A 116,921-nucleotide genomic window follows, 5' to 3' on the forward strand; every position below is an offset into this window, starting at 1 on the left:
TTTCTTAGATGCTGCCTGGCCTGCTGAGTTCCTCCACCATTTTGTATGTGATACATCTGTGTGTACTGGAGAGGGATGGGCTCCGCCAGGTTTCAGATGCCCAAGACATGCCGTACGATGAGCATACCAAAAGCTTTGTCATGACGGAGCCCCGACGACTCCACCAGGAGTTAAAGGCACGTGCGCACACACACACACACACACACACACACACACACACACACACACACACACACACACACACTCACTCACTCACTCACACTCTCTCTCACACACACACACACACACACCTGTTATTATTCCAGGATTCTGGATATAGGAGAGATTTTGTTGACATACCTGCTCCATTGTCACACCACCTTTGAATTACCTGCCCAGAACAACCAGAAAGGACACTTACAGCACAGTGGGAGCTGTGGTAAACAGTCAGCCAGGGCAGGCGTGTGATGGGCGGGGCCAGAGACTCGGCATCGGGAGCACACAGAAAAGCAGAAAGTAATCTTCTGAAGATTAAGACACATGGGATCAATGGAGAATAGAAAGAATGGATTTGAAAATGGCTTGGCCATTGAAGACAGAGGTGTGCTATTTTGACTGGAGGTCTATGACCAGTAGTTTTCCACAGGGGCCTTTGCTGGGGTCTGCAATATATCCGAATCAGAATCACATTATCACTGACATATGTTGTGAAGCTTGTTTTCCAACAGCTATACAGTCCAATACATAAAATGATTACTATATATTACAATAAGAACATTAAAAAGTGCAAAAACAGAGCAAAATAGTGAGATAGTGTTAATGGGTTCATGGACCATTCAGAAATCTTTAGGAAGAGGGGAAGAAGATCATCCTAAACATTGAGTGTCCCACTTCCGTGAAGGCAGTAAAGAGAAGAGGGCATGTCCTGGACAATGGATGCCACCTTCTTGAGGCACCACCTTCTGAAGATGCCCTTGATGGTGGGGAGCCATGTGCACATCATGGAGATGGCTGATTCTACAACCGTCTGCAGCCTCTTTTGACCCTGGGCATTGGAGCCTCCAGACCAGGCGGTGATGCACCAGTTAGAACGCTCTTCACGGTACATCTGCAGAAATTTTTTAGTCTTTGGAGACATACCAAATCTCCTTAAACTCCTCATGGAATATAGCTGCTGTAATGCCTAATTCAGATATATATATCTTCTGAGATGTTGATTCCTAGGAACTTGAAACCACTCACCCTTTCCATTGCTGACCCCTTCCTGAAGTCCACAATCAATTCCTTGGTCTTGCTGAAGCTGTGTGCCAGGTTTCTTCCTGTGAAACCACTCAACCAGCTGATCTATCTCACTCACGTATGCTTCTTGGTCATCATTTGAGGTTCTGCCAGCAACAGCAGTGTCATCTTTCAGGAGGCTATAGATAAGGATAGGTGTAGTCATTGCGGGAGAGTTTTAAATTGGATTATTAGGGCAATTTAGATTAAATTATGAGGACACGCAGTCCTCTTTTATTGTCATTTAGTAATGCATGCATTAAGAAATGATGCAATATTCCTCCGGTGTGATATCACAGAAACACAGGACAAACCAAGACTGAAAAACTAACAAAAACCACATAATTATAACATATAGTTACAACAGTGCAAGCAATACCGTAACTTGATGAAGAACAGGCCATTTCGCATGGTAAAAAGTTCAAAGTCTCTCGAATGTCCCACATCTCACGCAGACAGGAGAAGGAAGAAAACTCTCCCTGCCACACCCGACCACAGTCTGACTCTGAGTCATCCAAAAACTTCGAGCCTCCAACCAGCTCTCTGACACCGAGCACCGAGCACCATCTCTGCCAAGCACTTCGATCCCATCCCCGGCCACCAGCAGCAGGCAAAGCCACGGATTTTGGGGCCTTCCCTCCGGAAATTCTCGATCACACAGTGGCAGCGGCAGCGAACTAGGCATTTCAGAAGTTAATCCAGATGTTCCTCCGTGCTCTCAAATCAGAATTGTGCACGGTACCTTATTTAACAAACACGATATCATTTCACCGCAGAGGTTACGCGCGCTGCGTCGCGTTGCCATCTTCTGAGGGCGTTTTTGAGGGCATTTGACAGGAACTGAGAAGAGTTCATTGGGAGCACCTTTTTTTCAAGGCAAGTCCACATCAGACATGGGAAGAGTGTTTAAAGATAAATTGCACAGAGTAGAGGAAAGATATGTTCCTGTGAGAAGGAAGGACAGTGATGGAAAGATAAGAGAGACTTGGATGTCCAAAGAGGTGATGAATTTAGTCAAGAAGAAAAAGGAAGAGTATGTAAAGCTTTGGCAGTCAGGATCAAACAAAGCACAGTAGGAGTATGAAGAAACCAGAAAATAACTAAAGAAGGGAATTAGGAAAGCCAGGAGGGGCCACGAGAAGTCCTTGGCAAGAGGATTAAGATGAATCCCAAGGCGTTTTATACATACATCAAGAGCAAGAGGATAACTAGGAGAAGGTAGGAGCACTCAAGGACTAAAGGGGGAACACTTGCTTGGATGTGGAGAATGGGAGTGAGGTACTTAATGAGTATTTAGCTTCATGATTTACTCAGAAAAAAGATATGGAGGACCAGGAGATCATTGCTGAATGTATAAATATGTTAGGGCTTTTAGAAGTCAAGGAAGAGGAAGTGTTGGGCCCACTATTGAGTATTAAGGTGGATAAGCTTCCAGAGTCTGAGGGGATTTAACCCCAGGTTATTGAGGAGGGAAGAGACAAGATTGTGGGGCCAAGACCAATATCTTTCGGATCCTCCCTAGGCACAGCTGAGGCCCCAGAACACTGATGAGTGGCTAATGTTGTACCTCTATTTAAGAAGAGAAAAGGTTAAATCCCTGGAACCAGAACAGGTGAGTTGCACGTCAGTTGTAGAAAAATTGCTGGAGTAAATTCTTAGGTATAAGATATATGAGCATTTGGCCTAATTAGGGAGAGCCAGCATGGCATTGTGCAGGGTAGGCTGTGTCTTACTAACTTAATTTTTTTGACAAGGTAACGAGAGAGATTGATGAGGATAGGAAGGCAGACGTTGTCTACTTGGATTTTAGTAAGGCAAAGTCCATCATGGGAGACTAATCCAGAAGATTAAGATGCATTGGGTCTGTGGTGAATTGGCTGGTTAGAATTAGAACTGGCTTGTGCACAGGAAAGAGAGGGTAATGGTTGAAAGGATTTATTCAAGCTGGAGGTAATGGAGTTCCATAGGGATCTGTGCTGGGACCTCTGCTGTTTGTGGTGTATATAAATGACCTGGACGAAAATGTAGGTGGGTGGGTTAGTAAATTTGTGGATGATAGCAAGATTGGTGGAGTTGTAGATAGTGTAGAAGGCCGGCAGAGAGAACAGCATGATATAGATCCATTGCAGATCCGGGCAGAGGGATGGCAGATGTACTCGAACCCAGGTAAATGTGAGGTGTTACCCCTTGGCAGGGCAAATGCAAGGAGGCAGTACACTGTTAAGGGCAAGATCCTTAACAGTGTTGCTGAGCAGAGAGATCTTGGGATCCAAATTCATAGCTCCTTGAAAGTGGCTACTCAGGTTGCTAAGATGATAAGAAGGCTTATGGAATGTTTGCTTTTATTAATTGAGGCATTGGGTTCAAAAGTCAAGAGGTTATGTTGCAACTTTATAAAACTGTGCTAAGGCCACATCTGAAGTATTACATACAGTGCTGGCTGCCCCACTATAGGAAGGACACTGAGGCTTTGGAGATGCTGGATAAACCTGGGTTATTTACTCTGGAGTTTCGGAGGCTGCGGAGATATCGGATAGAAATTAATAAGGTTATGAGAGGCATAGATAAAACAGACAGGGAGTATCTGTTTCCCAGGGTTGAAATGTCTAATACCTGAGGGCAGACCTTCCAGGTCGGAGGAGGCGCGGCAGGTGAAGCTAATTACTCAAATTATCAGCTAATATAAACAAGGCTCGCTCTAGGGGAGCGGCCTTGTCGAGGGAAGTGCCTTGTGAGATAAGTGCGAGTCTTTGGCTCGAGAGTCTTCGGCGAGGAGGCTGAGAGAGGAGACTACGCCACAGTTGGAGAGGGTGAGAAGTGGTGAAGAGATGACCGCTAGGCTGATTCAGTGTGCTGCGTGCATGATGTGGGAGGTCAGGGACACTGATGGTGCCTCTGGATCCTACACCTGTGGAAAATGTGTCCAGATTCAGCTTCTGAAGGACGGTGTTGCAGCACTGGAGAGGCAACTGGATGACCTCAGGTTCATCCAGGAAAACGAGAGTTTTCTGGACAGGACCTACAGTGAGGTCGTTACACCGAGGATACCAGAAGAGAGAAGGGGGACGATGATGAGCAAGGAAAGGATGCTTGAAGTACAGGAGACCCCGGGAGATGTGCCTCTCGTAAACAGGTTCTCCCTCTTGGAAGCTGTCGGGACAGAAGACAGTGCCAGTCTGAGAGGCGGACGGGTCTGCGAGTCAACAATTGGCATTGAGGCAAAGCTGAGGAGACAGATGTCAGGCACAGCCGTGGTAGTAGGGGACTCCATAGTGAGAGATACAGAAAGAGGTTTCTGTGGCAACAGGCGAGATTTAAGGATGGTGCGTTGCCTCCCTGGTGCCGGGATCCAGGATGTCACAGACCGATTTCAGGGAATCCTCAAGAGTGAAGGTGAACATCCGGAAGTGGTGGTGCATGTCGGCACAAATGACGTGGGGAAGAAGAGGAAAGACATTCTACAGCGCGACTTCAGAGAACTCGGAAGAAGGCTGAAAAGCAGGACTTCCAGGGTGGTTATCTTCGGTTTGCTTCCAGTTCCCCGTGCTAGAGTGGTCAAGAACAGGGAGATAATGGATCTGAATGTGTGGCTGAGGAACTGGTGCAGGAAGCAAGGATTTACATTCTTGGACCACTGGGGTATGTTTCGGGGTAAGGATGAATTGTACAAAAGGGACGGGTTGCACCTTAATAAGCGGGGTACCAACATTCTGGCAGGCAGGTTTGCCTCTGCAGCACGGGTGTGTTTAAACTAAGTAGTGGGGGGAGGGAGGGGACGAACTGGAAACATAAGGATGGAGATAAAGGGAAAGTGAGAATAAGAAAAGTTAATAATGACAGCAGAATCAACAGAGCAGAAAGCTCAAGAAGGGATCGTACAGTATGGCCAAGTGAAATAGGAATTGATATGGGAGGTGAGGGGAGTAATGAATTAAAAGTATTGTATATGAATGCACGGAGTATAAGAAATAAAGTGGATGAGCTTGAGGCTCAGTTGGAAATTGGGAAGTATGATGTTGTGGGAATAACAGAGACATGGCTTCAAGTGGACGGGGCCTGGGAAATGAATATTCAAGGGTATACGTCCTATCAAAAGGACAGACTGATGGGCAGAGGGGGTGGAGTGGCTCTGTTGGTGAGGAATGATATTCCGTCCCTTGCAAGGGGGGACATAGAATCAGGAGACGTAGAGTCAAGTATGGATAGAACTGAGAAATTCTAAGGGTAGAAAGACCCTAATGGGAGTTATCTACAGGCCCCCAAACAGTAGTCTGGATGTAGGGTGTAAATTGAATCAAGAGTTAAAATTGGCATGTCGCAAAGGTAATGCTACAGTTGTTATGGGGGACTTCAACATGCAGGTAGACTGGAGGAATCAGGTTGGTACTGGACCCCAGGAAAGGGAGTTTGTGAGTCCCTCCGAGATGGATTCTTAGAACAGCTTGTTCTAAGCCTACCAGACAGAGCGCAATTCTAGATTTAGTGTTGTGCAATGAACCGGATTTGATTAGGGACCTCGAGGTAAAGGAGCCATTAGGCGGTAGTGTCCATAATATGATAAATTTTAATCTACAATTTGAGAGGGAGAAGGGAATCTTGGAAGTGTCAGTATTACAGTTGAACAAAGGGAACTATGGTGCTATGAGGGAGGAGCTGGCCAAAGTTCAATGGAACAATACCCTAGCAGGGATGACAGTGGAACAGCAATGGCAGGTGTTTCTGGGAATAATGCGGAAGGTGCAGGATCAGTTCATTCCAAAAAGAAAGAAAGATCCTAAGGGGAGTAAGGGGAGGCTGTGGCTGACAAAGGAAGTAATGGACAGTATAAAAATAAAGGAAAAGAAGTATAATATAGCAAAGACGAGTGGGAAGCCGGAGGATTGGAAAACTTTTAAAGAGCAACAGAAGGTAACTAAAAAGGCAATACGTGGAGAAAAAATGAGGTACATTTTGAGCCAAGAATATAAAGGAGGATAGTAAAAGCTTCTTTAGGTATGTGAAAAGGAAAAAAATTGTTAAGACCAAAATTAGACCCTTGAAGACAGAAACGGGTGAATTTATTATGGGGAACAAGGAAATGGCAGACGAGTTGAACAGGTACTTTGGATCTGTCTTCACTAGGGAAGACACAAACAATCTCCCAGATATAATAGTGGCCAAAGGACCTAGGGTAATGGATGAACTGAAGGAAATTTCTATTAGGCAGGAAATGGTGTTGGATAGGCTGTTGGGTCTGAAGGCTGATAAGTCCCCGGGACCTGATGGTCTGCATCCCAGGGTACTTAAGGAGGTGGCTTTAGAAATTGTGGGTGCATTGGTAATCATTTTCCAATGTTCTATAGATTCAGGATCAGCTCCTGTGGATTGGAGGGTGGCTAATGTTGTTCCTCTCTCCAAGAAGGGAGGAAGAGAGAAAACAGGGAATTATAGACCGGTTAGCCTGACGTCGGTGGTGGGAAAGATGCTGGAGTCAATTATAAAAGATGAGATTACGACACATCTGGATAGCAGTAACAGGATCGGTCCGAGTCCGCATGGATTTACGAAGGGGAAATCGTGCTTGACTAATCTTCTGGAATTTTTTGAGGATGTAACTATGAAAATGGACAAGGGAGAGCCAGTGGATGTAGTGTACCTGGACTTTCAGAAAGCCTTTGATAAAGTTCCACGTAGGAGATTAGTGGGCAAAATTAGGGCACATGGTATTGGGGGCAGAGTACTGACATGGATTGAAAATTGGCTGGCTGACAGAAAACAAAGAGTAGCGATTAACAGCTCCCTTTTGGAATGGCAGGCGGTGACCAGTGGGGTACCGCAGGGTTCAGTGCTGGGACCGCAGCTGTTTACAATATATATTAATGATTTAGATGAGGGAATTAAAAGTAACATTAACAAATTTGCCGATGACACAAAGCTGGGTGGCAGTGTGAAATGTGAGGAGGATGTTATGAGAACGCAGGGTGACTTGGACAGGCTGGGTGAGTGGGCAGATGCAATTTAATGTGGATAAATGTGAGGTTATCCACTTTGGTGGTAAGAACAGGAAGGAAGATTATTATCTAAATGGAGTCAAGTTAGGAAAAGGGGAAGCACAACAAGATCTAGGTGTTCTTGTACATCAGTCACTGAAAGCAAGCCTGCAAGTACAGCAGGCAGTGAAGAAAGCTAATGGCATGCTGGCCTTCATAACAAGAGGCGTTGAGTATAGGAGTAAAGAGGTCCTTCTGCAGATGTACAGGGCCCTGGTGAGACCACACCTGGAGTATTGTATGCAGTTTTGGTCTCCAAATTTGAGGAAGGACATTCTTGCTACTGAGTGAGTGCAGCGTAGGTTCATAAGGTTAATTCCCGGGATTGCGGGATTGTCATATATCAAAAGGTTGGAGTGACTGGGCTTGTATACTCTGGAATTTAGAAGGATGAGAGGGGATCTGATTGAAACATATAAGATTATTGAGGGATTGGACACGCTGGAGGCAGGAAGCATGTTCCCGCTGATGGGTGAGTCCAGAACCAGAGACCACAGTTTAAGAATAAGGGGTAGGCCATTTAGAACGGAGTTGAGGAAAAACTTTTTCACCCAGAAAGTGGTGGATATATGGAAAGCTCTGCCCCAGAAGGCTGTGGAGGCCAAGTCTCTGGATGCTTTAAAAAAGAGATGGATAGAGCTCTTAAAGATAGCGAAATCAAAGGTTATGGGGATAAGACAGGAACGGGGTACTGATTGTGAATGATCAGCCATGATCACAGTGAATGGCGGTGCTGGCTCGAAGGGTCGAATGGCCCACTCCTGCACCTATTGTCTATTGTCTATTGGCATGCATTGAAGGTGTGAGGGGGCAGGTTCAAGGGCGAGTGAGTGGGAAGTTTTTTACTCAGAGTGGTGGATGCCTTGAGTGCACTGCCTGATATCGAGGTAGGGGCAAATATGTTAGAAGCTTTTAAGAGACGTTGAAATAGGCACATGGATGTGAGGAAGATGGAGGGATGTGGACATTGTGTGGGTAGGTGGGATTAGTATTTGGGTGTTCTTGATTTGGTTTTTAGCTGGTTCGGCAACAAGATTGTAGGCTATAGGATTTTAGTTCCTGTGCTGTACTGTTCTATGTTAAATGGTGGTTGAGCTGTGCCTAGCCACACAGTCAGGACTGCAGTCAGCTAATCACAAATCCATGAGATGCCCCCAACACTAGAGTTGGTCAGTTTCCTGAAGCTGTTAAATCCTGTTCCAGACCCAGCCGGAAGTTGAGGAGCTGTTCCCCGAACCTTTACTGGGTGCCAGTGGGACAGTGGGTGAGGTGACTGAGGTTTATCCCCATTCGGCCTCTGTAGTGCTGTGTCCTGCCTGATGGATTCAGGAATAGGTTCAGTACAAAACAAATGGAGAAGAAATGGCAGCCTTGCCCACTCGAGATTGAATGGGCAATTTTACATTTTCTAGCGGTTAATGTGGACTTCTGCGGTCTGTGACAGGGGTTATATAATGGTTCTCTTTCAAATATGTCATCGTTTTCATGTATTCTGTCGAAAGCCCTCTGTTCCAAACAGGCCAAGCACAGACACCCCTTTGTACCGTACATGAGGACTGTATCCCCAAGCAGTGCAGGTTTTCCAGAGATTTTCCAGCCGGGTACAAAACTAGTCTTGTCCAGGTGAATCACCCATCCCAGAATAGCCTTGGACAGAATCTTGTTCTTCATATTGACCACGAGGTGGGCCGTCTATTCCTGATGCCCACCATCTCACCACCTGCGTTCTGCTTGTGAATGATGGACTCTGACAAGCTGCCAGTTGGAAGCATGGTGCTGAGCATTTCCAACAGCCCTGGGCCCTCTGTGCCACAGAGCCGAGTGCCACTCGAATGTCAGCACCACACAGTCTTATTTGACCCTGACCACGTCTTCTGGTCCAGTCTTTCCTTCTTGCCATCATTGAAATCTCTGTATTAGGGACCAAGAGGTTCTGTGAGGCTGTGATGCTACTGGCCTTTAACTCACCCAGGCGGCATAGAAGGAGCCGAGATCCTTAATGAATCAAGGACCTTCCTGAGCCATCCTTTTCCTTAAGAATCTGTGAATCTGTCGGAAGAATGGACTATTGATCGAAAAATGTTCTTGGAGGAGCCCAGTTGGTCTCCACCTCCACATGGGCTCCCATTGGCCATGGATAGTATAGATTCTGCATACTTAAGTTGGCCATATCAATATGATCCTCTCTAGCTTCCTGTTCATCGTTGAAGATGAAGAACTTCTTGTACTCACATTGATTACTTCCCACTGGAGCATCAGGGAACCCAATTCACCGCAGCCCCTCCATACCCCTCGCATCCATGTTCTGGAGGGTGTCACGGTAGCACTGTGGTTAGCCCAAGGCTTTACAGTGGCTGCAATCACCAATTGGAGTTCGATTCCCGCCACTGTCTGCAAGGAGTTTCCTCCGGGAGCTCCGGTTACATCCCACATTCCAAAGTCGTATGGGTTCAGGTAATTTGTGGGCATGCCATGTTGGCATCGGAAGCATGGCAACACCTGGGGGCTGTCCCCAGTACATCCCCGGTCGTTAACACAAATGACACATTTCACTGTATGTTTCAAAGCTCACGTGACAAATAAAGCTCATCTTAATCTCCTGATGAAAGGTCTCGGCCCAAATCATCAGCTGTTAATTCATTTCCAGAGATGCTGCCTGACCTGCTGAGTTCCCCCAGCATTTTGTGAGTGTTGCTCTGGATTTCCAGCATCTGCAGAACCTTTTTTCTTTAACCTCTTAATTACTTATTCAAATATCTCTTAAATGCTGTAATTGAACCCGTAATCTCCACTATCTAAGAAAAGAATTGCTGGCATTGGAGAGAGTTCAGAAAAGGTTCACAAGAATGATTCCAGGAATGACAGGGTTAAGGTATGATGAGCATTTGAAGGCTCCAGGCTCGTAATATCTGGAATTTAGAAGAGGAGGGAGGGGAATCTTATCAAAATCTATCAAATATTGAAAGACCTTGACAGAATGGTCATGGAAAGGATGTTTCCAATAGTGGGGCAGTCGAGGACCAGAGCGTACAGCCTCAGAATAGAAGGATGTCCCTTTAGAACAGAGATGAGGAGGATTTTCTTTAGCCAGGGTGTGGTGAATCTGTGGAACTCATTGTCACAGATGGCTGTGGAGGCCAAGTCATTAGTTATATTTAAAACAGAGGTTGATAGGTTCTTGATTATTAAAGGTATCAAAGGTTGCGGGGAGAAGGTAGAGGAATGGGGTTGAGAGGGAAAATAAATCGGTCAAGATTGAATGGTGAAGCAGATTCAATGGGCCAACTGGCCTAATTCTCCTCCTATGTCTTAAGGTCTTTCCCAAACCATTGATAATCTTGCATCTCACTTAATCAGCAACATGATTCAATTATGCACATGTTCTATGTTCCAACTCTCCCATTGCTCATTTGCTAAATTTACCAATCACTCTGGTCATCTGGTGTTTATATCTTTCAGAGCCATGAGAGACTGCTCAAGCTGGATTCTGGAGGAACTCAGCAGGTCAAGCAGCACTTATGGAGAGGAATAAGCAGTCGACGTTTCAGGCCGAGAAGCTTCATCGGGACTGGGAAGGAAGGGGGTGAGAAGTCAGAATAAGAACGTGGGGGAAAGGAAGGGTGTACAAGCTGGCAGGTGATAGGTGAAACCAAGAAGCTGGGAGGTGATAGGTGGAAGGGGTAAAGGGCTGAAGAAGAAGAAGGAATCTGATAGGAGAGGAGAGTGGACGATGAGGGGGGCAGCAGGTGAGGGGGAGAGAAGAGGCAAGAGAGAGGGACCTAGCAGAGCAGCTGCATCTATGGGGGGAAATGGACAGTCGATGTTTCGGGTTGAGACAGGGCCGGACCTGCTGAATTCCTCCAGCTCCTCTGCATGGGCTGAAATAAATCTAAACCATCAAATCAGCTTGGTTTGTCTCGTACATACCACATGCTTCTGCATGTTCCCTGCCAATGCTCTCAGTGTTAACAGCAAAGCTGCACTCCAGTTATGCATCACAGCACACGTCTCACCCTGGCCAATTATGTAGTTAAAACATCATTAGAACAGGGTGCAGCAAGAGGAATCTTTTAATCAAAATAAACTTTATTCATAATAAAAGTTAGTTACAAGAATAAATTATGCAATGTCTTTTATTTCTCACATTCAAAGTCGTGGGCCCAACTTATCACCTGCTTGAGCCTATCCACTATCACAAAGGTACCAGGAAAAGGCCAGTAACATCATGAAGGATCCCACCCACCCTGCTCGTGGACTGTTTGGCCCACTCCCATCAGAGAGGCTACGGAGCATCAACACCAGGACTGCCAGACTCAAATGCAGTTACTTTTCCCAACCCTGTAGCCTGATCAACACCTCCACCTACTAACACACCCCTCCACATCCCCAACCACCACGACTTTATCATTTCCTGTCAGTGTCACCTTATGTACAAACCCTCCTGTGCGTAGGGTCACTTTACGGGCAAACAACCAATCTATGTATATTAGCTATCTTATATATTTTTTTTTACACTTTTTATATTTTTATATTTATATATACTTTTTAACTTACGTTATTTTTTGTATTTTTTTTCCACAGTAACACGTTGAAGCTGCACCCTCTCTAACATGCTGGTACAGAGAGTTTTATTTGGGTTTTTAGCGCTGGAAATAGTTACATCCCGACACGCGGGACAGAAGCAAGGTTGCATTGTTTATTCCAGGGACCAGCTGTTTGCGCTAATGCCGGCCGGTTTAGCGGGCAGAGCGGTGGACACCCCTGCTGAAATCTGGAGGAAAACACACAGAGGGAGATCACAAAGTCGAGGACAGAGGACCGGGTTGAGACAACAGAGACTTATGGAGAAGAGGAGTTCGGTGGGTAATAAAATGGACAAATTCACGGCATTAGTCAGGCGTCAGAGAACATTTCGGGAGTGCAGTGTTATGTGTTTTACTGGAACAGGGCTGCACGAGGACATACCCGATCAAAACTTTTCCATGGAGGGCTTTCAGACCGTTCGGGCTGACCGGAAGTGCACTGAGAGCGGTAAGCGTAAAGGAGTTGGGTGCTTACTGTTCTGGTTAACAACAGATGGTGCAATCTGGTTCATATTACGATCGAGGAACGTGTTTGTAGACCGGATATTGAACTTTTTACTGTTGGACTTCGGCCACATTCCACCGAGATACAACACTGGGTGGCACGGGAGGTCGTTCCTGCCTGTGGCCATCAAACGTGCAGCTCCTCCCGTGGAGGGTCAGACACCCTGAGCCAATAGACTGGTCCTGGACTTATTTCCATCTGGCATAGTTTGCATATTGTTGTTTGATTGTTTGTGGTTTTTGTATTTCTATATTTATGCTCTATTCTTGGTTGGTGCGGCTGTAACGAAACCCAATTTCCCTCGGGATCAATAAAGTATATCTATCTATCTATCTATTTTATTGTGTTTCTTTTATTACTGTGACCTTTACCTCAGTGCCCCCACCACTTACACACCACCTATAGGGCTGTTGTCACTCATGTGGTCCGGTGGTTGCACACTACTACAATAATTGAAGGGCTTCCTCAGCCAGTCCGACCCTCCCTCTCCAGCAGCGCAAATAGACTTTGTCTTTTACTCTCGGTCTGAACCTTGTTCCTCATTGGACACTCTGCTGGTGCCGGAATCAGAACTGGAACTGGAGCAGAACCTCCTGGCTGGCCGCTGAAATACTAATCGTTGTGAACTTACCTCAGTGTGGCTGCTCGTGGGAAGGTATCAGTGCACGCTCAAGACTCTCTGCTTTCCTGCTAAAAGGCAGCATCCGTCCTTCAGGACCCAGAAAATGCTCACTTCTCATTGCTACCATCAGAGAGGGTGTAAAGGAGCCTGAAGACACACACTGAAAGTTTTAGGACAGCTTCTTTCCCTCTATCACCGGATTTCTGAATGGACAATGAACCAAGCCACGAACACAACCTCACTATTTTTGCACCGCTTATTTAATTTAATCTTTACAATATTTCTTAGAGTCATAGAAAAGTACAGAACACAAACAGGACCTTCGGCCCATCTAGTCTGCATCCAGCCCATTTACGCTGCTTAGTCCCATCGACCTGCACCTGGACCACAGCCCTCCCTACCCCTCCCATCCACGTACCCATCCAAACTCCTTTTAAACATTGAAATCGAGCTCGCATGCACCACCTGTGCTGGCAGCTCATTCCACACTCCTGATCGTATGTTACAGTAATTTCATTATTATCATTTATAGTTCGTTATTGCACTGTACTGCTGCTGCAAAATGACATGTCAGTGATATTAAATGTGATTCTGATTCTGATTCTATTTTAAGTGCAGACAATTGTCTTGGAGTATTTCTTAGGGTGTAAAACTGGAAATTTGTTCAGAGTGGCAAAGTAGTGTAACTTGCTTCCAGTAATGCGACCATCATGCAAATAAATAGACAGCAAGTGCTAAGCATTTCTCCAGAGTCTTAGCTCTGTTTCTATTTTTAAAAACTTTTGTAATAAACCCAACAGTTAAAAAAAATAAAACGCACACAAAATGCTGGAGGAACTCAGCAGGACAGGCAGCATCTATGGGGGGAGGTGGGGAATAAACAGTTGATGTTTCGGACAGAGACCCTTTTTCAGGACTGGAAGGGAAGGGGGCAGAAGCCAGAATAAGAAGGTGTGGGGAGGGGAAGGAGTACAAGCTGGCAGGTAATAGGTGAGACCAGGTGAGGGGGAAGGTGGGTGGGTGGGCAAGGGGAATGAAGTAAGAAGCTGGGAGGTGATAGGTGAGACCAGGTGAGGGGGAAGGTGGGTGCGTGGGCAAGGGGAATGAAGTAAGAAGCTGGGAGGTGATAGGTGAGACCAGGTGAGGGGGAAGGTGGGTGGGTGGGGAAGAGGGATGAAGTAAGAAGTTGGCAGGTGGTAGGTGGAAGAAGTAAAGGAATGAAGAAGGAATCTGATAGGGGAGAAGAGTGGACACTGGGAGAAAGGGAAGGAGGGAACCAGAGGGAGATGAACAGAAGGGATGAGAGGGTAGTCAGAAAGGGAACAGAAGGGAAAGTAAAATTTAAATGCTAGAGCAATAAAGGTTGTGTGTCTGCAGAATGGATCATCCCTATAGTAGTAGGTGTTTCAGTTTGAAGTGCAGTATTTGGAATTTTGTGAAGCACGAGGATAGGTACGTGGGGGGCCACAACCCTGAGGGATACAAGCCGAAGGCTTGGTCAGTATGACTGGTTGGGCCGAATGGCCTGTATCCTGCTGTATTGCTCCTGTATCCCTGCTGTGAGGCTCCAAGAAAGTACACGAGCACATTCTATCTCTAATTTTCAGTTAATTGAGGTCCATTTTCTCCTCCAACGGAAGGATATCAGTTGTCACGGATGCTGCGATACTGGTTCTGTTTGCTATCATTGCCACAGGTTGAATGGAAATAATCCTTTCCAACCCTCAGGCTAAAATGCCATAAACTACTGAAGAAGAAAGACAAGCACAGATAATGGAGCTGATTTGGGATTCTTTATTGTTTATTTAGAGATACACCCCAGATCAGACCCTTCCAGATCTTCAAGCAGCTACACACCGATTTAACCCGATCCTAATCGCAGGGAACAATTTACAATGACCAATTACCCTACTAACTGATAGGTCTTTGGACAATGGGAAGAAACCGGAGTACCCAGAGGAAACCATGGGGAGGATGTACAGACTCCTTACAGATGATGTTGGAATTGAACTCTGAATTCTGACACCCCGAGCTGTATTTGGAGAGAACAGATGACGACCAAACACTGCATCAGATAGGTGAATTCCTGCCAGTTTGTGGGTGGTTGCAATGGTAGCTCATCAGAAACTTTTGGGTCCTTTGGCCTACTGGAATATAGGGGTTGTGTCCATCCCAGCACCCTAGCCCTTCCACATTCGACAGAAACATAGCGGTTTACACTATGCCATTAGAGTTCAGCGTGTCAGAGTTCAGAGTTCTCTGCTAAGAAAGTTTGCACATTCTCCCTGTGCCACATGGGTTTCCTCCCACAGACCGAAGAACTGGTTGGTGGGTTAATTGGTCGCTGTAACTCATTCCGTGATTAGGCTGGGATTAAATCGGGGTTGCTGGCGGCTTGGCTCAAAGGGCCAGAAGGGCTGTTCCGTGCTGTATCTCTAAATAAATAAATAGATCCATCCATTAAAACACATTTGTGTCGTATCGGGCACCACGGGCCGTTTGTATATTGTGTGGAAACCATCTCACAGTGTACTGTGTTCCAATAAAGTGATGCAGTCGGTAAATCGGTCCTGTGCTTGGTTGATTCATTGAACATTACAGCACAGTCCAGGCCCTTCAGCCCATGATGCAGTGCCAACTCCTTAACATACTCTAAGATCCATCTAACCGTACCCATCCCTCCACATAGCCCTCCATTTTTCTGTCACCCATCTGCCTATTTAAAATTCTCTTAAGTGTCCCAATGTATCTGCCCTAAGCTCACTCAACCTTTCCTCATAAATCATGCTCTCTAATCGAGGCAGCATCCTGGTAAATCTCCTTTGCACCCTCTCTAAACCTTCCACATCCTTCCAATAATGAAGCGACCAGAACTGAGTACAATATTCCAAGCGTGGATTAACTGTGTACTCTAACTAGGTAATATTGTAGTATGGAGCTACAACATTACCTAGCGGCTTTTGAACTGAATACAATATTCCAAGCGTGGATTAACTGTGTAGTCTAACTAGGTAATGTAGTCTGGAGCTACAACATTACCTAGCAGCTTTTCAGCTCAGTTTCCCGACTAATGAAGACCAACACACCATATGCCTTTTGAAACACCCAGGCTGGATTGTACTGACCATCCCACACTTGGCTGGGTGGTATCCCAGTCCTGGCCTAACCTAACACAGTTTGAGAGATGAAGTTATATTCATTCTTAGACTCTAGGCAAGATTTAGATGCTTTCCTGAGGTACAGTGTACAATCCCACAATTACAGATCACCGTAGAATGCATCCTAATTGATGCATCATGACTAGGAATGCCTGTGACCACATGCATCCTTTTAATCAGAAAGAATAAAGGCATCGACAGATTTATCACAAATAATGTGGACGATTTTCTTGCTGCTACAAATCAGACTCAGATTCAATTTTATTTATCATATGTACATTGAAGCTTGGGGTGGCAGGGTGGAGATACGTCTCTACCAAAGGAGGTGTAAAGTGCTCTTTCCCTCCACTAGTTTATAGGTCACTCTTGGGCAAAGTAAAGCACCTACCTGGCCCTCCCCCCAGCACCCCTCCCACCCACTATCAGGGCCAGGTGAAGCCACGGGAGCAAGTGGTGGATGGTCAGTGAGCAGATAGTGCATATCTCAAGCCCTGGTCATGTGACCACTGACGCCAGGCAGTCAATCTCTGAACAGCATTGATAATGGCTGGGTTCACCCATCTTGTAAAGACCCTGCCCTGAATAAGAGGCAATGGCAAACCACTTCTGTAGAAAAAATTGCCAACACAAATCATGCTGAAAAGACTGGACCATCATCGCCCTTGTCATATAAGACAGCACATAATGATAATTATGATGATGATGATGACATCAAAACATGTGCCATTTTCATTAACAAACAACACATCCATATTCCGGTGCCAACACAGCATGTCCACAAGGCACAGCAGAACAATAACAATAACAGATTCCATTCCTTCCTACCACCCGCCCACTTACATACACACTGATCGGCCTCCAACCCCAGGACAGGCTGCCTCCAGACTCACATGAATCTCTGACCTCCAGGTTTGCCAACATGGGGGGGTCGTCATTCCTGGCCCAGATGCATGACATTGGGCCGTTGACTTCCATACACACCAGCTTTGATCTTCGACCTTCAGCATCAACTGGGCCTCAAACTCCAGATTAACCAACTCTAGTTTTTGACCTTCGTTATCATTCACAGGACATTGAACTTTGTGCTTTAAATATCAGACTCGACCAGATCTCCGACCCCAGGACTTGCCGACCTGGGGAGTCACTGTCCACCTACCTGTACTGACTGACCTGGGGTGACTTGTGGGGGGGCGGGGAATGCTTTACCAGCCCTCATCCTCGCTGGTTTTCAACAGAATTAGGCCATTCAGCCTATTGAGTCCGCTCTGCCATTCCACCATGGCTAATTTATTAGTCTCAATGCCATTCTCCTGCCTTCTCCCTGTAACATTTGATGCCCTGACTAAACAAGAACCTATCAACCTCAAATTTAAGTGTACTTGGCCTCCACAGTAGTCAGTGGCAATGAATTCCACAGATTCACCAATTCACTACCCTCTGACTAAAGAAATTACTCCGTATGGACATGCCTCTATTCTGAGGTTGTGCCCACTGATCCTAGACTCACCCTTTATAGGAAACATCCTCTCCACGTCCACTCAATCTAGGCCCTTCAATATTAGATAGGTTTCAATGAGATGTAAATATGTTCTTCATCCTCAGTGCCTGCTGACCTGACATCTGTCCACAGGATCACTGTCCTTCGACTGCAGAGCACTCTGACCTGGATCCTAGTCTAACCTTTAACTCCCCCACATCCCTATCCCTAACTCCTAACCTGACCCCTAATTCAAAGTTCAAAAAATCAAAGTTCAGAATAAATTTATTATCAAGGTACATAAAGTACACGTCACCATATACAACCCTGAGGTTTATTTTCTTGTGGGCATATTCAATAAATCCATAATAGAATAATAACCATTATAGAATCAATGAAAGACCACACCCACTTGGGCATTCAACCAGTGTGGAAAAGACAACAATCTGTGCAAATACAAAAAGTAAGAAATAATAATACTAAATAAACAGGCAATAAATATCAAGAAAATGAAATGAAGAGTCCTTGAAAGTGAGTCCTTGGGTTGTGAGAACATTTTAATGATGGGGCAAGCGAAGTTGAGAAAAGTTATTCCCTCTGGTTCAAGAGCCTGATGGTTGAGGGATAAAAACTGTTCCTGAACCTGGTGGTGTGAGTCCTGAGGCTCCCGAACCTCCTGCCCATTGGCAGCAGCAAGAAAAGAAAGGGGCCCGGATTACGAACACTGCTTTCCATAACAACGCTCCGTGTAGATAGGCACAATGGTGCAGAGGACTTTACCCAAAATGGACTGGGCCATTTTCACTACTTCCCTGCGGTGATCCCAAAACCATCCCTATGAGCTTGTCTGTGTCAACAAGCAACACAGCCTGAGGATGTGCTCCGGACAGCCCACAAGTGTCGCCCTGTTTCCAGCACCAACATGGCAAGCATACAACTCACTAACCCTGACCTGTATGTCTTTGGAATGTGGGAGGAAACTGGGGCATTCGGGGAAATCCATGGAGTCACGGAGGTAACGTACAAACTCCTTACAGACAGTGGGCAGGGACTGATCATGCAGCTGGTGCTGTAGAGTATTATGCTAACCGCTACTTTACAGTGTAAGATATGCCTGGTCTTACTTAATACAGACTGACCATGCCAACTGGCCCAGTCTCTCTCGCTCGCTGCCTTTTAAAGCCTTCACATCAGAGACCAAGAGGCTCTGTGAGGTCCTGCTGCCCATGGCCTTTAACTCCTCCAGGCCAGCACAGAATGTTTGAGATCCTTCATGAGTCAAGGACCTTACTGAGTCTTTCTTGAGGCTATGGATAACAGAGCTCCCTCTGTGCACCTGTTGGAAGAATAGAATATCAATTAAAAAATCCTCTTCAAAGAGTACAAGGATCCTTATCACTTGGTCTCCACCTCCACATCCACTCCTGTTGAGCAGAAGTGGATCAGATTCTGCATTTTTAAGTTCTCTGAAATTCTATTGCTTTCTGTTCCTTGTTAAGGATGAAGAACTTCTTGTACTCAACTTGATTACTTCCCACTGAAGCATCTGGGAATCAAAGTGGGATCTGATGGTTCTCCACCCTGCAGGGTTTTCTTGAGTTCCTCAGTGTTTCCTGGGGTCAACGGTTTCATGCTCACTTTCTCTATCCTTCAGCTAAACTCTGGTTTTTCTGTAGGTGACATTAAGTCAGCAGGAGGCAGTGATCTCATCCTCATGATTTTGGTGGATTTAGCAGTGTTTTGTGGGCACAAGAAATCCATTCAGCTCTGGGCGGACGGGGTTGGCACAAGTATACGTCATGCAGCTCTCTGCTGCATTGTTCTACCACCATTTAATTCTCTGCACAGAACAACCGGAAAGGACACTTGCAGTGCAGTGGGAGCGGTGGCAAACAGCCAGCCAGGTCAGGGACAGTGACAAGGTGGGGCAGAGACTGTGCATCAAGAGCGCTCAGAAAAGCCCAATGCAAGGAGCAGAAGGATCCTGGAGAATTGGTAGAATGGATTTGAAAATGGCTTGGCATGGAAGACAGGTGTGCTACTGTGACTGGAGGTCCGTGACGACTAGTTTTGCAAAGTGATCTGTGATGAGGACCTCTGCTGTTTATATGTGATATATCAGAATCAGAATCATATTTATTATCACTAACGTTATGAAATTTGTTTTACAGCAGCAGTGCAGTGAAATACATAAAATATTACTGTATATTACAATAATAACTGTTTTGTGTTCTCCCAATTTCCCCTTCCTAAAGGCCACAATCAATTCCTTGCTCTTGCTGATGTTGAGTGTAAGGTTATTCTTCTGACACCACCCAACCAGTTGATATAACTCATTCTTGTATGCAAATATACACATGGTGTTTGAGCTGTGCCCAGCCACGCAGTCAGGAGTGCAGAGTAGATCAGTCAGCTAATCACATATCCTTGAGGTACACCTATGTTGATTGTCAGAGAGGAAGAAATGTTTTTATGATTTGGATGAAAATGTAAGAAGTAAGTTTGCAGACTCATTCTCCTATATTCCAAGGAATAAAGACCTAGCCTCATCAAACTCTCCCTATAAATCAAGCCGGCTGGTCCTGGCAGCATCCTCATAAATCCTTTCAGAACTCTACCCAGTTTAATGATGAGTTTGTTCATCAAAGCCTTTTCAGAGGTTCAGAAGGTTCCTGTCAGAACTCACCCCTGTGAAGGACAATCAGATGGTTCATTCCCCCAATGACACCACATAAATAGAAGCTGAAAAAAAAAACAAAGAATGTTGGAAAAATTCAGGTTATTCAGCGCCACTGGAGAATGAAGGTGTGTGACCCAACATCAGAACTGGCTGGTCTCCTGAATATGTTAAATTCTGTTCAAGTCCCTGCTAGAAGTTGAGGAGCTATTCCCCAAACTTATGCTGGTCATCATTGGGGTGAGATGACACTGGGAGAAAGCTGAGATTTGCCCCCACTTGACCTCAGTAATGCTGTGGGTCACAGATCTCCCTCCGGCAGTCTGTTGGAAGAGTGGAAGAGTGGTCTATGAATTGAAAAACTCTCTTGGAGGAGCACAAGGTTATTTACCCGCTTGGTCTCCACCTCCCGTCGACCACAGGTGGAATAGATTCTGCAGTTGGCCATTACCCTCTGAAACTCTTTTGCTTTCTGTTCATTGTTGAGGATGAAGAACTTGCTGGACTCAGTTTGATTGCCTTTCACTGAAGCACCAGGGGATCACTGAAGGATCTGACGATTCTCTATCCTGCAAGGTCCTCTCGAGTTTCTCAGAGTGTTCTGGGGTCAGCAGTTTCATGCTCACTTTTCCTATCCCTCAACCAGCCTCTAGTCTTCTGCATTTTTCAACTTCAAATTCAGGTTCAGGTTCAAATTTAATTGTCATTCAACCATACGTGAATACCAACGATACAGCCAAATGAAACAATGTTTATCCAGGGCCAAGGTGCAAAACAGAGTATCAACAGTCATGCACAGCACAAAGCACATATAAGATAGCAAGCAAACAGTTACATAAAAAATATTTATAGCCAGTTTCCTTAGTGACATGTACTGTAAATTGTTGGTGCATGAGCGTTATTGGCAGGACAAGCAGTTCTCAGCAGTACATAGGCAAACCTACGTGTGCATGTATTCAATCCAACTTGTCCTTCCACCAATCAAGCACTAGATGTCAGCACTTACAGGAGCAGCCAGTTCCTAACCCAGCATGAATGCTGCACTGCACCGCCTCCAGGGTCTTCTCTCCTGGACTAATGCAAAAAGCAAGCCCTCGGCTTGAAGCCCTGTCCTTGCTACAACTGAGGCCACACAACTCCTCCACTGCCTGTATTTCCAATAAGCAAGGGAAACAGACCTGTAGCATTTTACATTACCGATGTCCAACAGGTTCTTAAGATTGCAAGAGAAGCATCCAAGACAATCACTCTGTTAGACTGCCCGCTGCTTTAGTGCCACTGACTCCGATGCCTTCCTGTAGCAGGCCATAATAGGGTCCACACCAAACCGGGTCCTCCTGTTCCTCCTCTTCTTCTTCTTCTTGTTCAATGGCGGTTGGCAAACCAGCTTTAAGGTGCATTACCGCCACCTGCTAGACTTCCGCCTTCAACCAAATACGTCTGGAGTACTCTGCTTTAAACAATCCAGTTCAGCCTGCAGATCTCTATTTACATCACTTTGTAATTGCGATTCCTTTTGCGAGTGCTGTATATGCACATTAGATGGCAGTGCCTGTTTCTCCACCAATGAACAGCTCACCAACGGGGCAGACCTGCAGTACTTGAAGTTCTTACTGTCCAGCATTGTCTTGCAATCATAAAAAAGATGCTTAAAGAAGACAAAAATACCTTTGGTTGGCCCCTGGGAGGCCGCTGCATCTGAAAACACTGCCACCTTACCAGAAATTGGGCATTTTCCTCTGAACCCCTCTTGAGGGTGAAGAACTTTGTGATACTCACCTTCCAAGAGATAGAACAAAAGACCAGCTTTAATTACCTTGGTAGCTTTATATCACAAGGTGCTAGAAGTAAAGTAGAAATAAAAAGAATTACCATTGCCAAAACCAACTTCCAAAAAATGAAACCCAGTTTTACCAACAGATTCATTTCTATGACAACAAGGCTTAGGCTACTAAAATAGGGTCCTTTCCACCCTCCCCTCACCTTCTTTATAGGGCCTCTGCCCCTTCCCTCTTCAGTCCTGATGAAGGGTTCCAGCCTGAAACGTCGACTCATCATTTCCACGGATGCTGCCCGACCTGCTGAGTTCCTCCAGCGTGTTGTGAGTGTTAATTGATGTATTAAGGAATCGTAGAGGGGTTTCCATCCTGCAGAGTCCCCTTGTGTTCCCTATTGTTTTTTGGGATCAGCGCTTTCACGCTCGCTTTCCCTATCTCAACCAAGCTCTGGTCCTCCTGCAGGTGACACTAAGTCAGCAGGAGGCAGTGGTCACCTCCCCATGATTTTGAGCTCTGTAGGCAGAAAAAAAAAACAGGTTTGCGTTTGACGGATCCAGCTGGCAGAAGAAGACGTGATACAGCTCTGTGTACCTTTTACCATTTCCATTAGGATTCTGGACATAGGAGTGAGGTTGTTGATTTACCTACTGTACTATCGCACCATCACTGAATTCCCTGCACAGGACACTAGCGGTGCAGTGGGAACCGTGGAATGGTGGGCAGGGCAGGCACATTGCTGAACTGGAGCCGATATTGTGCATCAATAACTCACAGAAGAGCCCTTAGGCACAAATTGTAACCTTCTGAAGATTAACGCACATGGGATCCAAGGAGACTGGTAGGTCTGGTTTGAAAATAACTTGAGAGGTGCTATTCTCTCTGGTGGTCTGTGACCAGTTTTCCACAGGGATCAGTGATGGGATCTCTGCTGTTTATATATGTAATAATAAATATATACTTATTACATAGATTCTGGTTTATTATCACTGACATGAGTTGTGAAATTTGTTTTGTAGCACTGTACGGTGCAACACATAAAAGATTACTAAACATTACAATAAGAATATATTAAAATAAATCTTCTTCTTCATGTGCCTTGCGTGTTACACGCTTGGGTGATCATGGCTTTCCACATCAAATGATCCCATGCAGTGTCAATGATATCTCACACACTTAGATCTGTTAGTTCTTTCACAGTGTCCATATATTTTCTTCTTTGCCTTCCTCTTTCGCGTTTCCCAGGCATACGGCCTTGTAGTGTGAGGCATTCTATTTCTCCCTTTCTGATGACATGGCCCAGGAATTTAAGTTTCCTCTCATTTAATGTTGTAATTAAAGATCTTTTTGTATGGGCATGTTGGAGTACTGTCTCATTTAGTTACCCTATCTCTATATGATATTTTCAGCATTCTTCTAAGAAACCACATTTCTTTTGCTTCAAGTTTCTTTGGAGTTCTGGTGTTATAGACCATGTTTCGGAAGCATACAGCAAGATTGACCAAATGTAACATTTTAGTAGCGTAAGCCTTGTTGTCATAGAAATGTGTCTGTTGGTAAAAATGGGTTTCATTTTTTGGAAGTTGGTTTTGGCAATGGTAATTCTTCTTCTTATTTCTACTTTACTTCTTGCATCTTGTGATATAAAGCTACCAAGGTAATTAAAGCTGGTCTTTTGTCCAATCTCTTGGTTACTGATGTACAATTGGCAGTTGGGAGTATCCTGCTGTTTCGATATTACCATACATTTGGTTCTTTTACAGTCGACGGCTAGACCAAAATCTGCACTTGTTTGTACTACTTTGTCTTGGAGGATTTGTAGGTCTTCTGCAGCACTTGCTATTAGAGTGGTACCGTCTGCATATCTTATATTGTTGCTGTTAACACCTCCAATTTTTATCCCATCTAGGCCTTCTATTTCTCTGAGAATCATTTCACTATAGATGTTAAACAATTCCGGTGAGGCAACGCATCCCTGTCTAACTCCTCTTTGAATTTTAGTCCAACTGCTTATATTATCATCAATTTTTACCGCCGCCATTTGGTTCCAATGTAAATTTTGAAGCAGTCGTTGGTCCTTTCCGAATGTTTAGCTTAGCGAGAATTTGAAATAATTTTTCATGTTGCACTTTGTCAAATGCTTTAGTAAAATCAATAAACATAAAAAGACATCATTTTGATATCCAATTGCCCTTTCTGAAAGTATTCGTAGTATGAATATTGCGTTCCTAGTTCCTCTATCCTCAATAAACTCATATTGTGGTTTAGAAGTTTCTGGCCTTGTTTCTAATTTGACTCAGAACAATTCTCAACAAAATCTTTATTATGTGACTCATAAGACTGATTGTTCTATAATTTTTGCAGTCAATAGTTCCAGCAATTTTTGGCAGAGTTCTAAATACTGATTCCAAGAGATCGTCAGGCAATACACCAGACTCATATATGCCATTAAACAGTTCAAAAAGAATATCTATGCCCAGATCTTCTAGGGCTTGTATCATTTCCACTGAAATTTCATCAGGTCCAGTGGCTTTACCATGTTTCATGCTTTTCATTGCTTTAGTTATTTCTTCTTTTGTAATAGGTGGGCCAGAATTAGGGTATTTAATATCTGGGGGCTCCCCTCCATTATCCTCAAACATCTGCTCTATATACTGAATCCACCTCTCACATACTTTAACTGGATCTGTTAGTATGGATCCGTCTGCTGATCTTATGCATCCTGTAGAGGAGGTTTTCTTAATTTCAGTTATTTCCTTAATTTTCTTGTGCATTTCTTTGCTGTTGTTAATATGGCCTTCTACTTCATTGCATTCTTCATTCAGCCATTCTTCCTCTGCAATATTGCACAATTATCTGATCTGTCTGTCTAGCTCTCTGTATTGCACTTCATTATTCTTCACTAACCTCCCTCATTCCATCAGATCTCGAATTTGTTGGGTTATCCACCCCTTGTTGGTGTGTTGGATTTCTTGTACTGGGATTATTTCCTCTGCTGATTGCTGTATAGGATATTTAAATCTGTCCCAAATAGGTGTTGTTACGTTTTCCTTGAGGTGTTCTTCTACAGCTGTTTTGAATTGTTGCTTAAGTATGCTATCATTTTTAAGTTCTCCCAACATATACTTCTTTCCCTTTTTTCCACCTTTCAGTTTCTTTAATTTTGTCTTAATGGTAGCTATTACTGGGTGGTGATCTGAATCACAGTCTGCTCCTGGGTAGGCTTTAGAATTTGTGATATTATTTCTACGGCGTTCATTGATGGTAATGAAATCTATTTGATTCCTTGTTCTATCTCCAGGCCTAATCCAAGTACACAATCTATGTGGATGGTTTTTATACCAAGTATTGGTAATCACTTGGTTGTTTCTGACACACCAATCAGTAAACCTTTCTCCATTTTCATTTTTCTCCCCTAATCCAAAGGGTCCTATAATGTTATCAACCCTTTCCTGTCCAACTTTGGCATTAAAATCTCCCATGACTAGATTTATATCCTGAGATTTACATTGCTCATAAGCACTGAAGAGATCTTCATAAAACTTGTTGATATCCTCTTCATCCACATCATTTGTTGGCGCGTAGGCTTGGATTATGCTAATGTTAAAAGGGTTACTCTTTAATTCAACTAAAAGCAGCCGATCGAATATCGCCCAATATCTCATAAGACATGTTGATACTTGTTTGTTTGTTTAAAACAATTCCAACTCCATACGTATGCTGTTGACCTCCAGAATACATTATCAGAGAACTATCAGAGGACTGTCGGTCCATCTAACTTCTGACAGGCCTAAGATATCAACTTCCAAGCTTTTCATTTCATTTAATGTGTTGTCCAACTTTCCTTTCTGGTAAAGTGTATGGATGTTCCATGTTGCTACCCTTAGCCTTTCCCTATTGCTTACGGTCTCTGGATGACGGTCTGGTGTCACCTGCAGCGCATGACTACCCCTACCGAGCGAGGTGTTGTTCTGTTGATTAGAATCAACCCCATTCACGCTGTTGTCTGGTCTCCTTCTTTTGTTTCTTTCCATGATTGACCAGGCAGAAATTTCAACAGTGGTTTGTTGTTGCCGCGGTGCTCATCTAACTAGAGCATTTGACCTCTACTGGTGTTCCCAGTTGGGAATCATACACTAGATGTCACCCAACCTTTGCTATTGTTGTACAAAGACAATCCTCCACCAAAGCTTGGAATCCATCTTCCTGCTGTCAAAGACTTCAGTGATTATAGGTGACCACCACCACCATTGGTCTGGTTATTTTTCTGGCGCCAAACACTCACCATAGACAGAGCTCCTTCAGCGAGACAGGGTGCACCCGGACCTAAGTCCTACGTGAAGGCAGAGTTGTCTTGGGTGGGAGAAGCTATATAATCGCTATTGGCATTTCCTTATATCTAGTCAGGACCTAACCACCCCATACACCCCTAAAATAAATAAATAGTGCAAAAACAGAACAAAATAGTGAGACGGTGTTCATGAGTTTATGGACCATTCAGAAATCTGATGGCAGAGGAGAAGCTCACTGAGTGTGCACCTTCAGGCTGATGTACCTCCGCCTGGTGGCAGTAATGAGAGGAGGGCATGTCCTGGATGATGGATGCCACCTTCTCCTTCTGAAGATGTCCCTGATGGTGGGGAGACGAGCGCCCATAATGGAGCTGGCTAAGTCTATAACCTTCTTCAGCCTCTTTCAATCTTGTGGACCGGAGCCTCCAGACCAGGTAGTGGTGCCACCGGTCAGAATGCTCTCCGGACATACTTGTGAGAGTCCTTAGTGACCGACGAAATCTCCTTAGACTCCTAATGAACAGGCACACCTCCTTTGTTCTTGCATCACTATGTTGGGCCCAGGATAGACTTTCTGAGATATTGACAGCCAGGAACTTGAGGCTGCTCTCCCTTTCCGCCGCTGACCCCTCGAGGAGGACTGCTGTGTGTTCACCCATTTCCCCCTTTCTGAAGTCCACAGTCATCCCAACAGTGAGTGCAAGGTAGTTGTTGCAACTCCACTCAACCAGCTGATCTATCTCACTCCTGTACGCCTCCTGATCACCATCTGAGATCTGCCAGCCAGCCCAAGTTTGATTGCCATTCGACCATACACAAGAGTAGAGTCAAATGAAACACTGTTCCTCCGGTGCCAATGTGCAAAACACAGTACCAACAGTCACACAGACCACATACAGCACATGTAATTACAACAGCAGAAAGACACAGTTACATAAAATAATAATAATATAAAAAATAACAATATAGCCCTAGTCCCTGAGTGCCATCGCCTGTAGATCGATTTCCCGGAGCCACATTTCTTCAAGGACAAGCCTGGTGCATTCCTCATCCCACACACAAGTGCAGTTGCAGAAGAACCCAATAGGAGTAAACACTGCAGAGCAGCACCGACAGGCCCCCAATCCAACGTGGAATCCATCGGCACACAGCCACCTCCTGCGTCTCCTTCCCTGAGGCAAGAGGGCCTGGTCTGCGCCACAACCGAGGCCACCCAACTCTCCGCCGTCAGTCTCGCCAATGAACCAGTAAATTGGACTCACTGTATTCTACATTACCAACGTCCGACAGGGTCTTGCGATCACAATAAAAATGTCCAAGACACTCATTTGTTGGACTGCATGTCATCTCTGTGCACCACCTTGCTCACGCTCTTCCCTGGGTGGTTGAAGCAGGCTGTAATACGGTGCGCAACAAGTCCCGCTTCACCGCAATAAAGCAACTCGCTCGTGCGGTAGACTTGCAATACTTGGTGTCTTAATACATAAAAAACACATAAAGGATGAACAATTACAACTTTGCTTGGACCCAGAGAAGCCGCTGCGTATGAGCGCGCCGCCATCTTATTGGGAGGTTGCAGTTGCGTCATCAGTTAACTTATAGAGTGTAGGGGGATTAGAGCAGTGGGCACATATACTTGAGGTGCACCTACATTGACTACAGCGAGGAAGGAATATTCTTTACATAATATGGACAAAAATGCTGGTGGCAAGTTTGCATCCATTCTCAAGGAGCAATGACCCAGCCCAGTCAACCCCACCCTTCAGTCCTGGCAGTATCTTCAGAGATCTTCTCAGAACTCTATCCAGTTTAGGGATGAGCTTGTCCATAATCCTCTGAAGCCTTTTCCCAGCCTCACATTACTTCCAATCCTCACTTGGTTCTCTGTCATCACCAGATTTGGAAACAGAGAGCTTGGCTTTCCTCTGACATATCTGTGACACTGATTGTAAGTAACTGGACCCCAGGCTCCAGAACATGCCTTATTTCTCTGATCCCAGCTGACAATCCCAGACAGATCTTAGTTTTCTTTTGCCCACCAATCCCCAATCCATGTTTGTCTATAACTCTATGTGCTTTTACACATCAATCCCTTTGTGTGATCCTTTCCTCATTAGCCTCCACAGACCAGAATCATCTCACAGACCCTTGGAACTACCTCCAGAGACAGAATTATTATCACCAAGCTGAATGGCATGAAATTTGTTGTTTTGCGGCAGCCACACAAAGATTCAAAGTTACTAAAAATGACAGAAATAAGCAAATGGTGCAAAAAAATAAGGAATCAGCTTGTTGCACCACTGATAATCTTTCCTGAAATAAGGGGACCAAAACATATATGATCTTCTCGATGTGGTCTCATCAGTGCCTTGAATAGCCGCAAAAAGACTTCCCTACTTCGTACTCCAAACCTTTTGAATTAAAATCACTACCCTTCGTCATCACTTTGTTTCATGTGTGAGAGCTCACAGATCTCCAGGGCAGCATCTTCTGCCATTTAATGATTATCCACTTCTAATGTGACCATAATTCAAAACTGTTTGTATCCTCACAACTCCCCCACCCAACCTATTTCTACAAACTTCCCTTCAGCATATTTGCTTCAGTTCTCTAAACCAATGGCATTCAAAGTGCAGGCTGGATGGGTCATGATCTCTGGTGAATTGCTGCCATCAGCTCACGTGCTCACCATCTGGCCAAAGTGGGTCGCCTGTGGAAAAAAAAAAGTTTGGCCATCACAGCTCTGAATATTTAACTATGAGTGGGAAGCGCTGCAGGTCTCTGCAGCACAGTACTGGTTGGCAGCCTATCCCCTGCTTCGTGTCCCTGAGCCTGATTCTGTCTGTGCCCCATGTACCGGCCCAACAATCTGGCCACAGTGAGAGAAGCCCCTCCCCATCCCTCCAGTCCTCCTCCACCTCGATCCCCTCTCCTGTCTCCTTCCTCTGTTCTCTCATCCACTCTCCATCACCACTCTCCCCATACTTACTTTTTATTTAGAGATACAGCATAGAATAGGCCCCTCCACCCAGCTACCCACTGATTTTAACCCTCGCCTAATCACACGACAATTTACAACGACCAATTTGCCTAAAACCGGTACATCTTTGGAATGTGGGAGAAAACAAAAACGTCTCGAGGAAACCGATGTATTGATGGGAAGTACAGAGGGCGCCCTGAATTAAACTTCAAACTCTGCCGCCCCAAGCTGTAATAGTGCTGTGCAAACTGCTATGCCACCCTTTCCTCTCGCCTCCTGCCCCTCCACTCCCCATCCTCATCCTACCCGTCCATATTCCAGCTCTCCCTCTGCTCCGCCATTCTCTTTCCCAACTCCTCCTTCTGTTCTCCCTCACCCCATCCCCACCTCTCTCAACCTTCCTTCCTCTCAACAGCAATTTCTCCCTCTCCCCCACCCTTCACACCTCCCTCCCTACCCACTAAACTGTTTGGTCCGTTGCCCAGGTTTCGTCTCCGGGCAACACCTGCTTGTGACGTCATACTGGAGTGATTGGCTGACGGTGGATACATCTGATTGGCTGGGATTGGCAGTGTGTGATTGGTTGACAATGAATGCACGTGATTGGTTAGCCGCGGGCTTCCGATGTATCGTTGTAAACAGCGGGCGGCGGCCGGACTCCGCGCAGCGGGTGAGGGCGGGGACCGGGAGATGGCCTCTCGGAGTGGGGTTGGGGTTGGAGTCGGAGTCGGGGGCGGGGCTACCCTCCGTGGAGCCACTGTTGCCTTAGTCTCCTTCGCGGCCGCGCTGTGCTGTCTGTGGACTGAAGGTAAAGCTGGGTCCAGGGCGGCGAGGAAACTGATGCCGCTCTGTTGTCGACTGCGCACAGCAAGATCCCACAACCGGCACTGGTGGTGCGCCAGGCGGATCCAGGCCGGACTCCCCGCCTAGTGTGTGCACCTATCCGCCTGTCGTTTGGGACTCACCAAAGACACTGCACGATGCGGTGTGAGGTTCCCTCGGAATCTGCGCGGTGCCGGCGGCGCACAGCATGGTCGTCTGTATTTTGTGCTCCTTTCTACAGCTGAGAGGTTGGGGCTGATGATCGGGGAGGCGCCGGATCACTCGGCGACTGACTGTGTCCGTGTTGTTTTTCCCAGTTCTGCACAGAGCCTTCACCTTCCACAGCCACAGGCCTGCTGCGAGCATGGAGAGAAACCTTCAGATGGTCAGGAATATCGTTCCACCACTAGTCGCAGACAAGCATAAAGGACAGGATGGGAAGATCGGAGTGGTCGGAGGTTCTCGTGAGTACGTGCAGAAGAGCTCCGCTCTCTATGTTGCGCGGCGCCTCTTGGTTGTTGGTGTTGGATGAAGCCTTTGGAAGTCTCAATTGTTTGAGTCAGGTCCCCTAGGTGTGCAGTGCAGAGCTGGTCTGACAACTCCTAACTCGGGGCAGACCACGGGCTGGGACAGGGGTGTTCCGAGTGAGTGACGGACCCTGGCAGTCTGTGAGGGGGAGCCAGGCCTTGTGGATGTGATGGCTCTTTACAGGCACGTCCAATTCTAAACTTCCGGAGTGAAAGTGTAGGTGATAGAAATATTAATCAGGAGGCTTGGGTAATGTTTCTTTCAGAGCTACGATGAATTCTGACCACATTTTCTTCCACCCACTGCAGATATACTGGAGCGCCCTACTTTGCTGCAATCACCAGCCTTAAAGTGGTGGGTGTCCCTCAGAGACTGACAGGTGCTGCTGAAGCTGTTTGTTAAAGTGTCAGAGCTCGCGTTGGGTTTGTCGTCCTTGTAGCTGTCTGCTCCAGGGTTTATGGCAGTGTTACAGGTATCTGGTCATCTGTGGATGCGGGGGCATGGTTGATGTTTTCAGCTGAGACCCGACCCTGTATTTGATGCTGCTCAGTTGACTGAGTTCCTCCAGCACCTACAATACCCAGCAGGTCAGGCAGCACCTATGGAAATGAATAAACAGTCGATGTTTCGGGCCTAGACTCCTTCGCCAGTCCGTAGATGCTGCCTGACCCACTGAGTTCCTCGGCTATTTTGTGTGTGTTGCTCTGGATCTCCAGCACCTGCAGAATGTCTTGTGTTTATGATTCACAAACCCCTGTCTCTCGAGGTTTGGCAGAGCCTGGATCAGACTGGGATGGAGGCAGAGAGAAAGACACCCACACACTCTTACCTGCTGACTTATTTATGGTGCAGACTCTTTCGGGCTTGTATTGTACCCTGGGCAGTTGTAAGATGTTGGTGGTCAGAGCTGTAATAATCATGACCTTTTCAGTGCATCACAGGGCCGCCAGCTTCCCATTCCCACCCTTCCATGGGTTCACTTCCATGAAGAAGGTTCCCTTCCTGCAGATGCAGAACACATGCAGTGGTTTTTGCAAACACTTTCCCTTCTGCCCTTTAATCCCTCCCTCTCTTAAATCACCGTCTCTGGGAATCAGTTCCTCATCCGTGGAAGCAATTTCTCCAGGTTCTCCGGTTTAGCCCAGGCATGGGAATTCTCCAACCCCTCTGTGACATTTACATGCTTGCTGGTGCCAGAGGACCAGAAGTAGATGCAGTTTTCTATAGTGGCACACTAGAATTGTCCTGCTCCTATCTAGATTCCCCTTGACAAACCCCAGTGTGTGTGTGTATATCTCTATCTCTATCTCGCTGCACCACATTTTGTTGTACAGGTCCCCTCGGCACCCGAGTGACAAAGTACTTGGTTCAGCAGCAGCTGGGGGTGTGCATTCCACTCCTTGTATCATGTTCATCAGAGGGCCCCCAGAGGCGACTCTTGGTTTTGGGGGTGGGGGAGAGCAACTGTCAGGCTCACAGACCACCCCCCCACCCCTCCCAATCTATAGTATGGGCTGGGCAGTGTGAGACTGTTGCGGCTCTCTGAATGGGGAGGAGTGGGGTTCTGTGCGTGGGAAAGTGGGGTAGAGAGGTGTGTGTCCTTGTCTGGGGAGGGGTGGGTCTGTGTCCGCCTGTGTGGGGAGGGAGATGCATTGGGGGGGTATGCCCATGTTCGCGTGCGTGTGTGTGTGTTGGGGGGGTGGGGAGAGGTGTGCAGCGTTTCTGTGCGTGAGGGGAGAAAGCGTGTTGTGTTTGTGTGTGGAGAAGGGTGTGTTTGTGTCGTGTGTGTGTGTGTGGTGGATGGTGTGTAAGTGGACGTGGGGAAGAGGGGTGTGTGTCCATGTTAGAACATAGAACAGTACAGGAACAGGCTCTTCACCCACAAAGCTATGCTGAACCAAATAAATTAGTAATCAAATGGTCAACCGAACTAATCCTTTCTGACTGCACAATGTGCATATCATTCCCTGTTCCACAATACGTGCACCGCTCTAAACATCTCTGAAAAGTCCTGATGTTTCTGCCTCTACCACCACCTCAGGCAGCACATTCCAGGCACTCACTGTTCTGTGTTTTTTAATAAAACACTTCCCTTCACATCTCCTTTCAAATTACCGCCTCTCATCGTAAATGTATGCTGTCTGGTATCAGACATTTCAACCCTGGGAGAATGAGACTGCGTGCCTGTCACAACCTTTAAGATCTCCCCTCGGCCTCTTCTACTCCAGAGAAAACGACCTGCGTTTGTCTAACCTCTGGTTATAGCACATGGCTTCTAGTCCACATAGCGTGCTGGAGAACCTCTTGGGCACCCTCCCAAAGCCTCAACATCCTTCCTATCATGGGATGACCTTAACTGAATGGAATACAGCAGAGGCAGCCCAACTAGAGGTTTATAAAGCTGCAACATAACTTCCTGACATTTGAACTCTGTGTCTCCACTAATAAGGGCAAGCATACCAAGTGCCTTCTTAACCACCCGATCAACTGAGGGCTCCATGATCCCTCTGCTCACCAACACTGATAAGGGTCTTGCCTTCGATAGTGTACTGTCTGTTTACATTTGACCTACCCAGGTGCAACAGGGGAGGGGTGTCTCTGTGTATGGGGAAAGACGAGTTTATGGGGGGGGGGGAATGTGTGCCCTATCATCTGACTCTGCTCGTTGCAGGGCGCTGACCTCTCGCACGTGTTCTGCACCGTGGACGCTGCCCCGGCCATTAAATCCTACAGTCCCAACATCATCGTTCACCCAGTGCTGTGAGTCAGGACCGCGCCCTGGACTGCCTGTGGCTGGGGAATGGTGGGGATGAGAGCACGCACAGGGATGGGTGAATGTTCCGGTGTGGTGGGGATGACAGGAACATGAGGGTGGAGGTGGGCCAGAGGCAGGGGAGCGGAGATTCTGGGTGAGGGTGGAAGGGGTACTGGTGTGTGGGTGGAAGGAGGGAGGGGCGATGGGGCCGGTGGTGAGAACGTTTGGGAGAAGCAGTGCAGGGAGGTGTGGGGGGGGGGTGAGGTCTGGGAGCGGTAGAAGGGGGTGGTGGGGTTGGAGGGAGGGGTAGTAGAGGTGAGTGCATGCGGGGGGACAGTGGAAGGGTGCGTTGCTGGAGCAGGGCAGAGGGAGGGGTTGGGAGAGTGGGGTGGAGAGGGAAAAGGACGGTGGAACGGGGCGGTGATGGAGATGGTCTGTTGGTAGGGATGGTCAGACGGCAGCGGAGGAGGTGCGGAAGTGGTTCCCGGCCCTACACTCCATGGTGATCGGCCCAGGGCTGGGCAGAGAAGAGAAGGTGCTGCAGAATACCAAGGTCAGTGTGCGAACGGGAGCGGCTCTGTCTGTGAGGTGTGTGTGGGACACCCATCCCTAGGTCAGAATCTCACTACGCTTGATGTCGGGCAGACGTCACGGGCGTGAGCCCAACCACAGGAAGGTGCAGGCACCATCTGTCCCTGAATGTGGAGCCTGGGGCAAGGAGGGAGGGATTGACTGGTCTGTATCGGCCCTTGTGCTGGGGCAGTGCGAGTAGGAACCAGCCACTCTGCTCGGTCTTCTCCATCACTGGATAAGATCTGTCTTGGTACAACTGTTCTTTCCTGCTCCACTTTCAGTTCCCCACACTTCTACTGACAACAAATAGGGGTGTTATTCTTGGGTTTTCCAGTCAGCTGCCCTTCCTGCTATCTGGAATTTGGGATGGTTGCCAGGCGGGCTATCGGCTTCCTGCTATCTGGAATTTGGGATGGTTGCCAGGCGGGCTATCATAGCGGGAGAAAGCTGTTGGCCCTCCACTCTGCCTCTTATCATCTTGTCATCTCTCATCTTCTTTGCTCCAAGCACGAGCTCACTCAACCTCTCCTCATTAAAATGCTCTCCAATCCGTGCAGCATCCTGGTAAACATTCTCTACACCCTCTCTAAAGCATCCACGTCTTTCCTGTAGTGGATTACAATTATAATCAAATGCCTAACTAAGTCGATCCTTTCTGTCCATATTCTCTGCACATCCGTGCTTCTATCTAACAGCTGCTTGAATGCTTCTTTTGGCCTCCCCCCACCACCACGGTAATGCATTCCAGGCACCCACCTCTGTGTATTTAAAACAAAAAGGAACTTGCACCACACATCTCCGGTACACCTACCTCCTCGCACCTAGGATGCAGCCCTCTGGTTCTATACACTACAACCTGGGGAAAAGATGCTAGCTATCTACTCTACCTATGTCTCTCATAAATTTATAAACCTCTATCGAGTCTCTCCTCATCCCCTGCGAACTCAACTCGTGTTTGTCTAACCTTCCTATAGTTTATCCTTCTAATCCAGGCAGCATCCCAGTGAACCTCTTCTGCACCCTCTCCATAACCTCCACACCCTTCCTACGGTGGAGTGACCAGGACTAAATGAAATACTCCAGATGTAGCCTAACCAGAGTTTTAAAGCTGCAACATAACTTGCTGACTCTTGAATTCAATAATGGAGAGTTGTGTCCTTGAACAAGGCACATAACTACACATTGCTCTGCGACGACACCGGTGCTAAGCTGTATTGGCCCTTGCCTTGGACAACATTGGTGTCGTGGAGAGGGGAGACTTGCAGCATGGGCAACTGCTAGTCTTCCATACAACCTTGCCCAGGCCTGCGCCCTGGAGAGTGAAGACTTTTCAGGCGCAGATCCATGGTCTCGCAAGACTAACGGATGCCTTAATCTAATGGAGAGTATGCCATATGCCTCAGTGTCCGGGTGGGAACAAGTTTGGTGATGTCAGGCCTAGAGGCCAGTCTTGTAAGGCCCTTATCGCCACCAGCTCCTATCCAGGCTGAGATCTGGGAGATCCACATGGAAATCAGCATCGTTCCACATGGCCTAAATGTGACATTTCCACATGGAATTATTCAGTGAATCTTAAATCAAAGTGCTCCCTCGGTATCAGAATGTTGCAAATCTGACAGGAGAAAGGGGATGGAGAGAACGTTGAACTTGCTCACACAAGAGAGGGGTCAAGACAAGGAGCAGCGACAGGATTAAGGGAAAAGCTGGATGAGCACAGGAGTAATGGGGAAGGGTGGGAGGGGGCTGTTGTGGAGCAGGAACAGTGGCCTGTTTCTGTGCTGTAGGCATCCATTAGTCTTCTCTCTCCAGGGCGCAGGCCTGGGAAAGGTTGAATGGAAGACCAGCAGTTGCCCATGCTGCAAGTCTCCCCTCTCCACGCCACCAATGTTGTCCAAGGGAAGGGCATTAGGACCCATACAGCTTGGCACCAGTGTTGTCGCAGAGCAATGTGTGGTTAAGTGCCTTGCTCAAGGACACAACACGTTGCCTCAGCTGGGGCTCGAACTCACAACCTTCAGGTTGCTAGTCCAGTGCCTTAACCACTTGGCCACGTGCCCACACTGCTGTGGGCAGTGTGCTCAGTATGTGGGAGGAAGCTGCCCTGGTGTGGGTTACTGAATGTGTGTTACTTTCCCTGCAGGAAATAATCCGTCAGAGCAGAGCCCAGGGAATGCCGCTGGTGATCGATGCCGTGAGTACCTCTGGACATCGAGTGTTATGAGGAAAGGGTGGGGGAAATAGTTTCCAGGCATCCTGATGTACAGCGGAGTGGGCAACCAACAACTGTTTCCTGTGTAACATCACCTCGGGACGTGCTGTTTCATGGCCAGTGAGCTGCTTTGGTGGTTAGTCAGTGCCAGAGAGTCTTAAACCCTGCAGCCTCAGAAACGGGTTCAATTCTACTGCTGTCTGTCAGGAGTTGGTATGTTCTCCCTGTGACTTCATTGGTTTCTTCAGAGTGCTCCAGTTCCCCTCTCATTTCAGAGATGTATGGGTTGGTTAGTAGGCTAATTGGTTACATGGAGGTAATTGGGCCAGAAGAGCCTGTTACAGTGCTGTATCTCTAAAATAAATTTTAAAAATTAAAAAAAAACAGCTACCAGATTCAGTACTGGTTGGGGATACATCAGGCTTAGGCCATACTGTCCTCTCTTTCAGAGGGATTTTTATCAGCCGCTGGCCAGTTTAGTGTTTCACCCACCGAGAGTACAGGACTCCCTCAGTCCTGCTCCTTGAAGAAACCTCACACTGAGCCAGGGACGTGGGTTTGACAACTGGGGAACTTAAAATCAAGCCAGTCTCAGAAACTGTGAGTATCAGACTGTCCCCTATCCCTTTCAGCCCCAGTGGCATGACTGCCTCATCTTCTTCCCAGGGACAATAAATGAGGCATTGGCAGGACACCCGCACCCTGTGAATGAACTCCAGCTTCTGCAGGAGATGGCACATTGAGTGGATGTCCTTGTGCTGATCTCTCTATTTGCTGTAACTCCTGTGTTCTGGGTCCTCTGCCTTCCAGGACGGATTGTGGGTTGTCGTACAAGATCTGTCACTGATCCAAGGATACACCAGGGCCATCCTGACGCCGAACGTTGTCGAGTTTGGCAGACTGTACCAGGCGGTGGTGAGTCTCTGACTTTGCCGAGCAGTATGGAACCTTCAGTGTGTTGAACTGGAATTGTGTTAAACTTGGACAGTATCGTGTCTGGCTCTGCCTTAATGTGATTTACCCCCTTTGAGAACGAGGTACAAGCCACACTCAACATTTTAGTTCCCTTCTGCAATCATATTTTGAATGGTCCATGGACACTACTTTGCTACTTTTTTGCATTATTTATTTATTGTAAATTTTGTATATTGCATCATACTACTGCCAAAAAACAACAAATATCATGACTTATGTTGGGCACGTGGCCAAGTGGTTAAGGCGTTCGTCTAGTGACCTGAAGGTCACTAGTTCGAGCCTGAGCTGTGGCAGCGTGTTTGTGTCTTTGAGCAAGGCACTGAATCACACATTACTCCAGTGTCTGTGCGAGGAGTGGCGCCCCGCACAGACTTCCAATCTGCACCTTGTAAGGCATGAAGATGCCTGACGCAGGCCTCTCATGGTCTGAGTCGACGTTCCCTCCTCTCCCCCCTACGTAGGTGATAATAGACCTGACTGTGATTTGGTCGTCTCTTGCAGAGGATCAGTAAACAAAGGCACAGTGAGTCGAGCAGCTGTCATCTGGGGCACTCTCCCTGAGAGCAGCAGACTCAGCAAGATTTTGCAACAATGTCTGGACATTTGAGAAGCAAAATGTAGGTGCATGGGGGAGGGCATGGACACCCTAGACCCTGGCCTATAGCCCAAAACTGAGGGGGCTCTGTCAGGGTTGAGTCGACCATACTGAGCAAGGAGCAACTCTGTTCTCGATCCTTGAGGAGTTTCATCTATCTGTGTGTCCGTGTATTTTATGACAATGGTTGAGTCTGGTTTGAGGAAAATATCCAAATGCTCAGACAAGGTCTGATTGGGTTAGTGAGGGTTGGGAGAGATTAATGTGATTGATATCCAAAGTTCTGTGAGCTCTCTGAGGACAGTGGTTCTCTTTGTTTAGTTGAAGAGCCCTGTGGATGCGAAGGATTATCAAGGGACACTGCTCCAACTCAGCCAAGCCCTTGGCAATGTCACCATTGTCCAGAAAGGGAAGAAAGATCTGATATCAGATGGAACAACAGGTAGGCTTCATTGCAGAAACATCTTACACAGGGCTCACTGGCTTGTGCATCCGGGATTTATCCTGCACTCTGATCTCCGCACTGTCCTGGTTTCAGCCTCTGACAGGTCTGGACTCCCTCCGTTAGAGACTGAGAACAGAACATGCCTGAGTGTTGGTGCCACAGCTGCGGATAAGTTTGTCCTGGCTGATGTCCAGCATCAGGTTTCAATGGTGGGGGTGGTGTCTGTGGGCAGGGGTCAGAGGTGCACACGTTTCTGATGGGTCCCCTGGAAGTGTGAACAAAGCTGTATAAATTCAGACAGTCTGAGTTCCACAGTAACTCATTTAGGACCAGAGATGGGGCGCAGCCATGTCTGACAGTGCAATAGCAGTGATGCTCTGGGAAACAAGAGTCCACCTCCCACACCCTTTCTCTCGTTCCATTTCTCTAGTTTCCCCCTCCTGCGCTAGTGACTGCCACATTCCCCCTCCTGCGGTACTGGCTGCCACATTCTACCCACTGTGAGGGACAACTTTTCAATTCGTTCATCCTGCCCTGCCGGGAAAGGACATGGTAAACACCAAATATCTGAGACACGAGAGAGTCTGCAAATGCTTGTTAATCTTGAGCAACAAACACACAAAGTGCTGTTGGAATCCAGCAGGTCAGGCAGCATCAAGCTGGGGGCGGGGGGCTCGGGGAATAAACAGTGGACATTTCAGGCCAAGTCCCTCTTTCAGGATTGGAAAGGAAGGGGGCAGAGGCCAGAAGAAGGTGGGTGGAGGGGAAAGAGTACAAGTTGATGGGTGAGAACAGATGAAGGGAAGGTGGGTGGGTGGGGGAAGATGTGACAAGCTGGGAGGGGAGAGGTAAAGGACTGAAGAAAAAGGAATAATAGGAGACAATGGAACATGGAATAAAGGGGAAGTAGGAGGGGAACCAGAGGGAGGTGGTGGGTAGGTCAAGTTTCATCAGGTTGGAGGCTACCCAGATGGAATACAAGGTGGTGCTCTTCCAACCTGAGTTTGGACTCGTGGCAATAGAAGATATTCCCCCTTCCTTTCAAGTCTTGATCTGAAATGTTGACTGTTTATTTCCCACCATAGACACTGCCTGACCTGCTGAGTTCCTCCAGCTTGTATGTTACCAAATACCTTGGACATTTGTCCATATGAACACAGTATAAAACACTGTCTTATCTGGTCAGATGGTTTTGTAGATTACATGTTGGGAACCTATTTCCATTAAGTATTGGTCATTGCTCATGTACCCGTAGGGGTTTAAAACCTAATCAGGTTATTGAAACAGCACTGCCCTGAAGATGAGCCTAACCAGAGCCCCCTTGCCGTTGCAGTGCTGGAATGTTCCCTGGAGGGCAGTGGCCGGAGGTGTGGTGGTCAGGGAGACCTTCTGTCTGGATCCCTGGGCGTGCTGGCCCACTGGGCATTTTCTGCTGGGACGGACAAAACTAATGGGTAAGAACGTGCAATGTCCAGAATCTGATTGATACAGCCACTGCTGGGTATTAATAGTGTGTTATAAGTCAGTAGTGTAGAACACCATAAACTCCCAGCAATTTTATTCATACCTGACTTGGGCTTGGATTGAGTGGGTGATTTACTGGCTGGAAATAGAGGGCAATGGGGAAAACGAACTATTCCAGCTGTAAGAGGAACAGCGGCCAGGATGGGTGAAATGGATGAGCGAAAGACCGTGGTTTGGTGGGGAGGGGTTGTTTTTAAACAGTGAGCTGTCATCTGGGACATATTCACAAATAGTGGGGATCAGATTCAGGAGAAAAGGCAGGAGTTTAAATCTTGTAGGGTAATAGGAGACTGGGGTATGGTTGGTCAGTACAAGAACGATCTGAGCAGAGAATTCATTGCCACAACCCTCACCTGTTGAACAGCATCTCCTTTCTCCACACCCCCACCATTTCCAGGTTAAACCCCACCCTCATTGCTTCATTTGGAGCGTGCGCGCTGACGAGGCAGTGCAACTACCAGGCATTCCAGAAACACCGCCGCTCGATGTCTACATCAGACATGATTGAAGAGATCGCCACCGCCTTCCACAAACTCTTTGAGAGCTGATGAGAGGCAGCAGTTTCAAGTTGCACCAGAAGGCCAGTTGGGCCAATTGCTCACACCCTGCAACAGTTTCCATGAAGCAATGGGGTAGAGTTCAGTTTATTTTTCTGAAGATTTAACCAGAGGCTGATGGGTGCTGTTTGAGCTGTGGTTACCATGGATTGCAATCTTCTATTGGACAGGGACAGAGGTGACTGGTATAGTTCAGGGGAAGAGATATCCAACATTCTAAATCATACTGCTGTAAGTTTCTTTCCTTGGGCTGATTTACTGGACAAATTTGTTTTCTAAATAAAAAGTTTACCTCACTTGTGCTTTGACACTACGATGGTTTGAAGAGGAGTTCTTTGGGGGAAGGGAGTAAAACTGAGGCCCTACGGTTCTGAACAAGAGTGAGATACTTCGACCAACTAATGTAGACTCAGAGACAAGGCATTTAGGCAAGTTACAGGGGAGTTAGCCTAGATTGGCTGAAGGGCCCATTGCAATTCTGTATGACTACAAACATTACCTGGTTGTCATTTGCAATAATATAACCAGTTTTCTCACTAGCAGTGATTTTCAACTTTATATTCACTGAAATCAGAAAACCATCCAGACTGCGCTTGAACACTAACTCCTGCCCAGATTTCTAGTTGCCGCAGGAAGAGGCTTTGCCTCTTCACTCTTTTGGTAGCATACAGTTCTTGACCTGGGACAACTTGTGCCACTGAGCCCAGGGCCCCTCTGATATCCTCCTGTTGTTCATAGACTCTTCCCTATATTTATCCAATTCCCTTTAATACTAAATCTATTTACACTGTTCTTTCATGAAGCTCAGTGCCAATCACAATTGGCAAAGTTTAAAAAGAGCTGACTGTTGCTGTTTCCAGTCACCCTTGCCCTACCTGCTGCTCCCTCCCTCCCTCCCTCTACACTCCTGAACCAGCGTAAGACACACATTCATTAGATTATAGGATGAATGGACTTGTAGTTCTCCTGTCATTCCTGCTTAGCAAAACATTGAGTGCATGTTGCCCAGGAAACAGATGTCAGCTGGATTCAGAATGTAGTCAGAGAGCAGAGCTCCCTTGAAGATGAGAACAGCTTTACAAATATGAACAGTGGAAACACTGGGTTCCACTGAAGAGACCACCTACTGTACCTTTTCTTCAAACTGCTATCTGCAAACTGTGGAATTAATGCACAGAACCCATTCCGTGGTGCTAGGTTTTGCCCGTGTTGTAGTGTCTCACTGGCAGGACAGACACAACAATGACAACGTGAGTAAAATCCGACAACAGACTCATCTCAGCGCCATGCTTAAAATAAACACATTTACTTACCCCGTGAATGTGCAGTGTTGCTACTGAATGTTAGATGAACAAGAAAATGTAAAATGTCAAGTCATACAGCATAGAAACTAACTCACTGTTGCTAACCCGGATGTCTATCCAAGCTAGTTGCATCAGCCTGTGTTTGGCCCAGATCCCCCCTCCTCCACATGACTGTCCAACTGTCTTTTAATCATCAGAATTGTACCTGCTTCTACTGCCAGTTCAATATACACTACTATAGCTCATAACTAATTACACGTTAAACTGAATTAACTTCTATGCCTTAGGCTGCACATGAAAATAACTGATTCCAAAATCCTACGCCATAAGATACTAAAAATAAAATTGTTTACAAGTTAGTACTTTGTATTATTGAGCAAAATGGAAATGTATGGATCCTCAATTAGCTTTATTTGTCATGTGTGCATTGAAACAGTGAAATGAGTCTTGCTGGGCTGCCCATATGTATCCTGGCAGCAGCAAAGCGTGTCCACCACTCACACGTCTTCGGAATGTGGGAGGAAACTGGAGCACCCAGAGGAAACCATGCAGTCACAAGCAGAAAAGGGAATCAGTGGTTATTGGTTTGTAATAGTGTTACGTTAACTGCCATGCTACAATGTTGCCTTCCAGTTATGGATTCCCCTACCCAGGAGGGCTGACCATTCACCTTATCCATGCCCTTCATGATTTTATATATCACTTTTCACAAGAGTTTAAAAGTTTCTTCCACCTCACTCCCCTTTCTCTATCAGCAGAGATTGACAACTTGACTGCAGGGTTGGGGTAAATGCGGCAGTGACTGAGGCACTCCTGATGGCCACATGCAGAAATAGCTGCATCTTTATACAAGTACAAATCTTCAGTCTATGAATTAATCACAGCTTGTCATATTCAAAGATTACTTTCTTTTTATTAGTGATGAATACATTGATGCACAGCACCACAATGATCACAGAGCTTTCTATAGTCTCGCTGAATGACAATGATGGTTCGTTCCCTGGTTGGAAATATTCCTTCCCAGAGAGCAGTGTGCTTGGCAAAGTGTTTCAACTTGCAGAGCCTCTGCAGACCAGGAAAACTTATGCTTATAGATCTGGGATAGCAATCATCTTGAATCAGTCCTCTGGCTCAGCCCGTCATTGTGTGGCTAATGGTGAGTTCAGCTGATCCGCTCACAGCAGGATAAAAAAACATCCAGAGACCACTGTGTGACATTGTCTCGCTACGGTCAGATGTCAGTGGTCAGGTTTCACCTGTGTTTCTGTTGGCAAGTTGCGGGGTCATCTCCCAAGATGAAGTCGTCCCTCTATCCTGTGAAAAGCAATAAGAAGGTTTACAGTGTGTTCTGGGGAACTGTAACAGATCAAATCATGTCACATGAAGCATCTCAAGTGATGAATCAGGAGACAGGACACCAGGCCTTCTTGCTCAACACCAGCAAAACTGAAGAGCTAATTGTTGACTTTGGGAAGAGGAAGGAGGATGAACATGTACCAGTTTACACTGGTGAATTGGTGATGGTCAGCAGCTTTAAATTCTGTCCTGTACCGTGAACACAGATGCAACCATAAGGGTGGCACACTAGTGTCTAGTTTCTCAGGGAGTATGGGTTATCAGTGAACACTAACAAACACATACAGATTGTCAAGTTTATTGTCAATTTAACCAAATACATCTACGGAGTCAAGTGAGACATTTCTCCGGACTAGGGTGTAAAACACAGTGGTACATACAACTCCCAATAACTCTAGAAAGCAAGAATTAAATCTACAAATGAATTGTGCATTAATAAGTACTATTTATAAGTATCCTGACTGGTTGCATCATGGTCTGGTACAACAATTTGAATGTGTAGAAACGCAAGAAGCTGCGGGGTAGAGGACTCAGCCCAATACGTCACAGGCACACTCCTCCCCTCCAGAGGGCACATCTATCATCCAAAATCCACATTATCTAGGCCATGCTATCTCATAGCCACATCAAGCAGAAGGTACTGAAGCCTCAAGCCCCTCACCACCAGGTTCAAGAAGGGAAGGCTACTTCCCTTCAACCACTCAGTTCTTGAACTAACTGGCAAAACCTCAAGTCACTACAGTTTAGCAACACTATAAGCAATTTGACCACTTTGCTCTAAGTCAAGATTTTTATTTTTGTTTTGTTTTCTTGTAAAATGTTATGTATAATTTATGACTTTTTAAGGAAGCTACTTATATGATGCTATGTGTCTGTGACGCTGTTGCAAGTAAGATTTCCATTGCACCTGTACTTGTACTTGTCCGGATGATAATAAACTCTACTTTGACCTTGATTCTCATACTCCAGAAAATTCCCTCAACTCTGCCGGTCTGCCTCTAGGCTTCCCCTAGATACTCATTGAGGTTCTGGCTCAGACTTGGTTACTCCATCAGTCTTCCATTGGTGAAACCGGTCCACTCCCAATCCTAATGGTAACAGCACTCAGCCCCAGCCTCACCCACTGTCCCAAGAGGGCAAACAATGCAAGTGTCACCACATTTCATAGGGCACTGTCAGCAGCCAATGTACTCCACTGCCCTTACACAGTCATTGGGAATATGTGACTGAGCTCAGTGAAAGTTGATTTCAGTTTGAGATTCATTAAATAACCCGAGGTTCCTACCTGGTTCCACCAAAGACCTGAACCACAGATCCAGAGGAAAGTTCTACCCTTGGCAGAACAACCAAGGAATTTAAATTTCTGAACAGCCAAGTTCTTTCCAGCATCCACAAAGCACAAGACAGGAGTGTAAACAAAACTCTCTGGAAGAGTGCACCTCCAAAAACACTATGGCAGCCATGCTGCCTCCGGTTCTCCAGCCTCCAACATCCCCAGTAGACTTGCAAACTCATAGATATTGAGCCTCTGACTTCCAGACATGCCGACCCAGGATTCAACCATTGTGCCTGACTTCCCAACTTCAGTCTTCAATCTTCAGTACAGACACCAGAACTCACCCATCACAGACCCCAATGTCCAAACCTCCAACCCGAGGACTTGCTAAGCTGATGGGTCACCAGCTCTTGTGTCTCCTGCCTTCATGGACCTCCAGTCCAGGGATTCACTGACCTGAAGGGCATCAGCCCTCAGGCATGGTGCTGCTAACCTTGGTATTTCACCACAGGAATCACTGGTCTTCATTCACAGCACCTACCAGCCTGATATCCGTCCATAGGAATCATTGTCCTTTGAGCATTGAGCACTCTGACCTGGACTAACCTTTAACTCCCCTTCATCCCTTTCCCTAAACCCTAACATTTCCCAAACTCCCAATGCTCTTCCCCAAAACCATCCCGACAAACCTAAACAAGCAACTGTCTAAACCACTACCTCAATGGACTTCTCAGTTCAGTGCCATCTTAGCCAAATATGCAAATATTGTGAAGATTACTGTTGACTGAACGTACATAAAGGGCAGCCATGATCCTCAACACTAGAAAAGCTGCTTTTTATATCATCTGCAAACACTGTACCTGTCATTTGGAATCAATTTTCTCTTTGCATATCCTTACTTCCTCCCGAATGTTAATCTAAACTAATATTATTATTCCTCTCCATGCCTTGCGGCACATCGGGTGGCAGCCTTGTTTTTTTTTTTTTTTAAAAAGGCCGAGTTGCTAACTCAAAGTTCAATCCAGCACGGATGGAAAGCCGGTCAGATTCGAACCTGGGACAACTCGCCTAGAAGTCTGGTGTTGATGTCACTACACCACCAGCCAATACCCAAAATATACTAGCGGTATAAAACTGCATGGTTTAAACACAATCTTCAAACACAGAATTTCACAGAACGAATTTTGAAAAGTTAAGTGCCTCAGGCTAAAATAAAAAGAATTCCAGCTTGAACGTCTGCTTACTCCTTCAGTAAACACTCTCAGGATGACACTCACACATCATATGCTGTTTAAAGCTGCTTCCAGTGACAGCTTTTGAAATGAATATTCCACAAGTTCCATGTTCTGGCAAATTGCTTTTAATAAACTATCTGACTTCTAGTTCATTGTTAATTTAACAAAATACACATGAAAGAATGACAAAAAGGCAAGATGCAGATGCTGAGGAGCAAAACTGCTGGCGAAACAGTGGGTCAGGTAGCATCTGTGGAGGCAGAGGGGTGGTTGAGGTTTCTGGTCAAAATCCAGAAATAAAGCTTTTCTGGAAGAGATTAGTCTTCTTAACCACACCGAATCCAGACATATAAAAGCACAGATTTCTCCGACTAGGAGAGGCAGCCCTTTAGAAGAGAGTTACTCTGAGTTCATCCCGTCGGTAAACAGCAGCAAATGGATTGGTATGCTGCAATCCATTCTTTGAGCAGCAGAGGGCAGACATGGGCCGCTCAACGCTGGCTAGTTCAGTGTTAAAGAAAGTGTCAGCAGCATGTGATACGGTTTGCAGTGTGTGTTTGACTACTGTGGCTCATCTATCACAAACCACAGAGGTTTTGTTCATCAGGGCTACAGTTACTTCCAACAGAAAATGCAGAAATACTCAACAGGTCAAGCAGCATGAGTGGAAAATAGTTTCAGAAAGAGTCAGACCCCATCTGACCACTTGGAAATTCCCAGTCTTTCATGTGTTTAGTTTACCTTTTCACCATCATCTTTGTTTTAAATTCACTTCCTGCTGCCGCCCTCCTGTGCGAGGTACTCTGAGTTGTTTTGGTATACTTAAATGTCTCTATTTAAGGCAAGTTCACAGCTTTGGAATAGGTCGGTTTCATCTAGTCTCTCTTGCCTGTTCCAGTGAGGTCACAGCCCACCTTGTACCTTCACCCCCCTTCCAGCTACCACTGTTCTGGAACTACTAACACCCCAGCTCAGCAAAAATCTCTCAACCTCAGCACTGGCATTTTTAACTGATCCCCAGCGTCATCAACTTTTTGAGGAGGGAGCTTCAGACTTCTATCCTATAAAGGAAAGCCCTGAATGTCTGAGCTCTAAGTTTAACATTGCCCTTGTTCTGCACACATTCCACAGGAAATAGCTTCTCTTTGCCCAATTCCTGTTAACATCTTGACTACCTCCATCTGTTCACCCTTCTCTGTGTAAGCCCATGCACTTAATCTAATCTACTTGAGTCATAGAACACTACAGCATAGAAACAGGCCATTCTGCCCATCTAGCCCATGCATTCCTGGTATTCTGACTAGTCCCATCTACCTACACCAGATCATATCCCTCCAAGCCCCTCTATCCAACTATCCAAATTTCTCTTAAATGTTACAACTGACCCTGCACCTACCACTTCTGTTCAACAATCTCACCACCCGCTGAGTGTAGAAGCTCCCCTTTAAATTCCCCTTAGATATTTCAGCTTTCACCCTAAACCCATGTCCTCTGGTTCTAGTTTCTTTCAACCCCAGGGGGAAAAGCCTGAATCCATTCACCCTATCTATACCTCCATTAGATACGCCCTCATTCTCCAGCACTCCAGGGATTTAACTCAACCTATTCAGCCTTTTCCTATAATGCAGGCTCTTAAGTTCCAACAACTCTTTATTGATTATCATTCCTGTAGGTAGGTGGTCAGAAATGCAGAATACTCCAAATTCAGCCTCACCAGTGTCTTACACAACTTCAACGTAGCATCTCAACTACTGTACTGAAAGCCCTGATTTTTGAAGGTCAACGTGCCAAAAGCTCTCTATGACCCAGTCTACCTGTGATGCCACTTTCAAGGAATTGGGATTCTGTGGTCCCAGGTCCTTCTGTTTTGCCACACGTCTCAGGGCTCTCCCTTTCACTGTTCAAGTCTCGCTCGGTTTGTCCCCCAAAGTGCACCATCACACAATTGTCTGCATTAAACTCCATATGCCATTTCTCCAGCTGGTCCAGATGCTTCTGCAAGCTTTAATAGCTTTCCTTATTGCCCACTACGCCCCCAATCTTGGTGTCGTCCACAAATTTACTGATCCAGTTTACAAGACTGTCATCTAAATCATTAATATAGATGATAACTAATGGACCCAGTACTGATTCCTGCAGCACACTACTAGTCACAGACCTCCAGTCAGAGGCAACCATCTTCTATCACTCTCTGGCTTCTGATAAGCCAATGTTGAATCCAGTTTAAAAACGCAAACAACAGGAATTCTGCAGATGCTGGAAATTCAAGCAACACACATAAAAGTTGCTGATGAACGCAGCAGGCCAGGCAGCATCTCTAGGAAGAGGTGCAGTCGACGTTTCAGGCCGAGACCCTTCGTCAGGACTAACTGAAGGAAGAGTGAATAAGGGATTTGAAAGTTGGAAGGGGAGGGAGAGATCCAAAATGATAGGAGAAGACAGGAGGGGGAGGGATGGAGCCAAGAGCTGGACAGGTGATAGGCAAAAGGGATATGAGAGGATCATGGGACAAGAGGTCCGGGAAGAAAGACGGGGGGGGGGGTGGACCCAGAGGATGGGCAAGGGGTATATTCAGAGGGACAGAGGGAGAAAAAGAAGAGTGAGAGAAAGAATGTGTGTATAAAAATAAATAACAGATGGGGTACGAGGGGGAGGTGGGGCATTAGCGGAAGTTAGAGAAGTCGATGTTCATGCCATCAGGTTGGAGGCTACCCAGACGGAATATAAGGTGTTGTTCCTCCAACCTGAGTGTGGCTTCACCTTTACAGTAGAGGAGGCCGTGGATAGATATGTCAGAAAAGGAATGGGATGTGGAATTAAAATGTGTGGCCACTGGGAGATCCTGCTTTCTCTGGCGGACAGAGCGTAGGTGTTCAGCAAAGCGGTCTCCCAGTCTGCGTCGGGTCTCGCCAATATATAAAAGGCCACATCGGGAGCACCGGACGCAGTATATCACCCCAGCTGACTCACAGGTGAAGTGTTGCCTCACCTGGAAGGACTGTTTGGGGCCCTGAATGGTGGTAAGGGAGGAAGTGTAAGGGCATGTGTAGCACTTGTTCCGCTTACGCGGATAAGTGCCAGGAGGGAGATCAGTGGGGAGGGATTGGGGGGGGACGAATGGACAAGGGAGTTGCGTAGGGAGCGATCCATGCGGAATGCAGGGGGGCGGGAGGGAAAGATGTGCTTAGTGGTGGGATCCCATTGTAGGTGGCGGAAGTTACGGAGAACAATATGTTGGACCCGGAGGCTGGTGGGGTGGTAGGTGAGGACCAGGGGAACCCTATTCCTAGTGGGGTGGCGGGAAATGGAGTGAGAGCAGATGTATGTGAAATGGGGGAGATGCGTTTAAGAGCAGAGTTGATAGTGGAGGAAGGAAAGCCCCTTTCTTTAAAAAAGGAAGACATCTCCCTCGTCCTAGAATGAAAAGCCTCATCCTGAGAGCAGATGCGGCGGAGACGGAGGAATTGCGAGAAGGGGATGGCGTTTTTGCAAGAGACAGGGTGAGAAGAGGAATAGTCCAGATAGCTGTGAGAGTCAGTAGGCTTATAGTAGACATCAGTGGATAAGCTGTCTCCAGAGACAGAGACAGAAAGATCTAGAAAGGGGAGGGAGGTGTCGGAAATGGACCAGGTAAACTTGAGGGCAGGGTGAAAGTTGGAGGCAAAGTTAATAAAGTCAACGAGCTCAGCATGCGAGCAGGAAGCAGCGCCAATGCAGTCGTCGATGTGGCGAAGGAAAAGTGGGGGACAGATACCAGAATAGGCACGGAACATAGATTGTTCCACAAAGCCAACAAAAAGGCAGGCATAGCTCGGACCCATACGGGTGCCCATAGCTACACCTTTAGTTTGGAGGAAGTGGGAGGAGCCAAAGGAGAAATTATTAAGAGTAAGGACTAATTCCACTAGACGGAGCAGAGTGGTGGTAGAGGGGAACTGATTAGGTCTGGAATCCAAAAAGAAGCGTAGAGCTTTGAGACCTTCCTGGTGGGGGAATGGAAGTATATAGGGACTGGACATCCATAGTGAAAATAAAGCGGTGGGGGCCAGGGAACTTAAAAATCATCAAAAAGTTTAAGAGCGTGAGAAGTGTCACAAACATAGGTCGGAAGGGATTGAACAAGGGGGGATAAAACCGTGTCGAGGTATGCAGAAACGAGTTCGGTGGGGCAGGAGCAAGCTGAGACAATAGGTCGGCCAGGACAGGCAGGTTTGTGGATCTTGGGTAGGAGGTAGAAATGGGAAGTGCGAGGTGTGGGAACCATAAGGTTGGTAGCAGTGGATGGGAGATCCCCTGAGCGGATAAAGTCGGTGATGGTGTGGGAGACAATGGCCTGGTGCTCCTTAGTGGGGTCACGATCGAGGGGTAAATAAGAGGAGGTATCCGCGAGTTGTCGCTGTGCCTTGGCAAGGTAGAGGTCATTACGCCAGACTACAACAGCACCCCCCTTATCGGCGGGTTTAATAATAAGGTTAGGATTAGTGCGGAGGGAGTGGAGAGCAGAGCGTTCCGAAGGAATGAGGTTGGAATGGGGACAAGGTGCGGTGAAGTCGAGACGGTTGATGTCCCGTCAGCAGTTAGCGATAAAGAGATCAGTTGTCTGTCAGCCTTTGTTTACATATAGTTTTTCAGAAAATTCTACTGCATTTCTTTTTCCCTGTAAATGCCTGCAAGAAAATGAATCCCACATATGGTAGCATATGTACTTCAATAATAAATTCACTTCTAACTTTCTAGATCAGCCTCCCATCCAAAACTTCGTCAAAGGCCTTGCTGAAGTCCATTAAAGTCCACAGTTCTGGGAAATGCTTTTTCTTTCTAGTTCCAGCCAGATCATTGATGGGAAAGAGGGAAATGGGTAGGAGGTATCCAGGACGACAGATATTATTAGGCAGTTTTTTTTTCCTGCTCCTTTTCAGCGATACCCTGCTGTGCCCACCCATCTCTCACTCACCTTTATGTTGATTCCAATGGCACTGAGATCCTTCCGCAGTGAGTCACAGGCTCTCAGGAGAGGCTGTCGCTCAATCTTCAGCTGCCTCCTACGCTCCCTCTGTCGCTCTCCCTCTTCCTTGCTCAGCTCTCTGCCTCCACAGCTTGCCTCTTGCTCATCCACTGCTAGAGCGTAGTTCCTGACCTCCTGGCGAAAAGCTACCAACTGCTCGGCAACAGTGCGAAGGGTGGCTGAAGATCTGTCTGCTGTCAGTAGCTGAAATACAAGGAGACAACCAAGGAAAATGGCAGCGGGAAGATACTCTACATACACTACGTGTGCTTAATTAATCTATGGTTACAGCAGCCACGTGAGGAAGGGAAGAAAACTGACAACAGAAGCTACAGTAGCCATTCAGCTCATCACATATCTGCTACTTTGGTCCCATCAACTAGGTCTCTGAATGATACCAATATTTGAGCCCTTTTTATACACTCGGACACTTTATTAGATACAGGAGTGGAACCCAATGTGGTCTTCTGCAGCTGTAGCCCACCCACTTCAAGATTTGATGCGTTGTGCATTTCGAGATGCTCTTCTACACACCACTGTTGTAGTACGTGGTTATTTCAGGTACTGTTGCCTTTCTGTCAGCTTGAACCAGTCTGGCCAATCTCTTCTAACCTTTCTCATTAACAAGGCATTTCTCCCCCCACAGAAACACCGCTCACTGGATGTTTTTTCTTGTTTTTTGCACCGTTCCCTGTAATCTCCAGAGACTGTGGTACCTGAAAATCCCGAGAGATCAGCAGCTTCTGAGATACTCAAACCACCCCACCTGGCACCAACAATTATTCCATGATCAAAGTCACAGCTGACCCTACTGACCATGCCTGTGATGTTTATATGCACTGACTTGCTTCCACATGATTGGCTGATTAGATATTTGCATTAACTAGCAGGCGTATCTAATAAAGTGACCACCGAGTATTTTTCAGAACCTGATCCAACTTGTAAACAACGTTCCAGTTTTTCAACAGCCTCAAGTATTTCCAAATGTCTCACCCCTGGGACTGAATGGACAGGAGATAGGAACATCTTTCGTATTTCTCTCTTGAATTTTAAAACCTTCACTAAATCCTTACTCAGCTAATGAAAGAAATAAACAAATCGGACGTGTCCAATCTACATTGCTGTTGCTGGCATCAGCTGGAGGAGGCTTCCCTGTGCCACGGCATCTCCACTCCCCACCCACTGCTGCCATGCTGAAAGCCCAATGTGACAGGGCACAGATGTACCCAACTGATAGGAACACCAGAAACTTAACAGGAGTGTGTTTTTATAAATCTGTAGTAGGCTCACAGGCTGACGCCAAACAAGCACCGCTCTTTGACAGTCAGCAAATGGAAAGCAAGAAGAAATGGGATAGAGGAGAGGAGAGCAGGATGATGTTACAGTGATGGGAGGCTGGGTGGGCCACAGCTTGTTCACAGATACCTATAACCCTGATTCCTGCATGACACCTCGAATCTCTATCACTCAGAAATCTGCTCAGTTATTTAAATGCTATGTATATTATCTGACAGCTATTGTGGAGAACACTCAAGTAAATCTTGATTTAGGACAGTGCACTGTAATAAGAATACAGAAGTCAGGGTCTGCTCATCAATAAACAGAAAACATGGGAGAATTATTTTTCATGCTTTGCTGAACATAGTAGTCAGTCATTCCGCCACGATACCAGGTTATCCCATTAACAATCATCACAGGAGTAAGACTCGTGATTAATGGAAAGCAGAGCAGGCTAAAGGAAGAATAGGCTTCTTGTCCAACTCTGCTGCTCCAAGGGTTCCCAGTAAACACGATTGTTTATCTCATTCACTCAGAACAGAGAGAGAAAGTACTACAGCAGGGGCACCATGGAGGAGAGGGAAGGCAGAATCAAAATAAGATTTATCATCACAGATGTATGGTGGGAAATTTGTTTTGCACCAGTACGGTGCAAAGATGTAAATATTTTAATAAATTTATTATATATATATATAGTTCAAAGTAAAGGAGTAAATAGGTAGTGTTCATGGACTGTTCAGGAATCCGATGGAAGAAGGCGGTTATCAACTGTTGAGTGTGAACTTTCAGGCTCCTGTCCCTCCTCTCTGATGACTGTAATGAGAAGAAAGCATATCCCAATGGTGCGACTCCTTCATGATGAATGGCAGGAAGAATTGTGCCCAAGTCTACAACCCACTACAGCCTCTTTTGATCCTGTCCATTAGCACCTCCATATGTTCATTAGCAATGCAACCATTCAGAATGCTTGCCAAGGTACAATATATCTATAGAAATTTGTAAGTGTATGATAACATACCAAATCTCCTCACTCCTAATGAGGTAGAGCCACTGGCATGCCTTCATCATGACTGCATCAATATGTTGGGTCCAGGACAGATCCTCTGAAATATTGATACCTAGGAACTTACCCCTCAATGAGGACTGGCACGTGTTCTGTCCACTTTCTCTTCCTGAAGTCTACAGTCAGTTCCTTGGACTTGCTGACGTTGAGTGCAAGGCTGTTGTGACACTACTCAACCAGCTGAGGAGATATTATTACTGACCTGCAATGACTGGTCTTCCAATAAGTCAAGGATCCAGTTGCAGAAGGAGGTCCAGAGGTCCAGAAGTCCAGATTTTGAACTTTGGTTGTTAGAACTGAGGGGATGATGGTGTTGAATGCTGAGCTGCAGTTGATAAACAGCAGCCTGATCTATATTCTGCTGCTGTCTAGGTGGTCCAAAGCTGAGTGGAAAGCCAATGACAGTGGCAATCAAATTGCAGCAGGTCCAGGTCCTGGTCCTTGTTCCGGCAGAAGTTAAATTCTGGCCATTCTTGGGAAGAGCTGAAGCAACACCTGTCTATTTTAAAGCCAGTGTGGTCCTAGTTCAGTTATGACTTCAAAGAAATATCCTCAAAATAGCACAGACATTTGAAAGGCAAAGAAATAAACAAAGAAAATGCTGAAGATACACAGTCAGTTAAGTAGTGTCTGTGGAGAGAAATCAACGTTTCAAGTCAATAACCTTTCATCTCAAAGAAGAAACGTGTTTTTTTTTTTCCCCAAGCTGTGAAGGGTTACTGATCTGAAACCTTAATTCTGCTTCTCTCTGCACAGACGCTACCTGACCTGCCATATATTCCCCAGGATTATGTTTAGTTGATAAATAATTTGTTGTGAGTATTACAAAGCCTGCACATCAGCTGTCCTAAAAGTTCACATCCCAGAGATTTCACTCATACTTACAGAATAAAAACAAACATGGTCAAACAACTTGATTTTGTTCAGTTATCTACATCAACCACTCAGGCTTCAACAGCTGCAACTTCCTTCAAAGCCTACAACAGTTATTTGGGATGACAGAACAGATGGTAGACAGTCAGCCCCACCAGATCACAAATCAACTCCATCTTCCATCCTGGCTCCATACACCCTTGTCCAATAAAAAGTTATCAATGAACTGCCACTCTGATGCTCTGTCAGTACAACACAGGAACAGGGTCTTTGGCTCACAATGTTGTGCCAAACTAAATTAATAACCAAATACCCAACAAAACTAAACTCTTCTGCATAAACAAAGTCCTTATGCTTCTATTCGCTGCACATTAATGTGTCTGTTGAATGTCTCTATTACAGGTGCCCCAGGCACCTACCATTTTCTGTGCAAAGAACTTGCCCTACACATCTCCTTTGAACACGCCTCATCTAAAATGCCTGCCCTCTGGTATTAGACACTTCAATGCTGTGAAAAGATGCTGCATATTTGCCCTACCACTACCTCTCGTAAGTAAACCTCTATCAGGTGTCCCCTCAGCCTCTGCTGCTGCAGAGAAAACAACCCAAGTTTGTTCAACCTCTTATAGTACATGCCCTCTAATCTAGGCAGCATCCTGGTAAACCTCTTCTGCATCCTCCCCAAAGCCGCGACATCCTCCATATTAATGGTGCAGACATATCCGAATGCAAAACTGTAGATGTAGGCTATCTAGAGTTTCATAAAGCTTAACAGAACTTCAACTCATGAACTTAATTCCTTGACTAATGAAAGGCAAGTAATAGGATAGTAAAGGCAGCAAGTACCTTCTTTACCACCGTATCAACCTGCATAGTCACTTTCAGGGGGCTATGGACTTGGACTATGTCCTGCACATCCCTGTTAAAGATCTTGTATTAACAGTGTACTGTGTCTTTCCATTTGATATCCCAAAGTGCAGCACTTCACATTTGGCTGTGTTAAATTCCATCTGCCGTTTCTCTACCAAATGTTTACAACTGATCTATATCCTGCCATATCCTTCCAGTCTTCTACACTATCCACATCAGCCATCTTTAATCATCTGCAAATTTACATAAATCACCCATCTACATTTTCATCCAGGTCATTTACATATATCACAATAGCAGAGGTCCCAGTATAGATCCCTGCCGAACAGTACTGACAGTCGGCAGCCACAATAAGCCCCATTGACTACTACCCTGTCTCCTATGGGTAAGCCAATTCTGAATCCAAATGACCAATTCATTGAGTTTCTTGCATATTAATCTTCTGGATGAGGCTCTTATGGGGAACCTTGTTAAATGCCTTACTAAAATTCATGTAGACAAAATCCACAACTCTACTTCCATCACCTCTTTGAACAATTCAATCAAGTTTCTAAGACTTGTCTTGCCCTGCATGGAGCATGCTGACTGTCCCCAGTTAAGCCATGGCTTTCCAAGTGCTCAGAAATGTCAACCCCTGAATGTCTCAGAAAACAGCAAATGCTTACAACAAATGCTGTGTAAACTATTGTCAGGATACACAAGTGGTTTGCTTACATGCCTGGTGTAGAAGAGGAAGAGTGGTAGAACACTGAAAGGCAGGCCAAACTAACGGGTGAACAGAAAAAAATGAGGGTGCAAAAGGATACAAGCAGGACAGAAATGGGAAGAAAGCAAGCCAAAGTTATGACTAAGAAAGGACTGCCTGCGCCAGGGAAATTATCAAGTACATTATAAAAATAGTAGAGCTTTTCCACATGTATTAGGCTGCTGAAAACAATTAAATACACATATCAGTGAGTTATAACTGATGCTGCACACTGGGTCTCAACACATTCTAATATCACACTTCACTGAACTTACTCCCAGTCCAAATGATGCATTTAATTCATTGTAATAAATCAGAACTCCAAATGTTGGTAGTAATATAAATCAACTCCAAAATAACAGTTACCAGCTTCACCGCTTTCTCTGCCTGTGTCCAAAACTGAACCAGACTGTTCACAGCCTTGCAGTTAAACCTGACCCAGGTCGCAGTGGCAGACTACAAGTTTTGCATCTTTATGAAGACTGCATATTTACAGCTCTATAACAAGGCCTTTCTCCACTCAGCTGCTGCTGAAAGTCACTATTCCCACCACATCCTTAGTTGGCTTCCCCGCTTCCATTCTCCACTGCACTGAAGTCATCCACTTTGCCATTCTCTGTGCCCTGAGATGCACCAAGCCCCATGTGCACATTAGTCCCGACTCAGTGACCTACACACAATGCTCTGATTAGGCTACACTTCAAACCGCTCAGGGGCCAGCCCTTCAATGTCTCTGTGACCTTTACCAACTATAACAATGGCTATGTTCCATCAAGCACCTGTCCCTTCACCGACACCTTAACCTCAGAATTCCCTCTCTAGATCTTATCTTCTCACTTCCTGCCAGCTGCACTTTAAATATCTTTTGCTGATGTAACATGAGAATCGGAATCAGGTTTATTATCACCGAGACAATACATTGTGCAATTTGTTGCTTTGTGGCAGCAGTACAGTGCAAGTCATAAAAAATTACTCCAAGTTACAAAATAAATAAATATAGTGCAAAAGAGGAATAAGCAAGGTAGTGCTCATAGGTTTGTGGATTGATCGGAAACCTGCTGGTGGGAGGGGAAAAAGCTGAATCACAGAGCGTGAGTGTTCAGACCCGTCTCCCCTCCCTGATGATAGTAATGAGAGGACAGCACGTCTTGGATGGTGAGGATCTCTAAACATCCATGTTACCATTACGTTAAAAACATCTAAATAAATTCAAGTCCTTGTGATTATAGCTTTGTTTGGGCCATAACTGTTTTACACATTTGTTTCCAAACTGCTTCAGAACACTTCCAGAGAAACTATTCTGCTGAATTAAAATGATTAGAAATTAAAGGACACATGGTTTTCTACTGAATGAACATGCTGTCATCAGCTGCCTGCCCATCTCACCCTCTATGCCCTGGTGCAGCTCTTCAGTGGAACACAATGCAATGCAACATAACATTACACCCACACACAGCTGCAGTAGTTCTCAGGGAGAATGCTAAGCAGTCAGAATTGAGAGCTAGATCATCTGCTGGGAGGCTTTCACTTCAAAACTATACTCAGCAAGATCACTAGCAGCTCCCAACCCAGATGCCCAGCTGATCTGGTCAATGGCCTCTGACATCACTGACTCCAACAGCCCAAACTCCTCTAAACACAGGAAACAACTCACACATTTCTCACCAAACTACTGACGGGAACAGTGTTAATGCTCACTAGCTCATGAGAGACGTGTGAAGGAGAATAATGGCTCCATGTTCTGGTTGCTAGGTTCTTTTGGGAAAACAAAGTAATTGGTGATCTTGTATATTTCTGGCATGTTTCTTCTCAGCCAGAGGCCAAAAAAGATTAACTCTGCTTCGTTCACACTACAGCTGCCTCACCCTTCATCTAAAACACTGTATTCAGTACTAGGTTGGTGTACCTGTTACATCTGGTGAATTTTGTTTTTTTTTATATAAACACACAACAGAACATAGAATAATGAAGATATGAGAATCTGAAATACTCCGCAAATGTTGAAGGCAGTTCAGATGTCCTTGTTTAGTCAATGCACACCATGAAATGACTTGCTACCAGAACAGAAGTCAACTTTGGATGTTAAACTGAAACTGTTTCTATCCTCTCGGGTGGATACAAACATGGCCACATTTAGGTTTGCTGACGATCACTGTTGCTGGCTGAATCAAAGGTGGTGTTGAATCGGTATATGGGAGGGAGATTGAAAATCTGGTGTAGTAGTTCCACAACAACAACCTCTTACTCAAAGTCAGCAGAACTAAGGAGCTGATTATTGACTACGGGAGAAGCCAGCGATCCAAGAAACAATCTTCATTAGGGGAACAGAGGTGGAGAGGGTCAGTAACTTTAAATACCTTGGCATTAACATACCAAAGGATGAAACACAAGTGCCATCACAAAGAAGGCATGTCAAAGAGATTTGAAAGTTGGAGGGGGAGATCCAAAATGATCGAAAAGCTGAAGAGCCGAAGAAGTTATAGATGGGGAGCAGTGAGAGATGGTTTCAAACTTTCAAATCTCTTACTCACTCTTCCTTCAGTTAGTCCTGACAAAGGGTCTCGGCCTGAAACGTCGACTGCACCTCTTCCTAGAGATGCTGCCTGGCCTGCTGCGTTCACCAGCAACTTTGATGTGTGTTGCTTGAATTTCCAGCATCTGCAGAATTCCTGTTGTTTGTTACAAACTTGTATACTGTAGATTCACAGTGGAGACCATCCATGCATCATAGCCTGGTATGGAAACACCATGCCCAGGAGTGGAAAAAGCTACAGAAACTTCTGGACACAGCCCAGTCCATCACAAGCAAAGCACTCCCCACTACTGAGCACTTTTACATGGAGCACTGCCACAAGAAAATAGAATCCACCATCAAACATCCCCACCATCCAAGCCATGCCATCTTATCGCTATTACCGTTGGGCAGGAGGCAAGTCCCACACCACGCTGACTAACAGTTATTACTTTACAACCTTCAGGCTCAGGAACTAATGCCGATAACTTCATTCACCATTACTCTGTACAGTTTCTACAACCTCCAGACTCACTATCAAGGACTCTTTACAACTCATGTTCTCAGTTTTTTTTATTTGCAGTCTGCCTTCTTTTGCACATTGGTCATTTGTCAGTTTTTGTTTATGTATTTTTTTTGTAAAACTCTTCTATTTTATTTTCCAGTAAATGTTTGCAAGAAAATGAATCTCAGTGATATATGGTAACATTCATCTGCTTTGACAATAACTTTACTTTGAACTTGAACTATTTGAAAGATGACCATCCAAACTCCACAATGATCTAATTCACACTCAGCCGACATCATCTAGTCAAAGAGTTATAGAGCATTATAACAGAGAAAAACACTTTGGCCCAACTCGTTCATGCCAGCCTAATCCAATCTACCTGCATCTAGACCATAGCCCTCCATACTTCTCTCATCCACCGACCTATCCAAATCTCTTGAATATTACAGTTGAACTCACACCTACCAGTTTAGCTGGCAGCTTGTTAAACATTCATACTACCCACTGAGTGGAAAAAGGTCCACGTTGCACTCCCCTTAAATATTTCACCTTTACTGTAAACCTATGACCTTTTGTTCTAGTCTCACCCAACATGAGGGAGAAAAGGCTGCAAGCTTTTTTCCTATTCTACCCCTTACAATTTTGTATACTTCTATAAGATCTCCCCTCATTCTCCTGCGCTCCAAGGAATAAAATCTTAACCTATTCAACCTTTCCCTATAACTCAGATTCTCCAGTCCTGGCAATATCCTTATAATTTTCTCTGCACACTTTCAATCTTTCCTGTATGTAGATGACCACAACACTTCAAACTTGGTCTCAACACTTTCCTTTACAACTTCAAAATAACGTCCCCCATACACATGCCCTGATTTATGAAGGCCAGCGTGCTAGAAGCTCTTTATGACCCCATCTCCCTCTAATACTACTCACGAGGAATTATGGATCTGTATTCCCAGGTCCTTTTGTTCTATAAACACACTTCAGTGCCCTACCATTCTCCAATTTGTCCTTCCAGAGTGCAAGGACTCACACTTGTCTACATTAAATTCTATCTGCCATGTTTCAGCCCATTTTCACAACTCATCAACTTAATGAGCATCTCTGCCAGAAACATCCCATCTTAATCAACACCTGCCAGATTCCTTCTAATTGCATCAAAATCGGCCTTACTCCAATTTAGAATCTCAACCTTGGGACTAGGCCTATTCTTCTCCATAATTATCATGAAACTATTGGAATTATGATTACTAGATCATACATTCATCTACATTCCCCTACTTTCATGAGCAGATCTGGTCATTATCACACTGTGATGTTTGTACACAAGGTGAAGGGTGTATACAGGCTGTGTGACATTAGTAGGGGCTGAAACGAGGCTGTTCCAGGGGGAGTGCCGCCTAACCAGGGTCAGCCTAGGGGGTTGAGCGGGGACTCTGTGGGAGGGTCAGTCTAGGGGGGAGGGTTGCCCTGTCAGTGTGAGGCACATACTGACCCATAGGGCTGGCCTTGCAATGGGATAGCAGTTATCAAACATTCTCAGATCACAGTATCATACAGCGGGGAAACAGGCCCTTCAACCCATCCCGTCCACACTGACCAAGATTCTCATCCAAGGCAGTCCTATTTGCCACGTTGAGTCAGATACCTCTAACCCTTTCCTATCCAAGTCTCTTTTAAATGTTATTATATCTGTCTCAGCTTCCCCCCCAGCAGCTTTTTCCACCCTCTGTCTGGAAAATGTTGCCCCTTAGATTCCTATTGAACTCTCCCTTTAAACGCACAAGATCTAGTTCTTAATTCTCCAGTGCTGAGAAAAAGACAGTGCAAAGAGTAATGTTCATTCTGGTGAATGAATACATTCCTGAGGTTTTAATAAGTCTATATTCCAGAAATCAGATTTTCAGTTCTTCAGTGCCATTTACTGTGTTGGGATGACCTCACACCTATGGCCTATATTCCAGAAGACAGATCTTCAGTTTTTCTTTAAATTTGGGAAAGGTATTCACAAATATTACACAAACTTTTTTTTAACATACATAAAAAAAAATGGAAAAGGTTTTTATATGTATAAATCTATATATATTTATACATTCACAAGTATACATTCATTTTTGCTCCTACCCACAGATATACTTATCCAAACCCTGTGTACTTATTTACTTCATTTTAATTTTTTTCCAATCTTTTCCTTTACTTGTATTAATTCCATGTTTTCCATAAATAAAACAGTGAACATTCTAACCAAGGGAGCTTACTTTAACACTGTAACTATATTGATGAGGAAATCAGTAGGAACCTTAAGGAGAGTCATCTAAAGTCTGCTCGCACTGGGGTTATAAATTCAATCCATTTATTCTTAATTTGATAAAATTTTTCTTTTTGAATTCTCAGAGAGTAAGTCATCTTTTCCATTTTAAATATTTCCAAAATGATTTCATGCCAATCTTCTAATGTAGGTGATGTTGGATTTAACCACTTTCTAGTGATTGATTTCTTACTTGCCGCTAAAAGGGCCTGCAGCGGTTTTATATCTTTCTTCTACTCCAAAAACAATACATGCCTCAAATAGAGAGTCGCCAAATTCAGAGGTATCTGAGTTTTAAATACCTTAACTAATGTTCTGTGTATATCTTTCCAATATAAACTTAATTTAGGGCAATCCCAAAAAATATGAAAGTGATTTGCCTCCTTGGAGCCACACCTTCTCCAACATGCCACGTTTCTGTCTTTATATTTCTCCTGGTATGGGGTCTTGAAGTATCTTATAATATTCTTCCAGCAATGTTTTCTCCAAAGAGTTAGTTGAAGACCACTGGAAGCTGCATATTTTCCCCCAAACCTCCTCTGAAAGTACCAACCCCGCTTCTTTCTCCCACTTCTCTTTAATATACAATGTGTTTTCATTTTTGGCATGAGAGAGGGCATTATATAATCGGGAACTTGATTTACTTGGTATTAAGCTGAAAGCCAATTTCAGAATCTTGAAAAATTCTAATTCTGCTGTTGATAAGTCTGTGTATCTATAACTCTGGTTAAAGTAATGTCGTACTTGACGGCACCTAAAAAAATCATTGTGTTCTAAGCTGTATTTACCCTGCAAGGATTGAAAACTTTGTAATGCACCTGTGTGTGTGAATGAGAGGTAGGTTGCAAGACCTTGCTTTATCCATAGTTCAAATCTTTTATCTCCTCTGCTGGGAAGGAATTTGGTATCATAAGCACACCATTTGAAAAGTTTTAACATGTTGTAGATTCCACATGAACTAACCACTTTCTGCCATACTTTTAGTGTGAGATTTATCCAGCTGTTTTTAATCTTTTCCAATTGTGCCATCAATCCTTTGTCTGCAATTGAGGCCTGTACAGGAAAACTGTCAATCAATCCAAATTCTATTTCCTTCCATCTAGCCTTGTATTCCCCATTAAACCAATATAACAGAGGGGTTATCTGTGAAGCATAAAAATAGTTTCTCAAGCAAGGATGTGCCATACCACCTCCTTCCTTTCCTAACTGTAAAGTGCTAAATTGGATTCTAAGTTTCTTTCCTTGCCAGATAAAGCCGGAAATCCATTTGTCCCATTCCCTAAATTGATTATCGTCTACCTCCACAGGTAAAGTCTGGGAAAATGTAACCAAGGGAGAATATTCATTTTTATGGTAATTATCCTTGAATTTAGACTTAAAAAAGGGATAAGATTCCATCTATGTATATCTGCTTTTATCTTTGAAATTAATGGCCCATAATTTATCTGTGATAACGTTGAAAGCCCTTTTGGCAGGGTTATTCCTAAATATTTTAATGATTTAGCTTCCCACTTAAGATCGTATGTATCCTGTAGTTTTATTAGATGCTGTATAATTTAGGGACATAACCTGCATTTTCTTTACATTAATTTTATAACCTGATATTTTCCTAAACTCATCCAACAGTGTAAACAATCCTATGAATGATTTTTCTGGTTCACTCAAATACACCAAAATGTCATCTGCGAATAACACCACCTTCTGTTCAATCCCTGCCACCTTGATACCTTTTACAATTTCGCTCTGTCTTATTAGTTGGGCAAGAGGTTCAATATATAGTGCAAAGAGGAGAGGGAAAATTGGGCATCCCTGTCTCGTTCCTCTCTCTAAAATAAAAGAGTCAGAGAGGTCCCTGCTTATCTTAATTCGAGCTGTAAGGCTGTTATATAAAGTCTGGATTACCTTAATAAACTTTTCTTGAAAGCCAAATCTTTCTTACACTTTATATAAGAATACCCATCTAACTGAATCAAAAGCTTTCTAATCCCACCACCAATGTCTCTGTCCCGTTCTTAGTAACCTGTTCTAGTATGTGTAAAGTTCTCCTTATGTTGTCCTGAGTTTGTCTTTGTTGGATGAATCACGTCTGGTCTAAGTGGACAAGGCCAGGTAGAAGCTTTTCCAGTCTACGAGCTAATATAGATGTCCCAATAATTTATAATCCAAAGTAAGGACACTGATTGGCCAGTAATTACCACATTCTAGTTTATCTTTACCCTCTTTAGGAATAACTGAGATAATCGCCTCTCTCCAGGAAGGTGGAATTTCTCCTCTCTGTAAGATCCAATTAAAGGTGTTAAGTAATAATGGAGCCAACTGTGACTTCGGCGATTTGTACCACTCTGAAGTAAACCCATCAGAACCTGAAGACTTTCCAGCCTTTAATCTAGAGATGGCCACGTTCAGATTTTTGACAGTTACTGGTTCTAACAGGCACTCATTTTGTAAACCTGTGAGCTTGGGTAGTTCTAAAGAATTCAGAAATGTGTCTATATGGGACTCATTGGAGGCCTGGGGTTGAGAGTACAGCTCTCGATAATATATTTCAAAACCCTCTTGAATTTTCCATATTGTACTCTCAACAAGCTTTGTTTTTGGATTCTTTATTTTATGGATTGTATTGTCTGCTTGTTGTTTACGTAACTTATATGCTAATAATTTAGCTGATTTACCTCCTACTTCATTATTCTTTTGTCTCAGGTAAAGAAAATTTCTTGGAGTTTCCAATGTGTAAATATAATCAATTTTCACTTTGCAATTTCTTAATTTCCTGTTTTCCTTTCTTTCTTCTTCAATCTTTTTATTGGTTTCATAATGATAAATATACCATAGTACTGATATAAAGTTATTGGGATTACATTGTTATGATTAACATAGTTAAGTATAAACCCAGTTGACACATGGGTATTTAACCTCCCAATCATACAGGATACAAACATAATATACAAAAAAAAGAAAAATATAGAAATATACCACAAAAGAAAAACTAGCCTAAACAGTGTTAACCAACTAAACTAAAAAAAAAAGACATGGGCTGTTATGTAACGTTAAAAAAAAAAAGAACCATTAGTGCTGTTCCTCTCAACATATATTAAAAAGAAATAGAATAAGTTTGGAAAAGGTCAAATTACATCATATGGAAATGTTGAATAAATGGCCTCCAAGTCTATTAAATTCGAAAAGACTTGGAGGCCATTTATCCTGTTTTAAATTAGAATTCATTTTATTGCTATCTACGACTTGAAGTTGTTTTAATTCTCCTTGAAGGTCTGCTAATTTTTGTGCTTTAAATTTTTTCATGTGAGTAGTAATAGAAATAATTTTTCATCTCAGTACAGCTTTCAATGTATCCCACAAGATCACTGATGTTTCTCCCATGTCATTAAGGTCTAGGTATTCTTTGATTTCTCCCCTTAATCTCTCCATTACTTTCGAATCATTGAGTATATGTGAATTTAACCTCCAGAGTGTTTTCCTCATTTTCCTTTCCAGAATTAGACACATAGAGACTGGGCAATGGTCCGATAAATCAATAGTTGCAACTTTACACTCTTTTATCTTGAATCTATGTTAAATATATAAAAAAAATCTATCCTTGAATAAGCTAAATGAGGGGGAAGAGTAGTATGTATAGTCTTTACTAGTGGGGTGTAATTCCCTCCACACATCTATTATTCCCAACCCCTCCATCAATGATTTCACTTTCCTAGTCAGAGCTTTGTTCTGAATAACTGTTCCTGAAGAATCTAATGCAGGGTTTAACCTAATATTAAAATCCCCTTCGCCGATTACGACCCCCTTGAGAGCTGGTCATTAGGTCAAAAATGTGCCTATAGAATGACCATTCACTACATGTTGGAGCATAAACATTCAGCAACGTTATCTCAGTACCTTCTATCCTTCCTGTGATCTTTACAAATCATCCATCCTTGTCTTTAGTCTCTGAAATATGTTCATAGTTAAGAGCACTTGCTATTAAAGTAGCTACTCCTCTTTTGTGGCTCAGTTTATATGATGAATGAAATACATGCTTAAAGCCCATTCTTTTTAATTTTGCATGTTCGGATCAGCTCATGTGCGTTTCCTGAAGGAAAGCTATTTGTGCCCTCTCTTTTTTCAATTTAGGCATAATCTTATTTCTCTTAATTGGATTCAAAACCCCATTAACATTATAAGAAATTATTTTTACAGGTTCAACTTGCGTTTTTCTCTAGTAGAAAAAAAATTCTCCCTTTCTAAACAAACAGAAAGCAATCCTTTCTCAACAGTAAACCCAAACACAAAACCAAAACCTAGACGTTTTTGAACACAGAACATTTGAAAAATTTCCCCGACTTCCAACAGTAAGGCCTGAGCACTCACCTGCCTCAGCTTAGAGGGATAACCTCTATCTTCACCCTGTGTTAGAGGGCCCCCCACAGTGTGAACAAAGTACAGATCCCTGAGGCACACCACTAGACACCGGCCTCCAATCTGACAAACAGTTATCCACCACTACTCTCTGGCGTCTCCCATCCAGCCACTGCTGAATCCATTTTACTACTTCAATATTAATACCTAACGACTGAACCTTCGTAACTAACCTTCCGTGTGGAACCTTGTCAAAGGCCTTACTGAAGTCCATATACAGGCGTCCCCCGCTTTTCGAACGTTCGCTTTACGAAACTTCACTGTTACAAAAGACCTACATTAGCACCCTGTTTGCGCTTTCAGAAGGTGTTTTCATTGTTACGAAAAATATTCAGCGCGTGAAAAAAATCAGCGCCCACCCCGAGCAGCCGCTCTTCCCGGATTCGGAACGGCATTCTCGCCAGCATTGCTTTAACACGAGCCTGTGAGCAGTCGTTTGCAAGATGAGTTCTATGGTGTCGGAAAAGCCTGGAAGAGCTCGTAAGGGTGTTTGTTACACTCAGCGTAAAACTAGACATAATTAAGTGTTTCGATCGTGGTGAACGAAGCAAGGACAAAATGAATTTGCCTTGTGGAAGTTGACGAAGATGATGTTGAAGAGGTTTTGGCATCCCATGACCAAGAACTGATAGATGAAGAGCTGATGCAATTGGAAGAGGAAAAGATAACAATCGAAACCGAATGAGTAATGATAAAGTACGACTTTAATTTTGAAAGGGTACGTAGGTTTTGGGGATATTTGCAAGATTCTTTGAGTCCTTACAAAGAACTGTATGATAGAAAAATGCGCGAGACTCAGCAGTCAAGCAAGCCTTCCACAGCAGACGACAAACCTCGACCTTCGACATCGAGGCGGGCAGTCATAGGAGAAGATGAGCTGCCTGCCCTGATCGACGATGAGTTAACACGCCCGTGTCCCACCACCCCAACCCCCGAGCCCCGGACAGATACTGTACCGATTCGTGGAGAATGTAGCAGTAGCCGGGAGGCACACAGCAGATCTTTAAGAAAAAAGCCGAAATAAACATGCTGATTAATTAGGTGCCGCCCCACACGTAAATTTATTAGCATGTTTATTTTGGCCTTTTTCTTAAAGATGTGCTGGGTGCGTCCCAGCTACCGCTGTATCCCTGCATGCTTCGCAGATCGGTATCGGTTCGCTGCCTGGAGGGTGGGGGCCACTGCGCCACCCAAACTCCGACGGCTCAGCCTAACACACCATCATCAGTGTGCTCTGCGCTGTCCCGATTCCAGTAAGTGATACTACACTGTACATACATTATTTCTACTTTATATCGGCTGTGTATTTTTACGTGTTGTTTGGTATGATTTGGCAGCTTCATAGTTTAAAGATTACCGGAGTGCGCTTGCGCCCTGTTTTTGCCAACAGCGCTTGCATGAGATTTTCTGCCGACGGCGCTTGCGTGAGATTTTCGCTACGGAGATCTGTGCCGGCAATGATTGTGGAAAAGTATTTCTACTTTATATAGGCTATGTATTTATCATATCATTCCTGCTTTTATTATATGTTACTGTTATTTTAGGTTTTGTGTGTTATTTGGCATGATTTGGTAGGTTATTTTTGGGTCTGCAAACGCTCACAAAATTTTCCCATATAAATAAATGGTAATTGCTTCTTCACTTTACGACATTTCGGCTTATGAACCGTTTCATAGGAACGCTCTACCTTCGGATGGTGGGGGAAACCTATAGACAACATCCACTGCTTTACCCTCGTCAACTTTCCTAGTAACCTCTTCAAAAAATTCAATAAGATTTGTCAAACATGACTTTCCACGCACACATCCTCAATATTCAGTGTGTGCTCACTGCTGAAACTTATTGCACAGACTATCTTTCGTAAAGTGTAACTTTGGAAGGTATTCATCTTTGTTAACTTTCACCATAACTAATGTTGTACAAAGGCGAAATCAACTCTGAAAAGAAACATAAACCATTTAAAGTTTACTCACCTGATCATCATCAAGAGAAATACCAACATCATCCAGGAATCGTTTGATATAAGTAATAATTGCACCGAACACAGCAGGACTCCGAGGGTAATCTCTTTCCTGCTGTAAATAAAAGGCAGATATTTATACACAACATAAAAATGTCAAGCAGCAGGCCACTTACCCCCTCGTGCCTGCTCTGCCCATCAATAAGATCACAGCTGAACTTTAACCTCAACACCATTTCTCTATACTTGTTTTTCTGTATTCCCTTAATATCAAAATCCCTTAACATCAATCACCATACTGAATCGAGTCAGTACGTGAGTCTCTACAACTCTATTGAATAAATAAGTTCAAAAGGTTTCAGAGCCTTTGGATGAAGAAATTTCTCAGTAATGAGTGCCATACTCCATTCTGATACCCAGTCGGTCTCTAGGCATGTTACCCAGGGGAACTTCATCCCTGCAACAGCACTGTTGAACCACATAAGATCACCTCTCATTCTTCTACAGAGTACTGCTGCTGTACTTCTTCATGTGACAAAAAAATCAACTTTGACTTTGAATCTCTGCTAACACGACAGACCCTTCTCTCCTAAAATATGAACTTCAGAACAGGAGCTGAAGAAGCTATTCAGCTCTTCAAGACTGCAGCACCTTTCATCAGGATCGTAGCTGATCTTCTGCCTCACCTCCAGGGCCTGTGAAAGTTTATCTAAGGAAACTTCAGAGTTGCAGAAACAACTCAGCACTTTACAGAAATGAGCCTCCTGTTTCTGTGCTGTATTAAGGCCAAGAGTAGAACACAATAGGAACCAAAATGGCAAACTGTGTGGGGAACCAGGTGACAAAGGTGAGATCTTAAATAAATACTTCTAATTTGTAATCACAAGGATGTTGTAGATGGATAATTAAGGATTTAAAACATGTTATCACTGAGAAAGGATCCCAGAACAACCCACAGTTCTCAGGATTCTAAAGTTTTTTAAAATTATGTAATAATGGTCATTTATATTTTCCTAAGGGGAAAACAGAGCCTTGATTTAACATCCCATTTCACATCACCTCTGACAGTGCAGCTTTCACTCAGCATCGGATCATACATCAAACACTGGAGTCTGGTAAATTGGTTTATTATTCTCACATCAGTAGAGTAAAAAAAACTGCCTTCCACACCATTCATTCCATCAATTCATTATAACCGTCCAGTGAGGCAGCACAAAGTTAAATAACACGATGCAGAATAAAGTGTAACAGCTACCATGAATGTGCAGAGCAGGTAAACAATAAGCACAAGACTATAACGATGTAGAATGTGACGTCAAAAGCCCTCCTTATTGCACTGAGAGCCATTCAATAGTCTTATATTAGAGGGCTAAAAGCTGTCCTTGAGCCTAGTGGAATCTGAAACAAAAATTGAAAATGTTGCAAGAAAACCAGACCAATAATATCAGTTGAAATAGAAACTAGCCAGCTCTGTACTGAAGGATGAGCTATTCTGATGAGAGCTTCAACCTGGAATATTGACTGGTTTCTCTTTCTGCAGATGTTGGTTGACTGGTTGAGTTCTTCCAGTGTTTCTATTCCCTCAGAACTGTCTACACAACCTGCAGTAATATCTACTGATGATCATGAAAGGAGGGAATGATTCTTCTTAAAAAATGTTGTAGTTTATTAAGACACAAATGACTTACAAAGAACTACAGTTATTCTGCTTGTGTGGTTCTGCTGAACATGGTGGGCATGTTATGGTGTTACCAGAATGTGAGGTGACACTTGCAGGCTGTCCCAACACATGCTGAAGTTGTGTTAATTGTTAACGGAAATGATGCAGTTCATTGTATGTTTCAATGTACATGTGATAAACAAATCTGAATCTGGTTCCGTTTTCAAAAGTGGATAAATATATCTAAAAAGAAACAGATATATAGAAGTATAAGGCATGAAAATGAGGGTGAATTAGGCAGCTGTACCAATCTCTTTTTCCTCAGCAGTCCCCAGGGAAAAAGTATAACTTGTTTCTGTTCTGGTTTTGTGGGTTTTTGAGTAACCAATGAAAGCCAATGCGGCAAACTTTTACACAGACAAGTCAGCCAGGGTAGATTGTGAGGTGATGCACTCTTTTTGCCATTTGCACATGGCACCTACTATCAATGCCTTGGTATATGATGATCAATACCATCCCAAATGCTCCTTCTCCACTTTATCCAAGAACAAAGTAAATTACTGTATGATTTTTACAGAACTGGAATAACTGAAGCGTGGCACCTAAGGAGCAAAGTATAAACAGAGAGGCAGTACTGACGAAGTGCTGTACACTCCCAAGAGAGGAGGGAGGAGAAGATGGCGGCGTGACGCAGCGCGCGCGGCCGTTCCGAATGATATCATATGTGTAACTAGGGGCTGTGCACAATCCAGATTTGATGGAGACAGCCGTGAGAAGCGCAGAGGAACATCTGGAGTAACTTCTGAAATGCCTGCTTCACTGCCGCTGCTACTGCGCGACCGAGAATCTCTGGAGACGAAGGCCCCAAATACTCGGTTTTGCATATTGCCTGTTGCCGGGGCCGGGGTCGAAGCGCTCGGCAGAGATGGTGCTCGGTGTTGAATAGGTGGTCGGAGGCTCAGAGTTTTTCGGACGAACTGAGAGTCATACTGTGGTTGGATGCTTCTGGGATGCTGCACCAGCAAGTTGGCAGCGCTGAAGGTTTACCGTCTATGTGAGATGACGGGACTTTCAAGAGACTTTGAGACTTTTACTGTGCCATGGTCTGTTCTTATCAAATTACGGTATTGCTTCGCACTGTCGTAACTATACATTATAATTATGTGGTTTTTGTTAGTTTTTAAAGTCTGTTTGTCATGTGTTTTTAGTGATATCATTCTGGAAAAATATTTTATCATTTCTTAATGCATGCATTACTAAATGACAATAAAAGGGAACTGCGTGTCTTCATAATCATAATACTACTGGGTAGTCAGTACATGGAGTGCAGCAGTGTTAACAGAGCAGGGCTGAGAGGATGAGGCACTGTCAAAGGATCAGCACTAAGTAAGTATTGCACCATCAGAAGCATTGTCTTATGGAAAAGGTGTTAAACTGAGGTTGCCTACTTTCTCCAGCAGGTGTAGTTCTCATGACACAACATCAATGGAGAGCACAGGATTTCTTCCCTAGTCCCCTGCTGGTATTCATCCCACAGTCAATATCACTGAGGAGAACATCGGATTATTTCAGCATTCCTTAGTCAAATCACATTCAGCCAAAAACGGCCTTTAATTTTGAAAAGTAATTTGTAATCTTGGGTTAGGATGCATAATAAAACTTAACGTGTGAGAGTCTCCGTGGCACATCCCAGGGGAACGCTGACACCATCGCAGCACAAGCCACCACCTCATCTCAACAAACAATAATGCTTTCATAAAACGTAATACACTCATCGCGGCATTACTCTGAATAATGCACTCCCAATGCACAAAATTCTAATAGGTTACCTTGGAAACAGTTTGAAGCTGTCTGTTGCCATGGTGAATAAGATTTATAATTGAATCAGTAGCCCCTGGGGTGTCAAAATCATCAGCGAAGGCAGCCTTCACATCGGCTTTAGTTGCATTTAACCTGGATGTAAAACAAAGAAAGCAAAGAGCAATTTATCCTTTGAAAGAAGTGCACGAAAGAAAAAAATCAATATTTCATTGAGATATGACATCAAAGGCATCATAAAAAAAATGATAGTTAATGAAAATACCTGATGCTACTGTGGATGACAATTCAGTCACTCAAGAGTACATGACCCCCCCCCCCAGTGGTGAGCACCAGATCACACTACACCTGCCCCTCCCCTCACCCTGGTTGGTTACAGAGGCTACATCCTACATCTCAATGGAAATGCTGAAGCGATCACAACGCTGGGCAGGACAAATGATTCTGTGGGTAGCACTTTCACTAGTCAAAAGGTGCGGGTTAATCCCACTCCAAAACCCAAGCGCAAGATCTAAACCAAGGATTTTCAAACGCAGTGAGGCAGTGCTGCACACTGGAGAGACAGTTCTATTCTCTAGCAAGTACTGAATGAACGTGCACTGTCAGAGGTTCAATACAGAAGGGGCACAATGCTGTCAGTGGAAGGGGTGGGGGGGGGAGAAGAGAGTGAGGAATCTTGTGCTCCTCACAAGGAGCAGCACAGTGGGCATCCTACACCATCACGTGTTTCAGATGAGACACGAAACAATGTGAATGTAGAAAATCCCATGGCATCCCCTGAAAAGGAGGAAAGTTCTGGCTAATATTTACTCTACACTCAAGATGATATGAGTATTATCCACAATTTCTACACTTTAAGAAAGTTTATTGGTGTGATGTGATTTAGAGTGTTCTGTGTCCAAATGAGCATTCTTTACATGCTACTTGTTTCTACGTACCTTTCCCATAACAAGGTTTCATCGACTGACGAGCAGATCAATTGCCCTCTCATGTAAGCAGAGGCGTCGTGAATAAAAGCTGCAATAGAGTGGAGAAGGTTTCCAGCTTGCATCATGCTGGCATCACTGAATTCCACCGCTACAATTCAAAGGCAATACAGATTCAGCAAGGTTCACATCACGTATCAACACTGTTATTCAAACTTCTAAAAGTTCAGGAAGTCTGACCTGATCTGTATTTTGACAGAAGGCAAAACATTCGGAACTGATCTGCAGTGAATTTTTCCAAGAACTCCTGGCAAACAATCAAAGGAAATGGAACATTGCCATTTGAGGCATTAAAGGTACAATTAAGTAAAAAAAAACACCCACATCAAATCATTCTATTTCTGTCTCGCATCTCAACAATTCCCCTCCCCCCAACCACCCTCCATTCTCCTGACATCCATTATACTACAGGTAATTTACAGTAGCCAATGAATTCATCAAGTACATCTTTGGTATTTCAAATACCTAAATAGCTACCTCTTAGCTTTATTTTGTACCTAGGATTATGCTTAATTCTGGAAAGATGACAGCAAGACACATTGGCTATTCTATTTTCTATTGTGGGTTGGCTATCCTAGGCTCCTTTCTCATGGAGAGAAACGCAGCGTGCCAGCAATCATCCTAGCCAAACTGTGGCACAGGTATTAATGTTCTGCTGATCACTCCCTTTACCTGCAGCAGCTCCAAATGCTTGATGAGCCTAAGGGCTGGCTTGAGGACCATTCACAGTGCCCAATCAAGCAGGGTAGAGAGCTTTCCATTTTTAATAACCACGTTTCAGTTTGCGATGCGTATGGTCCTCCTACCTGTCCCTTGTTTTGCAAAGTGTTGCGAGAGTAGGGTTCTACCTGGCATGTAGTTTGGAGTACCCACAATACCCAACCCCTCAGCCATTGGCACCATGTTCTCAACTCTCTATTATGGAGACTGAGGTTGTATGTTGGGTGGGGGGGTGGTGTTTGTAGGGATGAGGACCTATAAAACCAGGACAACATCACTAGAGTAAAGGCTCTAGGGGCTATAAGATGACTTTTAAACATTCATTCAGTCATGAAGGTATTAATTTAACAGAGCAGATGAACTTCCATCTTAGCACAACTACTTGAATTAAACAAAGCATCTTATATTACAAACCACCAGCAATTGCAAAATTCAATCGATGCAACCTCCAAATTAAGTTTTCAAATGCACCAGATTTAGGGTAGAGTTCCCAGTCTTAATGAAATTGGGAATTCATTACCTAGCGCACACACACACACACACACACACTCAGAGAAATGCCTCTATCGCTAGGAAATGGCAATGTGAATGGTCAATCCTAAAGATGGAGGGGCTTGGGCACAGAGCCTGGGTAAAAGGCAGCTCACAAAAGATGTTTCTCTCATTTATTGTTACCAGTTGTTTACCTGACTTGGTGACTTGACTTAGCAGGACTTCTCAATTATCCATGAGTGACCTTAAAGAAGTGTGTTACCTTTATAAAACCACACAGTTCAGAACTAGGTCTCTAAGACCACTGTGTCCATGCCAACCATCTACTAACCCTATTTTCCAGCACTCCACCCAGTCTCCTTCAGGCAGCAAGCTTTGAATCTTCTGGACAAAAATTTATTCATGAAGTCCCTCTAAATAGACCTCTTAGGGTACGTCCACACTATGCTGGATAATTCTGAAAACGAAGCTTTTTCTCTTTGTTTTGCCCTCCTGTCCACACTGAGCCGGCGTTTTCAGCCCCCGAAAACGGAGATTTTCGAAAACACTCTCCAGAGTGAATAAATCTGAAAACGCTGAATATCTGGCATAGTGTGTACGGGGTAAACGGAGAGATTTAAAAACGTTGTCATGACAACACCACAACAACAATGCTTTTTTCTGCTTCTGCTTGGTACTGCGCAAGCTGTTATAACGCGCAGTCGGTGCGAACGGCGTGAGAGAGTTAAATTGTAAAGTGAGCTTTTTTGACTATTTAAAAACGCTGTCATGACGTGCCAGAACAGATGTTCATTGTTTTCTTGAACACCACCACCTAACGATTTCAGAACAGACAGACGAGACTGAAGCCAGAAGGGTTAGAAATGTACTCACCAAGTACTTTGACCCATAGCTTACTGAATAAATAAGTACACTCACTTCGCCCTGTTTTCTGTCCTTGCTTGTATGAAGGTGGTTTACCTATTTATGCAAGTACTTCTCTGACAATAGATGTGTAACAGCCTAATGTAACATTGTTTGGAAATACAAGATAACGCTGATGCAGACGTTCTATACATTTAACAAGGTGCTTTATTAATGCAACAGAGTTAGTCAGTTTTTCAATGTCCGTGATCAGCTGGGTCATACTGTCCGTGGACCCCCTGTCAGTTGGCTCCATACGCTCCAGTATTTGTTTTTTCATAAGTTTTAAGTCCTCCTGCGCGAGAGCCAAGAGCAATTCCTTTAAAGTTTCTCTAGTCTGTAACTGGACAAACCCGCACTAAGTACACCAATTCCTCTTCGCTTGTTTTCTGTGTGTCCTGCGCGTGCCCAGTAGGAGGAGATTCGCCCAAATATCCGCCTAACGTGGACGGAGATATTTTGAAAAACGCTTAGTGTGGACGCCAGTCGTTTTTACTCGAAACCGGCGTTTTCAAAATTATCTGGCGTAGTGTGGACGTAGCCTTACTTTAAACCTCAATCCTCTGGTTATACATATCAAAGGGTAAGATTCTAACTACCTCATCCATACCCTTCCTTATAATCTATAACTCAATCAGGTCACCCTCAGCCCGCTCAGTTTCAAGGAAAATACTTTTCTAATCTCTCTTTCCAGCTAAATTATCCCAGGCAATGCCTGGCAAATCTCCACTGCACCCTCTGCAGTGCAATCACGTTCTTTAATTCGATGAGCATGATTCGATGATGGTAAGATAACTATGTATGACAGACATCCAAAGTAAAAACAATAGCATTTGATGTTCTTGGGATATCAAGCAATAGTAAATCAAGACAACTGGACTTGCTTGTGTTGTCTAGAAGATGTTTCACCACTCATCCGAGAGGCTCCTTCCGGTGAGTGGCGAAACGTCTTCTAGACAACACGGCAAGTCCAGCTGCCTTGACTTACTACTGCTTGATATACAATGACCTGGATGACTGAGCCCCTTTATTGACATGATGTAACATCTTGTATTGCACCTCTCCCACTCCCCTAATCTGCAAAGAATCAAGTGTATTGTGAAGTAATCAACAGTTGTGGAATAGACCTGGTGAGAGCAGGGCAATATCTACTTTGAGAGATATTCATAAATCATGGGGTTTCATTACTCTAATTGGGGAAAAAAGTACTTTGTTTCTAAACAAGGAATGGATGGTAGGGTTTGAGGATAGGACTGCACCATTACCTTTATTGTGATGTAGTTTTTCAAAGATTTTGACATTTTTTCTTCACTTCCTTTCAAATGCAAATGTCCTAAAATAAAAGGAACATGCACACAATAGAGCTAATTTCTTTTCCAAATCAGGTAGCTGGAGTCAAGGCAACCAGAATGGATCACAAATGGTACTGTTACACTACTAAATTTACACTATTCCTTTTTCCTTGAACATCAGAGGGAAAGGGTTGAGAAAGGGCTGATTCTATATAATCCATTTTTAAAAAATATACCGTCAAAGACAGCCAACACTAAGGCCCAATCCAATTATAAATGCTCAATGGACAGCAGGAAGGATTAGAAGAAATACTTGAGAGAACATATTATGTTGTGGAATGGATGACCATACACAGTGAACCTGATGTGAAAACCACCATGGGATGGGATAATTTCTAAAGAGTATTACAAAAACTTTAGGTAATATAAGATTCAGAAGCAAGACCACAAGAAAATAGGAGTAGACCACGCAACCACTCAACTAACTCGCCATTTAGTATCATGGCTGATCTGCCCTTGGTCCCAAGCCAGTTCCAGCATGAAGGTCATTTAAAACTCTCAACTTCGTTGATGTTTCAAATATTTAGCTAGCGCCAACTTAAATATATCTAATGATTTGGCCTCCACCACCTTTGGGGACACTATCCTCAGAAAAAATGTCTACATACTTCAGTTTTAAACCACTGGAGCCTTATTCTGCAGCTAGTCTGTGCCTCTCCCACCAATGAAAACATTCCAACATCTACCCTGTCAAGTCTCCTTAGGATCTTATATATTTGATCAAAGTCACATCTCATTCTTCTAAACTCCAAGGAATACAGAACCAAACTGTCTAGTCTCTTCTGATAGGACAACCCTCATCCTTGAAATTGGCCTGGTAAATCCCCTCTGGACTGTCCCCAGTGCTGTTATATTCTTTCCTAGGCAAGGGAACCAAACTGACACACAACAGCCTGTATACTGTTTAAAAAATTGTTGCAAACTCCTCTCACATCAAAGGCCAATGTGCAGCGTTTACATTCAGATCATTTATTTGCACTGATATTTGAAGCAAGCTGAGTAAAACGGAAGTATTGATCTGATGTCCCAACACAGAGGCGGTCATTTGGCCCATCAAGTTTGTACCAGCTCTATGCAAAAACAATCCAGTTTATCCCATTCCCTCAGCCTTTCTCCACTGCTCGGCAAGTTCTTTCCCTTGGTTCCCTTCTGAATGATGCAAATGAATCTGACTCCACATCCCTGGCAATGGTTCTTATATCTTAAACACGATGTACTTTCCCATTCCTTGGTTCTTCCTTGTTGAATTGTACAATTTCTCTTCTACACTTAGCATTATTGCTCTTTTGACATTACCAGTCCTTGCCTTTGATCTATTATCTCCATGTTCTCACACAAGCTATGGCCTCACCTTTTTCCTGCCATTTTGTGCATTAAAAGGGATACATTTGTTGTAAATGTTAAATCTTTGAATATAGCTTATGCTCACTTACTTTAATGCAGCATTCTAACTTACCAATTCACTCATGCCTCATGACTTCATATTTTCCTTTGTTTAGATTTAAAACACTGGTCTTGGGTTGAACTAAGAATTACTTTCAATCTTTGTATAAAATTCTAATGTAATATAATACTTTCTCAAAGGTCTCTCAGACGATTAACTTTTTTCCATTACACAATTCTTCCAAAACTGATTGATCAATGTACTGATCTAGAAAACCATCTCTTACACACCATTAATTCACTCACGTCATGTAGTTAATTCAGTCTGCTCAGTCAATATGTAGATATAAAAATATTACGTTTGTCACATCAGCTCTAATAGTCATAGAGCACAGAAAAGGGCCCTTCATCCCATGTAGTCTATGGGAACCCATTCTTCTGCGTACTCCCATCTACCCATACCTAAACCAGAGCCCTCTATATCTGCTCATCCACGTATCTAACTTCTCTAAAACATTGCAATTGAACCTATAACTACCATGTCCACTGGCTGCTTATTCCACACTTGCATCACCCTCTGAGTGAAGACGTTCCCCTCAGGTTCACCTAAACCTATGACCTCTAGTTCTAGTTCTAATCTCACACAACCTCAAGGGGAAAGCCTGCAGGTATTTACCTTATCCATACCTCTCAATTTCGTGCACCTCTAAGGTGTTCCCTTATTATCCTATGCTCCAGGGAATAAATTGTTAAGCTGTTCAACCTTTCCCAAAGCTCAGATCCTCAAGCTCCAACATTTAGAAACAGAAACCCTACAGCACAATACAGACCCTTTGGCCCACAAAGTTGTGCCAAACATGTCCCTACCTTAGAAATTACTAGGCTTACCCAAAGCTCTCTGTTTTTCTAAGCTCCATGTACCTATCCAAAAGTCTCTTAAAAGACCCGACTGTATCCGCCTCCACCACTGCTGCCGGCAGCCCATTCCACGCACCACTCTCTGAGTAAAAAACTTACCCCTGACATCTCCTCTGTAGCTACTCCCCAGCACCTTAAACCTGTGCCCTCTTGTAGCAACCATTTCAGCCCTGGGAAAAAGCCTCTGACTATCCACACGATCAATGCCTCTCATCAGCTTATACACCTCTATCAGGTCACCTCTCATCCTCCGTCACTCCAAGGAGAAAAGACCGAGTTCACTCAACCTGTTTTCGTAAGGGATGCTCCCCAATCCAGGCAAATCTCCTTGTAAATCTCCTCTGCACCCTTTCTATAGCTTCCACATCCTTCCTATAGTGAGGCGACCAGAACTGAGCACAGTGCTCCAAGTGTGGTCTGACCAGGGTCCTATATAGCTGCAACATTGCCTCTCAGCTCCTAAATTCAATTCCACAATCAATGAAGGCCAATACACCATATGCCTTCTAAATCACAGAGCCAACCTGCACAGCTGCTTTGAGTGTCCTATGGACTTGGACCCCAAGATCCCTCTGATCCTCCACAATGCCAAAAGTCTTACCATTAATACTATATTCTGCCATCATATTTGACCTACCAAAATGAACCACTTCACACTTAACTGGGTTGGACTCCATCTGCCACTTCTCAGCCCAGATTTGCATCCTATCTATGTACCACTGTAACCTCTGACAGCCCTCCACACTATCCACAACACCTCCAACCTTTGTGTCATCAGCAAACTTACTAACCCATTCCTCCACTTCCTCATCCAGGTCACTTATAAAAATCACGAAGAGTAAGGGTCCCAGAACAGATCCCTGAAGCACAACACTGGTCACCGACCTCCATGCAGAATATGACCTGTCTACAACCACTCTTTGCCTTCTGTGGGCAAGCCAGTTCTGGATCCACAAAGCAATGTCCCCATGGATCTCATGCCTCCTTACTTTGTCCTTGTAAGTGTTCTTTGCATGCTTTCAAGCTTATATAAAACTCTACTTTTCTGATCTATACCATGCCTTGCATTCTTTATGTTTGAGAACCTACAGTATATACAACTACCAATATCTTCTACTCCATCTTGTTTCTTCACTCCCAATGTTACTTTTGATTTTCTAAGGATCCTTTCCAATCACTGACAAGAAAGCAAAGGTAAATAAACTGGGGGAAAAACAATTCAGCACAAGTGAAACAATTTGTGGTATCTTTTTGCCCCAGATTAAATCCAGATATAAAAGTGCTATAAACTGAATGAATAAATAAAATGGGGCAACACACACAAAATGCTGGTGGAACGCAGTGGGCCAGGCAGCATCTATAGGAAGTACAGTTGACGTTTTGGGCCGAGACCTTCATTTTCTATGAAAATGGATATGGGAAAGCCAGTGGATGTAGTGTACCTGGACTTCCAGAAAGCCTTTGGTAAGGCCCCACATAGGAGGTTAGTGGGCAAAATTAGAGCAAATGGTATTGGGGGTAGGGTACTGACATGGATGGAAAAAAATCCGTTGGCAGACAGGAAACAAAGAGTAGGGATTAATGGGTCTTTTTCAGAATGGCAGGCAGTGACTAGTGGGGTACCGCAAGGCTCAGTGCTGGGACCGCAGCTATTTACAATATACATTAATGATTTAGATGAAGGGATTAAAAGTAGCATTAGCAAATTTGCAGATGACACAAAGCTAGGTGGCAGTGTGAAATGTGAGGAGGATGTTATGAGAATGCAGGGTGACTTGGACAGGTTGGGTGAGTGGGCAGATGCATGGCAGATGCAATTTAATGTGGATAAATGTGAGGTTATCCACTTTGGTGGCAAGAACAGGAAGGCAGATTACTATCTGAATGGTGTCAAGTTGGGAAAAGGGGAAGTACAACGAGATCTGGGTGTCCTTGTTCATCATCAGTGACTGAAAGTAAGCATGCAGGTACAGCAGGCAGTGAAGAAAGGTAATGGCATGCTGGCCTTCATAACAAGGGGAGTTGAGTATAGGAACAAAGAGGTCCTTCTGCAGTTGTACAGGGCCCTGGTGAGACCACACCTGGAGTATTGTGTACAGTTTTGGTCTCCAAATTTGAGGAAGGACATTCTAGCTATTGAGGGCGTGCAGCGTAGGTTCACGAAGTTAATTCCCGGGGTGGCAGGACTGTCATATGTTGAAAGATTGGAGTGACTAGGCTTGTATACACTGGAATTTAGAAGGATGAGAGGGGATCTGATTGAAACATAAGATTATTAAGGGATTGGACACACTAGAGGCAGGAAACATGTTCCCGATGTTGGGGGAGTCCAGAACCAGAGGCCACAGTTTAAGAATAAGGGGTAGACCATTCAGAACAGAGTTGAGGAAAAACTTTTTCACACAGAGGGTTGTGGTTCTGTGGAATGCTCTGCCTCAGAAGGCAGTGGAGGCCAATTCTCTGGATTCTTTCAAAAAAGAGTTTGAGCTCTTAAACATCGCGGAGTGAAGGGATATGGGGAGAAGGCAGGAAAAGGGTACTGATTGTGGATGATCAGCCATGATCACAGTGAATGGCTGTGCTGGCTCGAAGGGCTGAAAAAATGGCCTACTCCTGCACCTATTGTCTATTATACAAATGGGGATCAAGGTAAGTTTAAACACTTGGACAAAATTAGAGATCACACATCTGTAAACATTTTATTGTTATTGGATTGAACACAAAAGTGTGGAAGACCATCATATTACTAGTTTCAATACACTTCTTGATGTCAATTCTACTCACTGAGAAAATGCTGGAAAGAGTAAAGAGGAAATTCACCAGGATATTGCCTGGATTGGAGGACTTTCTTAATGGAGAGGATGTGGATACACTGGACTTGTTTTCCCTGGAGTGAAGGAAGCTGAGGAGTGATCTAATAGAAGCAGATAGGATTACGAGAAGCCTAGATTCCAATTGGTTTTGCCATTATGGAAATATCAAAAACAAGAGGACAAAGGTTTACGGTGAGAGGGAAGTGTTTAAAGGGGATATGAAGGGTATATTTCTTTTACACAATGAGTGTTTGATATCCAAGATGTACTGTCAAAGCCGTCAGTGGAACCAGATACAATCACTATGGTTACGGGGCATCCTAACAGACATTTAAATAGACAAGGATATAGTCCTAAAACTGGTAGATGCTGGAATTAGTGTAGGTGGATATAAAGGTAGGCATGGATATGATGGGCTGAAGATTACGATCTTAAGATTAGCTATATTTGTCACATGTACTTCAAAACATATGAACCTGTGACCCATTTACAAATGATAATTATACATATATGATCTTCTACAACAAGAAACATGAACAGAAACTGAAAATGCGACCATCCAAACAGATAGGCTTGCAGGCCAGAGGGGTCAGTGGTATCTGATAACTGCATGTGTCTGCTGGTTACAATAACATCTCAAGTTGTCAACTCATTAGAAAGATAAAGGATTTTTTTTTTCTAATTATATGCATCCACTGGAAGTCATGTTAAAAATGTAAGTAGTTCATGATTAAAATGAAAGGTTAGAAGATTGTGCACACAGTTCCAAATAACCGATCCCACGTGTCACTGGAAACAGCCACCCTATATTGAACTAATACCCAAAGAGATACCAAAAATGCACACTCACAGTTAGCAGCAATTGCCTTTGCGTTTCCAATCAGGTACATACCAGAGTGTAAGAAGTAGTTTCCCCATTGCTCACACTGGTGGTAAGCCTCACACTGAGCAACCTCGTTCTCATGATGGGGAAAGGCCAGGTCTATTCCACCAGAATGGATGTCCAGTTGATTTCCAAAAACAGAGCTGTAAATGCCACATTGTTAGCTCACCATCTGCTATACTGGAAAATGCAAAATCATTCTCTCAATCAGCAGCATGCTGTGATACAGACTTCAAAAAGCATATTGATGAGCACAGCTTTTACCTACTAGGAAGTCAGACAGAAATAATAACTCAGTGTGCACAAAAGAAAGCTCATGGCCAAGCAATCATGAATGCTTTCCAGTATCTCCATGTGCCTATCCCTTCCACTACCTCCAGCCTTACAACCATTTAAAACCATGACTTGACTCTAATTCTATACTCATAGATCTGATTTCCACTGTTGGCTACATCTTCAGATCCTTCAGAACTCCCCTCTCCACTTTAACAGCTCTAAACTCCTTAGAGCAAATAAAAATCCACATGGTTCTGTGTTAAACTTTATTTATAACTTCTGTGCAATTCTTTAGTCCAATTTAGTACATCAGATTGATTTACTTAGAGATACATCATGGTAACAGGACCCAATGGTTCAATTAGCCCATGCTGCTCAGTTACACACAGGATCTATTAAGGGCAATACAGTAGCATAGTGGTTACAACACTTTACAGTACAGGTGACCAAGGTTCAATACCCACCATTGCCTGTCAGGAGTTTGTACCTTCTCCCCATGACCACATGGGTTTCCTCCAGGTGCTCCTATTTCCTCTCAAAGTCCAAAGACATATCAGTCCATAGGATAATTGGTCACTGTAATTTGTCCCAGAGTTTGGCCACGATCAAAGTGGATTGCTGGGGCAGTGCAGCTTGAAGGGCCAGAAGAGCCTGCTCCATGTTCTATCTCAATCAATAAATTAGTCCTGCTGACTTATACATCTTTGGAATGTGGGAGAAAACTAGAGTACTCTGAAAAATCCCACACAGTCATGGGGAGAATGTAGAAACTCCTTACAGATAGTGGCAGAATTGAACCCAGATCACTGCTGCTGAAACAGCACTACACTAATTATTGTGCTGCCCTAAATGTGTTACATAAACCTAACTTGTTGAATGATAGCATGCAAAGTCCCAACTGGAAGCAGGAAGTGTAAGTTTATGCTCCAGAAATTATCCCAAACAATTTCTGACAGCCACAATATTTAATTTCACTCCTTTCCTTTTTGAACTGTGACCAGTGTCTGGTTGCCGAAGTCCCAGGGCAGTACTGTCAGTGACAGATATATGATCGAACTGGAAAATACATGTTATAGTGGAAACTGTCTTTGTTCACGTGCAGAAGCCTTAAATTCCACAGCACCAGGTTCAAGAACAGCTCATCTCTTCAGCCACTCTGTTTTTGAACCAGCCAGCAAACTGTAGTCACTAGTTTAGCAACACTATGACCATGTTTATCAATTTACACTGAAACTGACTTTAGTTTTTGGTCAAAATTTTTTATTTGTTATACACAATTTTTATATTTTATATACACAATTATAATACCTAATTTCCCTCGGGATCAATAAAGTATATCTATCTATCTTATAAGGCTTCATGAAAGCTCTCGGCCCAAAACATCAACTGTTCATTTCTTTTCATTGGTGCTGCCCGATCCGCTGAGTTCCACAGCATTTATGTTAATATTTTTCTCGTGAATACTGCTTGCATGATGCTATGTGCCTGTGATACAGCTGCAAGTGAGTTTTTTCACTGCACCTGTGCATACATGTGCTTGTGCAAGTGTAAATAAACCTGACTTCAACTTTATTTCTGCTTTGTGCTATTGTGGGGTAGCATCCAAGTGTACAAGCCAAGCTAACCTTGCAACTGTCGAACACTCAATGTGCCAGCCAGGTCTACCATTTCCCCATGGGGATGGCCAAAATGGCTCCTCTGGTTTTGCTGTCTTCCACAAAGCAAAGTCCCTGCTGTGCCTTTTATCACTTTCATCTAGAAATCACAAATTTAAAAAAAAAAGAGGTCATTGAAATAATTCATTCTTTGCAGAACATCCTTTTTCCAGTCTTTGCCATATGACTCATTTACACATTTATACATTGTGGGGAATTTTCTCCTGTCCACTGTTCTCCCCCACCTTCCTGTTTCTGTTTTCCACAAAAAAAGAGCGTCAGGGTGGAAAATATGGGGTGATATGTGGGGTGACAACAGAATTGCACAGTGAGACAAAAGGGCAAATATCTATTTGATAAATGAAGCCGATGGTGGTGTTTTGTTTGCTGAGCCTTGAAATCGCTAAGTTCTGACAGATATACTTGCTTCATCTTTAGCCACAGGTGACGTACTGAAAGACTAAATGGTGGCTAATATTGTACTTTTATTTAAAAACAGCTGAAAATTCAAGCCAGAGAGCTCCAGGCCAACGAGCCGAAGTGGTGGGAAAGTTACAGGAAGGGACTTTGAGGGACAAGCTCCATCTACAATTGGAAAGTCAAGGGCTAATTATGGATAGTCCATAATTTGTGTGTAGGAAAGCATCTCACAAATCTAACTGAGCTTTCTGAAAAAAAGAGGGTTGACTAGGAAGGTGTGATGGATGGTGTTTAAATCTAATCTGTACGAACCCCATGGTGGGCTGGTACCAATTAGATTACATGAGATCTAGAGTAGACCAGCCAATTAGATACATAATTGACCAGCTCCTTGTGGAAGGAGTCACAGTGGGTTGTTGGAGGCCTGTGACCAGTGGTGTGCTGCAGGGAATTGGTGCTGGGTCCACTGTTGTTCGGCAAATATATTTACGACTTGGATGAGAATGTAGCTGGCATAGTAAGTATGCTTGCAGATAACAAGTTGCAGTGGTTGCGTCTCTGGCACTGAGACTGGACCCTCAGCTCAGAAGGGAAGGAGGGAAAAGAAGAGAGCAGTAGTGATAGGGCATTCCATAGTTAGGAGTACAGATAAAAGGTTCTGTAGGAGAGATCTAGAATCCCGGATGGTCTGTTGTCTCCCTGGTACCAGGGTCCGCGACATCTCGGATCAAGTTCTCAGTATTCTCAGGAAGGAGGGTGAGCAGCCAGATGTCGTGATCCATGTAGGGACCAGTGAAGTGGATAGGAAGGAGGAGGTGGTCCTGCAAAGAGATTAGGGAGTTAGGTGCAAAGTTGAAGGACAGGACCTCCAGGGTTGCAATATCAGGATTGCTACCTGTGCCACGTGCTAGTGAGGCTAGATATAGGAAGATAATGCAGCTAAATACGTGACTAAGGAGTTGGTGCAGGAGGGAGGGTCTCATGTTTCTGGACAATTGGGCCTTGTTCCAGGGAAGACGGGATGGGTTGCACCTGAACTGGAGGAGGACTAACATCCTTGAGGGAAGGTTTGCTAGTGCTGCTCCGGGGGGGGTTTAAACTAGATTTGCAGGGGGAGGGGAACCACAGTGTTAGAGCAGATAGTGAGGTGGAGGAGGATAAAGGTCATGCGAGAACTGCAAGTATAGTGCATGGAGTAAAGCCAGATCTAACAATATAAGTGAGGTTGATGTTCTGGAGCATGTTGATATTAAGGGAGAGGTGGTGTTGGGAGTTGTTGAAATACATTAGGACGGATACGTCCCCAGGGCCTGACGGAATATTCCCCAGGCTGCTCCATGAGGCGAGGGAAGAGAGTACTGAGCCTCTGGCTAGAATCTTAATGTCCTTGTTGTCCACGGCAATGGTACCGGAGGATTGGAGGGAGGCAAATGTTGTCCCCTTGTTCAAAAAAGGTAGTAGGGATAGTCTGGGTAATTATAGACCAGTGAGCCTTAAGTCTGTGGTGGGAAAGCTGTTGGAAAAGATTCTTTGAGATAGAATCTATGGGCATTTAGAGAATCATGGTCTGATCAGGGACAGTCAGCATGGCTTTGTGAAGGGCAGATTGTGTCAAACAAGCCTGATAGAGTTCTTTGAGGTGGTGACCAGGCATATAGATGAGGGTGGTGCAGTGGATGTGATCTATATAGATTTTAGTAAGGCATTTGACAAGGTTCCACATGGTAGGCTTATTCAGAAAGACAGAAGGCATGGGATCCAGGGAAGTTTGGCCAGGTGGATTCAGAATTGGCTTGCCTGCAGAAAGCAGAGGGTCGTGCTGGAGGGAGTACATTCGGATTGGAGGGTTGTGACTAGTGGTGTCCCACAAGGATCGGTTCTGGGACCTCTACTTTTCATGATTTTTATTAAGGACCTGGATGTGGGGGTAGAAGGGTGGGTTGGCAAGTTTGCAGATGACACAAAGTTTGATGGTGTTGTGGATAGTGTAGAGGATTGTCGAAGATTGCAGAGAGACATTGATAGGATGCAGAAGTGGGCTGAAAAGTGGCAGATAGAGTTCAACCCAGATAAGTGTGAGGTGGTACACTTTGGAAGGACAAACTCCAAGGCAGAGTACAAAGTAAATGGCAGGATACTTGGTAGTGTGGAGGAGCAGAGGGATCTGGGAGTACATGTCCACAGATCCCTGAAAGTTGCCTGACAGGTAGATAGGGTAGTTAAGAAAGCTTATGGGGTGTTAGCTTTCATAAGTGGAAGGATAGAGTTTAAGAGTCATGAGGTAATGATGCAGTGCTATAAAACTCTGGTTAGGCCACACTTGAAGTACTGTGTCTAGTTCTGGTCGCCTCACTATAGGAAGGATGTGGAAGCATTGGAAAGGGTACAGGGGAGACTTACCAGGATGCTGCCTGGTTTAGAGATAGAGTGGACAGCCAGCACCTCTTCCCCAGGGCATTACTGCTCAGTACAGAGGACATGGCTTTAAGGTAAGGGGTGGGAAGTTCAAGGGGGATATCAGAGGAAGGTTTTTTTTACTCAGAGAGTAGTTGGTGCGTGGAATGCACTGCCTGAGTCAGTGGTGGAGGCAGATACACTAGTGAAATTTAAGAGACTACTAGACAGGTATATGGAGGAATTTAAGGTGGGGGGTTATATGGGAGGCAGGGTTTAAGGGTCGGCACAACATTGTGGGCCGAAGGGCCTGTACTGTGCTGTACTATTCTATGTTAACACTAAAATGGTGGTATAGTGGACAGTGAAGAGGGTTATCCAAGATTACAATGGGATATAGTTCATCTGAGGAAGTGGGCCAAAGAATGGTAAGTGTTCAAATTAAACCAGAGCAGGACTCACATAGTAATTGGTAGGGCTCTAGAGAGTGTACATAGTTTCCAAAAACGGCAGGGTGCTGAAGGCGGTGTTTGGCACTCTTGCCTTCATCAGTGAGGGCTTTGAGTAGATGAGATGGGATGTCTTGATGCCACTGCACATATCATTGGTGAGAATGCACTTAAAGAGTTGGGCACGGTGTACTGTATAGTTCTGATCACCCAGCTATAGAAAAAATGTCATTAAGCAGGAAAGACTAGAGCAAAGATTGACAAGGATGTTACCAGGACTTGAGGGCTTGAGTTATAAGAAGGGGCTGGATACACTGGGAGTTTTTACCCTGAAGTATAGGAGGCTAAGGGATAACACTTTTCAAATGATGTCAACCCTTAGCCATCATTATTGATAGTCTGGGGGAGGAGGGGGTCATCGGTAAGGTAAATGGTCACAATTGTTTATTCTCAGTGTGGGGGGAGTACAAAACTAGAGGACATAGATGAGAGGAGATTTAAAAGTTACTTTGTCAGCAACACATCAGGATGACTTTAGAAAGAGACAGCTACACTTCAGCCTGCATCAGCAAGAATGGGATGGTGAAGGTAAAGAGCCAAAAGGCTGCCGGGCAGAAGAAGGGGAAGTGGGTACACTACTGTTTCACCAGGAGAGCAGATGAGGCAGCAGCAGGTAAGGTGGTACTAGGGGCACCCAGAAAAGCACAAAGCCAACAAATAAAATAACAAGGTTAAAGTCCAAATCAGTGAACTAAACTATTCTAACCCACTTTAACAATGTCATCACTTAGACACAGCGAAAGGCCTCAACACATCTTGCTGTGCAGACAAAAAAGTGCAAATCAGCCAATGAGCCAAATAAGTGGGAAGTCCAGCTCAGTTTTACAGTACGTTTATGATGCTTAAAGTTCTTTTTGAATTACCACAAATTTAAATAAAGAAAGATTGGAGCACAACAACTCCTGGTCTTAGTTTTTGGAGCAAATTAATAGCAGATTATTTTCACATCTACCTTGACTGATTCAAGTTAACGGACTGTGGAGAACGAGCACAGTTCACAGTTCAACAATCGACTCATTCTCATTCATCATTTCCAAACGAGAAGGAAACAACTATGATACCTGCAGGAATCTATTACCTCATATTGTGAATTTAGACCATAAGACCATAAAAGGGTATTTTGCAGATAAAAGCAACTGGAAAATAGCAATCCTGTTCTCTACTCTATTGCTGACCTTTCTTTGTCCTTTACCATCCTTCCATAAGTTTATAAGCAAATAGACTTCTAAATCTTGTTACTCCACTAAAAGGTCACTCATCTCAGTGTGACTGCAGTACTCATCAAGATGAGATATTACAGCAATTGACCAAGCTTCCCCTAATAGCACGTCACAAAGCAACCACCTCTACCACCTTAAATAACCAGGGTAGCATGCTCACAGGTTATGGAACTTGTTCACCTGCAGAATTCACTCCCTCATTCTTTCTGCCTCTACTTCACTGGCCTCGATTTTGATCACCTCTCCCAATATCCTCTTCCCTGGAAATATATTGTTGTTTCATCATCTTTGAGTCAAATTCCTGAAAAGTCTTAACCAAACCATAGATAGTAGCACTTTTAAGGTAGCACTATCAACTTCCAACAGGTCACTAAGGATGTGTGTAAATGTGGACTTTGCCAACAATACCAACATCAACCACAAATTAAGCAAAAACAACAGAAAATATGCTCAGCATCAACCCCCCCCCCATGATCTGCTGAGAGTTTCTAGCATTTCTGTTTTCTTGTTAGATTTCTATCATCTACCATTTTTTTTTCTGCCTCAGATGCTTGTAAATAGATTTTCACTGAAGCAAGCCATCTCCATTCAACGGACAAAGCTTGCAGTTTGCATCAGAGTTAATCCACATATTCTTTGAGAACTGTGCCCCATTTAATCATCTTGGTCAACATCTGCTTGATACAGACCTCTCTTTACTTACCATAGTTCCTCCACATTGCAATTGCATTCACATTTTAGTGAGGCTATTTCAGTTATCAGGTGCCTGAATAACCTTTACTCATTCACTCAAGTTCTGAACACCAACTCATCCTTCCCATTTCATTCTATTGGAAACACTGGCCTCATACCACTCTTCCCAAACCCTCACTCTAGCCCTTTCCCTCTTTCTAGCCTCCGGTTCACCATGCCTCGCCCAATTTAAATTACTCTACCACAGAGAGGAGTCTCTTAAGCTGCCTAAGTCCATTTTGGTATCCTAATGAAGAGAAATGCAATGAATACATACCTAATTCTCCAGTGACTTGATCACACACTTTGGCAAACTTTCCATAACGATCACCAATAGATTGGATGTCAAAATACACATTTCCTGAAAAAAAAATCAAGTGATTTTCTTAGTAAATTGAAATCACACAACTGGTGAGGTTATGAGAGTCCTTGTATTGCAGTCACTTAATTACAGTGGCATGCCAAAGTTTGGATACCCCTGGTCACAATTTCTGTTACTGTGAATAGATAAGCGAGTAAAAGATGACCTGATTTCCAAAAGATGACACATTTCTTTAATATTTTAAGCAAGATTACTTTTTTCATTTCCATCTTTTACAGTTTCAAAATAACAAAAAAGGAAAAGGGCCCAAAGCAAAAGTTTGGGCATCCTGCGTGGTGAGTACTCAGTAACACCCCCTTTGGCAAGTATCACGGCTTGTAAAGGCTTTCTGTAGCCAGCTAAGAGTCTTTCAATTCTTGCTTGGGGGATTTTTGCCCATTCTTCCTTGCAAAAAGCATCTGGTTCTGTGAGATTCTTGTGCCGTCTTGCATGCACTGCTCTTTTGAGGTCTATCCACAGATTCTCGATGATGTTTAGGTCAGAGGACTGTGAGGGCCATGGCAAAACCTTCAGCTTGCGCCTCTTGAGGTAGTCCATTGTGGATTTTGAGGTGTGTTTAGGATCATTGTCCTGTTGTGGAAGCCATCCTCTTCTCATCTTCAGCTTTTTTTACAGACGGTATGAAGTTTCCTTCCAGAATTTGCTGGTATTTAATTGAATTCATTCTTCCCTCTACCAGTGAAATGTTCCCTGTGCCACTGGCTGCAACACAAGCCCAAAGCATGATTGATCCACCCCGTGTTTAACAGTTAGAGAGGTGTTCTTTTCATGAAATTCTGCACGCTTTTTTCTCCAAAAAATACCTTTGCTCATTGCGGCCAAAAAGTCCTATTTTAACTTTATCAGTCCACAGAACTTGTTTCCAACATGTATCAGGCTTGTTTAGTTGTTGCTTTGCAAACTTCTGATGCTGAATTTTGTGGTGAGGGCGCAGGAAAGGTTTTCTGCTGATGACTCTTCCATGAAGGTCATAATTGTGCAGGTGTCGCTGCACAGTAGAACAATGCATCACCACTCCAGAGTCAGCTAAATCTTCCTGAAGGTCTTTTGCAGTCAAACGGGGGTTTTGATTTGCCTTTCTAGCAATCCTATGCGCAGTTCTCTTGGAAAGTCTTCTTGGTCTTCCAGACCTCAACTTGACCTCCACCGTTCCTGTTAACTGTCATTTCTTAATTACATTACAAACTGAGGAAACGGCTACCTGAAAATACTTTGCTATCTTCTTATAGCCTTCTCCTGCTTTGTGAGCATCATTTATTTTAATTTTCAGAGTGCCAGGCAGCTGCTTAGAGGAGCCCATGGCTGCTGATTGTTGGGACAAGGTTTGAGGAGTCAGGGTATTTATAAAGCTTTGAAATTTGCACCACCTGGCCTTTCCTAATGATGACTGTGAACAAGCCATAGCCCTAACAAGCTAATTAAGGTCTGAGACCTTGGTAAAAGTTATCTGAGAGCTCAAATCTCTTGGGGTGCCCAAACTTTTGCATGGTGCTTTTTCCCCCCCAACTCTAAAATTGTACAAAACAAAAATAATACACTAGTCTTGCTTAAAATGTTGAAATCTTTAACTTTATGACTTTTGGAGATCAGTTCATCTTCTACTCAACTTAACTATTCACAGTAACAGAAACTTTTGCATGCCACTGTAATACTTTGACAAAATGATATTGAAATGCATATAGTTGTAAAGAAACATCACCTTGAACAACATGCTGTGGCCATTAGGCACACAGTGTCTGTTCTAGTTCTTTCACAGAGCTCTCCTGGAATAGGAATTTGATAAAGCTTGGAGCTCTCCAGAAAAAGATCACCGTCCATTTGATTTGACAGTCATCTGAAATCTGCGCTCCCTGGGTACCAGCACACCTGGCTTTTCCCATTTACTCCAATCAAACCCTTCATTAATTTTGATCAACTGTAATAAATCCCTCCACAAAAACAAGAACACAATAATTATAGAAGAGATTCTGCAGATGCTGGAAATTATTATTTATTAGTGTGCTGTAAAGGGTAAATTAAACCTATGACGATGGGCAGTGCTATTATCTTAAACATTTTGTCTCTCTAAACCCTGTTTTCAAATCACAATGCGCTTAGCATTGTGAATCAGAAATGAATCATACATCATAATAATCTACATCCCCTTAAACTACTTTCCCACCATACCATAAGCAAAGCATTATTTGAGCAAAACACATCAAATCAGATTGGCATTCCCAAGAGTCTAGTATCAATGTAAAGATTCATTTGAGTTATGTTCATTAATGAAATTAAAATATTGTCTACTCCAAATTAAGACATCCTTCGTATGATAAAAGCATGTCTGAAAATGACAAACACAAGATTCTGCAGATGCTGGAAATGACAGCTGATCCTCACATTCACCTTTGGAGGTAGAATAGGCATGGCCATTGCAGATGATTCTCTCTATGAATTTCACAATCTGGGGAATGTTATCTGTTACTCGCATATATACTGTGGGTGGAAGAACCTGCAGTAACAATGAAAATATTGGTCAGTAAAAGAAAACTAAAAGACACACACCAGAAATACACAGCATTACCTTCACGAGCACAGATAGCAATGAATGAGCAATGGGAAACAAGCAAGACTAATATGTTCACTGACTTAAAATATTCCGTGAGAGAGGTCATAAACATATACAGGTGTCCCCTGCTTTTCGAACGTTCGCTTTACGAAACCTCACTGTTACGAAAGACCTACATTAGTACTGTTTTTGCTTTCAGAAGGTGTTTTCACTGTAATGAAAAAAAAGCAGTGCGCGCCCAGAGCAGCCGCTCTCCCCTGGATTCGGAACGGCATCGCTTAAACACATGCCTGTGAGCAGTCATTTGCAAGATGAGTTCTATGGTGTCGGAAAAGCCTAAAAGAGCTCATAAGGGTGTTACACTTAGCGTAAAACTAGACATAATTAAGCGTTTCAATCGTGGTGAACGAAGCAAGGGCAAAGTGAGTTTGGCTTGTGGAAGCTGATAAAGATGATGTTGACGAGGTTTTGGCATCCCATGACCAAGAACTGATAGATGAAGAGCTGACGCAATTGGAACAGGAAAGGATAACAATCGAAACCGAATGCAGTAGCGAACGGACCGAAAGTGAAGTCGTCCAGGAACTGAACATGAAGCAACTGCGTGAGATTTTTGCTGCAATTATTGCAGAAAAGTACGACATCAATTTTCAAACGGTACGTAGGTTTAGGGGATATTTGCAAGATGGTTTGAATCCTTACAAAGAACTGTGTGATAGAAAAATGCACAAGGCTCAGCAGTCAAGCAAGCCTTCCACATCAGCTACAGCGGATGACGAACCTCGACCTTCGACATCGAGGCAGGTAGTCATAGGAGAAGATGAGCTGCCTGCCCTGATCGACGATGAGATGACACGCCCGTGTCCCACCACCCCAACCCCCGAGCCCCGGACAGATACTGTACCGATTCGTGGAGAATGTAGCAGTAGCCGGGAGGCACACAGCAGATCTTTAAGAAAAAAGCCGAAATAAACATGCTGATTAATTAGGTGCCGCCCCACACGTAATTGTCCGCCCAGATCAGAGGCGATGCAATCGGCACTGATCTGGGCCGACAATTACGTGTCAGGCAGCACGTAAATTTATTAGCATGTTTATTTCCGCTTTTTTCTTAAAGACGTGCTGTGTGCCTCCCGGCTACCGCTGGACCCCTGCGTGCTTCGCGGATCAGTAACTGTTGGCGGCCTGGAGGGTGGGAGCCACTGCACCACCCAAGCTCCGACTCAGTCTAACACACCATCATCAGTGTGTTCCGCGCTTTCCCAATTCTGGTAAGTGATACTACATTGTACATACATTATTTCTACTTTATATCGGCTGTGTATTTTTACGTGTTATTTGGTATGATTTGGCAGCTTCATAGCTTAAAGGTTACTGGAGAGCGCTTGCGCCCTGTTTTTGCCAACAGCGCTTGCGTGAGATTTTCGCTACGGAGAACAGTTCAGTAATGATTGTGGAAAAGTATTTCTACTTTATATAGGCTGTGTATTTATCATATCATTCCTGTTTCTACAATATGTTACTGTTATTTTAGGTTTTATGTGTTATTTGGTATGATTTGGTAGCTTATTTTTGGGTCTGCAAATGCTCACAGAATTTTCCCATATAAATAAATGGTAATTGCTTCTTCGCTTTACAACATTCCGGCTTACGAACCGTTTCACAGGAACACTCTATCTTCTGATGGTGGGGGAAACCTGTATTAGGGAGGGTGACTCGCAATGATTTAGAGCAGAGGTTCCCAACCTTTATGCCGTTGACTCTTACCATTAACTGAGGGGTCTGTAGACCCCCATTTGGGAACCACTGGTTAGATAGTGGGATCAAGAATAAGATACCAAAGTTTGCTGATGACACAAAACATTTTGGCAATGTACACTACGAAGGGAATGCATCAAGCGAGCACACTCAGGCTATTTGAATGACCAGGGATGATAACAGATAGAATACGTGGAAAATCACCTATTAAAGCTGAAAATATAGAAAGCATTTTTTTTTTTAAATGGAGATAGATTGAAAGCTGTTGGTATCCAGAGAAACTTGGTGTCCCTGCAAACAAATCACTGAAAATTAATGCGCAGATTCAGCAAGAATTATATTGGGATTCATTGCAAGACAATCTGAGAACAAGATAAGAAATGCCTTGCTCCAATTACATAGTGCCCTGGTAGCCACAACAAGAAGAGCACGTACAGGTTTAGTGCCCGACCTCAAGCAAGAAAAGCACACCACCACACCATTTGGCGAAGGTGAGAGGGGTCAGTGAGGGAGCACACAAGCTCCAGAGATATCCTCAAATGGTGCATCATGAAGAAACATGAAGATGTGCCACCTTTTGTACGAACACTCGATCCCAGATTCAGTTTCCGGTTTGTCAACAATTTTAGTAAATTATCTCTAGGTAATACACACAAAATGCTTGACGAACTCTGCAGGTCAGGCACCATCTATGGAGAGGAATAAAGAGTTTCTGGTCAAGACCCTTTATCAGAGGTTCGGTAGTGTAGTGGCTAGCATAATGCTTTACAGTAGCAGCGGCCCAGGTTCAATTTTAGCAGCTGCGTTTATATGTTCTCCCTGAGACCGCTTGGCTTTCCTCCCACAGTCCAAAGACTTACTGGTTGATAGGTTCACTGGTTGTTATAAATTGTCCCGTGATTAGGCTAGGGTTGCCAGGCTCAAAGGGCCTCTGTCGCACAGTTTACAAAGAATGGTGCCAAAAACAAAAAAACATCCAGCGAGTGGCTGGTCTGTGAGCAAAAACATCTTGTTAAATCCACTCGCTGGATGTTTTTTTGTTTTTGGCACCATTCTTTGTAAACTCCAGTCTGTTGTGTGTAAAAATCCCAGGAGATCAGCAGTTTCTGAGATACTCAAATCACCCCGGGCGGCACCTAATTGATGAGCTTGTTTATTTCGGCTTTTTCCTTAAGATGTGCCGGATGCGCGCCGGCTAGCACTGCACCACTGCCTCAAATCAAGCTCTGGTCTTTTCACAATTCTTCACAACTGTAAATATATTTAATTACTTTATTTTTATTTACTCTATTGAAGAAATTTATTATTTTGAACACCTTTTGAATCACCAAATAATCTGCTCTGCTGGAACTGAATACTCCCAACTTTACTAGCCTCTCAACTTGAACTCAAATTAGAAATATCGATGATGAGTCAGCATCTACCCAAAACTACATTGAGTTATACTTGCAATAAAATGTTACCTTTAAGCTTGCCATATCTTGTTTGAAATCTTGTTCATAAATGGATGTAAGTACTTTCGGGGGAATATTCAACTGCAATCAAACAAAAATATGAGTCAGGCATTGAGTTATAATTGATTGATTTTAAATGCAAGTTCTTTGAGTTACTTACCTCCTTAGATCTCTGTATTATTTTGTCATCAATATCTGTGATAACCATCACCATGATGACATCAACACCAAAGATGTTGGTCAATATTCTTCTTATGATGTCAAATCTAACATATGAGCTAAAAAAAAAAAACAAAACAAAGCACAGCTCTGAGAAGCAGTTGTTAAAACCATTTAATGTACAATTGTACATGAAATAAATTTCACATTGTGTACAAGGATGTGCCATGAATGACCTGGTTGGAACTACATGTATCTGGTCTCAATCTGAGTACTAATCCAGGCTCAATCAAGGAGCTAGAACTTGCTGTAGATACTGCAGTTTGCTTGGTACATAGTCTTCAAGACACTTACAATAGTATTTACGAAAAGCAATAAAGATCAAACAACGAAAGCACAAAAGACAAATTATACATATACTGAAAACACGAGTTGTATAGAGTCATTGAAAGTGAGTCTAATTAGGGTGGAGGTGAATGAAGTTATCCAGGCTGCTTCGGGAGCTTTTTGGACAATGACTGTTCCAAAACCTGGTAGTGAGAGACCTAAAGCTTCTGTACCTCCTGCCTGACTGTAGTCGCAGGAAGAGAGCATGGCCTGGATGGTGGGAGTCTTTGACAAAGAATACTGCTTTCTTGTGGGAGCACGCCAGGTAAATGTGCTCACTGGTGGGGAGGGGTTTGACTGTGATGAACTGGGCTGCATCCACCACATTTCCATTCCCGGGCATACTAGGCTATAGTGCAACCAGTTAGTATACTCCCCACTGTGCACCTACAGGAGTTTGTCAAAGTCTTAGTGATATGCAAAATCTACACAAACTCAAGAAAGTCGAGGCTCTCCCCTGCACTTTTTTGTAATGGCACTTACATGCTGGTCCCAGGACAGATCCTCCAATATGATAACGTCAAATAATGTGAAGTTACTGACCCTCTCCACTCCAGTCCCCCAAGGGCAACTGGCTCACGGCTACTGTCTTAGACCATAAGACATAGGAACAGAACCAGGCCATTTGGCCCATTAAGTCTGCTCCACCATTCGATCAGGGCTGATTTAACTTCTACCCTTGGCTTCAAATTCTTTGAATTTGCCGACATTGACTAAGAGGTTGTTGTGACATTTCTCCACCAGGTTTTCAACCTCCCTGCTATATGCTGATTAGTCACCATCTTTGATTTGGTCAATGACAGTGGTGTCATCAGCAGATGTATTATAGCATTGGAGGTGTACTGAGCCACACAATCACAGATACAAAGTGAGTAAAGCAGAGGGCTATGCACACAACTTGTGCTGATGGCAAGTGCTGAGGGATATTGTTGCCAATCTATACTGACTGGCGTCAGTCAGTGAGGATGCAGGACAAGTCTTTGAGCTTAGTGATGTGTTTTGAGGGGGTGACAGTATCAAGTGTGGAGCTGCAGTCAATGAAGAGCATCCTGACATACGCACTTTCACTGTCCAGGTGCTCCAGAGCTGAGTGAAGGGCCAATGAAAAAGCATCTGCTGTTGATCTGTTGTGAAGGTAGGCAAGTTGAAGCAGATCCAGGTCACTCCTGTATTAATGACTGCTTAGTTAGCAAGTGTTGTAGAAACTAGTGAAACAACAGGCAATACTGACATTGAACCCCAGTTTGCTGCTCCAACTCACTCATATTTTGGAGAAAGACATGATATTAATTGGTCGCTGCTTTAATTGAATTAATAAATTTATGCTGGCAGCATTGCCTCCAAGTCATGGCCACAGGTCCGAGGTTCTCAGAGACGAGCACGAACGTCCAGGCTAACCCTTCAGGGCAGTACCAAGGAAGTGTTACACCAACAAAAGCAACTCGTTATCAGCACATCTTGCATAGATTACAGTGCATTAGTATGACATTTGCAGCAAAATTAATTTTACTTGATATCAACACTGCAGTCAGCTTGAATTCAGGCTTGGGGCTCCACCTGGAGGACACAGCACTCTACGGAGTTTGGGCTGTCAATCCTGACTCACGCTGCACAAACCGAGTCTGAGCTTCCTGCTGATAAACTCACAAGCACAACTGTGAGCAATTCAAAACCTCACAACGGTTTGTAACTTGCTGCTTGAAATGAGCCATTCCAGTCAAACCACAGCACTCAAAGTCCAAGTTAATCTGATGTCAACGGTCACTAACCAAAAATGAGAATTTCCATCAGTTTGATTTTACACTTATTACGTTGGAATTGAGTAAGGCGTTAGTGAGGCCTAATTTGGAGTATTGCGTGCAGCTCTGGTCACTCATCTACAGGAAAGATACAAATAAGATTGAAAGAGTGCAGAGAAATTTCACGAGGATGTTGCCGGTATTTGAGGGAAAGGTTGAACAGGTTAGGACTTTATTCTCTGAGTGTAGGAGAATGAGGGGAGATTCGATAGAGGTGTACAAAATTATCAGGGGTATAGATAGGGTAAATGCAAGAAGACTTTTTCCATTGAGGTTAGGTGAGACTAGAACTAGAGGTCATGCACTCAGGGTGAAAGGTGAAATGTTTAAGGGGGATTTTCTTCACTCAGAGGGTGGTGAGAGTGTGGAACGAGCTGCCAGCAGCAGTAGTAGATGCAGGCTTGAGTTCAACATTTAAGAGAAATTTGGACAGGTACATGGACAGGAGGGGTATGGTGCGGGTGCAGTTGCAGGCTGATGGGACAGGGCAGAATAATAGTGCGGCACGGACGAGATGGGCCAAAGGGCCTGTTTCTGCTCTGCAGTGTTCTGTGACTCTATAACTTAGAAATTAACTATTACAAGCATAGAGAATGTCTTACATTTGGAGAGACAGTGCTAAGAGATTCCTCCACTATCAGAGGGATTAGAGGTGCTGTTTTAGGATGAGATGTTAAACCATAACCTCACCTGCTCTCTGGCAGGTGTACAAAATTCTATGAGCACTATTGTGAGGAACAGTCGGTCTGCTATCTCCAAAATCCAGGTGTCAAAACTTAACCCTCTGTTAAGAGATTTTCAAAGCATTAGCACATTATTATACCCAAAAGTGACTACACTTTGCAACTTTTTGAGCTGCAGGGGACTTTGGGATGAACTTCAGTTATGAAAGATACTCCAGAAATGTATGTTTTTTTGCTTGCAATTTAACTCAAATTATTTTCGTATACTGTATGGAATAGAAATTTTATTTATGAGAATATAGCACAAGGCACTTTTTCCATTAAAGAACACAATAGGAGTAGTAAGCCATTCAGCCCATCAAACCTGCTCCACCATTCAATATGATAATTGCAGATCTATCCCAGGCCTCAAACCACCCTCCCATGCCAGCTCCTCCATAATTTTCAATTCTTCCAGATAAATTCCCCAGCCCCATACCACCCTGCCCTATTCACTTGGGACAGATTTTTTTGTGTGTATTTTTCAACATTTTCCTGACACGGGATTTGTGAAAAACCCCAAATATATCACAAAAAGATTTTTGTTACCATTAACAATTCCAGCAGAGCTCACAGTACGTTTGAGAATATAATGTTTGTAAAGACAGTAAAATGATTCACAGTAAATATTGTATATGGTTTAATTTATGGTTTCTATATGTAGGGTACAGACAAAGGTGAGAAATTAACACCATGTTCACAGTTCACCACATCCTGCTGTTTACAAAAACATCCAATTCTATCAAACATCCTTAACATTTTACAAATCAGCTACTCCAGCCTCGTCAACAGCCTTTTCAACCCATCACGAACAGCTTCCTGAATTCTTATTAAGATCACGATTAGTATGGATGATTTTGTTGCTCTTTTTCTGAATGGACCATTACATTGGTTACACACATCCTGTTCTTCAAATGGAAAAGGCTTCTTACTTATGATAAAGTGAAAATGTAAATTTCAGAGTAAACCAGGTTTTGAAGGAACAATGGCCCAGGATGGAAGCTCGAGTATGGAGGCCTGCTAGTAATCCAACTTAACAGTTGCTCACATTCCCGTCGGTCATAACGCAAAGATTTTTACTCCCTTATGGTGTGGGATGGATGTAAGAATTAAATAAATTCAAATTCCAGACAATGCCACCATCTCTACTCAGTACAGTTTCCAAACCTGTTACTATCATTGAAAATCTCCTGTACTGCAATGCATCACTGACCTTCCCTTCCATACTGACTCTTTATACTGATTTTCACTTCAGAGTTGCAGCATCTGGAGTGAATCTCCTGACCACCAGGTTAGTGCTTCTGGATTTCCGAAACAGAGGATCTGCATTTCCACTATAAACGGGACTTTTTTTTGTGGGTGTTTACCTTGCATGTCCAAGGTGAGCATGGTCATATACTGTCGGCCCACAGCTGTACCTGTCAAATAAAAAATGAGACATCAGATCTGTCAATCTTTTAACTATTTATAACTTGCAAAACAGCACAAACCAAACAACAGCCGGCATTATACAGCACGGGAACAGCCCAACACATCCATGCTGACCAAGACACCTAGCTGAGCTGGTCCCATTTTCCTCCATTTGGCTCATAATCCTCCGGACATTTTTCATACCATGGACCCCGGCCATTAACCGAGGCAGATGCCAGGTTGGGAACCCCTACCCTCAAACCTTCACATTCGTGAGCTTGTCTACACATCTTTTTGTGACTGCTCCCACCTCTGGCAGCTTATTCAATATCCCACTAATTTCCTTTAAATGCTCATCATAAATCTACACCCTTTAGTTTTATACTTTTCTGGTTTGGAAAAAAAGAGTAACTATTAACCCTAACAATACCCCTCATGATTTTATAAACCTCTGTAAGGCTACTCTTCCACCTCTTTCACTCTAGACCAGGGGTTCCCAACCCACTTCCTGCCGTGGCCAATCCCATTAAGCAAGGGGTCCATGAACCCCAGGTTGGGAACCACTGCTCCAAATACAAGAATCCCGGTCTATCCAGTCTCTCCTTGCAACTCAAGCCCTTCAGTCCAACATCCTCCAAAATCCATCCTCATGACCATTCAGGTGTGGGCCCGTCAGCATCTCGTAGTTGTACAATGGCATGCTTTTAACTCAGTGCCCTGACCAATGAACACAAACATGCCACAGGCCTTCGTCACCACTTTCAGCATGTACATGTTCTCCCAGATCTTTCTGTTCTATAAACACTCTCAGGGCCCTGGTATTCACTATCTATGCCCCACCCACCCTGGTTTGAGTTCACTTCAGCTTTGTCCAAGTTAAATTCCATCTGCCATTACTCTGACCAGTTTTGCAGCTGATCCAGCTCTAGTTGTAACCTTCTTTACTGTCCACCACATCACTACTTCATTCACAACCTATTATCAAACAAATCTTTTAAACATATATGACAAACTGGGTACTGAGCACCGACCCCTAGTCAAAGAACTGCAATATGAGCAAACCTCCACCACCACCGTCTGATTCGCATCACCAAAATTCTGCGCCCAATTAGACAGCTCAAGATGGATTTCATCTTCTGGACTAGCAGGAGCTCACAAGTCACAGCCTGTCAACCTGGAATACAATCTTTTCTTCCTACTTTGTGTCCACAGTCCACTATATCACAACCATTCCAGACGCGATCTTGTTTATGAATCACCAGAACTTTCTAACATTTAAATGTAGAACATGCCTGGTTTCCCCTTAGCAAACACAAGAACTCAAGGGAAAGCCAGACTGCAATGCATATCTGCTCTGCCATTCAATCAAGAATAATCCAGCTTTGCCTCAACAGAAATTTCCTACCCTCTCCCCTTACCGCTTCATTTCTTTCAAACCCAATGTGTCAGTCTCTACCATGATCTTTTTTCAATGACTCGACTTGCACAATAACCGACCAGCATTATTTGTCACACATACATCAAAACATCCAGTGAATGCACTGTTTCCATCAAAGACCAACACAGTCCGAGGATGTGCTTGGGGCAGCCCACAAGCATTGCTGTGCTTCCAGCAACAGCATAGCATGCCCACAACTTACCAACCCAGACCTGTACGTGTCTGAAATGTGGCAGGAAACTGCAACAACTGGAGAAAACCCAAATGGTCACAGGGAGAACATACAAACTCCTTACAGATAGTGGCAGGAATTTAACCGTGATCTTCTGCAAAGCTATGCTTCAGTGCCACAATTGGCAAATTCCAAAGATTCATCTTCAGAGAATAAAGAGCCTCATTTTTATCTTAAAGGGTGACTGCTTACTCTACAATCTGTCTCTAGTTAAAAACATCCAGACAAGAGGAAGTATTGTTTCAACAACACCCATCCACCAGAAACTTGTCAGGCTCACTAAAATTACCTCTATTTCTTCCAGACTTAACTATAGCCACAATCTGCTCAGCCCCTCTTCAAACATCAACCTTGTCACCCTGAACTTCCTCCAATGCACATCCTTTCCTAGAGACCAAAAACTGAACAGATGACATCCGGTGTGGTCTGGCTACAGTCCCAGAGAGATGCACCAAGGCTCCTCTATTTATAGTGCTGTGGGACCGTCCGACTGTGGGAGGGGCAGTCCTGAGGGAGCACTACACTTGTGAGAGGGACGGCTGTGAGGGAGGGCAGTAAGGAAGAGCCGCAACTCGGGAGTGGCGGCACAGAGGGAGTGTCCTGTCGGGGTAGTGAGGGGCGACCGGAGTCGGAGAGCGCGGTACCAGGAGGCGGTCGCAGGGGCCGACAGCACCAAAGGCTGCTTGCTGCCCGTTCGGCTGTTGTAGACTCGCAGGCCGACCGGGTGGCTGTCCTCAGCTCCGCCGCGACCGCAGGAGCCAGGCCGCTCTTGCTGCGAGCTCCGAGCCGGATCTCCGCTCACGGAGCACCGCAGACGCCTAGGTGCAGCGCTCCAACGCCAACGACCAAGCAGGCTCCTCATTGCGCTACCGCGGCTCAGGCCGCGCGGGGGCGGAACAATAAACGGGAAAAGGCGTGGCAATCCGGCGGAAATGGGTGTGTCTACGTGGCCCCGCCCACACCGTGTGTCAATCAGCCTGTCTGACAGACGGAGGCTGCGACAAGCAGTGGGCTGTGGGGTAGGGACGTGAGGGGGAAGGGTGTGAAGTCGGAGGGGAAGGAGGTGGGGATGCCTTCTAAGGAGGTCTGTGTCACTGAGAGTTATGAGTTATCGGCAGTCATGTCCCGGGAAAACATTTCAAAACTCTAGCAACCGGCAGCTCCCATAGCAACGGAGGCGCCCTTCCTCTACCTCACGATCGGAGGAAAAATACAGCAATGACCTTTCAACCGCGGCTCTCTGCCCGCACATTTTAAATGTGTCCCGCTCGTGGCGCACAGCCTGCTGGACTTGTAGTCTAAAGTACTCCGGGTGACAGCGAGCGCTGGGTGATTGAGACTCCAGATCCCAGATGACACTGCGACGGACATGCGTATTCCATACCACCGGCTGTTGACGGCTCCTATTTACGTGGGCGGACCGAATGAGACCTAGCTCCCGCCGCCTGCGCCTGCCGATTGGTGAAATCCTTCCCTTCACTCGGCAATGGTTACAGCTAATAGGGTGTATGGTGCTGCCAATCACTAATTAAAGTGCGGCATCTGTCAAGAGCTTCGGTGGAGATGAATAGAAAACACATACGTTGGATCCCAATTGACAGAGGACTTTACGAAACATGTGCCTGCCAAATGTGACAGCTAAAATAAATAGTTGGAAAGACAATTGTCAGATGGGCACGAGCAGTGGCGGGCGCTCAGAGACGTCACAATACTATGCAAATGAGGACCGCCGGCGCGCATGCGTGCTGTCCTCTCGAGTGTTTCCCAAGTGTTTCAAACTGGGTTCGCTGTTTCCACGTTGGATTCAAAGCCCCGGGATTGGGATCGGACTGTGTAGGGGTAGAGGGGCACTGAGGCCAAGGAGGCTGTACCCACACTCGCCGATGTAAGGGGAGAGCTCTCCAGTCCACGCCTCGCTCTGTCCCGGCAGTGTCTTTTCAAATTTGCTTGTTTATTTTTTCCTAAAAGAGAAAGGCGGAGTGAGCGAGAGTGAGGGGCTGAGGCTTGCACCGTGTGAGCGAACGAGTGTGGCCCAAGGAAAGTCCGTCTGTTCCCCTCCCCTATTGCCCCAACAAATAACAAATGTAGCTTGCAAGATGCTGAGTCCTGCGAACGGGGAGCAGCTGCACGCTGTGAACTATGTGGAGGACTATCTGGATTCAATCGAGTCTCTGCCTTTCGATCTTCAGAGGAACGTTTCTCTGATGAGGGAAATCGATGCTAAATACCAAGGTAGGAACTGGGGTGCGAGCCGGCTCCCATCAAACCGCTGCAGCACTGGGGCGGGCCGAACAAAAGAGCCGCTCCAGCACTCAGCCATTTTGGCAGAAAGAGGAATAAATGTCTGACAGTCAGCGACGCAGGAGAGTAGTGAACAGACAGCTCGACCGGGTTTGGGAGCCGGGCAGCGGGCGGGCGGGGAAGAGACCGAAGGGTCCCCTTTTCTCTGCTTGGGACCCCAAGGCTGCTCTCCCTCAGTGAGTCTTCTTGAACGGGGCTGAAAGAGTGTCGGCAGGCGACGATCGCAGCCTCTACTCGACCCATCTCCTGTATCCAGTTCCCCGGCCGGCGTCGAGGCAACTGCTCCATGGTAAAGGGGCCTATCGGAGGGGGCGGATGTGTGCGCAGAGTTGCGGATAACGGGCAGTAGGAAGGGGTGGCTTGGCAGCTGGGTGTGTGCAACGGGTCCGAGCACAGAGCGCGGAATCAGCTTGTTCCAAGCGGCGCCGCCGCGCTAAGCAGCCGCCTCGCTGCGGCCTTAGTTATAGTCCTGTCCTCATTAGCATAAACTCACCTCCTCCATGTTCATTGGCTGCCACTTGTTTCCTTGTTGGTTGCTGCTTGTCTTCTGATAAGTAGATGACGCTGCCGATCTTTAAGGAGGTGGGGTCAACTGAACGGCACGAGTTTGTGATAGGCTGTCGGTTGTGCCTGTCACTGAGAGAGACGATTCGCTTTTGATAGGTTGTATTGGTTGTCAGTCACTGTAGTCACCCAGTTGCACGCAGAGGAAACGCAGGCGGCCCATGCGCGCATCCGAGAGGCAGTTGCAACCGTCAGTCATTGGCTCAGGGGCGCGGTCAACGGAGCGTCCTTTGATTGGGTAACCTGAATGCCAATCATGGGGAAGATTGCAATTTGAGGACGTATATGCTAATCAGTTGCCCCGCGGGAAGGTTTCTGCTTTCTCATTGACTACTGCTTTGCAGACCTTGACAATGATTGGTCGAAGGCCATGCCCGTCAGTCTGGTGGGTGTATTTCGCCGGCCTCTTGTTTATTCTCCATTTTAGGTCTTTTTGCTTAGCTGAAAAATCCTGGTTGTCTGGCGTCGGCGCGTTATCTCCTGTTTCTTATTCCCGGTTCTGGGTTCTGGGTCCTGGGTCCTGGGTCTCGGGCCCCTGGTCCTGTCGGTCTTCCCAAAGGTGGGCAGCCGGATACGTGAATCTTGTTACTTGTGGTGGTCCTTTCTCCCACTGAGTGAGCCCGGAGGGCCGGGGAGAGGATGGTAGCTCCTGGGTTATTTATAACTGTACGAGTTACTAATACAAACAGTGAGAAGTGTGGCTTAAATAAACGTTAGTCCTTTCGGGAATGTTCGTGGGAGGGGGGAGTTTACAGTCGGGCCATAAGGAGAGGTCATAGTTTTTAAATTGTTTTGAAAAGTCGTTAGTGGAGGCAACATAAAATCTCAGTACATTACTGGCGAACTTAAACCTATCTCAACAGAGGGAAAATACTCAGCAAATTAAAGGAGGTAAATGCTGAGCAGACCTCATCACCAGCATCCTCGAGTCTGGAAGTTTTCCCCTGAAACTTTCTGCATCCCAGAAAGATCCCATTCAATTGGAAAATGTAAGGTCGCTATTTAAGAAAGCGGGCAAACAAAAGCACGAAACGATAGGCCATTTTGCCGACCTGTCACTGGGAAGATGCAGGAATTTGTTAATAATATAGAACAGTACATGCCCTTCAGCCACAATTAATTGAAACTCCTAGCAACACACACAAAATTTAGCAGGCCAGGTAGCACCTATGGAATAAAGTGAACAGTGGAAGTTTCGGGCTGAGACCCTTCATCAGGACTGGAGAGGGAAAAAAAAAGATAAATTAGAAGACCTTGTACTTCTTCCTCACCGTGATCTAACTTCTCATCTTTTTTTCCAGTCCTGGTGAAGGACCTCGTCCCGAAACGTGGACCGTTTACTCTTTTCCGTAGATGCTGCCTGGCCTGCTGGGTTCCTGCAGCGTTCAGTGTGTGATGCTCAGATTTCCAGCATCTGCAGATTTTCTTTGAACTAAAATTCTTAACAAGACTAATCCCATTCACCTACACAACGTCCATATCTCTCTGTCCTCTACTTGTCCGCGTGCTGGTCTGAACCTCTGTCCTGCGTTTAGTGTAACGCTTTACGACGCCAGCGGTAAGGTCTGAGTTCAATTCCTGCAGCTGTCTGTAAGGACATTTTCCCTGTGACCGTGTGTTTTGTGCAGGTGCTCCAGCTTCCTCCCACATTCTGAAAAGGATGAGTAAAGTTGTGGGCGTACACTGGAAATGGAAGCATGGCAACGCTTGTGGGCTGCCCCAGCACATCTTGGACTGTGTTGGTCATTGACACTAACGATGCATTTCACTCTGTGTTTCAACGTACGTGTGACAAATAAAGCTAATCTCTTGTTATTTATTTGTCTCCACCACCATTGCTGGCAGCACATTCCAGTCCCACCACCAATCTGTGGGGGGAAAAAAAACTTGCCTCGTACTTCAAAGAAAATTCCAGGGGATTTAGAAAATGATACAACAAAAATAGGTCAAAGTGGTTTTGTAAAAGGGAGATTCTGTCCAGTTCCTTGGTGTTCTTTGGGCAACAAATGGAATGTACAAAGAAGGGCCAGTATATTTGAATTTCTAGAAGGCATTTGATACCGTTCTAAGTGAACTGCACAAGAGTGTAATGTCAGTTAATTTATTCACACAGATAGGGTAACCCAGAGGCAAATAGAAAAAGTTCAAAGTACATTGACAATCGAAGAATGAGTACTATATACAACCTTGAGGTTTGTCTCCTTACAGGCAGCCACAAAGCAAAGAAACCCAACAGAGCCCAGTAAAAAAAGTTAGATCAGACCAAGAGTTTGGACAAGTGTTTAAGCTACACCTTGTGTGAAACCACAGGTGTCAATGCTCAACTTTCAATCATGTATAATTTTTATTAAACCTTTGATGAAAGGACTAAAGACAAGTTTGCAGGCAAGTTTGTTGATGGTACAGAGTTGTAAAAGGGAGATTCTGTGGGTTGTGAGGATTAACATGAAGCCTGCAGGAGGATGTGGGTATAGTCTGGAAAAATGTGAGGATGTCCACTTGGGAAGGAGATAGGAAAAAACAAATGATTTGCTTGGGTGGAGTGAGACTGCAAAAGTTGCAGTGTGCAGGAACCTGTATATTAAACACAGAATCAGCATACAGGTACAGCAGGTAATTAGGAAGGGTAGTGGAATGTTCACGTTTATTGCAAATAGATCGCTGGTGCACTAAGTCCTTGCTAATTGTAAGGGGTAAGGACACTTGTCTTCCGACAGATAACAAAAACATATGAAGAGTACTAAGTCCACTAGTTAACTCACGCCACAATGACATACAACCATCAACTCTGATATCGATATTTACAACTTGTCAGAGGGGTGTAGTACTGCGGTCCTGGCTCTCATGTTCCTGACCTTCAGTGATCCAGTTCCCAACTCCAGCTGGACACTGGCACAGGGTTCCATTAACAGAAATAGACAGTGCTGGAAACGGTCCGTAGGTCAGGTAGCATCTGTGGTGGAGACAGAGTCATTGTTTCAGGACAAAGAAGGATCTCAGACCTGAAATGTTGACCCTGTTTCTCAAGCCACAGATGCAGCCTGACCCGCTGAGTGTTTTCAGCACTCTCTCGCTGTTTCTGTTCCAGATTTTCTGCATCTGCAGTATTATTTTTTTAAATTTCCACTCTCTCAATAACATCTCAGATCTGTGGAATGTGAGTCCATGGATTATAAGGATATTGTGTAGTGATTTAATCACTATTGAAGGATACTTGCGCAGTACGGAGAAAGTTGACTGGGTAGATCACTGAGATGGAGGGGTTGATGCATGAGGAGAAGTTAAGGAAGTTGGGGTTACTCACTGGAAAGGTGGATCCCTTACTCAGCCGTGGGATTCAGAGGGGGTTGACAGGGTGGGTGCTCAGAGGATATTGCCCACGGTGGAGAGATCTAGACAAGGGAGGACATAGATTCAGAGCAAGGAATCTCCAGTTTAAGAAGGAGAAGAGAAATTCATTTGTGGGGGAATGAAGTGGAGGCAGGGATTACCCCCAGTATTTAATCTGCAACAGGGGTGGGGAGGTTCAGAGGAGGAGGTTTCAGGTGTGGATGGAGCAGGGGTGCAGGAGATAGGGTAAGGGAGAAGGAACATGGATGAAGGGAGATGGGGTGGAGGGGATGAGGAGGGCGCAGGGAAGCAGTGGTGGAGGGGAGAGGGGGAGGGAGCCAGGATGGAGGAGATGAAGCAGCTGGGAGAGAGAGGAAGTGGATCGAGTGGACAGGGGAAGGAACTGAGACGGAAGGGAGCTGAAGAGTAATGTTGAAGGTGTGTTGTCAAACAGTGATTAGAGGGGCCGAGTGGCCTGTTCCTACTGTGTTTATTGCCCATCAAGATAAATTTGAGGATTTCTGGTGCAGAGAATCAGTCATGATTTTACCAAGGGACAGCCCAGACTCAGAGGGCAGCAGACCTTTCTCTCTTTACTAATTCTGTGCTTCCAGGTCTGATAACGTGCGATTTGAACTCCCTCTGGGCGCTATCACTATATAATACTCTAGTGGCCTTTCCACCAGATGGAATGTGTTCTGAAGACACAAGAGACTGCCTCTACTGGAATCTAGAACGTGTAGTCCGATGGAGGAACTCAGTGGGGGGTGGGGATTGCCGATGTTTCGGGCGGAGAGGTGAAGGGGCCAGCAAAGATTGAAGAATGGGAGTAGCAAGAAAGGATTGCAAGTGATGGGAGGACTGAGGAGGGTGTGAGATGATAGACAAGGTGGTGTGTGGTAAATGGGGGGGGACTGGGGGACAGGGGTAAGTGATTGATAGATGGAGGGAATCTGAAGGAAAAAGGTATTGAGAAACAGGGGGCGTGTGAGGCAGCTGTGGGAGGGTCACATTGTGAGGGGGTGATACTGAATCAGAATCAGGTTTATTATCACTGGCATGTGACGTGAAATTTGTTAACAGCAGCAGCAGTTCAATGTAATACATATATAGAAGAAGAAAAATCAATCAATTACAGTATACATATATTGAATAGATTAATGATCATGCAAAAACAGAAATAATATATATTAAAAAGTGAGGTAGTGTTCACGGGTTCAATGCCTGTTTAGGAATCGGATGGCAGAGGGGAAGAAGCTGTTCCTGAATCACTGAGTGTGTGCCTTCAGGAGGGTCACTCTGAGGGAGGATCACATTGTGAGAGGGGTGATACTGAGGGAGGATCATATTGTGGGAGGGGTGATACTGGAGGGGGCGATACTGAGGGAGTGTCACACTGTGGGAGGGGTGATACTGAGGGAGGGTCACATTGTGCGAGGGGTGATACCGAGGGAGGGTCACATTGTGGGAGGGGTGATACTGAGGGAGGGTCATATTGTGGGAGGGGTGATACTGGAGGGGGCGATACTGAGGGAGTGTCACACTGTGGGAGGGGTGATACTGAGGGAGGGTCACATTGTGCGAGGGGTGATACCGAGGGAGGGTCACACTGTGGGAGGGGTGATACTGAGGGAGGGTCACTGTGCGAGGGGTGATACTGAAGGAGGGTCACAGTGTGGGAGGGGTGGTACTGAAGGAGGGTCACAGTGTGGGAGGGGTGGTACTGACGGAGGGGAGGGTCGCACTGTGGGAGGGGTGATACTGAAGGAGGGTCGCACTGTGGGAGGGGTGATACGGAGGGAGGGTCTCGGGGAACCCGGTCGCTGTTGTACTGAAGTTTGTGTGATCTTGCTGTGCTGACATGGCGGCCGTGTTCCCCTCATGACAACGGTAGCGACGCAGGCTCATTGTGGCAGGTCAACACCTGTGTGACGCATCTCTCTCTCCCTCTCCCTCTCCCTCCAGACATCCTGAAGGAGCTGGACGAGTACTACGAGAAGCATCGGCGGGAGACGGACGTGGTGCAGCGCCGGCGCATCTTGCACTACATCCAACGGGCTCTGATCCGCAGCCAGGAGCTGGGTGATGAGAAGATCCAGATCGTCAACCAGATGGTGGAGCAGGTGGAGAACCGGAGCCGGCAGGTGGAGGGGCACGTTGAGCTCTTCGAGAACTGTGCCGACGCCAGTGACGCCAATGGCAAGTCCTCGCTGGACAGGTCCAGGAGCGAGGGCACGGCCCCCGCGGAGAAGGCCAGTGCCAAGAGGTCCAGGAGGCAGCGCAACAATGAGAACCGGGAGATCACTTCCAGCAACCACGACCACGAGGAGACCAGCGCCGGAATGCCCAAGGAGAAGAAGGCAAAGACCTCCAAGAAGAAGAAGAGGTCCAAGGCCAAGGCGGAGAGGGAAGCTTCTCCCACCGACCTCCCCATCGATCCCAACGAGCCCACCTACTGCCTGTGCAACCAGGTCTCCTACGGAGAGATGATCGGCTGTGACAATGATGAATGTCCCATCGAGTGGTTCCACTTCTCCTGTGTGAGCCTCCACCACAAACCCAAAGGCAAATGGTACTGCCCCAAGTGCAGGGGCGAGAATGAGAAGACCATGGACAAAGCACTGGAGAAATCCAAAAAGGAAAGAGCGTATACCAGGTAGTTCCAGGGTCAGTGCCTGCGCTCTGTACAGCAACAGATCCCTGTGTATTTATTACTGACGCGTCCCCCTCGTTCTGGCCGAGTGGATAGTGGGGAGTGTTCTAAAGAAGGCATTTGTTCTGGAGACCAGTTTCTAGGTTTTTTTTCCAAGTAACAGTGAGGACTCAAAGAGCCCAGGTTTTTATGTTTCTTGTCCGGTGCCTGGACTAGTTTTTGTTTTGTAAAAAAAACACTTTCTTGAAAAAAATTGTAAAAATGTCAATTGTCATTTCCTTTTTTTAAAATCTACATCTCTCTCTGGACAAAAACAATAAAGAAGAGGAAATGGTTTTTATTAAAAATATTTATCAGAAATAGCTGCCTTTTTAGTTTCTCAAGAGTTTGTATAAATGTACAGGTAGGAACTTTCCATGTATAGTGTATGATTCACAGTATTGGGGTTTAACCAGATTGTAAGAAATAATTTTATTGTTACTTGTTTAACAGAAACATGTACAGATGTGATATACATTATAAAGGATGAAGGAAGGAGCTGTGTGTGTGATTTGTGCCTCATTCTGCTCTCCAGCCACTGTTCTTGCTTCCCACCTGTCCTTCCTGTGGTTTTCTGTCCCAGTTGCTGTCCTGATGCACTTGGCTGCCCCCCCCACCCCCGTTAACTTTGCTTCCACAGTCTGTGATTGTGGTGGGAAACTCCACCCCTTTGCCTGGATTCTCAGCAGCGACTAGGGACATGTGGAGAAGCCCCTAAGCTTCAGAAGTTTACTCACCATGTGTATGTGTGGCTGTGTGCGAGTGCAGATACGTGTTGCTGTGCGTGTATGCGTGTACTGTTGTGGCTGTGTAAAACAATTATTTCCTTTACACTTGTGTACAGGAAATTGCATTAAACAATCTTGAATCTTAAAATGTTTTTGTGTGTGTGTGTGTGTGTGTGTTTTGCTATGTGTGTGAGAGCGCGTGCCTGTGTGTATGTGTGTGAGTGCCCATGCCTGTGTATGGGTGTGTGTGTGTGTGTGTGTGTGTGTGTGTGTGGGTGTGTGTGTGTGTATGGGGGTGTGTGTGTGTGTGTGTGTGTGTGTGTGTATGGGGGTGTGTGTGTGTGTGTGTGTATGTGTGTGTGTGTGTGTGTGTATGGGGGTGTGTGTGTGTGTGTGTGTGTGTGTGTGTGTGTATGGGGGTGTGTGTGTGTGTGTGTGTGTGTGTGTGTGTTTTGCTATGTGTGTGAGTGCCCATGCCTGTGTATGGGGGTGTGTGTGTGGGTGTGTGTGTGTGTATGGGGGTGTGTGTGTGCAGGAGTAACTAATTACCTGCAGGATTAAAATATCCACAGCAGCACAATTCCTCAAAACCACGGACCCTTGACCACTTGTGGATTTCTGAGACGGTTTTGCCTGGACGAGTGCAATGAAGGAGATGGACTCCATCCGTGTCACAAATGTCCGGAAGTGGTGTCCCAACCACCATCATTGTAAACATGGCCTCTCCCACCGTGCCCATGTGCATACCATCTACAAAACACTGCAATTCCTCGCCAAGGTTACTTGGAGAGCCCCTCCCAGACCCAACATAGATCCCGCCATGGGCAGGCCCGCCACCTTCAAGCCCCTCTCCTAGTCCCATTCCTATCCTGACTGGGAGAATTATCATCCATCCTGCAGCATCTCTGGGTCTAAACTGTGCAACTCCATCCCCAACAGCACAGCAGAAGCACTGCAAGTGGCTCAGCCCCGCCATTTCTGAGACCATTATGAATGGGTAATTAATGCTGGTTGTGAGGGGAAAGACCCCGAAAAAGTTTGAACATTGAATTCTCCAACTTCCAGTAATTTCCTGCCCCACCCTTCCCCTATCCCTATTTCACTCTGCCCCCTCCCCCAGCTGCCTATCACCTCCCTCATTGTTCCGCCTCCTTCTACTATCCATTGTGTTTCCCCCCATTCCTTCTTCACCTTTCCTGCCTCCCCTCCCCCACCCCTTTAACTTTCCCCTTACTGGTTTTTCACCTGGAACCTACCAGCCTTCCCCTTCCCACCCAACCCCCACCTTCTTTATAGGGCCTCTGCCCCTTCCCTCTTCAGTCCTGACGAAGGGTTCCGGCCAGAAACGTTGACTGATTGTTTCCACGGACCTGCTGCGTTCCTCCAGCATGTTGTGAGTGTTGCTCTAAATGCATCTCATTGTCCAAGGACAAGGAGTCTGGACCGCAACTTGGCACCAAAGAGAAGCAGACTTACAGAGCACCTTTCACGTTCTCTTTCTGCCAGGAAACAAATTGAATTGAGCTATGCTGCAGTGGGAGATGCGTCAGTCAGGTTGGTTATGTTGGCTAATTACTTTGGCACAACTTGGGGAGTGGCAAAGGGCCTGTTCCTGCTCTTTACTCTTCTATGTACTGTGACTTGGTGTGAGCCAAAACTGGGAAAGACTGGGAGCTGGAAATGAATGAAGATTCGCCAGAGGACAGGAGTAAACCTGCAAACACCAACTCTCCAGTGCATCAGTTCCAGGGATTTCTCTAACATCAGAGCACCAGCTATGTGCTATGTGCCTGTGATGCTGGGGCAAGTAAGTATTTCATTCTACCTGTACACATGTGCTTGTGCATGTGGTAATAAACACCAGTTTGACTTTGACCTTGGCAAGGAGCCAGACTGAGCCCCTTGTTTCCACACCCTCTGGGCCTGTTCTCCATGACCGACGGTTGCAGGTAGCTCCATCACAGATCAGCATGGCCTCCCAGTCCTACCTGCAGATCCTGAGCGGACTCGCAGGTGGGGAACTAACTTGTTCACCTGCTGACCCATTTCCTGGACAAATAGGAGCAGGAGTGGCCATTTCTGCCTTTCAGTAGTCACAGCTGGTCCTGTTCCTCCGGTCCTGTCTCAGTCCACAATCCCAGAACTGTCCAAACCCCCAACCCCCAGCCACGAATCCGTCAGATGTCTGAGCCGTGTTGGTGAGATTTCCAAAATGTCCAGGAAATGGGTCAGCAGGTGAATGACTGAATTTGTCGAACTTGATAAGTCCCCAAACTGTCCTTGTTATTTAGCTGCCTTTTTGTCGCCTCATTTATTTTGAGTTTTTGGTGAGTTTCCCACCTGCTGCTCTGCTCAGGATCTGCTTGTGATCACTTATGACGAGGAGTAATATCCTTATTCTGCGACTGAAAGACTGAAACTTAGATGTACTGAGCCTCAGACTCAGACTGACACCATAAGAAATAGGAGCAAAATTAGGCCATTCAGTCCATCAAGTCTTTGCAATCCCACCATGGCTGACTTAGTATCCCGCTCAATTCCATTCTCCTGTCTTCTCCCCTTAACCTTTGACACCCTGACTAATCAAGAACCTACCAACCTCCATTTTAAACGTACCCAATGACTTTCCCTCCACAGCCGTCTGTGGCAATGAATTCCACAAATTCACCACCCTCCAGCTAAAGAAATTCCTTATCTCTGTTCGAAAGGGATGCCCTTCTATTGCGAGGCTGTGCACTCTGGTCCTAGACTCTCTCACTATAGGAAGCATCCACTCTATACAGGTCTTTCAATGTTTGATTGTTTCAATGGGAACCCCCCCCCCCACCGCCCCCATTCTTCTGAACTTCAGCATGTACAAGCCCAGAGCCATACGTTAACCCTTTCATTCCTGAGATCATCATCGTGAACCTCCTCTGGACCCTCTCCAATGGCAGCACATCTTTTCTTAGATAAGGGGCCCAAAACTCTGTGTAGTCTGACTAATGTTTTATAAAACCTCAGCATAACATCCTTGCTCCTAGTCCTCCTGAAATGAATACGAACATTGCACTTGGCTTCTCACTTTCTGACCTGACCCTCCATTGAGGGAAGCAGTGTCCACCGCCCACCCTGGCCCAATCCTAGGGACCCTGTGTCCCAGCGAGATCACACTCAGCCATCCACAGCCAGTAAACACACTCACTTTCTCCAAGGACAGCACCACCACCCTTCCCAGAATCAGCACGGATTTCAGGCCACCTCGCCCACCCCACCCCCAGTACAAAGTGGGGTTAAGGCTAGGGTTCCCAACCTTTATGCCATGGACCTTACAATTAACCAAGGGGTCAGAGGGTTGGGAACCTTTCGGTTAAGGGATCAGCTTTTTAATATAGAGGAGCACATGTGTACTGGTAAAACTGAGTGGTGTTTTCTTCCATCACTTTCACCTGCAATTCTGTCAAAATCTTTGTTTCCACCGGCAGTCTTCATGGTGTTCTGTTGAAGATGATACCACTGAAGTTTGCCAGCACCCCATTGATAAAGGCCACAGATCACACAGCACTATTAATTTCAATGCTTATGGTTGCAAATGAATTCACCATGGCAACACACTCATTTCTGGGTGTTTTCATCTCATCCCTAAAACTTGAAATGGGCATTCAAGCTATGAATCATCCTCGAACGGCCGGACCCCCTCTGTCTTCCTCTTGCAGCCCCACGCTATTCCGCTTCAGGGCTGCTTGGGGTGATGTTTCCCATGGGAGATAGGTCACTCAGCTGGCATAGGAGTTCACTAAGCTGATTTCCAATTTAACATTTTTTTAAACAAACCCCTCCTCTCTCCACCAATCTCCATCCAGTTTCTGACTCTTTCATTCCTTCACCGCTCCATCAACCGTTTGTTTTCTGCCCCGTGCCCATGAATCACTAATTAATCATGGACTCACAACCATTTAGCACCGTTACCGGGGCATACTCAAATTTCCAGGCTTGCCACTTGGTCTTTTTCAGTACTACAGCCCATTCTTGGGTAATGAGCGAATTCAGATCTATTTATTTTTTGAGATACTGTGTGGAACAGGCCCTTCGAGCCGGGTTGCCCAGCAACTCCCAATTCAATCCTAGCCTAATCACAGGATGATTTACAATGACCAATTACCCTACCAACCGGTACAGCTTGGTTGGTCAGGACATGAAGGGATATGGGGAGAAGGAAGGAGATTGGGGCTGAGAGAAAAATTGGATCAGCCATGATGAAATGGGGGAGCAGACTCATTGGGCCAAATAGCCTAATTCTGCTCCTATATCTTATGGTCTCAACATGGGAGTCCCTCGACACAGGAGCCCCCCAGGGCTGTGTCCTAAGCCCTCTCCTTTACTCGTTGTACACCCATGACGCTGTCGCCACCCACAGCTCCAATCTGCTAATTAACTTTGCAGATGTTACTACGTTGATTGGCCTTATTTCAAGTAACAATGATGCAGCCTACAGAGAAGAAGTTATCACCCTGACACAGTGGTGTCAAGAAAACAACATCTCCCTCAATGTCACAAAAACAAAGGAGCTGGTTGTGGACTACAGGAGAAATGGAGACAGGCTAACCCCTATCGACATCAATGGATCTGGGATTGAGAGGGTGAACAGCTTTAAGTTCCTCAGCACAAACATCACTGAGGATCTCACGTGGTGTGTACATTCCTGCTCTGTGGTAAAAAAGGCAGCTCTTTCACCTTAGACGGTTGAGGAAGTTTGGTATGGCCCCCCCAGATTCTAAGAACTTTCTACAGGGCCACAATTGAGAGCATCCTGACTGGCTGCATCACTGCCTGGTATGGGAACTGTACCTCCCTCAAACGCAGGACTTTGCAGAGAGTGGTACAGACAGCCCAGCGCATCTGTAGATGTGAACTTCCCACTATTCAGGAGATTTACAAAGACAAAAAAGGCTTAAAGGATCAATGGGGACCCAAGTCAGCCCAATCACAATCTGTTCCAGCTGCTACCATCCGGGAAGCGGTACCGCAGCATAAAAACCAGGACCAGCAGGCTCCAGGACAGCTTCTTCCACCAGGCCATCAGACTGCTTAACTCACGCTGACACAACTGTATTTCTATGTTATATTGGCTATCCTGTTGTACATAACAATTATTATAAATTACTATCATTGCACATTGGACATTGAGAAGTAACGTAAAGATTTTTACTCCTCACGTGTACGAAGGATGTAAGTTATAAAATCAATCCAATTCATCTGCAAACTCTGCCTGTGCTGATGTTACCTGGTGGGCCCTTGTTTAATGGAACATCCTTCAGTGAAGACCTCCTCAAGTGCCTTTTGAACTCTTTCTCCATCCTGTCAGTTGTTCCTCAAAACATAATAATCGTCAATCACAATTTCCTCCATAAAATCACATCGGTTTTATCTAAGTGAGAATGGGTTTTCCGGGTTATGTCTCAGTGATTGTTCCCAGGGTTCTGCCGATGTCAGGGTTTAGGTTCTCTGCACTTGTTGCCCCTTCTTGTACTGTGCGGCTGGGTCTGTTTCGGAATCTGGGATTAGCGCCTGCCTCTCTGTTAGACTGCGGGCTACAGCTGAGATCAGCGGGTTTCCGCGTTCCGCCACACTGCCTGTGTGACTCTCCAGTGACTGCAGGGATGGGGAGATGCTGCGGATGACGAAGGAACTGACAAAATGGAATAGGAGAGCGGGGAAGGTGAAACCTACACAGGAGAAGTAGAGTCACAGAGACATACGGCACAGGACAGCCCCTTCGGCCCATCCAAATCATACTAACATTCAGGTTAGTATTCACGCACATTTCACGTACATCTGCTCTCACTCCATCCTCCCGCCACCCCACTAGGAATAGGGTTCCCCTTGTCCTCACCTACCACCCCACCAGCCTCTGGACCCAACAAATAATTCTCCGTAACTTCCGCCACCTCCAACGGGATCCCACCACCAAACACATCTTTCTCTCCCCCCATCTTTCTGCTTTCCGCAGGGATCGCTCCCTACGTGACTCCCTTGTCCATTCGTACCTCCCATCCCTCCCCACCAATCTCCCTCCTGGCACTTATCCTTGTAAGCGGAACAAGTGCTACACATGCCCTTACACTTCCTCCCTCACCACCATTCAGGGCCCCAGACAGTCCTTCCAGGTGAGGCGACACTTCACCTGTGAGTCGACTGGGGTGATATACTGCGTCCGGTGCTCCCAATGTGGCCTTCTATATATTGGTGAGACCCAACGCAGACTGGGAGACCATTTTGCTGAACACCTACGCTCTGTCCGCCAGAGAAAGCAGATCTCCCAGTGGCCAAACACTTTAATTCCACATCCCATTCCCATTCTGACATGTCTATCCACGGCCTCCTCTGCTGTAAAGATGAAGCCACACTCAGGTTGGAGGAACAACACCTTATATTCCGTCTGGGTAGCCTTCAACCTGATGGCATGAACATTGACTTCTTTAACTTCCGCTAATGCCCCACCTCCCCCTCGTACCCCATCTGTTATTTATTTATTTATATACACACATTTATCTTTTCTTTTTAAATCTTTTTATTGAATAAGTATACAAAAAAGGTAAGCCATAAAGGCACTAATACACTGTTAGAATATAATAAAATTACAGGAGATATTAATACAAAAAAAAAGATACAAACAATGTAATTTAAACATAACACACTAAGGTAACATAATATACTAATTTATATATATATATATCAATAGAGAAAAGGAAAAAAAAACTCACCGTGCAACTAACTAAAAGCAAAGCAAAGCAATGGGCTAACTTGGAACCAAGCAGAGTTAAAAAACTTAAAATCACGTCCTCAATCCCGACCTCCATTAA

General features: G+C 44.8%; 3 protein-coding genes across 9 annotated transcripts; 2 read left to right on the plus strand and 1 right to left on the minus strand.

Moving 5' to 3' along the window:
- The first annotated feature begins 29,942 nt into the window (after nt 1-29,942).
- naxd (NAD(P)HX dehydratase) lies at nt 29,943-43,953 on the plus strand. 3 transcript variants are annotated; one of them, XM_072258895.1, is made up of 10 exons: nt 29,943-30,025; nt 30,495-30,645; nt 31,014-31,059; nt 33,377-33,465; nt 33,905-34,013; nt 36,174-36,224; nt 37,053-37,157; nt 38,134-38,254; nt 39,591-39,711; nt 40,179-43,953. In XM_072258895.1, the coding sequence occupies exons 1-10, from the start codon at nt 29,980-29,982 to the stop codon at nt 40,327-40,329; spliced, it is 990 nt and encodes a 329-aa protein (XP_072114996.1). In that variant the 5' UTR covers nt 29,943-29,979; the 3' UTR covers nt 40,330-43,953. The 3 variants fall into 3 exon arrangements, with proteins under 3 accessions (XP_072114996.1, XP_072114997.1, XP_072114995.1); XM_072258894.1 differs by lacking the exon at nt 29,943-30,025 and adding an exon at nt 30,046-30,163; XM_072258896.1 differs by lacking the exon at nt 33,377-33,465 and having other exon boundaries at nt 30,495-30,641.
- Nucleotides 42,536-101,365, minus strand: cars2 (cysteinyl-tRNA synthetase 2, mitochondrial). 5 transcript variants are annotated; one of them, XM_072258889.1, is made up of 15 exons: nt 101,109-101,365; nt 98,752-98,802; nt 94,478-94,595; nt 94,327-94,398; nt 90,943-91,048; nt 88,453-88,536; nt 82,871-83,000; nt 80,979-81,112; nt 74,886-74,953; nt 71,686-71,752; nt 71,458-71,596; nt 70,531-70,654; nt 67,055-67,153; nt 50,464-50,718; nt 42,536-42,956 (listed from the first exon to the last, which is right to left on the minus strand). In XM_072258889.1, the coding sequence occupies exons 1-15, from the start codon at nt 101,324-101,326 to the stop codon at nt 42,888-42,890; spliced, it is 1,734 nt and encodes a 577-aa protein (XP_072114990.1). In that variant the 5' UTR covers nt 101,327-101,365; the 3' UTR covers nt 42,536-42,887. The 5 variants fall into 5 exon arrangements, with proteins under 5 accessions (XP_072114990.1, XP_072114989.1, XP_072114992.1 ...); XM_072258888.1 differs by having other exon boundaries at nt 67,055-67,156; XM_072258891.1 differs by having other exon boundaries at nt 67,055-67,156; nt 98,598-98,802; nt 101,109-101,150.
- An 829-nt stretch (nt 101,366-102,194) lies between these two features.
- Nucleotides 102,195-110,093, plus strand: ing1 (inhibitor of growth family, member 1). The gene is made up of 2 exons (XM_072258897.1): nt 102,195-102,696; nt 108,625-110,093. Exons 1-2 carry the CDS (start codon nt 102,561-102,563, stop codon nt 109,317-109,319), a joined length of 831 nt encoding a protein of 276 aa, XP_072114998.1. The 5' UTR covers nt 102,195-102,560; the 3' UTR covers nt 109,320-110,093.
- The last annotated feature ends 6,828 nt before the right edge of the window (nt 110,094-116,921 follow it).

Source organism: Mobula birostris, chromosome 5 (assembly GCF_030028105.1).
Source record: "Mobula birostris isolate sMobBir1 chromosome 5, sMobBir1.hap1, whole genome shotgun sequence".
Taxonomy (NCBI): domain Eukaryota; kingdom Metazoa; phylum Chordata; class Chondrichthyes; order Myliobatiformes; family Myliobatidae; genus Mobula; species Mobula birostris.

Excerpts from the sequence above, each read along its gene's own strand:
- naxd (XM_072258894.1), top strand. The coding sequence starts at position 30,046 with ATGGCCTCTCGGAGTGGGGTTGGGGTTGGAGTCGGAGTCGGGGGCGGG. Across the intron at positions 36,225-37,052 it reads TGCCGCTGGTGATCGATGCC|GACGGATTGTGGGTTGTCGT; the intron begins GTGAGTACCTCT and ends TCTGCCTTCCAG. Across the intron at positions 37,158-38,133 it reads GCAGACTGTACCAGGCGGTG|TTGAAGAGCCCTGTGGATGC; the intron begins GTGAGTCTCTGA and ends CTCTTTGTTTAG.
- ing1 (XM_072258897.1), top strand. The coding sequence starts at position 102,561 with ATGCTGAGTCCTGCGAACGGGGAGCAGCTGCACGCTGTGAACTATGTG. Across the intron at positions 102,697-108,624 it reads AATCGATGCTAAATACCAAG|ACATCCTGAAGGAGCTGGAC; the intron begins GTAGGAACTGGG and ends CTCTCCCTCCAG.
- cars2 (XM_072258888.1), bottom strand. The coding sequence starts at position 101,326 with ATGAGGAGCCTGCTTGGTCGTTGGCGTTGGAGCGCTGCACCTAGGCGT. Across the intron at positions 88,537-90,942 it reads TGCCTATTCTACCTCCAAAG|GAAATGTGTATTTTGACATC; the intron begins GTGAATGTGAGG and ends TTTTTTTTTCAG. Across the intron at positions 71,753-74,885 it reads AAAACTACATCACAATAAAG|GAGTTCTTGGAAAAATTCAC; the intron begins GTAATGGTGCAG and ends ATTGTTTGCCAG.